This window comes from Toxotes jaculatrix, chromosome 1 (genome assembly GCF_017976425.1).
Source record: "Toxotes jaculatrix isolate fToxJac2 chromosome 1, fToxJac2.pri, whole genome shotgun sequence".
NCBI classification, from domain to species: Eukaryota; Metazoa; Chordata; class Actinopteri; family Toxotidae; genus Toxotes; species Toxotes jaculatrix.
In genome coordinates this window covers 1,187,628-1,331,806 of record NC_054394.1, presented here as the reverse complement: position 1 = coordinate 1,331,806, position 144,179 = coordinate 1,187,628, and the positions used below count along the sequence as shown (strand labels likewise).

The 144,179-nt window shown below is 42.5% G+C and overlaps 4 protein-coding genes, 1 long non-coding RNA gene and 1 other non-coding gene across 6 annotated transcripts; 3 read left to right on the top strand and 3 right to left on the bottom strand.

Moving 5' to 3' along the window:
• Window positions 1-11,412: 11,412 nt before the first annotated feature.
• trnal-caa lies at window positions 11,413-11,485 on the bottom strand. The gene has a single exon. It is a non-coding gene; the product is annotated as a tRNA-Leu (tRNA).
• A 43,234-nt stretch (window positions 11,486-54,719) lies between these two features.
• On the top strand, window positions 54,720-63,192 carry LOC121186100 (hepatoma-derived growth factor-related protein 3-like). The gene is made up of 6 exons (XM_041044731.1): window positions 54,720-55,004; window positions 55,911-55,987; window positions 56,524-56,662; window positions 56,925-57,086; window positions 58,913-59,047; window positions 60,513-63,192. The coding sequence occupies exons 1-6, from the start codon at window positions 54,921-54,923 to the stop codon at window positions 60,537-60,539; spliced, it is 624 nt and encodes a 207-aa protein (XP_040900665.1). The 5' UTR covers window positions 54,720-54,920; the 3' UTR covers window positions 60,540-63,192.
• A 3,257-nt stretch (window positions 63,193-66,449) lies between these two features.
• Window positions 66,450-73,477, top strand: LOC121186093 (histone-binding protein RBBP7). Its single transcript, XM_041044718.1, has 12 exons — window positions 66,450-66,594; window positions 67,123-67,267; window positions 67,658-67,803; window positions 69,075-69,248; window positions 69,363-69,478; window positions 69,830-69,990; window positions 70,193-70,319; window positions 70,432-70,509; window positions 70,725-70,801; window positions 71,120-71,177; window positions 71,496-71,606; window positions 71,717-73,477. Exons 1-12 carry the CDS (start codon window positions 66,579-66,581, stop codon window positions 71,786-71,788), a joined length of 1,281 nt encoding a protein of 426 aa, XP_040900652.1. The 5' UTR covers window positions 66,450-66,578; the 3' UTR covers window positions 71,789-73,477.
• Window positions 73,478-73,485: 8 nt separating this feature from the next.
• Window positions 73,486-81,465, bottom strand: txlng (taxilin gamma). The gene is made up of 11 exons (XM_041044708.1): window positions 81,415-81,465; window positions 79,274-79,382; window positions 78,964-79,111; window positions 78,531-78,622; window positions 77,967-78,137; window positions 77,617-77,811; window positions 77,058-77,177; window positions 76,834-76,908; window positions 76,640-76,732; window positions 76,446-76,541; window positions 73,486-76,208 (listed from the first exon to the last, which is right to left on the bottom strand). The coding sequence occupies exons 2-11, from the start codon at window positions 79,364-79,366 to the stop codon at window positions 75,825-75,827; spliced, it is 1,467 nt and encodes a 488-aa protein (XP_040900642.1). The 5' UTR covers window positions 79,367-79,382; window positions 81,415-81,465; the 3' UTR covers window positions 73,486-75,824.
• Window positions 81,466-84,278: 2,813 nt separating this feature from the next.
• On the top strand, window positions 84,279-132,858 carry ccdc102a (coiled-coil domain containing 102A). The gene is made up of 10 exons (XM_041042096.1): window positions 84,279-84,425; window positions 106,970-107,441; window positions 108,245-108,646; window positions 115,215-115,456; window positions 116,358-116,466; window positions 118,569-118,685; window positions 119,596-119,805; window positions 125,751-125,921; window positions 126,602-126,705; window positions 130,851-132,858. Exons 2-10 carry the CDS (start codon window positions 107,079-107,081, stop codon window positions 130,981-130,983), a joined length of 1,851 nt encoding a protein of 616 aa, XP_040898030.1. The 5' UTR covers window positions 84,279-84,425; window positions 106,970-107,078; the 3' UTR covers window positions 130,984-132,858.
• LOC121184447 lies at window positions 92,099-94,574 on the bottom strand. The gene is made up of 3 exons (XR_005894297.1): window positions 94,564-94,574; window positions 92,427-92,688; window positions 92,099-92,266 (listed from the first exon to the last, which is right to left on the bottom strand). It is a non-coding gene; the product is annotated as an uncharacterized LOC121184447 (long non-coding RNA).
• Window positions 132,859-144,179: the final 11,321 nt, after the last annotated feature.

The window sequence follows — 144,179 nt, the reverse complement described above, 5'->3', positions numbered from 1 at the left end:
CTAAAAGAGAGGGAATACTGGACTTACATTCATCATGTGGACACAAACACCACTCCAAGTGAATGATGATGTTCCTCTGTGTCTGCTGGTTGTGCAAAGAGCATGTTCAACTGTTTGATCTCATGAACATGTTGTGAGATAACTCTTTTGGGCAAATTTTGTATTTACAGCTCATTGTGCTGCCCCCAAAATAAAATGTAAAAATGAAGCCATCCTCAGATGTATGAGAAATTTTAAGGCCAGATGATCTAAGCCACTATTTGCTGATAAGACCAAATCTAAGCACACCTGAAAACTGTGTTGGATGTTTACAACAGACAGTTTGGGTGATAATTTTACTGTTCATCTTGGTTTTCTCTTCCAAATAAATTTGACTAAACTGGGAGTTTGTTTTCAACCACGTGCTTGTGTTTCTTGCCATGTCAAATTTCTTTTTAGTGATATTGCCCATGTTCCCAGATCTCAACAATTAACATTGTGAGTACAATGTTATCGCAACCAAATCAGAAAGACGGGCCAAAACTAGGAAACTAAACCCAGGTGGAAACAAACCAGAACAATCCATTAATTTTTCCATCTTAAAAGAAATAAAATTCATACAAAACTGACCCTGTGTCCATCTGTCAGTACAATTCTTCAGTAGTGTTGTCCTTTTTGGTCATCTGGGTTTCTAAACCATGTCACCTGGAGTGTAGAGGTGGAAGTATCAAGGCACAGCAGGGGTCAGTGAGTGGTTTGGGGGGGGGTTACAGAGGTGGTGGGGGGGTGATGAAATTGGAAAAGCATGTGGAGATAGATGTGACTGCGAGACAGATCCAGACACTTCCAGATGCCCGGGCACTGAGGGACCAAGGGCCGCAGCAGAGCCACTCTCCCGGGGGACGTGACTCACCTGGAAGAAGGGCCAATCGCTGCCAGATGTGGAGGAAGCCGCCTGGGTCCCTCACGCCAAGCCCGTCTAACACTGTCTCGATTGTGCTACAGCATATGCTTCCAGTCAAGGGTGAAAAATGCAGGCACCAGCACATGCCAGAAGTCTTTCAAGCATAGCCCAGCAGTCAGCCTCCAGCCTTACACCCACTCTGATCCACACACACACACACACACACACACTCACAGGGAGCGGATCTTCCCAGTCATCCAGTCAGTGTAGTGCAGACATGTCACCACACAGCAAGTCAAGGCTGGTTAAACTGTAAAGCAGCAAGAAGGGACCCAGTCCAGACACCCAACCCTGGGGATAGCACTACACACCACTTAGGCAAACACACACACAGACACACATACACACACACACTGAACATGGTCCGCCTCACCTTACCTCACCAAAAATGGCAAACCTTGGCCAGGTTGAAAGCAGGAAAAATCCAGGCAGGCGGAGGGGGGGAGGGGGGCAAGAAATAAGTAGTGAGTTTACATATGCTGTGTCTCAGTGTCGGGACACAGAGGCTGAAGTGTCAGCCAGGATACAAACAAACACAGATGCCATTGAATGAGCTGCCTGAGTCAGACCAGATGACTTCATCACCGTAGTAACATCCACATTGTACTAATGGACCCCAGGGTCCACGCAAACCAGAGCAGCCTTGACTGTATCCAAGACAAGAGTGACAAGGTCGGAAAAAACCCAGCCAGCCCCACTTAACCCGACGCCCACTCTCTCACACACACACACACACACACACAAGACGCTGATTTTGCAACACTGGAGAATCGTCACTTGGCCTGTCTGTGTGTCTTTGTGTGTGTCTGAGCCTTGGAGGTGTTTCCGAGAGAGTGTGTGTCTGTGTAGGGACACGCAGCTGGTGAGCACACATCTCTTTCATACAGAAAATCTCATCCAAATCCCCCTCACCTGGAGCAACACACACGCAGACACACACTGGCGCACACACACACAGATGGCTACCTCCAGCCTGTAAAAGTCCGAGGGCCCTGTGCAGGAATGTGTGTGTTGCACAATGACCTCATTGTGCTGTGATATGGCTTGTCTGAGCCGCGCTCTGTGGCAGAGTCACACCTGTTCCACCTATGCCAAAGGGCTGACAAAGCCAGAGATACATCAATCAGCATTCAGAGCACATAGACACACACACAGATGAACACACACAAGATGAGAGACGCATGCACACACATGCAGAGGCACACACACACACAGTGCTGATGTGGCACTGTCTATGTCTGAAGGAGGGTGGCTCCCCTTCAACATTATGTTAAACGAGCTGGGATGCGATGTGAGGGTTTGACATGTTTCTGAACGCTTCATTTGCTTTGACTTGTTGGCTTTTTGAATAAGTTCATGAACGACAGCACAACAGGGTAAAACATTTGTGACTCTTAAAAAAAGATTTGGCAGCATGTCAGACTTAAAATTTCCAACTGAAAACTGAATGTGTTCACTCACTGATACATAAGAAATTATACAAGTGTCTGAGTTTCACTTTTAATCAGAACATGTGAAAGAGGTGGGACGTCACTCGGTTTCTTGGAAATTGTCCTTGTGATTTTCTGCTATTTTCTAGCATTTTATATTCTCAGTTAAACAAAAAAAAAAAAAAAAACACACACACATCATAAAAATGATCACTGGACGCAGGCCTACGGGAAACAACGAAGAAAAGAGCATCATCAACACAAATCTCACATTTCAACAGTAAATACGAGGATAAAGACGCCGCGCCAATTAACTGATGATCTCTGGGAAATGCGGTGTAGAAACACCACAGCAATGAGCAGCTGGCTGGAAACCAAAGACTGGATCAGGAGGACAAAGCAAGATTCACAGTGATTCAGATGCAGTTCAGCAGCAGACTAACCTGGGATTTTTTCATTCATACATGTTTCAATGAATGAGTCACCCTGTCATCTGTCTTGTCGTTTCATGTCAAATTACAAAATTATTTTCCTAATTACATTATGTTGACAAACATAATCTCTGGCTGGATTGTGTTCAGAGGCAATATATTTTTGAATGAATGAAATGCTACAGTTATGAGCTACTATCAGAGTTGCCTAGGGGTAACCAAGTGCTGTGAAAGTCTGATCAGAGCCAGGAAAAAACATTTAATAATGCTGCAGTTACTCCTAGTCAGTGGCTACTGAACTGTAAGATCAGATCCTTCTTGTGTCCAGACACATCACTGACTGTAGGTCACCCGTGGTTTGATAGCACTCAGAGCCCAAAGCACAATCACTGTACTTACCACTCATAAAACAGAAGAAAATAGAAGCTTGAAGCATTAAAATAAGATTCAGGTCATGGTTACACAGGTAAAGTGAGACTGAAGTGCGAGTCATTACGCAGTCTGCGTAGGCAGCTGCATAGATTAGAACAGAAGCTGTTTCATCAGGGAAGGGTGATATGGATGACAGAAAAAAAAAGTCATCCTCCTGTGCAGACAAGCCTTAAGCCTTCAGTATGCTTTAAATGAACCGCTTTGTACAATGTGTCGTCTGACCCACATCTAAAGGAAGAGGTGTTTAGAGCTTTTCCAAGTGTCCACGGTTGAAGGTGCGGTGAAAAACCTGCTATCTCTTTTGCATGTCTCTCTAGTTTTGACCCGACAAATTGTACAAATGGAGCTTAAGAGCTGAAGAGTTTGAACACTGCCTGTTTTTACACCTTCACTCACCCGTTGCTGGATAAAGGAAGCGTGCTTGATTGCCTATTTGAGAAAGTTGCAAAAATTTCTCACTGCAGCCTCTCATCTGACAAAAAAAACTCCATTTGAAGCATACTGAGGTCCTGAGTGGCACTCAGATGAACTTATTAGAGCTCAGCTGAGCCAACATTATTGGCTGGTCTCTGTTATACAGTTTGTCATCAAGTACATAACAGAGATTGCATGATGCCTTCGTGCTGCATTTATATTATTGTTTGCAGTTATTGATACTAATTGAATCGCTAGTGAGGTTTTATGTAAAATTTACTTTTTATTATTTTTTTACCTTTTACCATTCTTTTTATTCAACTTTTTTTTCCCAAGAAAACTCTAAAGGGCTCCTTTGAGGGACCCTCATCAGAAGTGTTATTTTATATTATGTGTTCATGCTGATAAATCAGAATCAGCTCATGCATTGTTATCAGTTATTGATATTGGTACCTGCCTCAAAAACCCATCACCAGTCAGGTTGTGGAATTAAAGGACGACTGAGTGCAGATCCTCACGAACAAATGAGCAGCTTCCTTTTTGAATTCACTGGAATCTCGCAGATCATCACTCTCTGTGAAAGTGAAGGCCAGAAGCACATTATAAATCTACTCTTTTGCTTCTTGCCACTGTTACCAATCCTGGAGCCATGACACACAGTCATTAAGACACTTGCCACAGTGTCATTTGATCCACTGGCTCATTGGCCTGACAGGTCCCTAGTGCCGGAAGAGAGCTTCCAGGAAGCCTCTGATACTCTTTGTGATAAAGGCTTCACTAGTGGACCAAAGTGATGTTTCAGAGGGAAATGACTGCTGTTTGTCACATTATCACCACCACTCTGAGAAGAATCAATCAATACCCATCTTGTGAAGGTCCATCTGGGAGAGTTGCTGCTGCTGCTGCTGCTGATGATGATGATGATGATGCACACTAACACTGATGGGAGAGCTCACTCATCCCACCTTCTTGTGTCAAAATGAACTCATCATGTAATCAGCTGATAAAGAGCTAACCATTTCAATAATAAGCGTCTGAGAACTAGCCCCAGTGTGGACGGGGTGTGTGTGTGTGTGTGTGTGTGTGTGTGTGTGTGTGACATTGATGAGAGGAAAACTGATTTTATGAAATGAAAAACCAACTAAATCTCTAAGGAATTTGGTTGAGACATAAAGAATAACAGTCAGGTTAATTCATGTCTTTTCTTCCTGCATGCTCTTCTTCCTGGTAACACACCTACAATGCAGATCAAACAGTGGAGCCTGAAACCAGCTGCAAATTTAAAGTAAAACGTTTTACTCAATGAGTTTACTGTCTATAAATATATCAAAAAGTTCATCAACAAAAAATTTGACTAAACATAAAATGGGTGAAGTTAGCTTAAGGTCATCTCAAGGTTACACCTGCAAATAGATAGATACAAACAAATGGATTTTTTTATGGAGTAAATTTGTTTCATTATTATGAGAGAAACACTGCAGTGAAAATCCTGCAATGGTGCCAGAGGTATCTGAAAAGCTGCCAGCACTGAGCTCACAGTAAAGCTATAAACCAAATGACAACACAATCTCATACAGTTATAATAATATGTGTCCCTTTCTGTTTGGATGTCTTTGCTGAAGTGAAGTGTATCCTTTACATAGCCAGGCAGAAAGTAAGGCTGGAGGAGGTCAGCATGGTGGCTGGACATGGAACAGATTTAACTTTTCTAAAGGAGACTGAAGTTAAAGTCCCATCACAGACCTGATATTAATATTTATAGTATCAATGTTCATATTTGCTCTCACCCATTGCCCCATAGCCTAAGTTCCCCACATGAAAGTGGCAACGCTTCCTGTGTTGACACTGAAAACTGCCATTAGTCGTTACCTTTGCACATGAGATTCATTCGATATGAACAGGATTCCGAGAGATACCGGGCTGCTGTATTTTTACACACACATCTCTCAAGTGGATCTCTGTGGTTGCAGCAGGTGATCAGGCTTTTCACACCAAAAATTCCGCACTGATAATATTCATTAGGTTGTAACTGAGAAGCAGTGATTTTTGTGGTTGGTGGGGTTTCAAGATGGCAGTTGGTCTGAGTGGTTTGGTCTGTCAGTCCAGGCATCATAAAACATCAGTAACATTTCCTAGAAGCTGCCTTACAAAATAAACTGTTTACAGCAAGGTTAGTGAACTATCCAGAGTAAAGGGTCTGTTTGTTTTTGGAAAGACAGATTTTTTTTAAAAAAATGTCATCTGTGAAATACTCTACTACTACTTCATTATCCTGAGATAGAGGCACAAATCTCAGAGAGAGATTTCTCAAATCTGGACAAATAAAACGAGAACTATCTCCATGGCTAAATACAACAAGGGGAAAATGAGAAAATATGAAGTGACCCTTTAATTACATTTAATAAGTCAGTGTGGACAGGATAGTGTCACTGATTAATAGGATCTGGCAACCAGGATATTTCAGTATTTTCAGTATGGTGTTGCTGTGAAACCTATCTAGGCTCCCCTCCACCACAGTACAGTGCAGTTGAGTGTGCTGGAGCACCACTGCAGATGCTGACGGTGGCCAGATCCTGCTGTGCTGAAACAGTGATCTGGGTGGGTATGAGAGCACGGTGGGTTAGTGCTGGTGATGTGGAGGCTGCAGCTGAGAGCTCAGAGCTGTGGGATTGTGGGATTGTGTCAGGCTGAAAGGGGATCCAGCACAGGGCAGAGAAACACAGCAGCTCCCCCTCACTGCTGGAGCACTCCGCTGACACGCTGCCAAGTTCTCAGGGCTCCGCAGAGCTCACACACACACACACACACACACACACACACACACACACACACACACACACACACACACACACACACACACACACAGTGCAAAAGTGCACACACAAGAGCAAAAAGTACATATTCATATAGTGATGCACACACAGTCAGATCGCACTCATACATACACAATATTATCCACGGTCACATACATTTGCACACAGAAATACATGCACGTATAGTATCCACAAATACACACAGGCGCGCAGATGCAACCTCAAACACACACACACCCACACATGAGAACATGCACACAAAATCACATGCGCGCATATCCAAAACTACACACACAAAAGTACAGGCTCACACTTCAAACTGAAGCTTTGCTGAGTTACAAAAATCACACATAATATCCTATAACGTGCTCCTCTGTGACACAGCCTTCTTCTTTTTTTTTTTTTTCCAAACACACAGAGATGGAGAGATGGGGAGGGAGGATCAAGGAGGGACAGAGAGCATGGATGTTTTACCAGCAAAATGGATTTCTTTTGTGTCTGATTCATCTCAATACTGCAGCCAAGTGTTATGCTAATTCAATACACACACAAAAATCTGATTTTGAATAGTAATAGCAGCATTTGAAAAGTAACTCTTTAACTTGATTTTTAGGGTCACAGACTCATTAAACCAAGCTCCCATAGTTAATAAACATGACCAGCACTGCCTCTAAACCTCCTTATATGAACAGACTGTGATTCTCTGCGTATTTCAGAGCAATGCTCAGTTGAGGTTGATTGAATTACTATCATATGGTGTAATAATAGTTTGATATTTTTAAAAGTAAACTTACGCTTTCATGCCGAGAATAAGATGAGATGATCAACACCACTCACTACTCACCACTCAGAGCAGCATTTTGTTTTTGTTTTTTAACTTTGTATAATTCGTTACTTAAATGAAATCACCTGAGAAATTGAAATCTTACAAACTCTTAATGTTAAAATCTGAAACGGAACCAGAAGTTAAAGCTGTCAAATGTAGCGGAGTGAAAATAATAAGTATAAAGTAACATAACATGGAAATAATCAAGTGAAGTTCAAGTACTTCAAAACTGTACTAAAGTACAGTACTTGACTCACGCAGCAAACAAACAGTGGTCTCCTGTGTGAAAGTCCTGTGTTGGACCCATCCCTCCACACATACCTTCTCCTAAAGTGGACTGTGTTACTCTTTATACTACGTCACCTGACTTCCTCCTTTCCTCCTTCTTCTCGTCATTATTGCTACAGCCACTAGAGGTCACCTAACAAGAAAACCTAACTATGGGTCACAATGAGTTGTTGCACAGACGAGTGTGTTTTTATTATTCGAAAGAAAAAATTGCTAATTGAAGATCAGTCAAAGGTATCAGTCGAAGGTATCACTGGACTGGAAGCTCTGGTTTAGCTGATTCGGATGATTGTGTGTTCACACATTCAGCAGGTAACATCTAGAGTAGTTCAGGGTTTCAGTGCATGTGCGAAAGGTGATTCTGCCTAGTTAGAAAGAAAAATAAAAAAAAACAACAGATGTCCCAGCTTTCCACCAACCCTTAAATGCAGCACGCATTTGTGGATTTATGGAGCTGGAGATGTAAAAACTGTCTCAAAACTCCACATGCAGATGTAACCCAGTCTGTGCGTGTCAGGCGATCCAAGGACACACATTCACAATCTGTAAATAAATACACAAGAATGTCACAAACATTTTTGGACATCTGTGTCCACAGGAAGCTTTTTGAAAGTGAAAATTATGAGAGCTGTAAAGTTGTTGTTCCACTTTTGGCTGTTTCCTCATCAGGGGGTCACCACAGCCAATCATACGAAACTGATGATTTGCATATTTCAGATTTGGCACGTTGTTTTACGCCGGATGCCCTTCCTGATGTAACCCTCTACAGAGGGAGAACATGCAAACACCTTATACTCTGGACCTGAACCCAGTCCGTGTTGTCAAAGCATTGAAGTCTTGGATGTGGATTCTAGATGAACTAATGGCTCGATCTTTACAAGAAAAATAGAGTAAAAGCATAGACAAAGGGGAAAAAAAACAGGGGATGTGTGAGGGGATGGGTTTGAGCGTGACCTGTTGGGAGCCATCAGGGTGAACCATCAGTCCACCATCCAGTCACTCCAGCTCGTGTGATGAGTTCCAGACTAGCTTTTGCTCTTGTCAGCCTTCCCCCCACCTAAAGCCTGCCCCTGGACTCCCTTCATCCATCCCTCCCTCCCTCCCTCGCCTTTCTTCCTCGTGTCCCTTTGCCGCACATCATCAATACCCCTCAACTTCTCGGTCACACACACACATTTACACACACACCCTTCAGTGCCCCTCTGGAACCCCTCACTTCAAAAGCCTGCCAGCTTAACATGTCATTGATTAGAGCAGGAGGGGCCTGCAGCCTAGGGGTGGGGGAGTGGGAGGGCTTTTCTCCGGCTATCTATCACTACTGGTTAATCACACACACACTACGAAACAATCAAAAAAAAGCACTCAGGTCTCGAACACAGATCCATTATGGCCTGCTATGGACCGTCTTCTCCAGTGCACCACACTCAGAACATCCCACTTTTATTCAATTATCAGTCCTAGAAACAGATGGAATGCAAACACTGATAAAAGCTAAATTTGCAGTGAGTCATCATGCTCTGCCAAGCATCATCAATCATTGGATCGTTTTTCAAGTGCAGTGGAAGCTGTTGCTGTTGCTGTTTGCCAGTGTGTGTAGGTGTTAGCAGCGCAGTGGCTGAGGGGGCTTCAAGGGAGGGGGGGGGGGGGGGGGGGGGGGGGGTGGTCGCGGTGAGTAACACCCCGGGGTGGTCGGCTAAACATTAGAGCCTCCCTGTACACCTGCACACACATAGACACGGTCACAGGCAAAGGTATGCTCACACACACACACACACACACACACTCATACACGCCCACCAAGATACACACACATGCATACGTACATACACATTCCCAGGTTGGACATGTGGCAGGCCACCCAGTGCTCCTGCTCCTCTTTCTTTAAAACACATCTGGTAGCTCCATTAACACACACACAGCATAGGAGAGAGTTAGTCCCTCCGTCTCTGCCAAATCTGCGCTCACCCTCCTCATCTAGACCACACCACCTCAACGAAGGGGATAATTGGCCAAATGAGATGTTTGCACACAGCCGACTGTGTATGTCAACAACCTATTTAACAGCGATTATGCCTTGAGCAATGATGTTTTAGTGCAGGTTTTCCCTGGCTGCTCTCCTACCCTACCCTACTCTCTCTCTCTCTCTCACACACACACACAAACACACACACACACACACACACACACACACAGAAACACTGTCGCCCAAACACTCCCTTCTCTTATCAGTCTCTGGAAAAGTTTTGCTGTTTTCTAGAGCAGATATAGGGGAATGGAGGTTGTTCCTACCAGGCAGTGCTGTTTTAGTCATGTAGAGCTCTCTGCAGAGTGTGTATCATGTTCATGAGGCAAGTAACAGCTACTTTAACACGCCTACACACAGTCTGTTTATGCATGAGACACTAGCAACCAGACAAATCCACAGACTTTCTCCCAGTTATCTGCTCTAGTCATTGTCACACTCCCAGCTATAGAGCACAAAACTGCATTCAGGTGGTTCATCTTGTGGCAGCCCTTGTCTGTTCTATGTTAGGAAAGAAACACACCTACAAACCTACAAACAAAATCCTTTCCTATAAAGTGTTTGATCCTGATGACATGTAAAGTAAACTGACACCGTCAGTTTTTTGTTTTTGTTTTTTTCTTTTTCTAAAGATGCAGTTTGAAAGCTCAAAGGGAAGTGAGGCCAAGCACTGGGCTGGCTGAGAGAACCTAAAGCAGAGGCGGCAACTCCTACATGATTTCATCTGGGTAAGTACACAATCAAAATACCAAGAAGATATCTTGCACCGCAGGGTATGATCGTCTTCAAAAAAATACCAAATTATATGGAGCACAGTGTGATTTCAATATTTGCAAAGGCACTGATGTCCCTTGCCACAGTACTGATTTAAGTTGGAGAAAAGTTAAGTTTCAGTGTGTAGTTGGCAGTAAATCTGCTTCTAGAAATGACATCATGTCTAAAAGCAGAATACATTTCTATCAGAACAGAGCGAGCGCCACAGAGAAGGATTCTGTTCAGGTCGAGGGTAAGAAAGACTCACTCTGCATCACATTCACATCTGCAATATCTGCAAATTACTGAAACTCCAGCCCGACGACATAATGTTCATTTAAAGCAGCGCAAATCAGTTTGTTTTTTTTCAAGTCAAGTGCCTGGAAATGTGCTAGCAAATGTTTGTCTATACTACACATCTGGCAGCCTCAGAACAACATCAGCAGACACTTGGAGATGTGTTTCAGGCCCCCTGTTTAATCCAAGACGCCACGTTCACTGTCCCATTAGCTCAGTTTTGGTCTCCACCAGCTAAATGCTCCACTATGTTCAACAGCTGGTCTGATTGATGCAGGGTGGGTATCGGACAGTGGGTTTATCAGAGATTTTCAGTGCAAACAGCTGCCTGATGCTGGAAACTACACTGATGAGAGTGGTGAGAGGGGAACCAACCCAGTAAAGCTGTGTGAAGTAAAACAAAAACAATGAGCTAAAAGAGGCTAAACACCTCCATAGAACTGAGAGGGGACTGCAGAGCTGGTGAAAATACTCTGTGGGTTCATCATTTCAAATGATTGCTTTTATGTTACACAGTCATTAGAGTTTAATATATACATAGAGATTAGTTTAGCTCTAATATTTCAGTTATTAATGGTCATTAATGGAGGCCATTTCACCGAGGGCCGAGCGCCAGAGGCAGTTTTGGACAGCTGAAATGTCATGTCATCATCTGCCGCTTATCTGGGTCCAGGCCCAGTCCGCGGGGGCAGCCCACCCAATTTACAATGCACCGAAGGCCTATGGGACCTCCACGGGTGGTGAGCCCATGGGAGGTGGTGCCACCCGGAGTGGGATTCAAACCCACGACCCTGAGAGGTTGAGTCTCATGCTCTACCAACTGAGCTAACCAGGCGGCTACAGCTGAAATGACAAGGCTAAATTTGGAAATATTACATCTGAAAAGAGTGTGGATGAGAGTGAAATGTATTACTATGTATAACGCACATGCTGTAAACATTTTGTGGGAGTTGTAGATCTTCTAAATGCTAATATATTCATTGTTTTTGTAACTTAGTTAAAATCACGAATGGTTTAAATTCTAACAGTAACCGTTCTAGTTTTCTATTACCATGTAACAAGACATTCCTCCCCTAAAACTCAAAGAAAAAACCTCATATTTCTCTAAATAAAAATTTTAAAAGTCCTTTTACACAAACCTGGCCAAAGCAATGTCTGCTCAATTTGGGAAAAAAATTCAGTCTGTAGTTACTTTTACAAAAAAAGTTCCACAGTGTTCTAGTTTACATTCACAATATGCCTTATTTGCCAGGGAACTCCAGCCAAGTTCCCTGATCAACAGCATAGAGACAGACAACCGTACGGATAGACCATGTCTCTGGGCTAAGCCATCAGAGATGTTCATCTCTCCCTTCAGTGAAAGCGCTCCAGGTCAGTGAAACCAGAGGGGAGAGGGAGAGTCAAGCTGACCAGACCCTGAACAACTTTCATCTCTGATTACACAGCTTCTCTCTCTGGAGTGTACACTTCTCCACCCCGGCATACTGATCAGGCCGATTCAGCCCTCCATGATCACTACAGCTCACAGACTGACTGACATGAGCCCAACCCCCACCCCCTCCCATCCCTATCCTCCATCCCCCAGCCTCTCCTACAGCACCTAGGGTTATCGTCAGAAGTCTATAGCCCCTCCGAAGTCTCTGTAGAAATCAGCAAGGCTGGATCAGTGAGAAGGCCAGGCCAGAGGAGGCCTAGAAGAGGAGAAGAGGTGCTCTGGCTCTTAAGAGACTCCCCTCCCGGCTTTTTGAAGGGGGAGGGCGAACGGAAGGAAAATCAATAGGCGAGGATCAGGAGGCCTGTGATGGCATGGCTAATCTGGTTTCTGCATTAATGTTTCAGATGCTGGGAGAACTCGCTGCCTGGCTTGCTGTACTCAGGGCCTCAGCGAAGCCTTGCACAATAAGCAGCAAACACACACACACACAAGACAGTGTTTAGCTTGGCTCACACACTTTCACTCACCCAAGAACACAAAAGAAAAGGTTGTATCAAGAGGAAGCTCTGCTTCGTGTTTCCTCACATATTTGGAGCAATCAACTAAATATACTGCAAAACCTGATTCAGCAAGAACCTAAACTTATTTGATGAGCCCTGATGTTAAGCCACTGCTACGAACTCACTTACGAAAAAAAAAAGCACAGCAGTCTGTGGTTGTGACATCAGTCTGGTTTTGTATGATATATGCAACATTTAATTCAAAGAGCAGAACAAGAGCTGATAGCGCAAGAGGTCTGGAACAATTACCTGAAGCAGGCAGACAGAGGGAAGGGAGCAGTACAAAAAAAAAAATTGCCCTGAAAAATGCAAGCCATGGGTCACTGTTGAGATAAGACCTCAGAACTGGAGATTGCTGGTGTGTGTCAGCAAGTGTGTATGTGTGTCCACACGTGTGTATGAGCCAGAGAGAGGCAGCAGGCGTAGCTGTGTTGGAGGAGCAGTCCTCCCAGACACTGAATCATAATCTCTAAACTCTGCCGGTATTTGGTGTTTATGCCACGGTTTCCACATTGCTTTCCTCTGACATTAGCCTTGTATAAATCAGGCTGCGACAGACAGGCAGCTCCCTTCTAGAGGCTGGTACGGGAAGGGGAGCTGCCACAGGCTGCACCCTGGGCCCCCACCTACCTCCACTATCCACCACCCCACCGCCTCACCAGCAGATGTGCTCTGCTCTGCTATCTGCTACCCCCCCCCACCACCACTGCCCCACCCCAAAAAAAACACTGACACACACACACACAGAGGCACCTTCATCCCACCACTCATAATGACACCACTAATGCCTCCAACCATGCTGAAATATTCACTCTCTGCTCTCCTACACTCTGGCTGTGCTCGTCTGCAGCTTTAACTACAACAACAACAGCAGTGATAGTTTAAGCTGAGCAATGGTGATGCCTTCAAGTGCTCATTCAGCCAATTTTGGAGGAATCTGCAATACGTTCACTGACAAATTTCAATTTTATTTACATAGCCCAAATCATAACATACACTGCACTTTACAGAGTGAGGTCAAGAACATATAACATTACAGAGAGAAACCCAACAGTTCCCACCATGAACTGTTGGCAACAGGGAAAAACCTCCAACAGAACCAGACTCAGGGTGGGGTGTCTGCCTGTAATAATGTATTAATGTTATTAAAAATAACAGCAGCAATGAGAGCAGCACCAAATAATAATGCTAAAAATAACAATAAGAAGAAGGAGGAGGAAAAGGAGAAGAAGAGAGATAATGGCAGATCCAGATCTTGCACCTCCGGAGTCAGAGATACCAGCAGACTGAGGACAGGGAGGAAAAGCCCAAACTATGAGACAGAGAGAGAGAGAAGACACAAAGATAACGACATGCAGTAGTGTGTCAGTACTCACACTGCAGCATTTTGGATCAGCTGGAGGCTTTTGACAGATTTACTGGGACATCCTGGTAAGAAGGAGTCACAGTATTTCAGTCTTGAGGTAACAAATGCCATGTTTTTCCTACTTTGTCTGTGTAGCAATTACTTAGTAGACATTTGATTAACTCTGATTTGTTTGGCAATATACAACACTGCAGAACAAGGTTTGTGTTGCATTTTTACCCAGCCTCGAGGCCGCTGTCTTTCCAAGGAGCCCTGTAATAATACTGTCAGTGTTTCAGTTGATATTAAAGGTGCACGCCACAGTTTACTCATTATGGGAAGAACAATACAAGTCAAGCATGTGAAAATTGCTGTGTATCTTCTCGATGTCCTCTGGCTTTGGAGGATTGTTGTCAAGCTTCAAAAAATCATCTTGATGAGGTGCTTGAAGTTGTGGTTTGGGCTTGAGACTGTAAATGTTTCAGGCTCAGGCCCAAAGATTTTAGAGGCTGGGGGCATAGAGAGGTGATCATCTAGTGAAAGTTTCCTGTTTTTGATTTGCATCATGGGAAGTGTGGGATCCAGCGTTTTTGACGCTTTACCCATGTTGTTGACTGAAAGTCAAGATATTTCACCTTTGCTTCTAAAATCTTGACTTTTTTTTTTTTATCTTTCTTTTGCAAGTCCTCCAACTTCCTGAAGCCCAGTACAAAATTTCTGGGGTACCCCTTTAAGCTTACCTGGGACAGAGTAGTATTCCATATAAATGCAGGTTGGTTTCTGGGACTCTAGGCAAAATACACTGGGGCAGCGTGTGTTTGTGTGGAGTGGGGGCCCCAGGTCATTTTTACCCTGTGGCTCCCTTGCAGGTTGATCCAGCCCTGGTCATTGTGGTTAAATATTAAAAAAGTCAACAATGACCAGAAACTTTTTGACTTCCAACTAAACTATAATCTTTCCCTAAACATAAGTGTTATATAGATTTATAGATTTTAGCTTAACAATAGGGGTATGTAAAACCCCTGTCTACATATGCCCCTGACAACAAGTCCTCCAACATAAGTTATAGAAGTTTTTCCCTATTCTGGAAAGAAGCAAAACTACTATCACTTTTAAACAGGAAATGAACGGAAGTTCTACTTAAGTTAAAGTCCAGTGCTTTGTTGACCCTGTTGCAACATGATCAACAGTATAGAGAGCACCTAAACTATGTTCTTGACCTTGATGAAGCCTGGGTTGTGGACACAGTTCTGTTACAGGTGATCTGGGAATCCAAGAGCAGAACACAAAGACAGGAGAAGGTGAGTTTGAACCAAGGATTATTTATGAAAAGTTGGTAGCAGAGGCTGAGCAAAATGGATGGGTGGAGAGGAACTGGGATTGGTGCAGGATTGGAACGCTCCTTGAGAGCGTAGACTCTGTTATACAGTCAGTCGCATAACAGAGTCTACTACGCTCTCAAGAAGTGTTAAGGTTGAAACTAGGTATTTATGGCAGAGCACAATAATGATGATGAGCAGCGGGTAGCCTGAGCTCCTGTGCACTTGTCTTGAGGCAGACAGCACAGGGACTGATGTTGGATTCAATTTCAAAAAGACCCACACAACAAGGGGACAGTCTTTTGGACTCCACTTTAAAAGGGAGACCCCTGGAACTGAGCCAAACCTTTTGACTAGGCATGAAGTTGTGGGCACGTTCCACCCAAAGCAACTGAGTGCTCCATGTGGACAGGTTAGAAGTCCATCTAGACCATCTGCACTTGCATCTGTGCAATGATGCAACCAAGGAATGACACAGTGGAGACATGGAATTCACATTTTTCAGCTTTCACACATATTTTGTTTTCCAAGAAGAGCTGGAGTACCTGGCATACAACAGGCTCGCCCCATTTGCATGGGCTCAGGCTCAGAACCGCTTATATGGGCTAGGGGGAACATGGGGCAGCACAACGAAACATGCCAGGTAATGGCTGAAAAGACAGAGTAAGTCAGCTGCTTAAAGGACCTCTTTCTGTGGCGCTTACAGACATCAATGCAGATGGCAAGGGAGATTACCTTGTCTAGACTGCTGGGTTCATAATGGGTTACTGATTCATCCAGGAGGTCAGGATCCATCCTGAGAGAGAGCAGTGCTGAGCAGGCTGGGGTCTTTGCAGAGAAGTAGCCAGTGAGAGTGAGTCCAGAGAATGGGGAGGCAGAGTGGATCCAGTGAAGAGGGAAACAGTGGCAGGAGTAAGACTGGGGGATGCTGGGGAATGCTGCAGGAAGAGGGAGACAAGTTTTAGTGAAAGGCAAACACTAGAGAACTGTTGAATAACTAGAACAGCTGGAACATGACTGACTGTACAACAGAGCATACGATCTTGCAGAGTGTTGAGGTACCAAGTATTTATGGCAGAGCAGAATGATGATGATGATGATGAGCAGCTGGTGGCTTGACCTCCCATGCACTTGTCTCCACTCCTGCAATCAAGCACACACAAGACAGGAACACAAAAAGAGAGAGGTAAGGGGAGAGAAAGCATGTCTAACAGCTAGGAGGGAGAGGTGGCAGAAGCGTAGGTCCTGACAATGACAGGCAACAGATGTATCCATGCATCTAAAGGCCTGTGGGGCAGTTGTGTTTTTTAAGCATCTGACTCTACCCGCCCTCTCTCTTACACAACCTTTCTGTGTGGATAGAGGTTGGATTGCTTACAGGATAACAATAGACACATTAGTTAGGGTTTTATATTTTTAGTAGCCATGCTTACAGGTCATAGAGATAGCAATGTTAGTTGGTCGGCCCACATTGGTCCAGACTGAAATATCTCAGCTATTAATGGATTGCCATGAAATAATTATTGTAGTTATCACATATATCAAGGTTGCTAGAGGATGAATTCTCCCTTGACTTTTCCTCTAGCACCACCAGCTGGGTAACAGTTTTGGTTGTTACTGAAACGTCTCAACAATTATTAGATGGATTGTCAAGAAATTTTGTGCAGAAAGTCATGCTCCCCAGAGGTTGAAATTTGTTAACTTCCCCTGTCTGTCTCTTAAAGATAAAATAAATCAAGTGTTAGCAGTCCAATGCTCTGTAAACTAAGATCGTTGACCCAGTGTTTTATTGTGTAATGATAGTGAAGCTGAACTTGTCATGTCATCATCTGCCACTTATCTGGGTCCAGACCCTGATAAGCAGCGACTGCCTCCCAGTCCACAATGCACTGAAGTCCTATGGCACCTCCCACGGGTAGTGAGCCCATGGGAGGTGGTGCCGCCCGGAGTGGGGTTCAAACCCACGGCCCTGAGAGATTGAGTCTCATGTTCTACCAACTGAGCTAACCGGACGGCAAGCTGAACTTTAAACACTGAATTTTAAGATGTGTGATCACTGTACACGCAAAGGATGTTCAAGGAGAGAACTGGAAGATTCTATACTGCAATTTATGTTGTGTGTTACTGACAAAACATCCAACAGGTTCATGATATCCTCTTAAGTGGAGCCAAAGCTGACTTTCAATCATCACCACCATGGTCTTATTTGTTTATGGTAATTATACCAAGATATTGTGCTAAATTCGCCAATGATAAATAGACCTTCAAAATGACATCTACAGTCAGTAAAAGGTTTAAACACAGGCTTCTGACAAACAGGATTGAAATCTGTTGATCTGCCAGGACCACTTTTGTTCTTACAGTTGAAAAACCCTTCTTTCTCTCCATGTTTGAGAGCTGTGTCAGGTTCAGGCTAAGCCTCAGGGACATCTTTTATGTGTCAGTGTGTGCTGTAATTAAGGCTGTTTGTTGTCTCTCAGAAATACAGCACTTAGCATAAGCATACAGAGCATGTGTGCACGTGTTCATGCTCGCACATAAAAAGACATAAAACAGGCTCTGTCCCTACCTGATACACACACTCAAGAACATCTTTTATTCCTAGGTGCTTTTAAATCTTAGAGCGGTGCCATTCCACAGTGACAGTACTGATAGTTCAGCTATAGATACTGATTTCTTCTCTGCTTTGACTCCCAAAATGGTGATTCTGGGAACTTGAGTCTCTTCAAACCCATTATTTGTTGGACTCTGGTTGCTTACTGCTTGCCTCTGGGGCAATGCCTTAGACAGAGGTGCACTTTATCAATGTTCTATATTGATGTACCTGAATTTATTCCTGCTTGAAATAGTAGCTGTCCTTAGTGCTCCCATTTTCTATGTCCACATCTTCCTTAAAAAAAGTACTTCCCTAAATCTGCATTCATGTAGCAGTAAATAAGCATATAGGTAAGATAGTATATGTCTATAAAGTCTTCTCTTTCATGTTGGGTAGGACATCTAGAAGCTAGAGCCAGATATATGTCTTGGGAGCTGGTGGAGACCAAAACCGAGCAGAAAGCAATGTGAATATAGGGCGTACACTCTTCAGGTGACCGGACATACAATGTCTAATGAATGCTAATGTTGCTCTGTGTCTGATTGATGTCTACATTAAGTGGCTAATTGTTTGCTAAAATGTCAGTAAATAAACTGTCGTAAAGGTAGGGCTTGTTTTGCCCCCAGTAACCAAAAATGATCAGTGCAGTTTAACCTCATTGTTAGCACCTAACAGCTAGAAGGTCCTCCTTTGAATTTCTGTCTTTAATACTTTTCTATAACTTTAAACCAGTTTGTGTATGCATGAAAAGTGTGTATAGTAATTTAACAGTAAACATTACAAACTACATTTGTAGTGAGCAACTGGTGATTATTAAATTATTTTGCCAACTGTTGGTAGAAGTGTTTGGCTGTTTGGAAGGTTTTGTTTTTCTCATTTAAAGAGAAGGCACACAGTTCACTGCAGTGTAAATCAGCTTGATCATTTTAGTTGATTTTTAGTTGATCTGCTAACACAAATCAATGACAGGGTACTTTTGGGCTACAGCATCTGATCTTGAAGTTTGCTTGGCGACAGACTGCAGTGGATCTCCTCAGTGTGAGGAGTAGTAGTACTTTTGCAAATAGCAGAACCTACAACAAACAACTCTGCATTGGGATGCAGTGTGATTTTATTTTTGCAGCATAGGTCTCACATTGTGTAGAATGTATTTGAAAACTGAAAAATAGTTTTAATTAATTCACTCTTGACATAATATTAATTGTTAACTACATTTCATATAATAATTATACAGTCATTACTTTTGGGCTTCATTCATCTGCAGAGTTGAATATTATGTGTCTTATTAAAGGCAGTTCACGGCACTATACTGATATAAGCAATAGCTTGAAAATATCTTCTTTGTTCGGCTAATGTCGCTGGGGTGTTGATAAGCTGTTGTACAGGGATCTCTTTCAATAATGTAACACTTGAAGCAAGAGAAAAAAGAAAGTGCTCATCCACAGGTGTGAAAGAACAAGATGCTGAAGCCAAAAAGCAAGAAAAATAAGACAGAAATAGTCGACAGACTAATATCTGTCTGCCAAAGAACCATAACTGGACCATGACCTAGAATGATCAGCTCTCCAGGCAAGACAAAGTACTACTGTAGCCTACTGTGAGTGTCACCTGAAAGAGGATCACTTGTCTGCTCTAACACTGATCTAAAGAATATGTTAATGTAGCAGTATTTCTTTAAACACTCAAATAGTAACAAGTCTTTCCGGTGATTTCACCAGCAGTTGCAGGTTTGATTGCTGTGTTCTTGAAAACGAATGAGCTGAAAGTGCATTGCATTACCATGACAACCAGTTATGGTGTCTCAGCTGTGATATTATTGCATATTTAACAGCATTTTTAGCACGGTGATTTCAGTGTTTATTGCTTTTGTCTTCCGTTAATGTTGCATTGATTTCATGTGGTGAAATGTGATTAATATGTACAGGAAATAAGGTTTCTAAAAGACAGGCTAAGGGTCAGTATGAAAAAAGAGGTCTGATAAATAATCCTCTGGTCATAAATTGTGTAAGATGAAAGAGGGAGCATAAAAAACAGGGATGAACTGAGTGATTTTACTTTCAGTTTAATTAAAGCTACAATTCCCCTTCATGACTAAGAATCACAGCTTTCACCTGGATGACAGAGCAGAGTGCGACCTTATGCGTGCTGGGTACAGGGTCATGGTCGGGTCACAGTGCTGGCACATCCCCATCCAGAGGAGGGGTGTGTTAATCCTCCGCAGGCCCAGGAATGCCACCACTGGCCCAGCCGTGGTTAGGTCCCGCAGCCGACAGCAGGGCCTCCAATGCTAATTGGAGGCTCTGAAGCATTGGAAGGCATGCAAATATCTCCGGCTTTACTCAGATACCCTTCTGTTCCACTTCCAGTCCTCTCCAATCCCCTCATTCCACCTGACTGGAGGAGAGGAGGGAGAGGAGGTGAACACAGCTGCTGGTTTGTTGCCTCCTTCCCGTGGGCACTGGCTGTGTCGGGGGAAGGGGGGAAGGGTGGGGAGGCACTGCAGCCGCTGTTGCCTTGATTAGGGGCTGGGCTTCCAGGCCAATGTCATATACTGTACATCAGAGGAGATCAGCAAGCCAGCCTGAAAGTCAGATGACACCAAGCACATGCACAGCACTCCTTAACCCCCCCCCCCCCCCCCGCCCTCTCTCCCTCCTCCTTTTATCCCTCACCTCCCCCATTATCTCTTACTGGCATTTCCCCTCAGTCTTACCTGCAGCTCCCTCTCACTCACAAGCTCCTGTCAAACCTTCTAACCCTCCTTCTAGTTTCATCTCACCTGTCTCGCTTACCCCCCCCCCCCCCCCCCCCACACACACACACACACACACACTTACAATCCCCACTGTCCCATGGGACAGATCAGAAAAGGCAACCTGCTGAATGCTGGTGGTTATCAAGAGAGGATGAGAGAGAGAGAGAAAGACATAAAAAAAAAAAGACGAGTAGCGCTTTGGTGGGGGCTGTCTGGGTAAAGGACCAGAACAGACCAGGCACGAGGAAGATGTTTAGACTTGGGTGGAGAGCTTGTCAAGACCATCAGGCTTTAGCCTTTGATGAAGACCTTTTGGTTCAGGACTTGAGAGTCACTTGACATTCAGAGGGAGTTAGCAGAATAATTGTTAAGAATCCGTCTTCATTACTTATCTGCCGCTGTGTCTTTGGTCTCATGCTGGACTGTTCTGTCTGGAGAAAGACAAACGACCAGTGTCATGAAATATGGTATAATGTGCGTACTGCTTGAGAACGCAAGCAGCAACCTTAGTTCATGCCAGGTGAAAAACATGCATTTTCCTATCAGGACTGCTTTGAGGAAATGTTTCATTCATTATATATGTTACCCTCAAACAATGAAACATACATAAATAAATAAAGCTCACTAATTTCACTAATTAGCATGTTGTATTTTGTTGGTTTAACACAAACACAAATGGAGTTGGGGGAGTTATGTGCTGGACCTATTTCTTGACAAACAACAGTTTATCCATCTACCCTACACTTGCGTGTTGTATTTACAGCTATAGCATGGGTTAGCAGGTTCAATGGTGCACAGTGAGCACAAGCACCAGGGCAAATATTGGTCCAATATTCACTCTCTTTTAGCTCTGTTTTGGTCTCTGCAGAGCTGTTAAATGCTCCACTGTGTTCACCAGCAAGTCTTGGTGCTGAGTAGTGTACAGTGGAGTTTGCAGAGCTTCTTTGTTTAAAACAGCTGCCGTCTGCCCAGACAGGACAACTCAACAATGAGCTGAAGCTCTGCAAAGCCATGGGGAGCTTTAGATTATTATGAGACTTCTATGTATGTTAATCACTACGAAAGATTACTTTTGTTTTATTCATTTTAAAGCTGATGTTTTCCTTATTGCTGTTTCTTCACTGCTGATGAAGACGTGTACAATGCATGAATCTTATAGCTGCACAATTGTCCCTCAGAATCGTCCCCCTCAGCGTAGTTTCTGTGGTTGTAGAGCGTTTTGAAAAAGCTCAACCATCATCAAGCCCCGACAGCAGCAGCAACAGTCATGGCCGCTAATGACAGTGAGTTGCTACTTCCTACTTGCTGCTGCCACCGGCCTCCAACCAAACCTGAAAGTCTCACAAAGAATCACAAACATTTTCCTTACAGAAGTGCAGTTCTGGTGGACTGAGGATTCAGTGGTGCAGCTGAGAGCAACACGAAATCTGCCCCTTTCCAGCTTCTCCCTCCTCGTGTTTTCTCTCCCAGCCTCTCCTCAGCTGTGTCCTCTCCGAACTCTGACCGACACACATGTGACAGCCATAAGGGGAATTCAATGAGTCCTTTGCGGCAACTTTTTGGCATACCAGGGCATAAATTAGCCTTCTCTCCTGTGTGTCTCCATCCTCCCCTGGGTTTGTCTTTCCTTCTCCCTCAGGTCCCCTTTGAGATCCAGCAGCACATGCACATGGCCACTAAGAGAGACAAGTGTTGAACAGTCCATCCTCACAGCACTACCACACACTATGCTTCCTGCCCCACTAATACCTCGCCACCACCCCTCTGCTCCTCTTTACCCTCAGAGGAAGTCCTCCTTTCCTGAAGCCATCAGTCTCGGCACCCTTAGGTCAGGACTAAAATGTGACTTATGGGCTCAGAAAGGGACAGGCTCTGCAGCTTGTGTTTGTGCAGCAGCTAAGAGCAACACATATGGCTGAGCAGTGTGAGGTACTGGTTTCTGGTGTGTGGAGTTGTGGGCGGAAACCACCGTGTTTTCTTTGTCTCCCCTTTGATTGAAAGACGTCTACATTTGTTTTTTTTCCACAACTAGACTCAACCGTCTGACCTCTCTCCGAACTACCATGTGCCTTAAACGTTTGGCCTATCAGGACCCACTGGAACTGCTACTGCTTACTGTCAGTTGCATGAAATATGATAACACTTTACCAGCTCACTGTTCAAAGAAGTTGCATGGCTGTGGCACGGCTTTAATGCAACTCTATGTGCAACTGAATGCAGCCTGTGTAGAACAGGATAGAGGCTCCACATCACTTGTCAGTAACAGAAAGTAAAAGCTACAACTTTACATATTTTGAACTAAAAATAATAACTGCAGCCAATTTTTGTATGCACCAGTAGTGTTTTTGCTCAATTTTCCTACTTGTGGTTGAGTTAAAGAAGCATTCACATCAAAATGTTTTTCATCCTGATATATCTATGGAAGTCTGTGGCTGCCATTATTAAAATGAAACAATTTAATCCACTTAAACTGTTATTTCCAGTTTTTTGGATGAGATGTGTTATCTTAGGGATGTACCTGCAGCCACACAGCTGATCTGGATGTTTGCAACCTTCCTGCACTCACACACCTCAGTTGCTTGACAGCCCAGTCCCTCACATGTGCCAAAATTAAAATGTTTAAAGTTGATTTTCATTTTCAACTGGTTTGCAAATAGTATAATTTGATGATTCAACCGCTACTGTCAATCTTTACTGACAACTGCGTTCCAAGGCTTAATTTTGAATTTAATGGGCCGAAGATTTGGGTAATCAAAACACAACAGAGATTTTGAAAATCTGGGATCAGGCTGAAAGAGAGAAAGAGAGTAATAATATTATAGAGAGAAGGGGGGGGGGGCTTAATCTTAAATGTAGAGAGGAGGGTTTGCCTCCTGAACCCGAAACAAGAGAGAAGCCTGATAGCTGAAGGATCTGCCTACTGTTATTCTCCGGGAAACTCCATGAACCACAAGGAAGCCTGCATTGACTTTGATTACCTGATCAATTTCATCTGGCTTCATAGATAAATACAGCTGGGTGTCATCTGCATAACAATGGAAACTGATATGGTGCTTTCTGATAATATTGCCTGAAGGAAGCATATATAGAATGAAACGTTTGGGTCCTGGCACAGAACCCTGTGGAACTCCATGACTGACTTTAGTGTGCATGAAAGAGTCATTGTTAACATGAACAAACTGGAATCTATCTATGGATAAAAGTGACTTAAATCAGCCTTGTGTGATTCCTTTAATCCCACGTTCATGGAATGTAGGATCTAGCAGGACAAGTATGGAGACGAGTCCATTGTCTGAGGCATGAGAAGATTGTTGGTAACTTTGACCAGTTTAACCTTTAACTGGTCCAATAACTGGTCCTGATTTAGGTTCATCTGTAATGAAATAATTCATATTGGCAAGATTCTTTTAAAATTAATGATTACATTGATTAATTAAAATGTTCTTTTCACCGCAAATGTGCATTTTCACACCAGAAAATTCAAGAAAAAAGAATTTCAAAATTTCAATTGAAATTTTAATTTAATTTAATTTTAATAATGGCAATCACAGACTTCCATACATTTCATGACATCAGTGTAATGTGTGGTTTGGCTTGGTTTATTGATGTATCGGAGCAATCACTGCACCGTCCTGCCATGTTCCTCCAACCACAAACATCAATAGATGCAAATTCTGACACAATCATGTACAAAACAACTTAATGACTTTGGACAGATAGCCCGGTTGCTCACCTGTCCATGTAAAGTCAGTCAGATATGTCAATCTACCACCTGTGGACAGCCCAGTCAATACATGGACCTGACACAACAAACCTCCTCTCACTCCAGTGGCCATTTTGCAGTCATTAAGGCGTAGTGTTACAGGTGCCATTTAAAAAGCACAGCAACAACATACAATACAAGACTTAAATATTTCATCCTGATGTTGAGATCTATAATCTAACAACTTCTCATCCATACGCTTTATCATTTACGCAATATTTAGGAAGCATGGCTGAAGCTAATTCATGGTGTATACTTATCAATCAGTTATAGGAGACACATACATAACTTTACACTGCATGCTGAGAATTATACATGGACAGGAAGAACAGCAGCCTCAATAAACCAAAAACAACCACAAGTAGAACTCACATTTTCTTGACTCACTGAGATATAACCTGGAAGTACTACTAAGATATAACACTGAGATATAACCTGGATGTAGTGCAAATGAACTGCTGCACAGAGTGTTCTACTTACTGGGGGTTGTCAAAAAGCATTCTGTGAAAGGTAGGAAACAAGTCCTCCAAATAAAATGCCAAAATACATTGTGTGTAATTGCTCTTTACGACACATTTGTTTTCTGATCTGATGACACTATCAGCAGGATGGTATCATTAGCCTGTCCCCTCCAAAACAGTCACAAATCCCTGATGAAAATAAGTCTACTACCTAGGTAAAGTTAAGGGATTTTGCCATCATGGTTACAATAATAACTACGTGGTTAAGGTTAGGGGATGAATGTGGTCATGGTTAAACAAAACAAACACTGATTGTTGGTAGGAAACAGGATCGAACAGCAGTCTTCGGTGGACATTGTCCCTCTGCAATAATGTCACCTGATTTCCTCCTTTGTTCCTGTGATGATTATGGCCACCAGAGGGCTTTGTCACTCAGATGTAAGCATATTTGTTTTGGGGTACTCACTGAAACACCCTATGTTGCCATTCTTCTTAGAAAGTCAGTTCTAAAACTGCCTACTGCAGGTAGACAAAGCAGGCTGTACAGCTGCAATACATCAAAAAGGAAATGAGAGCACTGCATCACCAGAATAAGTCCTCATCTGAGCATCAGAGAGTGAGGAGTATTTTCCTCTGAGTGAAATCCTCAACAAAAAATGTTAGTGTGACAGTGTGAAAGTGTGTGGTATTAAATGTTAAGCCTTAACGAAATAGATAACTGGATTGATCCACCATCCACCAGTGGATAAACCAGTTTGGTGCAGCAAACATTACAAAGTTGATGACAAGAGGGCAAAGCCAGTGGAGAGAAGTATGATCACTTTCCCTATTTGAAAAGTCAGATGTGCAAGTTTTTCACCCACACCTAAATGCAACGTGCATTTGTGGATCACAGCCTGGAAAATGGCTCTCAGTCTTGGGGAGGTGGGGTAAGTACTTGAACATGAATTATTCTGCTAACCAAATGGTTTGGTTATTTTCAAACATAACTTACTGCAAGATTTATTTCTTCCATGCTGTGAAAGTGTAATTAATCTGTACTCGTGTGTGTCAAGTGAACACAGTGTCCAGCAGAGGGAGGGAAAAGAGACACAGTGTAGCCGGTAAGAGTCAGTAATGGATGAGATATAGCAAAAAAAATGTAGCTTCCACTCAGGTTTCAGTTGGTTCTAGTGCCGCAAGGTTCCAGTGTTATTTTCTCTCGGTACCAGGTACCTCTAAATCTTCTCAGTTCAAGCATGACGTTACACATCTTAGGCCACAAGAACGCACAATAAATCGACATGATATGCTCCCAAAATATGAAGCTGTTGGCTACAAAAAGCTGATAAATGATGAAATCATTCACTTTGAAATAACTTACTGCGATACTGGTGTTGATGTTACACGTGTAATTTTAGAGTAGATGAACAAAACTCTACCGAATCGTATGTATGGTGTATCATGATAACAGCAAAAAACCTGAAGATGACTGAAATGAAAATGCTAAACAATTAATAACATCAGCAGGGCTCTAACATTTGTGTAACGTAATCAAACTGCAGCAGCAGAGTCTGTCTGAAGTCCACAGGCATCAGGAATCAGGAGTGATGTCCACAGACTAACAGGCAGGTTAACAAGCAGTGAGTCTACTAAGTCTGATTCCCAGTTCCTCGGTGTACAGGCTGCAGTTCAGCTTGTACAGGAAGTGTTGAGGGCAGCAGGTAGATACGAGAGCTGGTATCAGCAGCAGCCGAGTCTAGTAGATGGGCTTGTTGTACTGAACAGTCTCTATCTCAGAATCAGAATCAGAATCAGAAAACTTTATTGCCAGGTATGTTACACATACAAGGAATTTGACGTGGTGTTGTTGGTGCAAGTTTGAACAAGAAAAGAAAGTTTTAATACTAATACTAAAATAAGAGAAAGAGGAAAGTACTAAGTGGAAGAAAGTCTGTACAAATAATAACAATATAATGTGCAATGTTGCAAAGTGGATGTAGTGCAGAGGTAATAATGCCTTATAGGAGCGTTAATATAACGCATACAGTACAGAGCTGAATTATGTTAATGTAACAGTCTGTATTGGGGAAATGAGGGTCTGTGCTGTTTGGTGGGGAAGGGGGTGGGGAGCTGTGTTGATGAGGGTGGCGGCAGAGGGAAAGAAACTGTTCCTGTGACGTGAGGTTTTGGTCTTGATGGACCGCAGCCTCCTGCCGGAGGGAAGTGTCTCAAAGAGTTTGTGACCAGGGTGGGAGGGATCAGCTGCAATCTTACCTGCACGCCTCAGGGTCCTGGAGGCGTACAGGTCCTGGAGAGATGGCAGATCCGTGGAATAGTTAACAATTTGAAAAGGCTGTGTAAGAGAGGATTCAAATACTGTAAACAAAGTAAATATTTCCAGCTGCTGCATAAAACTGATTTCCATCAGAATTTTTTTTTTTTTTCAGTGCAACTTTGACAGTGAGTGGAAAGCCTTGAGCTGCTGTAAGTGTTGTGCTTAGATAGAGGAGCCCAAGAAGCCACAAAGCTCCATTGTACCCTCGTTTCTTCTGTCAGAACAGACTGGCTGTCCAAGGTCAGTTTCTCCAGGCGCAGGAAAGAAAGACAGTCAAGAATCAGAGGAGTGAATCGGGCGGAGGAGGGATGGGCTGATAAGGACAAGAGCTGGAGGAAGGAAGGGGAGATAGAGGAGTAAAATATAAACAAAGAGGTGGTGCTTGTCTGCCGTGGTAACCGGCGGTAATGGCTGTGCCCTTTTTCATGTTTCATCGTTGGGAGAGGGGGCTTAGAGATTTATTTGGACATCGTTATCAGGGGAGGGGAACCTGCAGGACATGGCCTGACAGGATGACCCCTGACCTCTCCTCTTGCCAGAGCTGCTCGGGGGTCCCATGAAATACCCAAGGGGCCCCAAGACTAGCCAGTGTGTGTCAGAGCCCTCAGTGGTGTCAGATAGCTTAAGGCCTTTTTTAAATGTATTTTTCAAAAGGGGGGGGGAAATCAATAAGTTGGGTCGGAGAGGGGCGGCTGCAGAAACATGAGCCTGTGATATTTACTTTGCTGTAAGGCACAGCATGTTCAGAGCACTTGTCAAAGATGGGCCTCCAAGAGCATGTTTGGTTGTAAGACAAAAATAAGTCGATAAGTGGACCTGAAGTCACTTTTTTTTTTCCCTTCTTTTTCCTTTTTTTTTCTTTTTCCAGTCATCAGTGGCACACAGTTTGTACACTCAGGATCTAATATTCAACTATTATATTTTGCCTGAACCATTCTCAGTAGCTGAACTGATTTTTAATGTAATTAAAATATACCCTGTTTCATGGATTAAGAACAGTGTAAAGGTGGAATCATGCTGTTCTGTGTTGGTGCTCCTTCAGTGTAGACGATACTAGCAGCCCTCAACCCATTTTAGTGCTTGTAAAAGGTTAAAGCTGGTGTTATTCTGTTCTTCTGTCCTATTCTTATTATCAGCAAATCACATGAAATGATCAAACCAACAGTGTGTTTGTCACTGTGGCTCTCAGTCCAGGTTCACTGATTTCTGTACTGGTCCCACTGGTTTCTGGTCACTATAGTTTTACTCACACAGGGAGAAATAGTGTGTTTGCTGGGAACAGTTTTCAGTAGCAGATTAATGCACATTTGGTTCTCCAGTGACTTTGGGGTAGTGGGACAGTGTATGTTGCATTGAGTCTTATATGTGGACTGCATGTAGCCCGAACCATCAGCTATGGCTGGACCCTTTACCTAACTACACACACACTTAACGTGTTAGCGAACAGCTCATGTGAACAGCTGCTGTGCATATCCTGCTATCCTCCAGGACTTTGTGCACATCCCTGACTCCGGTGTGGGGGCATATTTCAGGACGGGAACAAAGCTCAACAGCAAAATAGTCCAGCTAATACAAATATTGATATTTAAGAGATTAAAAAAAAAAAAAAAAAAAGAATTTTTGGCCATTATTTTTTCCAGTAACATATACCTTCAACAACCATTTAACCATTTAGAATTTAGTCATTAAAGAACTGTGAGACCTGTATGTCGAATAATAAAAGTCAGTGCTTTCTGGAGGACTAAGTGTGTGATGGTAGTGACGTTTCTTTCTTTATTGGCCAGCTAATATACTGTAATATTAATTACTAATATATCACAATAAGCTAGTATCGCCTGATCTCATTAACAGTACAGTAACCACCATGAGTTTCACAATGGTTAGTTGTGTTTACAATTGTAAGAGCTCAAGAGGGATATTTTTTTGTGAATCTCATAGAATATTTGCCTTTAACCTTTCCCCTGGATATAGTTTTAATCCTCCAGGTACATATTAAATACACAAGGCGAGGAAATGAACATTGCAAATAAAAGCAAATATATCAAAAAGCAAAGTGCTTGGAAATTTTAGCCAGACTAACATGATGAAAAATTAAATCTCTTCCCCACGTAGTCACGCTGGAGACAGAAAACAGTTTAGGATGGATTGTGAAATTGCAATGACAGCGGTGTTATTCTCCCTCACCCAGGGTTTCCCTAGCATGCATCTTGGATTGCACTGTGGCCAGAGACAAAGCGGGTAATTGGATTCACATTGTGTCTGCGAGGGGAAGCAGGGAACAAACTCCACCTCTCCCCAGGCTGGCCCATGGCGGCCAGTGTGATGGTGATATTGTACTGACCCTGCCTATCAGGGGTCACGATGGGGAATTATAGTGTCGGCTGTCAAGCTGAGACCCATATTCCGCCCAGAGGTAAGTTGCCTTCACAGCTCCAGAGGACTAAACCAGGCTCTCTGACACACTCTCACACACACACACACGCACGCACACACACGCACACACTTTATCTCTCTTTTTTGAGCGCTCTCTCTCTCTCTCTCTCTCTCTCTCTCTCTCTCTCTCTCTCTGGCTGCACAGCCCTGCTCTCACTGGGTTTACGGGCCTATTGTTGCCCTCCAGGGGCAAGAGTGAGGAGAGAAATTACCAGCTAGAGCAGAGCTTAGCCACAGAGTCAGAGTGACAGACACTGAGGGCTGATGTCTGCTGGTACATTAGTTCACACTCTATAAAACAAACACAACACTGGTAAAAGGCAAAGAATGGCTCTCTAAACGACAGTGCTGGATTCTGCTAGTGGAAAGTGAACAGCTCATTGTTTTTGTTTTTTTCAACATGGCTGCACATTTTTGCACATTTAAAAAAAAAAAAAAACGTGTCTCCCTTTTAAGGAATTATCATGAACTGAAGATCAGATACCAGTGTAAAATCTTGTCAAATTAACTTGGCACAGTATCCCCAAGATAACCGTGTAGCAGAGGTGGTAAGCCACAGAGACTGTTCTCAATGTGAAAGGGTGCGTCTGCACCTTTCTATGAAGTCTGTTCCATTTCATAAACCAGTTTTAACTCTAATGATGTCAGCAGAGGTGGTGCGGTGGAGAAAACACTGAGGGAAACCCTGCTGAGAGGAACCAGAACTCGCTTCATCTTTCACAGATGCACATAATGTTTTGGCACCATGCTTTGTTCAAACATGCTGAACTTTAAAGTGAGCTTTTTGGGTTTTTTTTTTTTTTTTTTTTAACAGAAGATACTGAGGACACAAGAAGACAAGATACTGACAAATGCTGAAACTGTGCAGCAATAGCACAAGTACAACTGAATAACACCAGCTACATAATAAATACCTATCTAAATATCGCCTGGTCTTAGTTCCATTTGTAAATAATTGTCTTTTCTTTTGAAATATCAGGAAGTAAAGAACTTTATTTTCATCTCATTCTTCAGGTTTTGGCCTCATTGAGTTGAGAACTCACAATCCTGTTTTGGAGGAGAAGTTTTGGGTTTAGATTCTATGTGAGAACCTGCATCAAACATCTGCGTTCCTCTACGTGTACAACTCAGAAGGCTGAGATCACTCACTTGCTTCTACAAGGCCACAATCTCTGTTATTTAAAACAGGGAAATGTTAATGTAAGTGTTGACTATTTCAGAAATTACACTGATCCTTTGACCTGTTCTTATTTGGACATTTAAGTACATTCTGCAGAGTCTCTCCTCAATGCGTACACAAGCATGCATATACACACATACGCACACACACGCATGCGCTGCTGTGGGTAGTTGACCTCTCCTAGCAGCCAGCCCTGTGCTTAAGAAGAACCTGTCTCCTGTCCAGTTTTTTTTTTTTTCTTTTCCATCAGCTCTCCCATCACACACTGACACCACAGCAGCACTTCAAAGAGGCCTACGTTTGATGCTGACCATCAATATGCATTTCATCCTGCACTACACTTTCTCCCCAGCATTCCTCCTCTGTGTCTTCTCTCTGCAGTAATTGCCTTCAAAGCCAATTAGCACAAATTATTTGCGACCGCGCTGGTGGTAAAAATCCGGCGCTTGTCGGTGGAGGTGTCCTGGAGGTCAGATATATTAGCTCACTGGCTCTCATTTTCTCAAAGCTCTTTCCGGTCTCTACTCGTACAAATAGGCTATCAGCATAACCCGTGTCAACCTTCCTACATTAATCTCCAAATGTCTTTCGGGGAGGGGGGGGGGGGGGGGGGGGGGGGGATTCTGTAAATGCATTATTAGAAGAGCTGCAGTTCACAATTTTTAAAGGCTCACAGGGCATGCTGCTCTAAACATGTGAGACTGGTAAGTGTGTTTAGTTAATTTGTCGGGTTGCGTGTTGGCGGCTCGCATCCGCAGCCTAAGCCGATGTTTAGCTAATGCTGCCAGAGCCATTTCACTGCAGTGCCTGGCTGTATTCCCCCTCGGAAAATACATGTTTTACTCTGTGAGCCAGATCAAAGCGGAGACGCCGGGATCAAAGACCAGCATCACGCCGCTTTGGTCACATCTGTGTTGTTTACATGAATGCTAAAGGCACTTATATCAAATATTACCAACTTTGAAAGATATATGTGTTGAATCAAAGTATTTTGATGTCACTTTTGAAGTACATCAGTGCATTTGGGGATAATTTTGAAAATCTCCCCACAATTTCACAACAATTTTGTAAGCCTTAAACAAGATGGGAGGACTGAGCCCTGGTAGAGTATGCATCTGTTTGCATCTCCCCCACATTTCCAAATTCCGCCACATCCTCGCTATCAACAGCGAGGCCCCCTGTAGGTATGTCTCTGAAGAGCTTAGCTGGGCTCCCAGTGTCCATGCAATGGACTTAACTCCACAGGATCAAACACTTCCCATCAGTCCTTTACCATGTGAGATATAAATATAATGAAAAAGAGGGGGAAAGAGATGGATACTGTACCTCTTTCAGGCTGTTGTTTATCTGTTGACCTCAGATATTCTCTCCACAGTAATCTCCCCCGACGGGAGGCTGAAGAGGAGGAGGAGGAGGAGGTGAGGTAGCTGAGGGGGAGTGGTGGGTGGAGGTGCGGGGGGGGGGGGGGGGGGGGGGGGGCTGGTTGTGGCTAAGGAGCAAGGAGGAGGAGAAGAAGGGGGTTCAATGACCTGTGAGCCAGCCTGCTGTTGGGCTGGGGGCTAAATACCCCTCACCCCCACCCCCTTTACCTCTAACTGGATTATAGACCTTGCCCTTCCCCTCGCAAAGCAGCAAGCCAGATCTGACACCCAACCAACCAACACACACGCACACACACACACACACACATATAATTAGGGGTTCATCTCTGAAACAACACTTATCCCGTTTGTTGGAGTTCTCCTCCGTCCCCTCCAGGAGGGCAAGGGGGCAGCACAGGGGTATGGTGGAGGGACACAACCCACCTACTCCCCTCAAATATCCTTCCTCACCTCCAACCCTCTCTCTCTCTCTGTCTTTTTGCCTGTGTGTCTGCCAGCAGCTGACCCCTGACAGAGTGGTATGTGTTGGAGATAAGTATGTCAGGACTCAGGAGGAACGGAAGGTTCAGTGGTTTGGGGTGATCTGCTGCGTCTGGCTGTGTTTCACCAGCGGGACTTACTGGCAGACCTTTCTAGAAATATGCACACACACACACACACAATTTAAGTCCTTCGTTTAGAACAACAGCACATTTCATTGCAGTAGTAAATCATTTTAACATCCACACAAATTATACACAGATGTAAAAAGTATCGTGTGGACGAGATGTTGCATGATATTCATTATAAACAGATCAAGAAATCTGATTGGGTATTAGCCGGGATATTATAACCATTAAATGCTTTGAAGACTTGTTCAAGGATAAAGGTGTAGATTTGTAGGAGCAAGTCTGTGAAACTTTGGAAAAATTTCTATGCCACTGTCAGAAACAATAAAGGTGAGCTCTATGGCCTGAGCCGCTGTGCTGGTCTCTGTGCTGGTAGACCTCTCTTGGACACACCAGCCTTCCTTCTGTCTCCACCAAAAAGAGAAGCTACCTAAAGTGTTGATTATGTTTGTTACGTAGGCCCAGATCACAGCTGAGGAGTGTTAAATTGTGAATATATATCTGTGCACAGAAATGTCACGTACAGCAGAGAAGTTTGTTAGAACTAAATCTTGACAGACACCGACGTATCCATCCGCCCAGTTCTTCTGCAGGTTGCCAGGCAGTGAGCATACAATCATTGCTCCCAAGTTTTTTTTACCAAGAAAATTGTTCCAGACTGTAACAACCTCTAAAAGCTACACATTTTGTTTTTTTTGTACAGATTCAAAACACAGGTGAGAAAATGTCAAAGTGGACACTGCAATCAGTCTTCTTATCTCACTCTTGGAGAGAAAGCAAATGTTCCTTTCACCAAAGGATGAGGTGAATAAATTATTCAAAAGAGAAACCATTTATAGTTTTTTTTGTGGAAAGGAACCTGAGCAACACTTGTGGCTTAGGAGATTATGCACAATTAAAAAAAAAAAAGTAAATAGGTTATAAAATCTTAAAGTGAATCAAACCATTTCAAAAATGTTCTCGGTATTACCATCAATAATGTGATACACAGCCTTTTTCAATCAGCAGAATTTAAAGAACATTATTAGACCCACACTTTTCACACAAATCAGAGGATTATTGGAGTCAGTTAAACCACAGCATCAACAAAAGAACAAACATGGTTCATGACCATGTCGATTATTCTGGTTTCACTTGCCCAGGTTTTGAGAAGTGATGAGTTTTCATTGGGATTTTGCAGGAAAGGAGTTATTCTGTCAAACAGATACCTCAAGACCTGGACAAATAAAAATAAAAGTAAAAACAATCTACATGGACAGATCTAAGTGAGAGAATGTATGTGGTTTTCTGTAATATGGGTTAACCAATCTTTATAATAATGCCAGAAAGGTAAATCAAGTCTAAAAAGTCTAAGTCAACAACTGCAGTATGAAACCTTGTTGTGTTGCCTTCTTCTTTCTCACCTCCCGAGAAACAACGAGGAGAAATAAACCTGCATTCCCAAAACGCAGAGAGGGAGAAGGAATAAAAGACATGTAGACTGTATATCAATGTATACTCTCACTCCCACTCCCAGCGCAGGAGAGGTGTGCAGTGCAGCTCAGTTCAGCAAGCAGGTCAGCGCTTCAAGGTCCTGCGCTGGCTGACTGACAGTTTGCTCTCACAGGGCTGAGTGGCTTGAACATTTCATGTGTAAACCGGTGCTAGTCTGGCTAGTTTCAGATGTCATGAAGAGGAGCTGGCAGGCGGAGAGCAGTCGCAGCAGATGCGGTCCAACACTCCCAGCCCCCCGGAGCAAACGCACCAACACAAATGCCTGCTCAGGCAACCGGAAGAGGTGACAAAACACATCAGGTAACTTTGCCTTTCCGGATGGTTCCTACCCTCTCCTGTCACAGATGCGAGATGCCTTCATGTCAGACGTTAATGGTCATTGATAGTGACAGGCACCTTTTTTCGAGGCAGGACGTGCAGTGGAGGCTGCAGTTAACTGGTTGTTAACTGGTGCAGCAGATGCCAACTGGTAGCGACCAGCCAGAGAAAACACAGCCGTAAATATTATAACACGGCTCTCGCTTATCATCCTCAGAGGTCATTAAAGCAATTAAGTGTTCATGTGCACGATTGACAGATGTCGGTGGGAGTGGGGGGCGGGGGGGGGTCAGCATAATTAAGAAAGCAAAGCTCATTAGTGGCCCTGTTGAAGTTGAATAGGACAACAGCTTAAGGTTTCTAATTCTATTCAGTTGCATGCATTGAAGGACAATTACAAAGAAGCAATGTCTCATATCAGGACAGGAGGGGACTAAAAATCTACATCACGATTAATTGTCACATTTAGTCCTGTAATGTTGAGAGACATATGTTGATGAGACATCACAATGTGAGGTTTTCCCCTCCATGTGTCCAGTTTCTCTACAATACTGTATATACAGCTTAGTCATTTAAAGGACAGGTGCACTGATTTTACACATCAAAGTCTGTTTGGATGTCTCGGGGAGTAAAACTACAAGAGTGATAGAAGTGGTATAAAGTCGGTTGTGGCTCCAGAGGGAGCTGTGCAGTCTGATAAACTGACTCAAGTGATGTCACTTTAGTTGAATTGTGGGTATAGGCACCAGACTTTGATAAAGAAGAAGGAGGAGTGGGTTAAAAAAAAAAAAAAGTCTAAATCTCTGGCTCTGCTGCCCTGATTTCTGTGTTGCTAAACTGGTGGAATACAGGACGTTTATTAGGGACATAACGGCAATCAGTGTTTGATCAAATAAAATGTCAACATCCATATAATACAAATGGAAAACAGGAAAAAGAAACTGATTTTTAAAAAATTATCCTAAAACAAAAAAGAGAAGGGATTAAATGAGCAAATTAGATCAAAGAAGTTCAGATAGTGGATAAGAGGAAGCAAGTCAGACAATAACCAGTGCAAGTCTCATGGCTACACTGGAAAAATATACTTAAGGAAAAACAAGGGATGCAAAAGAAAACATCTTACTGAGGTGTACTAGTAAAGGACATTAGAATCAATTACTATCAAACAGATATAAGGTAAATACTGTTACATATCACATCAGGTAAATATTTCAATGGGGGGGTGATGACGTAATCACATGCTGACTGACAGTGATGAGTGATTTTTGTATTTCAGATTTTACATGGTAAAAATTTTTTTAATAATATAAACTAAAATACACTATTCATAACAGCAGCAGAAGTGAAGAGGGGGCTTTATTTTCTAAATAGGTTCATCTGTCATTCTCGAGCGCATAATCAAATCTCCTAACAACGGCGAGGAGCTACGACAGAAAATAGAGAAATGCGGGATATTAGATGATAATTAGCTACAGTTTTGTTCTCTCAGCAGATGTCCTTGAGTTTTCTTCAGGGGGATTACATGCTGGTGGAGCGGGGTGCGGTGAGGGAGGTGGGCGAGGGGGGGGGGGCGGTGTCAGGGTGGCATACCAAGTCCAGTTATTAATCCTGTAGAGTTCTCAAAATTTCACATCACAGCCGGGGCCGGGGCCGTCAGCAAATCCCCTCCGCTGCTGCAGTTGGTGACATTACGCTAAAATATTAAACACTCACGCGCATCATGCTTTTTATGCACTGACGCATATTTTGTGTAGTGCTTAGGAATATTAAAGCGTAATTTATATTTCAGAAGTTTGACACCTTGACATTTTGGCACCTCTATTTTGAATTTCAGCATGCGGTTTGACATGTTTGTATTAATAACAGTGTGATCTCGGAGGGCCATGGCCGCGGGCTACTTGAACAAGACTACTAAAGAAAGGGATTTCAAAAGGAATTGTAGAGCAGCCTAGGGACTCGTCAAAATCAGCCCTGATACTGTTGCCCTGATAAAAATCCATTACCCACAAACGTGAGGGGGGATGGTGGTTAGTGTTGTGTGCTCGTGTGTGTGTGTGTGTGTGATTGAGATTGAGAGAGAGACAGATAGATAGATAGAGAGAGGCCTTTGAGTTTTCTCAGGCAGTGCAGTGTGTTAGAAAGGTGTTCAGTGTTTTACTGGGCCTTACTGGATTGTTTGTGGTGAACTGTGGCCAGGTGTGATCTCCTCACTGCGCCACGATCACGTCAGATCTCTGATCTAAACCAAGCATCTATTTTTTTTTATTTTTTTTTCTCTCCAAGCCCTCTCCTCTCTGGTCACATTTTCTGACTTGCATTTCACACATTACTATCATGCAGAAAATCATTTTCTGAAAAAAAAAAAAAAAAACATAGCTCCCTTTGTGTCACACTGCACTTCTAGTCATGTTTTCGATTTCTCCTCTTCACCCGTTCTCTCTATAGTCTGTTCACTTGAGCTTAAATTCTGACTTATTTCATAGAAACCGTAAAATGGAGAGATGAATCATTTTATGTCAGCAAATATTTCTCAGAGACAGAGGTGCTTTTGGGTAAAAATGGTGTGAATATTGTAAGAGAAGAAGAGGTCAGTATTGGGGTTCTTCCAGACCAGACCAGACTTGGACCTGCTGGACAGTTAACTAACCTACAGTGAGCCAGTCACATAGCACTTGGAACAAAGATGTTTCAGTGAGCACAAACAACTATCAAATTGTATTTTGAACAGAAACGGACATAAGGTTTCTTCGAGGCCTCCTGCAGCTCCACCAACGGAAGGGGGAGCAAATGCACAAGGGCATCCCTCTGTGAGCAGCCATGATGCACATGCTAGCGTAAGCACTGTGAAGGATGAACCCATAGATGACCTCAGGACTGACCAGACCAAATCGTCTTACAGAAGTACCCTGCCAGCTTGTTCAGTGGTAGGAAGCATTTATTTGTCTCCCTCTGGTATCACAACAGACACTTGAATACAGTGTCAAGGCCAATGCAGTGCGTTGCTTTTGCCATCGGCTGTCTAGTGCCAGCTGGAGGTCTGGGACACTGGATGCTTTTGTGAGTGAGGGCTTTCATAACTGGAAAAATACTGTGGAGAGAGATCATAAACGTGAATCTTAAAGGGGAAAAACTCTTGCTACACACTGTAGAAGGAGTGGATGAGGCATGTCAACAGTGGAAAGAAGATTTCAACACAGACCAACTCTGTAAGAATCTGTATTGTGGTTTCTTTTTCATTGATGTTATCGGTTTTCTGGCGGCAAACCAGTTGCCTTTACGAGGGAAGATAGAGGCTTTTGATAACATGTCAGACGGAAAGAGTGGACTTTTCCTCTCCTTCCAAGATGGATCCCTCTTAGTGCCACTTACACCTGACACCATGCAAAATGAACTCATTAATGCACTCAGCTGTGTGGTGGCAGAGGCTACGGTGGATTCATAGATTCTACTTTGAGAGTGGATGGAAGCTGTGACCCCAACGGATGTGAATATACACTGATTATCATTTGATTTGTAAATACATCAAAAGCTGTCACAGAGACTGCTCACCATAGCAACATTTGTCGAAGGTGATGCACAGACATTAACAGAGACCATTGTGTCAGAGCTAAATGAAGCTGAACTGGACACAGTTGGTGTTTGATGGGGCTGCTTTCATGTCAGGGGAGCATGGTGGTGTCAAGAAGCTTCTGCAAGAGAAACTAGGTTGTAAGATACCTCATGTACACTGTATTAGCCACCAGCTACACACACACACTCTACACTGGTAGAGGACACAATGTCAGCAGAGACAGCTGTAGTGGACCTTTTTTCATGTATGTAATTCCCTCTACAACAAGAAGCCCACAACTGCTATGCATCATAAGGGTGTACATCTTAAAGGCCGTCTGGATCAGAGATGAACAGGACAACCTGCCACTGTGATATTCTAAAGTCCTTCGATGACAGGTTCAAGTATCATGGCTAATGCAACAGCATGTCTACTGAAACCCTGGTGTGACAAGGACTTTAATAAGATGTGGGACCTACCACATGGCCACATCACAACCCAGTGCATCACAACCCATTACAGAGACGCAAAGTGAACAGTACGGATGAATCTGTTGTTGTGGGGACAACAGGACACAGAGAAGATGATGAAAAACAGAGCTTCAGTGACTGTGCAACAACTGATTCCGTGGTTGGACAGATTCAGTGAGCATGACTCACAGCTGCCTCATACACTTGTTGCACTGAATCCAGAAATTGAGGCATTTCTTGATGACAGTTGCGATGCCAAGTTTACTGACTCCTTTGAAACAGGCTTTAACAATAGGTGCTTCCACAGCAGTTTGCTAGAATTCATTATTCACCGCCATCTGATCTTGCTAGATCAAAAGTCAAGAGAGTCTTGATGTCATGAGGCCAGGATTCATCCTCTTGGGACAATGAATATTTCAAGGCAATGCATCCAAGACTTTTTGAGAATACTGTCGACCAACAGACTGATGGTGCCACCCATGCTAGCATGGCTTAAAATGGATGATCATCATAGTCATTTTTCATGTTTCATCATTTCAAATCAGACATACTCAAGAGCAAAAACAACAAAATAAAAACACATGACTCTCCTGAAACTTCCATCCAAAGTTTTGCTCAATCATTGAGATTATTTCTTGCCTCCAGAACAGCTCTGCCTCAGACAGATGGAAAACCACAGTCTTCATTCAGTCGTAGACCCAGATATTCTTTTACTTTATCATTATCTGCTTATTATCCATTTACTGGCAGTGGGTATGTAGACAGCACAGGTTCTGTAAAACGATTCGATCTGAAAGTTGAAACATAAGAATTAATATGCAGTTAGTACTAGACTAGTGTAACACAACACATAGGAGCAAAGGGGAGTGCCAGTCAAACGTTATTGGGTTATCGCCCTGCAGTTGTGGAGACATGCACTCTATACGTCAATTAAATATTATCAAATATACCTCTGCCAGACACCTCTGGGGTGACATTTATCACCCAGACATATGATACTTCCTCAGTCCAGTATTACACATCTACTCTGTGTGAATGTGTGCGCGAGTGTGTGTGTGTGTGTGGGACTGAATGGACCTCCATAGACTTTAATTCACTACATATCTCTTAATAACACATAAACTGTATGTGCCAGTATGTCGTTATGAGCTTATTTATAATTGATCAGTCTGCAATACTCAGCATTTTGATATATGATTAAAAAAAAATGGTATATCTACTCCTGCTATAAACACAATGACAAAATACATCATAATGAGTGTACATGCAATTGATCAGCGTGTCTTGTAGAGAATTCTGAAACTGGAATTGAATTGGTAGTGTATACAGGTGCTGAGTTATAAATACAATGGCTCGGGATGGGCCTCCACAGACTTTATTGCCTCATATACAGTATATGAGTAACTACTAAACTGTATATGACGTTGTAATGTATTACTAAAACAGTCTTGCTTAAAGAGGTGACAAACACAGTGGTTTCAGAAAGTATTCGGGCCCCTTCACGCACTTTTGCACACTTTATATTAAATGGATAGAATTTACATTTGTCCATTGATCTACTCTCAATAACCCGTAATGACAAAGTAAAAATATGCTTTTTAGAAATTCTTGCAAATTTGTGAAAAATGAAAAACTGAAATCTCTGATTTACAAAAGTATTCAGACCCTCAGTTCTTTGTAGAGGTCCCTTTGGCAGCAGTTACAGTTTTGCATTTTCTTGGCTAAATCTCTACGAGCGCCACAAACCTGGATTTGGGCAGTTTATCTCTTTGTTCCTGACAGATTCTCTCAAGCTCTGTCAGACTGGATGTGACCTGTCAGATGTTCTATGGGGTTTGAATCTGGGCTTTGGCTGGTCCACTCAGGGACAGTCAGAGACCAGACCTGAAGCTCCTCCAGTCTTGTCTTGGCTGTTTGGCTCAGGTCATTGTCGTGCTTAGAGGTGAACTGTCACCTCAGTCTCAGGTCTCATTAATTCCGGAGCAGGTTTTCTTCAAGGACCTCTCTGTTTTTGGCTGCCTTCATCCTTCCATGGATTCTGACCGGTCTCCCTGTCCCTGCTGCTAAGAAGCCCCCTCAGAGCATGATGCTGCCACCACCATGCTTCACTGTAGGGCTGGTATTAGGTGATCATGCATTTAGAGTCCTTTGAAAGCCATTTGGCAAACTCCAAGCTGGCTATCATATTCCTTTTACTCCATGTGGTTTCCATCTAACCACTCTACCATAAAGGCCTGACTGATGTAGTCCTGCTGAGAGGGTCATCCTTCCTGCAGGTTCTCCAGACTTCTGAAGCTCTGTTAGACTGACTGTCAGGTTCTTGGTCACCTCTGTGACCAGGGTCATTCCTGCCCGGTTACTCGACTGCCAACTCCATGAAGAGTCCTGGTGGTTCCAAACTTCTTCCATTTCACAACTGTTGATGCCACTGAGCGGTTTTATACTCTTGCCATGATCTTTGCCTCACCACATGATCTACAGTTCCACAACAAAGGCTCTGAACACTTCAGTAAATAAGAAGATTTCAGTTTTTTTGCAAAAATGTCTAAATACATGTTTTCACTTTGTCATCATGGGGAATTGAGTGAAGGCTAATGGACAAAAATAGAAGTTTTATACATTTCAAATCAAATCTACATACAAACATAGCATGTAGAAATTGAAGGGGTTTGAATACTTTCTTGCACTTCCAGTTCAAATTCATTCATCTATTTATTTATCTTTCAAAGTGAAAAAAATGGCCTTCATGCTTTAGTTTTTTTTCTTACTACCTTAAGTGGTGTCCTGTTGAATCACACTGAAAGGAACCCATTTCATTCTTCCTCACAGTATTCTAATAAACCTCAAGCTCATTTATAACACAAATGTGTTTTTTTTTTCATCCTCAGACAGTCCTGACCATCTGCACTGTTCTCCATCACTGCACAAAGCAGCCAGCTCCACCTGAGTGTCTCGTGGTTAACTCAGCCCCAGCACTGCACCGACCTGTTAACGCTTTACAAATCTGCGTCATGAGACAGTAAATGGTTTGACTTTGTAAGATATGTATCAACTAACAACCATGTGTTGTAATTAAATATAGATTTACATCAAACTCAGTATAACATCTTAACTCACCATAAAACAAATGTTTTTCTTCTGGAAAAGAATCACTTCCTTCCTTCTAGAGGTAATACTCTTTCTTTTTTTTTTTTTGTTTTTGCCACATTTGACCCAGTCAGGCTACTGTAGATATAAAAATCCAACCTTACAGTCCGGACACAGGCTGTGGATATTGAGAACATAGATTGGTTTAATTGAATTTCCAGTGTCCTCCAGTCCGAGTCACCAGAGTAGAGATAATTCCCTTATCCACATCAATGCAGGCCCTCTGCTGGGCTCAGTGAAAGGGGCTGGGGACCTGCTGTTTGCTGGCAGGATCTGCCACAATCAATTACACAAGCCTTGTTAAATACCCCCGTGATTTCCTGACTCACCCCACACTGACGGTGAACTAAGTTAAAGGAACCAAACAACAGCCACTGAGACAAATAACCCCAGATCTTTGTCCGGCTACAGTGCAATTTGGTGTCTTAAGATGGCTTAAGCTGGCTGAAGTAATGCTACAAGATGCTGGACTTGTGCTGCTTGATGTGGGCTGTCCTGCAGCCAGCCAGGGGTCTGATGAGGAGGGCTGATCATTGCCCCCACGGTAACCACTACATAGCTGTGCTGCCTCACCAGCTGGGGGGCTCCTTTCATCCTGCTCGCTCACCCAAGTGTCCATTCTGGGCCCAGGCTGACGCCAACAAAACACACACACACTTGCACACAAAAAGAGAAGCTTCCATGTGCAACACAATAATACAATCACTGAGATGTTTCTTACCTTTGTTTTCCTTTCTTCTGCATGCAGTAAATTCTCCAGTGAGCACACGCTGCTTTTTTATGCCCCTGAACTCAGCTGAAAGTCACAAATTCTGGTATGTACACGAGTCCCATTCACAGAAATAAACAAACAGAACTAACCAAAGAAACACATTTAGCAGTTTGACATTTGTATTGTACGTGTTATTTGTAACATATACATAGCATAAAGAAAGGCACAGTAAAAACACCGGCAAAAAAAGAAAGAAAAAGACTGTTAGTGACCTTCCACAGGTCACTAACAATTGATCAACATACTGGCAACTGCCAACATAAAGCTGTGTCCCCAGTTCCATCTGCCGATGCTACTGCCGATGTAATTTAACAAAGAGACAGCAAAATAAACTGTATCTCCAAAGATTTAACAGGTGTATTTTATTTTCAGACGTGCTCCTGGAGTTTTAATTTCTCCCAGATGTGGACAGCCCCTCCTTTTCCTCTGCGCCTCTGCGTTCTGAAAGAGCAGAATTCGTTAACAGCACGCTTAAAACCTCTTCTAATTGTTTATTTTTATTTATTTATCTATTTATTTTTTATTCCTTTTTAATGACTGTTTTGACTGTACTTAGCGAATAGCTGACAAGAAATATAGAATAACACCATCCTGACTCTATAAGCCCCAATATGCTCCTCAATCATATCAGTTTGAACATATTAATAAATATTTAAGGGATTCATTTTAAAGTCATTTCCACCATGTGCTGTATTTTCAGGGTATCTACAATAACATGATTGAAAATGCATTTTTCCTTTCACTATCCAGAAGAAATAGCCTTTAAATTCCAGTTTGTGGTCTTCTACACTTTCTTTCAAACCGTTTTGCTTTTAACTTGTCCATAAATAGACCTTTCAGAGTAAAACGAACCTAACAAAAAGAGAGTTATCAAATTCTTTGAGCTGTGGCTGGCTGAAATTATAAATGAAAGTTTTTGAAGTTTCCTGAGAGTTCACTGTTGAAAGCCAACTGTTCTGTGGTTATTTTACTGTATGACACAGTTCTTTCATGCAGACAAATGGAGGCTCTTTGTGTGTCCAGCATTTTAACAAAGTTTCTATGAAGCTGTGTCCCTCATTGGATATGCTACCGTCTCTGATGTGTAAGATGATTTTTCTCTTTTGTTGGCTGCTGTATAGAGACAGGTTTAAGTGCCTTGGTGGAACTCATATTCACCTCCATGTTCGGCACTCTCCCATGGCCTCTTCTCCATTTCCAGCACCCAGAAAAAAACATGTCATTGTGAACCTTGACCCCACCCTGATCCACATCCACTCTCCATCAGGAAGCCAAACACATGCCTGAACAATTAACTCCTGCACTGCCATCAATTTAGCCCAGAGGGAAGAAAAGATTGAGTCACCCAGGTTCAGGTAAAAAAAAAAATGGCTAAAAACATATGGATAAAAGGGTTTTCTTGAGAAAGAGAGAGAAAAACATGTTTTTCAGTCCCTGCAAAGTAACTGTCACTGGAGTGACAAGGAGACACTATTGAGAGCCTCCGTTCATTCAGCCGGTTTGTCTGAACTGTTCAACAAACAATTACAGGGAGTCATAAGGGTTATGTTTATCTTCAGACCAGGCCTGTGAGGAGCTGCCTTAAAAGCCGTGGTGAATTTAAGAGGTAAGTACATCTGCTTCATAAACTTGTGATGTTGGGTCTCAGTATTGATTCCTGTTCAATGCAGCAGCTGATGGTCAGCGGGAGGCTGATGGCAGCGTTGACCCGCTGTCTGTTGGAGTTACACTGAAGCAGCTCCTGCTCTCCATCAGGGTTTGCAAGAGCTGATAAATTCAACTCTTGTATTAAAAATAAAACACTGACCAGTCATAACCACATTCCAGGTGCCAGAGACGTAAATAATGTGAGCTAATTAATCCTTTTTTTTTTGCTGTACAGTCTCCAAATGCATGGGAGGTTTGTTCTTATCCCTAAAGTGCGACCTCCCATGAGATCCTTCACTGGCGCAATATGCAACATGTATGAACAACAACTTGCAGTGTGAAGTTGTATGAAGCAGTGTGAAGAACAACTTCAACAACAACAACCAGACAATTCAAACATGATTTAGATTACAGGGAACATCATGTATCACACATTCATTCTCATCAATATTACATTTTTTCAAAACAGGAGAGTCTCAGAACAGAATGAGATGACGTTAACACTCTTGCTGGCAATTAGTGGTAATTGGACCAAGTGATAACAGTGTAGAGCCAAGTCTGACATGTTCTAAACATCCTGTATACACACAAAGAAACCAGGAGCATGTCATCAGCTCTTAAAGAAACCAATGAGGGAAATAAGTGGATCAGTAAATATGGTTTTGGTATAAGGTATTCTGTCTGTTTATATAGAGTATATTAATTTCATATACTTGGAAAAACAACTGTTTTTGCCCCTAAATGAAACATTTCATGTCCCCTGTGCCCCTAAAAATAACCCAACCATTCAGCAGTTTACTGGTGTGTGATGAGCACTACACAGCTTCACCAGTGTCACTTTAGACTTTTCTTTTTGTAAACAGGGTTAATAATGATACTAACCATATCTTACAGCCCTCAGCCTGTGCACCTCCTCTCTCTCTCTCTCTCTCTCTCTCTCTCTCATTCACTTGCCTTCTCTGTTTGCTCTCCTTCCCCTTAAACCCCCAACCTTCTTTTCTCCCTTAACCCTTTAAACCACCCCACCCCACCCTCTTGCCAATTAATGCCAATCAGGCCAGCGGCAAGCTGATGTGGTGGAAGGGTTTGGGACTGGGACCACCTGGCTATCGCTCACAGCTGGCCTCCCCTCTCTACCTGTCAGGACTGGGCCTCTCACAACACCCTGTAGTTGCACACTACGGAGGGGGTAGAAGGCTTCACCACCAAACCACTGTCCACCATGGTTTATTAATGACGCACACATTCACTCACTGTGTGTGCGTGTTCTTTCGCTGCTGTCCTGTGAACAGCCTAGACAGACAGTGAGGACATTTCTGAGACGTCTTTGCTCTTTAATCTAACCAGATCATATATTAGCAAGTTAATTTAGCCATCATTTAGTCATTTAGTCGTGTGTGGGATGAGATGAAGCTGTGATGGTGTCTGGCTACAAAGTCCAGTCTTTAAGCCCTAACTTCCTCAACTCTGTGCACGTTCAGACTGACAAAAGAAATAAAGCCGCACGTAGCTTATGAGCAAACCGAGACGTTTATTAATAACAGTAAATGTCAGTCAGTTTAGTTCAGTTTATCCCATTCACTGCAGCTGTATTGTTGCAGCTGTTAGACCTTATACACTGTACAGCCACCAGTAGCCCATTACTGACTTTCACCACCAGTTCAGTGATGTCTGCCAGTTTTTCTTTCCCTTTGAAGGAAACTTTAATTCATAACACATCTCGAAAAACTATGACACACATCTGTAAAATGTTACTATCTAACAGGGTCTCATTACACTCCTGCCAGTGAAAGTTATTTAACCATAACATCAACTGTAACCACTAGAACATGGTGGAACACAGACATAAGTACACACCACTGTACTTACTAGTTGATCCAGGATTATGAGAACTGATTCACTCTATGCAAAAAGGAAAAAAAAGACAGTTTTCTGGGACTTTTATTCTGTCTGGACCAGGCTGATGTTGCAAAGCCCATTCTGGTATGACTGCATTAGCTTTAGCGAATAAATCTGGTGATATGATAAGTAGTGTGTTTCTCATTGCTGACAAATCCCATGAAAGTCCAAAACCAACAGTCTCCTTCATCTGTTTACAAAACTCCATAGTACTGCAAAAACCATTGAAACACATCAATAAGCCACCCTGTAACTCTGAGTGACATTTTCCTTTGTTACCATGCACACATACTGTTGTAGCTTATTTTTTATTTCAGTGCCAGATACACCACCCAAGACACAGCTTGTATGTATTTCCCCTTTTTACTGCTGTATTTATGTGTATGTTAGTATATGAATATCAGCATTGGAATCGGGAAAGTACTTGTATTTTAGTTTTATTTACAGGTTTAAAAATGTGCAGATGTTTTCCTTATGGAAGTGAAGGATACTGACAAGCTTTTCGAGTGTCACTAATTCAAATAACTGAAGCAGAATCCACTGATCATCCTGTCAGACAGAGCCTTGATGAAGGAGAGCTGTGTTTAATCCAGTTAAGTCCTTTACAGTGGAAGTTCACCTTCTACATAAGGTATAGAAACTGAAGATTTCAAAATGGATCCATGTGACATTAATAACTGAGTATAAATTACCCTTTGCTTTCAAATGAATATTAATCACTGCTGAGCAGCATTTAGTATGACATGGTTGTATACAGTGTGTGAATTGTGGCTCCAGCGTCCCCGACCATTCTGCTTCACCATCCTGCCAGAGCACCACAAGTGTATTCAACTGTGGTGGAAAATAGTCCCCCAACAAATACACTGTTTCCTCTTGTCTGATTAACACACACTGCCACACAACCACCTCTCTATCACCCAGGAGTCTTGGCGGCAACCGTCCATTTTAGAATTCAAGATCCTTCCAGAAATTGCGCCTGATCTCTGTGTTAAATAATGCATCCACATTTTTTTTTTCTTTTTCTTTTTTTTTTTTTTGTAATGTAAAAAAGCTGGCTTTTTAGTAGCGTTAGTGGGACAGTAATGCCACCTGACAATCGCTCCCTGCAGTCTTGACTGTGGCCTGCAGGAAAAGAGTCAGACTCCTCGTGATTGACAAGGACAAAAAGAGGAGCAGTCCCACTCCGGTTTTTGAATTGTCAACTGCAGCCATGGGATTTGAGAGTGAAGGATGAAACCGTGACTTTGACTTACAAGGAGTAAAGGACTTAAGCATGACAAGTGTGATTACAATATCCAGGAAAGTCATTTAGGGCGCCAAGGTAAGAGACAGTCTCAACAGGACATTCAATTATTTATAACACTGGGGAGAGTGGGTACTTTCAAGGCCAAACAGCTTCCCGCCACTTCAAGGAAGGTGTATTCTCAGATACTTCAGCTGCACCAGCTCCACTGTTGACAGTTAAAATAAAACAGTTTTAAATAAGTGGCTCACCACCCAACTTCACTCAATCAAAATCCCCCAGCTACCTGCAGTCAGCCCCGTCATGACACTGACAGACCACCGTGTTTTATGAGGCTTTTGTCATACAGGTAACTAATCAATCAAAACAGATCTGTGATGCAGTCCTAACGTGAAACCTGTGAACTCTGATCGATAGCTTGAGAGATGTATTTTTGTTTTACACAGTGTTTTAGCTTTTAAATCCACCACATTTCAAACCTGTGGGTTCGATTCAGTAGCTGCTGGGGAGGTGAATAAAAACCCTGCTGCTTCCATTCTTAGCTCAGTGATTAAGTCCCATGATTATTATGCCTCACTTAACTAGTCAGAGGCAGCAGCCTGGGTGGAAGGTTCACTATGAAAATGTAGTTGTGTATTCTTACTAGAACAATAATTAATACAAATGTGCACCCACACACATATACATGCTGTAAGTAGCACAGTGTTATTATTAAATGATATAGTAAAAGCATACATAGAGTCATGCATAAGTGTCTTCTGACAGACTTGAGCTCCAAACCAAATCAGAAGAGTCCTGTTATGCCTTAACACCTGTCCTGTCTTTACTTTGAATTTTGTCTGACCTGTGTCTCACTAGAGGTGCAGCATGTAGATTCGTTTACTTTCAAGGTCTCCAGAGTATGAACCCTTCTAGGTGTCACTTATCCAGAAAAATATCTCATAATGGGTGGATGGAGTGCTACAGATTTTTGTTCATGGTCTCCATAAAGTGAAATGTAATCACTTCAGTGATCCTCTGATTTTTCATCTAGATCCACCATGAGGTCAAAGCTTTAATTTGCTTCACAGTCCCATAGGTCTCAGCTTTTTTAGCATGCTTTATCTCTTCACTGATGAAAAAAAAATGGTGTTGTTGTTGCTGAAGTGACAGACTGTTGTTTTTCTTGGAAGGACAGTTGTGTTCATGTATGTTCAGTTACATATGTGTGTAATTTGTATTGCAACAAAGCTAACAGGATAGTTCTTAACAGGAGAGTCAAAAAAATAACAGGATTTTTTTTTTTAATTGTGATACACACGATAATATACTGCAACCCACAGATTATCATCTTGTGCACAGGACCCTGGGGCCTCCGGGCTCCTTAATTAAACACTCTGAAAGAGGCCATCCTGCATGATGAATAATTTTACTCAAGCAGAATTTCGAATGCAGGACTTTGACTTGTAACCAAGTGCTTTCACATCATGGTATTGTTACTTACGCTTAGTAAAAGAATTCTTCTAAACCAGAGCAGTTTTTTGTTGCATTGTTTTCCAGACATGTGCAAGGAGACCATCCTTCCTGAAAGAGAAGCAAACTACAGCATCTGTCATTTCAGCAAATGTCCAGTAACATATGTTTACGTTCATGTCATATTACCTAGTGGCCAGAAGAATTTTGACTCGTGCGTTTTGGGAGCGAAGGAGGATGTAGTGTGTCATTGTGTGTCACACAGCCAACAAAATGTTGGATTTTGACATGGGAGACCACTGTTCAGTCCCCATTTCCTGCCAACAGTCACTGCTGGTTATGAGCATGACTGTTTCCGATCATTGACACAGTGACTGACTCTGACCAAGTTGTTTTTTGTGCTGACACCAAACTCCAGGCTAAGAAGCTCTGCTTTGTTGTCATCTCTGTTTGAAATGTTCAGTCCTGTTTCACCTCTGATCAGGGTCTGGTGGGTGTGGTCAGAAAAGTGCTCTGTTGCACCTGTAACCACACGTTCAGTGACAGCGTTATCCTGCTGATCCTGATGTTTGAATGTTAAGATGATTTTCACCTGTGTTGTTAGTAAATACTCTACTAAAGGGAAAAACAGAGACATAATCACACCCGCTGTGGAATATTTGATTTGTAGAGATGCCTTGTTTAATCTCAGCTCTGCTGTTCAAGATGAACACCACATAAACACAATGTCCCCTGCTTCAGTTCAAATAAAGGCAGAATACCAAAACAGTCTTTAAAACAATATACATGACGTGAAACAAACGCTGTGACCTCAAAAAGACAGCGTGCCCTCAAACTTAGTGTGATGATGTGACTGCCAAAGAAAACAATGAGAGAGAAAAGATGAGTGCTACCTATGTGCTGAGTGTTGTATGTCCTGTAAATCAGTCAAACTTTTATTTTTCTTTTGCAAGTTGAAGCAGGAGCTTAGAAAATAAAAGCTTCTTTATTCTAGTCCCTTTATTTTCATTGTATGAGACGTGTCTTGTGTTGTGGGATGGGACTCTCAGTGCCTCCATGACTATTCTGTCCCTATACACATGAACACACACATACACACACACACACATAAGACAAGCACACTAAATCCATGTTCAGTGGGCTGCAAATGCAGTGTGAGCGGATGTGAAAAGTATCACTGGTGTAGTCACACGCTTTTACGGAGAGCTGCATCATGGACAGACACCCATACCAGATGCCGCGTGTGTGCCCTGAGCTCAGAGGCATCACTGCGAGGGGGAAAAGCCAGTGCGGGGAAATAAGCACCTGTCATGTGCCAACTGAAGTGTTAAGTGCACAAATTGTGGAGGCGAGGGTGATGTTTCCGCAGGGGTGACAGCTCTGGGTCTGGGTGCCATGTCAGGCCCTGGCATATCATGCAGAGACCCTCCCCCCCCTTGGCCCCACCGCTTGCTGAGGGGCACAATGGCAACTATTATTTACTGGATGTCTGCCTCATTTCCTCATATTCATCCTGGCTGGCCATCACAGAGCCACGGGGGGTGTGTGTTGCCCCCCCCCCCCCCCCCCCCAACACTCCCCCCCCCCTGCCCCTTGTGTCATCGCTGAGGGGCGGCAGTGGCAAAACAATCTCTGGCAAACATTTAGATCATTTATTCAGAGTGCCGGGTGTCAGCCGCAAACCAAATTGCCCACATTTGTGTGCTGGGGTCCACTCCTCGTGCCTCTCCCTTCAGGTTGGGCATGAATGCGAGCCGTGGAAGGTGCATCAGGCTGGGTGTCAGGGGGCCTCTTCACAAACTAACACTAATGCCACATGAAGGTCTTCCTGGGAACAGTGTGAAAGTGCAAAATGTATGATAAATTGAGCGTGCCAGGGGGGCTTTATGGCTGTGAAGCGCTGTGGCTGGTCGCAGGCATTGTTATGACTATGGCTATTTAGGATCATGGGAGTTGACAGTGTTCCACTGGCAGCCATGTAAGCCAGATTTATCTGAGGTTTGTGCACGAATGAACAGCAGTAACAGTGTGAGAGGAAAAAAAAAAAACAAAGTTTTTGAATATTTCTGAATTTAACAGAACTTCAAGGACGTGATAAACAGCAGTGACCCAGACTAATGCTATCAGGTAAAAAGCCTGACCTAAAAAGGTGACAGCACCTTAGAAATTCCTTCTTTTCATTTAGCCACCTGTTGTCAAGGTGTTAGCAGCAGAGAGGGATGAATAAAAGGAATAAGTGGGTGTATTCAGATACAAATAGCAGGGAAGGAGGCAGGTAATCGTCTTGGGCTAATGGTTTCCTGATGTTGAAATAGCGGTACATGACACTGGCTCAGCAGTCCACAAACATCTGCAGGAGACAGATGAGAACCACGTGAGTCCAGTGCAGGACCAGCAATCTTACATTTGTCCTTTTGCCTTTGCTGCCACCTGCTGCACAAACTCTACCACAGAGCACACAACATGGTGTCAAACGTTAATTATGTCTGTTTGCCATAAAGACACGTGCATAGTTTTTCCTCCTGAATAACTGTAACAACACCTGACACAGACGTTTCTGAATATATATATTTTATTAACCAGATTACACATTGCATTTAAACATAAATTATACTTTACATTTTTCATCTTATGTCACATGTGAAGTAGGTTGTGTCTTGCTGCCATCTGCTGGAAGACTTTTTGAAACACAGTCACTTAGTAAAAAATAAATAAACCAAATTATCAAACACTAGTCAATAAAACCAGTCAAAAAAATGCTTTTTCATCCACATGTCAAACTGTTCACTTCCTGTATGGGTAGTTATGTATATGAGCTTTAAGTTCACAGCAAATTAACTACACATCATCAAGAAAGCACCAGATCTTTCTTTCACATTTTTAAAGATTTACAGCTTTAAAGCTTTTTTACATAAAGTCATGTGACATGTGGCCTGAGTTAAACCAGAACACGAAGCTTCCTGTGAACTGTCTGTCACGGTCTTTTACACCTGCTTTGGTTTCATTTCATTGTACAAAACTCTTAATGCAAAGTGCCAAACTGACTTCCACAGAAAACGGAAACAGATCACACATTTGTCACACAGGCACCTCAGCAGCTTATGTGATAATACCAGTTCTAAGTGTAAAGATCAGTGATCAGTGCAGTGTCAGTGAGGGTTCTTCCTTATTAAAACAACAACAGCCTTCTGAGCAACATGTTCAATGCAAAGTGTACAAAAAAGGAAAAATTAAGTTTTTCTTGATTTGATTATTGTCACAGTGACAATACAACCTTCAAAATCACATCCACCATTTATCTGTCCAATCAGAAAATACCGCCAAAAAAAAAAAAAAAAGTCAAGAGAAAAAAAGAGTCAAGTGGTGGAAAGCATCAGACCTGACTGCACGCAACATTAAAGGTGGGCACTGTAACACACAGACAATAGTTAGAGGTATTTGGATACTTCTGCGGCATTTCTCACCCACCTTGGGCAGAAGAGGTGTTTGATCCGTTCACCTGGAAATTTTAGGAAATAAACAACAAACAGACAAACAACAAACCTTTTGTATCACCAAAGGAAAACACTGCTCTAGTGCCAATAGACCAGTACTTCATAGCATTCACTATGTTATCTACCACCATGAAAGGGTAAGTGTCTGAGTGAAAACAGCTTAGAGAACTCATTGTAATCATAGAATGGTTCCCTGTCAGCAGTGGAGATAATCACCTGCTTGAGTTCTCTGAGGTACACCGTGTCATTAAAATGTCATTCTGTGTTTTGTATGATGCTGTTGTGTATCAGGTGTGAAAGCTGTTAGTTGATAGAGAGGTATTGACCTTTCTGCTAAGTCCTTGTTTGTCCTATTGAAACCTCTGAATCAAGATCAGGTTCCCTGTCATGGCCAAAAATGAATGAAACTCATCTTTTCTACATGTATTTTTTTAGAGAATTTCAGATGAATGGAGTTTACACTGTATGAAGTTTGACAAAGTGTTAAGGTGGTGACTGACACGTTTCCACCTCGGGACAGGTGAAGTGGTTTAAACTTAACTTTTTTAATTTAATGGAAATGTAAGGTATACAGCTGAAACCCAAAACAAAGCAAAGTGCTTCTTTTTCTTCAAATGTAGTTCTTAGCTACCCGTTCATCTGTGTCAGCAGCCATCACAGGCCAGAACAACCTGTTCAAAATGCATCTTTGGTCTTTAACCTCTAACACTTTCTGTTAGATGGTCATTCTTCTGATGACCTTAACATTTCAGGCAGTACAGTGCACCATCCAGGAAATAAACTATGACAAACACAGCATAGCTGGAGTGTTTGTTTAAAAGTGGAAAGACCACTTTATTATGTTTAACGTAAATTTGACAGATGCAAATTTGACTCATTCTAATGTTTGCCACTGTAGCTTTGTTTTTGTTTTTAATTAGCTATGCTGATTTTTTCAAATGAGTTTATTCTTTCACAAGGCGCAAAAACTGAACTCTTACCCTGATGATAAATAAACTAACAGTTCACTCCGATTACAGGCTTGGATGAGCCTCTTATACGTTGTTTAATAGATGGCTTTGTTTTAATTAGTTAGTGGTCATGTAAACATAAAGGCAACTTTACTGGCCTTTATGTGTTTATTCTTGACATTGTAGAGGTGCTTCTAGTGTCGTAAGAATAAGAATATTAGAAACATATTTGAACATGTAGTTGAATAATCACTTCTCTGACACTGTGATATATAATTGAACAGTATAATCTTATAATATAACAAATATAGAATCATGGCAGATCTGTTGTATTGGATTGTATTCAGTAATAATAATTATTATTTATTCAGACAGAAGCATTTAGGCCAATGATTTTAGCCTTTAGCAACTTCATCACCTCATCATTTGTTTTAGTGTAAGTCACTTCCACCAAGTTAGGAACTTAATTTATGGGGTTGTTTGTCAGTGTAAGAGCTCCTTTCTGTGCTGCCATGCAGGTAATAGAACCACCAGAGGTCACAGTGTTAGCACCTACTATGTTTCAAGACAGATTTGAAAAATTCTCAACCTGTCCTTTACATCACCTGTCACATTGTTATTTTGTAAGATAATTCTTCTGATTAAAAAAAACAAACAAAAAACTTAAACCATGGAATTTTGCTCTAATCTGGTTTATACAGCTTAGTGAGTGTTTGTCAGGAGAGTGATTAGATGGTGGTAGATGGTGAAGAGCATGCTCTCTAAATGACATTTTTTACATAATTTAGTATTGTTATGGTCCAATGTCCTATATGTGAATAAAAAATAGTATATCATCTTTTGATGTATTTAAAAATAAACACTAATGAAACTTGCTTTGTCTTTTCTGTCCCTTTTTTATTATTCTTGATTTGCTCAAGTGTTACATTCACATTAAAAAAAAAAAAAAGTTAACAACTGCTACAAGGCTCAAGAAAGGATCCGGTAGCTCAGCTTGTTAACATTGGGAGATGCTTCCACCAAGTGGCTGCCAACTGTCATTAAACTGTAGGACTACCAATAAAACAGACATTTAAACTGGAGTTATTACAGTGTGTTTGATTTAAGAGGAAGGAGGAAAGTGTCTTTGAAGGATGGGTTGCATGATCATTGCTATTCATATGTGTTGTATCACTCCATTGATAATATTCTGGTCATTTTTTACCATGTTATTAACCCTGAACTATGATGTTGTCTTAGGTTACCTTATACATTACATTTGCAGCGTGTTTAGTGGAGTAGAGACTGCACTCGTTCATCTTTTCTTTCTTGGGTCAAAGAACACGTTTAACATAGTAGTTTTAAGCTAACATAAGTACATTATATGTATGTGCGTCAGCACTGCTTTTATTTCGAAGGCCGGAAGTTAGATTTTTTCTTACTCTGACCAGACTTTGCGTTTCTTACAGGTATCCTCCAACTTAGGCCATTCTCGGATACGTTTACACCTGAATTTGTGCGTAAGAGGATAGCCCTTCCAGGCCCCGTTTTTTCCGCGTTTTTTAATTATTTATTTCCGTGTAAACTGCAGTCTTGATATAAAAACATTGATGGTCGATAATTTAGCCCTGCGTTGAGGGCCCCGGGGAGAACTGCAAAGGATTATAAAGTCACCTCAAAGCTCAGTTTACATTCAGAGACATGGCTCGACCACGGCCGCGGGAATACAAGGCAGGAGATTTGGTTTTCGCTAAGATGAAGGGATACCCGCACTGGCCGGCGAGGGTGAGTCTAGGATGCGGCCGGGCTGGGAGCACGGGGAGGCGGGGTTGATTTATACAATACAGCCGCTGCTTTGCTGGGGGAACAGGAGGGATGCTACGGTGCCCCGAGCCTGACTGGGGCTGACTCCACAGCCACATTTAGTTCGCTTTTTTTTTTTTTTAAATCACTAACCATCGAAACGTCTGAGCCTTTGTTTTCCGCCAAGTTGAGTAAAAATGTAGACATTTTAAAATGAGGAGAAACGGAACATTTATTTGGCTCGACGGTCCCGGCTCCATTTAGCCCTTGCAGGAGTTGTAACGCAATTTTCTCATGTGCTATATTTTCCACTAACTAGTTCAACGTGTGTGTTTATGTGTGTGTTATTTTAACCTCATGTTTGCATGTTAGCTGCCACCCAGGGAATAAATGAGCCAGTAGTTGACCTCGCATAACCCGTAGCGTCTCTGTTTCAACACTAGCTTAACACACACGCCTCGTTTACAATAAATGATTGTTGTGTATTGTATTGTACAGTACAGCTAACAGCAGACACGAGCATGGCCTCGGATCCAGTGGCGCACATGGGCCATCATGTCATGAGTTACTGGTTTACTGTGGGTGTCCACAGTGCAGCGGACTGTCAGGCTCCATTTGTGGTCTTCTCCAAGTTACTACGAGCATCTTCCTTCCCACCATCATACACAGGCTCACCACGCTTGTATGTTTATGTATGACAGGACATGAGCCCACACTGACCTGTTTCTTTTAAGATGATGTGGTGGACATTAACAGATGAGTGGTAATTACAATCAAAAAAAAAGGAAAAAAAAAAATCTCATGTTGATAACGGAATTATTAGCATGATGAAGAGTGAGCATAATAATAAATATTCAGTAACAGTTCTCCTTTCTCCTTGTCCTTCAGATTGATGAGCTTCCTGAAGGAGCTGTCAAACCTCCTGCCAACAAGTACCCCATCTTCTTCTTTGGGACCCATGAAACGTAGGCATCTTTTTTTTTTTTTCTTCCCAGGATGTGCAGCATGCCTTGTGTATGCGTGCATGGAGTATGGAAATGAACTACACTAGGCCTCTAATAGTTTTCTGGCACAGTCCTTATACACGTAGATAGAAATGTTATACACATAAAATAAATTACATTTATTTTTGATTGCCATGCCAGATAAATATCTTAAAATAAAACGGAAATTATAAAATAAAGCTTTTCTTTCAGTTCCTTATTTTAAGGAAGATCATATAGGTTTTAACCTGTTTATCTTTTCATTTAACAAAATATGACAAACCAAAGTTAAATCAACTACATAAATGAAAGCTAGTATAAAGTTAATAATTATACTGATTTAGATCAGAAAACAAATGAAAAATAGTAATAGCACTCATTATGTGGTTATTACAGTTTAATAACCACACTCATTTAAAATCTCAGAATTTGAAAACTATTATGTATAAGCATATTGTGGTTTTCCAGACAGTAACAGTAGTAGTAGTAGTAAATGTCTCTTGCCCTTTTTTTTTTAGTGCATTCTTGGGCCCCAAGGATCTTCTGCCCTACAAGGAGTATAAAGACAAATTTGGCAAGTCCAACAAGAGGAAAGGCTTCAATGAGGGCCTGTGGGAGATCGAGAACAACCCCAGAGTCAAGTTCACAGGCTATCAGGTCAGTCAGTATTATGTGTGTGGTTCAGAGGGAAGAGATGTCAGACAGGCTTGATGCTCGACAAAGCCACATTGTTGCCTTGCCAAAACTATAAGACACAAATGAAAGAACTGTTCAAAGCAGACAGTGAAAGATGGATTCATTTGTCTTAACTTGGAGTCTCTCACCTGTAAATCTGAGGTTTTTAAGATAATGTGGAACTAGTCATTTTGGCTCGTTAGTTCTGCAAAACAAATGGTGGGCCATTTTTCCCCACACACAGGCCATCCAGCAACAGAGCTCATCAGAAACAGAAGAGGGGGGAAACACTGCTGATGGCAGCAGCGAGGGCGAGGAAGGCGACTCTGTTGAGGAGGAAGATAACAAGGAGAAACTGAAGGGAGACAAGACCGGATCCAAACGGAAAAAGACGGCCACCTCCAAGGTACTGTACTTCAGCCGGTGAACATGCTAACACAGAACCTAAGACAATTCAGGTATGATAGGAGCACTGAAGATGATGTGACAGTCACAACCAGTCTGAAAATTATATAATGAATTTAGAGGCTTGAATTTTTTAGATTCAGAAGCAGTCTTTGATCACTTCTCGTGTCATGTTTGCTTATTTGAGATTCAGCTTGAACAGGAGAGGTTGTGAGCTGTGTGTCAGTTGTGGCACTGATGGAAGAATCTGTCCTTTACGCACTTTCATTACCCATCATCCACCTGTGGATGTTGAAGGCACAGGTGCAGTATTCTGGGACTTTGAGTCTTGTAATTTGCTGTCTTTTGTGTGCGTCACCTCGATTCGTTTTATCGTCTGAATGGGGGTAAGTTCACACCTTTAGGCATTTTTGGAATTTAAATCTCAAAATATAAGACTTTTCTCTGTTTTTCTTGTTGTCAGCAATGCTAATCCAACAATGAATATATCCCATTAACAAATATTGTGTGTGTGTGTATCCAGGCCTCATATATCTTTTTGCTCTGTTTACAGAGCACTGTTGTTGTTGTCAGAAACTATTAAAACCCACACGCTGTAGTTTATTTTGACTTTACCCTCCAACATGTATCTGATGCGTAGTTCCAGATGGATGTATAGAGGCTGTGGGTGGGAGGCTTCGCTGTTAATGGACACAGTATTGGCTGGAAAGAGGTCTAAGGGGCAGCCAGACTGATTTCTTCACTCTTCAGCTGAGAATGAGTCTGTAGCTTGACTTTGTGGCCTTACGCCACGTTTCATTCATCGTTAGTTTCTCTAATAAACTGTCCTGACGATCTTACTGTTTTCATCGTCCATCGCATCATAGCCGAGCACTGCCACAGTGCGTTACCGTATTAGTGCATAAGCCGCTGCTGCTGTAAATGGAAGCAGGTTGAAAAAGTCACAAGCATCCTGCTCTTCACTTAGCAACCGCTGTTGCCTAGCAACTGGGCTCCATTACGCACAGCACATGTGGCTCATCTGAAGGAATGTGTCGCTGCTGGGGAGCAGTGGGCTGGTATGTGTGTGTGTGTGTTCTATCACATCACTGAAACTGTGTATTTGAGTGTGTGTGTGTACAGGTCTTTGTTTGAAAGCATTCAGTTCAATTCAGTTCAGTTTTATTTATATAAAGCCAAATCATAACAGAAGTTATCTCAAGGCACTTTCCATATAGAGCGGGTCTAGACCTGCTCCATATGGAACAATCTATACGGAGGAAAGAGAACTTGGGACAATTATGCAATTTCAGCATTGCGAGGACATTTTTGCCAGTCCTCACAAGGGTTAGGGGGCAGGTATTTAGGTGTTGATGGTTAAGATTAGGGGGCTGTAATAAGAGAGGTACTGAGGTACTTCTGAAACATAGTGAGGAGACACTTTTATGCACATTTGCATCATGAATTGTGTCTTCAAATTATAACTTTGTATAATGCGGTATGATTTATTGACAGCACAATATTTATTATTTTGTCCTCGGCCTGATTTATTACTTCACTGTAATTTACTGTTAAAAAAATTCAGTAATATATTTGTCAGCTTATGTAATAATGTATACAATTATGGTAAACATGTTGCTTGTTATAAAGCATTGAACATGGGCACTCTGTGCTGTAAAGTCAGCTATGACTGCTGCACAGAGTGAAGGGTAATTGTCCTCTTCTGACCGTGTTGGTTTATCCCCTGCAGAGCATGATCCTGCTGCTACTGACATTTTTGTCTGTTAGAGATGAAAATTCGGACTCTCAGTAGGCGTTCCCACGTCCTGATCTGTGCATCTTTGGCAGAAATCCTCCAAGCTGTCGAGGATCTCATCTGGAGAGGATGACCTGGAGAAGGATGGGAAAGATGACGACCAGAAGAGCGGCTCAGAGGGAGGAGACCCCGACAACGACATCATCCAAAATACCACCGACAGTAAGGTGGGATTCATACACGCCTCTGTACTCGTCACCCTGATCGTTTGTTAGTGCTCCCTCGACATAGTTTAAAGGCTGATTTTCCACAATCACTTGCTTCAAATCTCAAACCTCCTTTTTTATTGAATTTCAACCAGGAGGTACTGTAGAGTTTGAAACGTGTGTAAAACCTTGCAGAGCAGTTTTCTGAGAATTCATTTGCAGTAAAACTGAAGAGACAGCCAAAACATTAACACAGAATTTTTCATTCTGAAAACTGCAAAATATCTAGATGGTATTTTGTGGAGCGTTAGCCATAGATACTAACCGTTGAAAAGTTTGAGGAAGTGGATTCATGCTGTTTCTACTGAGTGTGTTTCTCTACCACTGACCACTAGAGGCAGAAATTAAACTGTTTTGGCTGCATCTGAAAAACTAAACGGGGGACAAGTACAGTACATACAGTCACCAAGCACTTTATTAGGAACACCACACTAATACTGGGTAGATTCTCGCTTTGCTCTCATTCATTCAACAAGTTGTTGGAAACCTTCCTCTGAGCTTCTGCTCCATGTTGACATGATTCATCACATCATCACATCATTCAAGGTGCTCTTCTGCAATCAGGTCTGGAGATTGGGGAGGACTTTGAAGTTCACTGAACTCACTGTCATGTTGATTAAACCAATTTGAGACGACTTTAGCTTTGTGACATGGAGCATTGTCCTGCTGGAAGCAGCCATTAGAAGATGGTGAACTGTGGCCATGAAGGGATGAACATGGTCAGCAACAATACTCAGACAGTTAGCGTAGCCTTTCTGTCAGCTCCCACCACTCGGACCATTCTCCTGTGACCTCTCTCATCAGCAAGGCATCTGCCGCTCACTGGATGCTTTTTGTTTTTCACATCTTTCTGAGTGACCACTCCGGTGTGTGTTAAAATCCCTGGATGAACAAATAACAAACACTCCACAGTCAGTGGAGTCATTCTGATCTTTGGTGTGAACAGCAACTGAAGCTCCTGAGCTGCATCTGCAGGATTTCATTCATATCACTGCTGCCACATGATTGGCTGATTCCTTTAATTGGCAGGTCTACAGGTGTTCCCAATAAAATGCTCAGTGAGTTTATGTCTCTCACTAATGTTGTGAAGGTAAAGACTAATCCTGGTTGTCGGCTGAAGTAAACAAGCTACCTTACTGCAGTGGCATCTGACTCGTAAACTTGAGTTTAACACTTTCTGTATTTCCACTTGTGCCAAACTACATTTTGTTTGTTTTTTTTAGTGTAATAATTGTTCTATCACTGTAGTTACTACTATCATTGCTGTGCTTTCTGCTAATACAGCTATTTGCCTATTTTCTATTGTATTTTTAATTTGTTTGCAAAGCTCTTTTGTCAACATTTGACTTGCCCTTGTATGATTTATACTTTTACCACTAATACTAATAATAACTGTTTCCTTATTTTTGTGCCCCCCCTCCACCAGAACCAGCTGCTCATAGAAGAACATTAAGTGAAGAAAGCATGAAAGGGAAATCATTCTTTGTAGCTGCGATGTTGGAAAGGTGAATCCACGACATGATTTCTCATCAGCACCATCTACTGGCTGCCGTCATCACTTCCTCTTCTCTGTTGGACTCTGAGTATGTGTTTGTATGGAAGATGCACCCATACTGATACTGGTACCAGTCATCATCTGGATGCCAGGGGTAAAACTGGGCATTATGTCACACAGTTTTTCCAGCGCTTCAACTTAATTATCTGTCAGAGATCAAAGCAAAGCCTCTGTAATGTTTAACTATCAAAAACAGACAGATTAAGATTTTTAATCGGTTTTATCCAGTGACTCTGAGTGCTTGTTTATATTGTTAAATAAACATAAAATGTAGGATATTTAAAGGGGCATTAAGTACTTAAAGACTTTTATCATGCTCTTGGCAACCATTAGGAGCTGTGATAATTTTAACTGTGTTTACATGTAGCCTTTTCTACTAGGGTCATACTAATAGCCCTGTCAAAGTAAAAGATGTTTAAAATTGTAAAGTATACCCCCTTTCAGAGCCTGTTATGTAATGTTTATTTGTTGAGCAGTTGGTGGGTGGTGCAGTGGCTCCATCTCCCCCTTTTAACTGCTGTAGCAGAGCTAAATCTCTTGCTTCACAAGAAAACATACAAGTACAAGTACAAGTCCGTCTTTTTCAAAAGTTACACTCGCTCAGAACAACTAGAGACCACCTTGCGATGGGATCATACCAGCTGTGATGCCCGTCAGCATGTTCACATTCTGAACCATGAGTACTCAGTAGTCATTACTATGTTATTGCATGAGTAGTAAGTACTCACTGCATCTGATTTGGATCTCAACTACACATATAAAGTTTCGTGACTGCATCTTGCACAGTTGTGACACAAGTGTGGTGACACACACACAAACAAGACATATAAACAGCTGCCAAAGCACCCACAACCACCTCTGTGGTAGTTCCTGCTACAGTGGGTGTCTCCAGGACCACATGATGCCATGATGACACACACACACAGACACAAACACACAATTTAAAGCCATGACAAAACACTCTTAATTCAAGTTCTGCTTACTAGCTTTTCCGGGAACTTGTTGGCTCAGATGTTACATAGGAATATAGTTAAAGGAATCATTCATAACTTCACTCAGAAGGAAAAAAAAAACGTTCATATACCTGCAGCCATCTGCAAAGTCACAAACTGACAATAAGGAGAGCCAAGCTAGTGAGAGCTACAGGCCAGTCAAGAACTAATCTTTCAGCATGCTTAATACTACCATAGATGTGTTTTGTGAAGCTGAATATAGCAGGCAGTACTGAGCTCCAGAGAAATATCAATCAATTATGTTTTTAGCACAGTGGCCCAGAGGCTAGCACTACCCCCAACTGGCTGGCCACAGCTCGGCTGTGCTGTAACTGCAGTGGGGGATTTTTTTTTTTTTTTTAATGTAATTTTGGATTTATACAAAAAGATAACAGTTTATCACAGTCTCAACAAGAGTTAGGAGTTGGAAATTTATATTACCAAAATTGGACACTAGGCTAACCTGTGTAAAATAAATAAATATATAAATAAATACAGTGGAGCATGTTCTTTTCCACTGACAGCAACGCATCTGTAGGTTTATACTATGTTCATGTAAAATAATCTGTTATGGGAGGAAATGGAATATAGATAACTGAAATCTAATGGAAAACAGCACGAGTACCAGAATGCAACTGCTCTAAAGGTGCTCTATGTAGGTTTTTGCTATGCCTACAAAGCCAACATCAGTATTAACAGCTGTTTACTTAGCAGTCTAGAAGAAACACTGTTCAGCGTCAAAGTTCATTCCGCTGTTTTGACACAAAGCCTTCAGATGGAACTTGTGAGTTAGTGGTTAAGATGTGGGAAGTCGTGTACACTGTATACTTGTTGTTCAAGTGGTCAAGTCTTGAGAACATTGCTGCTAGGCAGTGGCAGCATGGACGCCTCATTCTTGTTCTCTTTTCAGCTTCAGTTCAGCCAGCTAGGGAGCAGGTAACATAATGCAGGAAATGCAAAGGCTTAATGACAGAGAGAAAAGATGAGACCCTTGGGAATATCAGCATTTTCCTCACAAGTATTATAAAATGATGAAGAATAACTATACAACTAAAATTACAATATATTAACTTACCATCCACAGAAAAGTGGACTCCCATGGCCTCTGCCATTTCTGAAAACCTCAGCAAACACGACACCAAACATGACACAATCTCTTGTAAACACTTGCTAATGAGCTTAAACAGTTGTTAATGCTAATGTTAGCTATGTAATGGGAGCAAGAACTTACACGTAGCACCTTGAATTTAAAAGAAAACTTTGCCATTTTCAAACCTGGACCTTATTGTCCCGTGTTTTTTTAGTGTATAAAATTGATAGACACTAAAGTCTTTGGAGTAGGTGCATTATTGAGCAATGAAGGTATACCTGACAACCACAAAACAGCTGCTGGAATGTAAAAAACAGGGCAGATGTCCATGTCGAAGTATATCCACTGAAGTTCTTTCTTTTGCCACTGACAGGCTCAGATTGTTAAATCTGTTGTTTAACCAGAAAACAGCAGTATGTTTGTTGTTACGTGATCAGTGGTGGAAAAATGACTTGTTTTTGTCAATTGAGTCTGGCAGAAATATGACGGCTGTTTTCTTACTCTTTGACAAAAAGCTCTTGGAATCCTGTCCATGGTGTTGTTATGGTAATAAGAATCTGAGCCTGTCAGTGGCAAAAACAAACCTTTTACGGTACATACTCTGATGCAGACAGCTGCCCCGTTGTTTACATCGCAGCAGCTGTTTTGTGGTTGCCGGGTATACCTTTCTCACTCAATGCACCCAAAAGCATGGGAACACATGGCTTCAAAAAACCTGAAGTTATCCTTTAACACAATAACATTTATAACTTTGTGGCAATACGGTTAAATATAGACTTAAATTAGCTATTTACTGTATTAAGGCCAATAAAAGTTCCAACATTCACAAGCAGGAAGTGAAATGTTTCGCTTTACGTATATCTAGATGTCATTACGCACTCGTTTCAGGAACTTTAACCGGATTGCTCGCTAAATTCTAATCACTTTTTCAGCTAAAAGGTCACTGGTATTTATCTACAACTCTGTCACCTCCTACATGTTTTTGTGCTATGGAAATGTAAAAAACAAAAACTCCTTTAATATTGTTGAAAAGTGACTTATTCTACGTGCTCAGAAGGGTCAGTTTTACAGCAGTTTGTGAAATCTGTGTCACAATAAAACAAAAATACAGTATTGGTGCATCTCTGCTCTGTATGTGATATGATATGATGCCGTCGTGACACCACATATCTTATTTAGGTCGGATGGAACGGGGGGATGAGGTAGCTCATGTTCTTCCCAGTACTTCATAATCACGCAGTGTAGATAGCCATCAATCAGTATTTATACTGGCCTGTGCATACCTGTCTGTATTGCATCACTCATGGTCACCTGTCACTGTGTACAAACGCATTTGATAAGACCTCCATATATTTACACACACACACACACACTCTCCTACTGTCTATGATAAATGTTGGGTATTGCGGTGTACTGATCACTGTAGTTGTAGCTTGAAATAGCTTTTTTTTACAAGGATAATTATGGGAGGGACTTATGGAATATTCAGTAACTGTCGAACATTATCCATATGCTATGTTACTCTTTTATGTAACCAGAAAAAGACGAATGGAATAAATGATACATAGATAAATGTATGAAGTGTCGTGCACAACTGGGTTACACATTGTAACTCAATATTAACTATATCTGTATATTTTACTTTTGTTGTAGAATATAGAACCACTATTCTACTCGGACTGCTCTAGGTAACAGCTCATCTTTTTATGGAAAAGTGATACATCTGTTCTTCTGTGTACCTGTGAAATAGATCACTCTATATTTCAAAGCTTTTTATAGTGGCATGCTCTGCTGTTGTACTCCAGATCATTCTCTTATGAAAGTGTCCGTTGGTTCTTAGTTTGAAATCAGATGTTTGCTAGTATGTGATGGGCTTGGAGGTCAAAGAATACACAATCCACTTTTTTTTTTTTTTTTGTTGCCTTGTCCCAATGTCTAAAGCTGACAGTAAACTGAAGCGCATTAACTCTGGAAGGACACTGAGAAGTGGTTTATCATCTGAAACATTGTGAACAACACACAGTGTAATAATGCTTTTTGAAATTGCCAAACTCGTCGCTGTCCCTGTTGCAGTTTACTATGACACCAGACTGCTTTGTCTTTTAGCTCTGTGCCGGTTGCCTTTACTTTGCTTCCACTCTTGTTGTCATGAGATAAAGAACTATTTATTTTTTGATGATTGCTGAAAAAGACAACTTCTGTATGTAAACTCATGCTTTTTTTTTATTCCCTTCAAACCTTTGTTATGCTCATATTTGGGACATGTTTTGCATTTTCAAGGTTTGTAATTTACAGTAAACTGTTTTTGCTGTTTATGGAGGAGACTTTTACTAAATAAAATGAATTGGAATGCACAGTAAAGCTGTAATGCTTATCACACACCACAAAACTGAACTGTTGCATGGATGGAAGATGAAGACGCTGTGTCTCTCTTAGATCCTTACATGAGTGGGGACAGAAATATATGGTTTCTTCTGAGGATGGTGTCACAGGATCAGATCAGCTGTACTTTGATGGTCTCAGACACACGTGACCTAATGCTAAACATTACCATTCTAACTGCTACCATGCTCCCAGTTAACATGCCAGCATTAGCCTGCTTGCTGATGTCTTTCTGGACTTCTCTGCACATAACAGTCCGACTGGTATTTTCCCTGACCATAAACATTACTATGGACTATGGATTGCCTATAAAGTTGAATAGAATGTCACACAATGTGTATTATATTTGCATCATTATTCTGCACATTAGTGACACTACATGCTATATATTAGTCAGTACTACACAACATATAGTATTATATACACTCACAAGCACTTTATTAGGAACACCATACTGATACTGGGTAGTTCCTCCCTTTGCTCTCATTGATTCCACAAGATGCTGGAAACCTTCCTCTGAGCTTCTGCTCCATGTTGACATGATTCATCACATCATTCAAGCTGCCAATCTCCTGTTCTACCACATCCCAAAGGTGTTCTACTGGATTCAGGTCTGGAAACTGGGGAGGACACTGAAGTTCACTGAACTCACTGTCATGTTGATGAAACCAGTTTGAGACGACTTTAGCTTTGTGACATGGAGCATTATCCTGCTGGAAATGGCCATTAGAAGATGGTGAACTGTGGCCATGAAGGGATGAACATGGTCAGCAACAATACTCAGACACACTGTGACATTCAGACCATGACTGATTGGTATTAAGGCCCAAAGTGAACCAAGAAAACATTCCCCACACCATCACACCACCACCACCAGCCTGGACTGTGGACACAAGGCAGGTTGGGTCCATGGATTCACGCTGCTCTCTGAAAATGCACAGATCACCAGTTTTAAAATCATGCAACGCTAACCATGTAAGTCACTGACATCAGATTTTTTTTTTTATCATTGTAATGCTTGATGAGAACATTAACTGAAGTTCCTGACCTATACCTGCAGGATTTTGTTAATTGCACTGCTGCCATGAGATTGGCTGATGGGATAACTGCTGATAATGAGGTGTACGGGTGTTCCTAATGAAGTACTTGGTGGGTGTACATACTTGTCAGGTTGGCTATTTTTAATTTACACATTCGTCTTATCTGATTTCTTCTTATTTTTTTATGCGAGTATTTTCTCTTGAAAATCCTGAAGTCTGCGCTATCCGCGCGCAGCGTTGGACCCCGTCGGTGTGAGCTCACTGACGCGTGCGCAGTAGGTATCGAGTAATTCGGCGCTGAAAAGGAAGGAGCCTAGTTTAGCAGGGATAGAAGAGGAGCACTGCTAGCCAGGGTAGCAGCAGCGTAAACGAAATCAGTGTTTACCAGGTTACTTTGCTTTCGAGCATCGTGACACAGGGCCGAGTTTGCAACATGGCTGACAAAGAGGGTATGTTAACTAGAACTACCAGGGGTTCAAAACGGTGGTCCGTTTTCCGCATGTGCCGCTTTGTGCGCGCACCTCGGCCGTTTAACTCAGGCATGGGTGCTAGCATGACATGCTAGCCTAGTAATACTCCTGTCAGGAGGCTTACATGTTTTAGTTAGTCTGTGTGCCGTTTTTAGTTTTAAATGACTCAGAGAACGTAATGCCTAACCTCTGTTCTTTAGGTTCCGTATATATTTATATATTAAACCCACCAAATTGAACTTATTTCAACTTCGGAAATTGTTTGTTGTTACGCTGCCATAACCCCCTTCACCAAAACACACAGTAGTGGGTGGTAGCGAGTAATACATCACTTATACATCATTTGTCAGCACCAGCGGACTGGTTATACTTACTTTCTACTTACCACGTAACTGTTTCTTTTAATCAGGTTCTGGTAAATATGTAGATGTAAATGAGGAAGAATACACAGTAGCTGCTGCTATTTTCAGTTATGCCTGTAACTTAAACCATGTCGCTCTGCTGCAGTGTACGACGATGCAGTGGAAGAAAGAGTCATCAATGAAGAATACAAGATCTGGAAGAAAAACACACCTTTCTTGTACGACCTGGTGATGACTCATGCACTAGAGTGGCCCAGCCTTACTGTCCAGTGGCTTCCAGATGTTCGCAGGTATTTGCATTGTCTCCCGTTTTTCTGCTCATAGTTTAAATCCAAGCAAGAATGTGAATAGGCGGTTGTTTTGGTTGAATTTGGTTGAATCGTTAAGATTCATTAGTCTAGAATCCATCAGTTATGTATACTTATGTCTGTATAATATTTTAAGTTGCCGCTATCAGAGACAATCGCAGCTCTAATGAAATTCAACCAAATTCAAAAGAACTTCTCCACATTAGTAGTATTGCCAAAGAAATGAAAACCGTAAAGTATCATAGAAGAATGATCTACCTTCCTACGTTGTTTCCATACCAGAATCTCTGGTCTAAATTTAAACTGTACGGTGAAACTGTCTGTGCTGCTGAGTACAGATTAAACTTATGTCCATGTTGTGGATTTCTGCAGGCCAGAGGGGAAGGACTACACTGTCCACAGGCTGGTTTTAGGGACCCACACATCAGATGAACAGAATCACCTTGTGATTGCCAGCGTCCAGGTACCAAATGACGATGCCCAGTTTGATGCCTCGCACTATGACAGCGAGAAAGGAGGTAAATACACCGGGAGTCGTACTGCAGCAGCACTGCTGTAGAATACGTTTCACATACATCTTAACATTTGATTGAAACCTCTGTAAAGAGTGTCTGTGAGAGCAGGGGAGTGGGTGTAGACACAGCATACAAACAAGAGGACAGTGTAATATTAGTTTAGTAAAAGAAGGGTGACAGCTCTCAGGTGCTGACGCTGTCCAATTCACTTCCTGAAACCTAACGGCGAGGTTTCACTGTAAACTAAGCCGTTGGGTTTTTTGGTTTGTTCGTTTGTTTTTGTGTGCTGACACTGTGTTCCTCTCTGTTTTCCAGCAGGTATGTTGATGGGAGCCGAGCTGTGTGTTGTGGGTGTGATGAAGGCTCACTGCTCCTATGGCGTGTTGCCATATTCATGTATAAGTATGTTACTGTGGCCTCTCAACAGTTCTAAGGTAAATTCCAAATCTAAACCTCAACACACACAATTGAGCTCACAAGGTGTGATCAGAAGGTTCTGAGACTGCACCTGTAACCAGCAGAAAATGGATGAATGGATTGAGCACCAATGTTTAAAGAGCCCCCACCATCCCTATAATTCTAATTATGCCTCTGTGCCAGCGATAGTCAGGGCCGGAGTCCGTCCATCCATCTGTCCCGGATTCTTCTACGCATGATATCTCAAGAACGCTTTGAGGTCTCTCTGTCAGACTTTGCACAAATGTTCACAGTCACTCAAAGATGAAGTGAGTAGATTTTGGAGGTTTTAGGTCAAAGGTCAAGGTCCTTATGACCGTGTTTACATTTTGATTGGCAATGTGATAGCTTAAGAATCCTTTGAGGGATTGTCTTCAGACAGAATGTTGACTGTGACTGAAGGATGAACTGAGTAGGTTTTGGAGGTCAAAGGTCAAAGATCAAGGTCGCTGTGACCTTATGTTCATTTTATGTCTGGATGGTCTTCAAACTTTGCACAAATGTTGACTGTGACTCAAGAATGAACTGATTAGATTGTGGAGGTCAGAGGTCAAAGGCCAAGGTCGCTTTGACCTTAATGCAAATGTTGTGCTTCAGAATGTGTTATCTCTACAATACTTTGCGTGATGTTCTTCAAACTTTGCGCATATTATCACTGCTTGTCAAAGTTGGAGTCAATATGTTTTGGAGGTCAGAGGTCAAAGGTCAAGGCCACTGTGATCTTGTGTAAGTTTTGCTTGTGAACACCCAACACAAACCTTCCCAAACCTTGCCATTATCACTACAAAACACCCATTACCTTTGTGTTCTCTTGTCAGAGTTTGGTGGATTTGGTTCAGTAAGTGGGAAAATAGAGATCGAGATCAAGATCAACCACGAGGGAGAGGTGAACCGAGCCCGTTACATGCCCCAGAATCCCTTCATCATTGCCACCAAGACTCCCACGTCTGACGTGCTGGTCTTTGACTACACCAAGCACCCGCCTAAGCCAGGTTGGATCACTGCTGTGCTTGTATACTTGTGACTACGTGCATCAGAGGGTTCACACTGCAGTGAATCACACATCATAAAGGTGAAAGGATGCGATGTTTTTTGTGTTGTTTCAGATCCCAGTGGGGAGTGCAGTCCTGACTTGAGGCTGAAGGGTCACCAGAAAGAAGGGTATGGCCTTTCCTGGAATCCCAACCTCAGCGGCAACCTCCTCAGTGCCTCTGATGACCATGTGAGTGACTAGAACTGAATCCTGACAGGGCCTTCATCGACTGCTTATCCAGACTAGACCGGAGAGTGTGTCAGAATGTGTTTTATTCCGGGGCTGCAACCTTATGCCTGTACATTTTTTCAGTTTCCAGCATTGTGCCGGGCTCATCTTCTGACTGCTCATTGCTACTGCCTGAAATTATTCAGACTTTGACTTTAAAAATTCAAATTGTTTTTTGGAAATAAGTTGTGACGACAAACTGTGGATATGCTCGGCCGTGCAGCGTCTTCCCGGCTTATACCACAACAATGTATCAAGGTCGATAAACATGATGTAGACCAACACTGTTCTTCCACTTTCATCCCTCTCCAGACCATCTGTCTGTGGGACATTGGGGCCGGTCCAAAGGAAGGGAAGGTTGTGGACGCCAAGACCATCTTCACAGGCCACACAGCAGTGGTGGAAGATGTTTCCTGGCATTTGCTCCATGAGTCCCTGTTTGGCTCAGTGGCCGACGACCAGAAACTCATGATGTAAGTGGCTGATACAAACAGGTAGTTTGTATGAACAGGAACAACAGATTAACCATGTTAGAGATGCTGCATGCTTTTTTTTTTTTATTTCTGACTAAATGCACTCACCGAGCACTTCTACTTCATCACTGCAGATTAACAGCAGTGATGAAGTGCTCAGTGAGTGCGTGTTATGACCCTGCTGCCTTCTGTCCTCCAACAGATGGGACACTCGGTCCAATAACACATCCAAAGCCAGCCACTCAGTAGATGCCCACACTGCTGAGGTCAACTGTCTGAGCTTCAACCCCTACAGCGAGTTCATCCTGGCCACTGGTTCTGCTGATAAGGTAGAGGAGAAGCTGAAATACTCTCTGAACAGTAACCATATACCTAACAATACACAGCTCAGGGAAAAATTCCAATACAGATTTTAATGCAAAGCTTGTTTTGTTTTCTCAGACTGTTGCATTGTGGGATCTAAGGAACCTCAAACTGAAGCTCCACTCCTTTGAGTCCCACAAAGACGAAATTTTCCAGGTAAGGTCGAGTTGCTCCGCCAAGCCCCTCTCAGGGTCTGTGAGGTTGGATGGGAAACGTCTGATATAGGTTTACTTCCTGTGGTCCTCAAAAGCTTATCCTGTCAGCTTAGCACAGGACATACGTTCTTTGATGAGTCCTTTTTTCACTGAAACTTTCAGGGAGGCTGTGTGCTGCTGAGTATTACATTAACCTGCCACTGTCCCATTCCTCAGGTTCAGTGGTCTCCTCACAATGAGACCATCCTGGCCTCCAGCGGCACCGACCGACGTCTCAACGTCTGGGACCTCAGGTAAACACTGTCTCCATGTCTTGTGATCCATGTCTTTGTTTGACAAGTGATGAGTATCATTACAGTTTTTCAAGTGGGGGTGGAATGGAGTTAACATCATGTCTCCAGCAGTGGAGAACAGTCTCAGTGTCTCTGACACCCACTTTTTTTCCCCCCACCCACCCCTGCTATGAATAATGTATGAATGGTTAGCCAACACTGCTCACACTGTGTTAAATATTGTTGGAACATTTCTCGTGTCTGACGGCAGATTGAATAGTATCTATGTTGACCAACTCTGTTTTTTTATTGGACGTTTTTTTTTTTTTTTTTTTGTAGTAAAATAGGGGAGGAGCAGTCGGCAGAGGACGCTGAGGACGGCCCACCAGAGCTGCTGGTCAGTGACATTCTGTGGTGTTATTCAGACTCCTCTTCATACCTGTCAATCATCATGAGGTCATTGTTATGTCAGCAGTCAAAGCGGTTCATGTAATGTGATTGGAGAGAGTTAATCAGGTGTGTCAGGCTGCACCTGTCCAGTCAGCTTAATGATACATCACAGCACATCACTGACCACAGTGATCCATGAAGAGCTTTCTCACATGTTAGAGAACCAGTTTAGAACCACAGACGTGTCCACGTGTCAAAGCACTGACACTTGAGCATGTCTGTGGTTCTTAGCTCCAGCTTTACCTTTACTTGTTCCTTCCATCAGTTCATCCACGGCGGCCACACAGCCAAGATCTCCGACTTCTCCTGGAACCCCAACGAACCCTGGATCATCTGCTCAGTGTCTGAGGACAACATCATGCAAGTCTGGCAGATGGTGAGTACAGATACACACACACACACTCACTCTCTGTCCTCTTCAGTAGTTTGTGACATGTGAGCTGACACAAAAACGAGTATGTATGTTAACACTTCATATCCCTGCAGGCGGAGAACATCTACAACGATGAGGAGCCAGACAACACCCCTGCATCAGAGCTGGAGGCTCAGGGATCTTAACCCAGCTCTGCACGGATCTCCCTCCAGGCACGACCCCCTCCTCCCGTCCCTGAGCTCCTCTCCCAGCCCAGCCCAGCCCAGCCCGTCGCTTCCCTCTCAAGCTTAACTCGAGCGCAACAATGAGAAAATGTGCTCTCCGCACAAACGAACAGCAGCGGAGAGTCAGAGACAGCATGGACTCCACTCCAGCCAGCAGACAGTTGGATTCAGTCTCTTCTTTCTTAGACTTCACCACAGCCCAGGTATCCCAAAACAGGAAAGCACTTGTTGTGCCTGCTCAGGCTGTAGTTTCTCCAGTGTTTGGGGAAATGGGGATTTTTTTTTTTTTTTGTGGTGGAAGAGGCTTTGAGGAGCAGAAATCCCTTATGTGCACAAAGTCAGTGGAAGTTATTAAGACCAGTTCATTTCAAAGGGCTCATGCAAGGAAAATGACAAAGTGTTATTTTACATTCTGACTCCTGAGCAGCCAGGAAACCACTAGATAGGTCCCGAAGATGTAAATATGTAAGAAAACCCAGATAAAAGAAGATCACCTGAGCACTGAAATGCATTTTGGGAAACCTGATTTGCTGTTAGAAGTGAACCATGCTGGTCATGTCCAGAGAAAGCTTCTGTTACATCTGATTTTTTTTTACCCCCCCTCCACCTGTGGCTGTTATTTTTGCTACATGATGTCATATTCAGCAGACCCCATCACCGCTGCCCTTCACACAGACGTTCCCCGTTGTCTCCTGTTCAGTAGGTACATGAAGTCTTCAGTGTTTGGCAGGAGTCAGAGGCGTGGGACTGAATTAGTGCACTTGAGGGAAACGCATCTTTTTTTTTTCTCTCCTTTTTCTGTTGTTGTCGTCATGTGATGCATCATTACCATGTTTTGTTCCCGGCACCACAAATTACAATAAAACTTTTGTAACTTTTCCAAAAAAAAAAAAAAAAAAAAGTTTTTCATTTATGTAAAAAGTTAAAAAAAAATGCTCCGAACCTCTGATGTTCCTTCAGACCTCACACACTTCCTGTTCACTTCACTCGTACACGGCGAGGAAACCACACAAGACCAAGACCCAGTGATTTACTCCGAGCGAGGAAAGAAATCCACAGTCAAGAGAAATTGCAAATTCTACAAAAATGTTTATTGAAAAGCAAGACAGGACTATAAGAACATTGTACAATCAAAGAAGGGGTGTGAGTTTGTTTTTTTTAGTAAAAATAAAGCTCTCTGAAGCTGTGGTGACGCATGCCTCTTCTTTCACAGTTAGTCTCACCTACAGAGGTAGATTCTGACATTACCTGAGAGTCAGTCTGGGACAAACGCCAAAGAAAGAGGAAACAGATGGTGGAAAAGTCTGTTGACCAGAACTGTCCTCTAGAAGTATGGACACACCACCTTGACCCTGTACGTGTTCACATCCACGCCATGTGTGAGATAAACGCATGAGGAGGAGCGGTGAAAATCAGTCAGACCTTAAAAAGGCAGCGTCTCAGGACATTTCGCCCTCTCTCTCTCACGTGGTTTGTGCGACAAACAGCCTGTTTGTGTACACATCTGTTAATAAGGAGAATGACTCTACGACCCCTTTGATTCTCATTTGTGTTACAGTTATAGTGAGCTCCAGGACAGGCTGCTGAACTGGAGTAACAGGTTTCGACAGTGCTGAGGGAATCGTCCTTCATCACACTGAGATCTAAAAACAAAAACAAAATGCTGATCTTAGATCAGTCTTGTGATTTACACCCACAAAAGATGCAAATTTCCAAATGAGGAAGCCAATGAAAGGAACTAGAAGGAGTCAGCAGATCACTGTGCATCAACATTTATAAGTGCTATATTTGAGATATCGGGCCTCATTGACCCGTGTTAATGAAGGGTTAAAGGTTATGATGATGCTGCCCCAAAGAACACAAATGGGAATTAAAATAAGCAGAGAAGATGAAAGTGAACAGACTTTGATGATTCTTCTCTTCACATCCCAACAAAAAAATAAAATAAAATGAAAGGTGGAGATGGTTCTTCTCACTGGTGCAACAATCCCAACAATATGATGGAACAAGATCCAGAATCTGATGTGACCCAGCTAATGATAAGACTCCCTGCATTCATGCTCACGAGTCAGCTCCTGCGACGGCCATGAATATGCATCGCTGACGGACATCAACATCTTTTTATTCAAACGCATAAGAAAAGCAGATCACACTCCTTTTTTCTTCCAGTATGAAGTTTCAAAGACAAACGGGGCCCATTATCCTGACGCACTGAAAGAGTTGGTGGTTTTTCAGACATCACTTAACATTAAACGATCTGTCGGTGACCTGGCTCTCCTCCTCTCTACAGCCCTGTCACGCTGACAAAACAAAGCTGAGCTGAGGTGCAGGTGTAAATCTACTGATGTGACACACGTAGCACAAAGACTTTCACCGAGTATCATCATTTCAGCGGTCTCTCCAAGGGATGCATCATTTCATCATTTATGTATGAATTTCTCATCATTTCAGTGATGGTGGCATGATTCCAAATTCATAAGAACAGCTTGACGTCTTGCTGCCATGTTGATCAGTACACTAAGCTAATAAATAAGAAAGGCTGTGCTGATTGGACGATAATACTGAAGCATCTGAGGAGAACAGTGTGGAAAGATTTTTGGATTCTTCGACATAAGATGGTGAAATAAAACACAGACGACGTAAAAAAAAAAAAAAAACTTCCTCTACAGCCAAAAGGAACCTGAGGACAGCGTCACCTGTGCCGCCTGCTCAGACCGCCCACCTCCAATTAGTTTGAACATGATCTTCTGAAATACCGACAGCCCTACTGGTGATATCACTGTTCTCAAAACTAAACAGCTCTTTAGATAATACTATGACAAAAAACCACTGACAGGATTTAAAAAAACGTAAAGAGAACACTGCAGCCACCCAGCAGACACTGACTCAGATGCTTTACCATCAGCTTCATCCAGACTAAAGCTCTCCGTCATCTACACTGATCCTCTGACACTAGGACAGAATCCCACTCCACACTGATCAGCCAGACTCTGACCCTCTCTCTCTCTCTCTCAGCTCTTCTTTCGTAAAGATGTGTGTGTGTGTTATTTCCTGTTCCAGCTTCACCTTTATCAACAGCTGTCCCAACAACTGTGCTGTTCAATCCATCCATCAAATGCATCACACATTACTCCTCAGATCAGCCTTTCCTCTCAGCACAGCAAACAGTACGAGCTTAGCGTAGTGACAGAGCATGTTGTAGCCTGACAGGTCATTGTGGCTGCTTTGACGTTAGCGTGTTCCCAGCATGTTGTAGGTTGTAACTCAGCATCTACATCCCCCCGAGCTTCAAAGCAGTGTCACCTGTGTTATGAGGATGTGCAGATTAATGCTGCTGTGACACTTCTGGCTCCAAAACAAAATAAAAAGCCAAAACTTTAAAATATAATGTGATTTAAAAAAAAAAAAAAAAAGTTGAATACAGAGGCAATTCAGATGTCAAATAAGCCCAAATCTGACTCTGCACTCGCTCTACAGTACGTCCTGTTTCCTCTTCCAGCTCTACCAATCACATTCTGACTGTCAGCTTCCATTAATACACACTTAGAAATGTGATTTACCCTTACTTTACAATGAACCAAACTAGAATTGTCAATGAGGGATGGGAGGGATGCATGTGAAGAGAGAGAGCTTCAATCAGCCTGCATGGAAATTTCTGTATGAAAATACAGTTATGGTAGAAAACGCAGTGCTCGCCACAAAGCCAATTCTTACAACCGATGTAAACATGGGCAAACTTTTAGAATAGACTCTTTGATACAGCCGTTTTATTCTTCTTAAACTATCACACAAAAAGATATGGGTTCAGACTGTGTGTAGAAACCTGGAGAGGCAGGTCTAGACTTTAAAAAAAAAAAAAAAAAAGAAAAGAAATCTCTATCTCCTTTGACGATGGTTTGTCTGGCTAGTTCAGGGACTAGGCTGGAGGTGTGTGGAGCCCTCCTATAAAACCCTTCTCACCTACATACACACACACACACACGCCATGTAGGTTCTCTCAGTCCTGCTGTGTGGTTGGTGTTTCTGCCGACTGGCTGGTCGTCGTAGCAGTAGTGGTTTTGTTAGTAGCAGCCGATGAGGAGTCCAGTTCAGGTGGTCTGGGAGCTTGGTGAATGCCCTCTGTCTCCTGCTCGCCGCCCTGTGCCAAGCCCTCCACCTCCTCCTCCTCTTCGTCCTCCTCCTCCTCCTCGTCCTCGTCTTCCTCTGAGGGCTCCCGTCGCTGGGCTTCAGGAGGTGCTGTGGTCCCTTTGTCTCCCTGCTCCTGCAGGAGGCTGAGCCGGTTGTTGAGGTCGTTCCTCTCCTTCTGCAGGGCTCTGCACAGCCTCTCCAGCAGCTCCAGTTTCCCCTGCAGGGCCTTGAAGTGGCCGTCACGCAGAGTTTTCTACAACGCAACACAAAGTTTCAAAATTCATAGCTCAGCTTGAAAAGGGCAGTTTGGAAAAATGGGTAAAAATGGCCATTAGTATGACTTTGTCAGAGCTTTCAACCACATGAGAATCTGAAGGCCTAACAAAAGACTTCCTCTGATTTTCTAAATGTTGAACTATTCTTTTAATCTTACTATTACCACCACAACCAAAAGCAGAGCGTGTACAAAGAGAGCGCATCATAAAGTCACCTCCTCGGCCATCTGCAGCAGGGCCTGGTTGTTGCTCTCCCATTTGGTCTTCCACTGCGTCGTTTCCCTCTCCAGCTTCTTGATCTTCTTGGTCATCTGGAGGTGAATACAGACAGTTACTGGTGGGCCACAAACGGATGAAAGTAGACAACAGGAAGTCATCGGTCACTGACAGGTGACTGGCTGTCTCTCACCTTTTCCATCTCTTGTCTGAAAGTGGTGAAGACCTCGTTGCTCTTAGCCAGAGTGCTCTGAAACTCCTCAAACTTGTCCATGTATAATGAGAGCTACGAGAGACGTGATGAGAGCAGCGGGATGTGAACAGAGATAAACAGAGAACAGAAACGTGTGTGTGTGTGTGTGTGTATCTGTGTGTGAGTGCACTTACCTGTTGTTTGAGCTGCATTTCTTGCTCCTTCATCAGCTCACACTTGCGTCTGGACTCTGTGGCATCCTTCAGCAGCTGAAACATCACAGCACAGTCAGTCAGTCCATTTAATGCCTGAGATCTGACCTCTGTTCAGCTGCCGACGAGTTACCCCTGGTATTTGACGGTACGGTGAAACCCAGAACGGACCCTCAGATAAACAGCAGGCACAGAGGTGTACTCACAAAGTCCCTCTCTCTCTGCTGCTTCTCCTCCACTTCCTTCATCATCTCTGTGATTCTCTGCAGCTTGGCGTCCATCAGCTGCTGCTGCAGCTCCTTGTGCTTGAACACCTTGTCTATGTGCTGCAAGAGGGACACGTATCGCATTTTCCATTAGGCTAGACAAAACGAGACGTTCCACGCTCTGAGCACCTTGTGATCGCAGCCAGTAAACATTTCTCTTAAAGCTCCATTATCTGGAATGGTATAAAAATGAAAAGTCCAAGTGTATATAATTAGATCAGTTTTTAACAGTTTGAGGTTCATTCAGATGTTCCGTGTTTGCATCAACCCCTCCAGCCACAGCTGTACAGTAGAAACAGCAGCACCTCACACACCTTTTTAAACACTGACACAGCACCCAGCCTTAATGTTTCATTATTAGTGGCACAAGCTGCTGCTCTTTTTTTTTAAAAACAAATGTTTGCCAGTATTGTATTTTGTCCTCATCCTCTGGTTTTCTATAATGAAAAAATTCTCTGCAGCTCAACACTGAAAGGAAAGTTGCGTTGTGCAGTCTGACCTCCTCTCTGAGCTCATACTGCTCGATGAGCTTTTTGAGCTTCTCGGCCAGCTCCATGTTCTCCTGCCTCAGCTTGGTGTTGTGGGAGCTGTGCTGCTCCATCTGCACCTCGATATCGCTCAAGGTCATCTGGAAGTGCAGCATGGCCTCCTTACGCTGCTCCTCGTACTCCCTGGACCGCTGGGCGTTCTCCTCCTGTCAGGTGACAGATGTGGGAATGAGAGGAGGTCGACGAGGTGTTAAAAGGGAGGAGGGGAGAAAAGGAGGCTAAATTTGTCCCAGAAGGACAACATGAACAGCGGTACGAGTTTGTGCCTGCATGAAGACAACACTGATGAGTGTAGCTGTACCTTCAGCGTCTTGTTGTGTCTCTGCAGCTCCCTGCAGAGGCTCTCCAGCTTGCTGCGGGCCAGGATGGCCTTGCTGTGCTCTCCCTGCAGGTGGATCTTCTCCTTCACAATCTGAGACTGCTTCTTCTGCAGGGCTTTCAGTCGCTTCTGCATGCAGCGGCTCTCCTCCAGCTGAACACAGAGTTAACATCAAACATCACATTATGGTATTATCACAAGACAAGACTGGAGGAGCTTCAGGACAAGTCTCTGACTGTCCCTGAGTGGACCAGCCAAACCCCCTAGAAAATGACAGTTCACAGACACTTCAGATCCAGTCTGACAGAGCTTGAGAGACTATGTCAAGAACAAAGAGATAAACTGCCCAAATCCAGGTTTGCAGAGATTTAGCGAAGAAAACACAAAACTGTAACTTCTGCCAGAGGGGCCTCTACAAAGAAATGAACTGAGGGTCTGAATACGTTTGTGAATAAGACCCATGTTCAGTTTTTCGCTGACTGGTTCCTCAGTGTCAGTGGCCTCAGAATCTAAGTGTAACAGTTTAAATGCAGATATTCATCTTACCAGGTCTGCATATTTCTTGCACAACGCAGCCAGTTTCTCCTCAGGAGTGGCAAGAGAGTTCAAGGCCTGCATCAACAGAACAACCTCCTTCCCTGGAACATAAACCACAACAGAAAGAAAAAAAAAACCCTCATTAATCCAAGCAAAAGTCCAGTGAACAATTTCTATAACCAGAGATAAGAGTAATGCCAGGTAACACTGGCCACACCTGGGCTAATGACAGAAGAAGTCCTAGCACCCTGGTTGTTTAGTTTAACCTGACCTTTCTCTACCTTACAGCCCTTTTCAGATACAGGTCTAGCCCAGTAAGACTGCTGTTGTGAATTTTAAAGGAATATGACTGAAGTGTTAATAAAGACAGGAGACCAACATGTAAAACTGCCATCACATTAATGTAATAAGGAGCTTGTCTGAGTGCTTGTAGTGTTCCTACCAAAAGCCTTTTCCTCTCCAGCCTTGGGGTCTCCTCCAGGATCAAGCTCTGCCTCCCCCAGGTCACTGGGACTGTCCTCTCTGCCTGGAGTTTCCCCCCTCTCCTCTTCAGCGCAGCACAACCCCAAATCAAACTCTGCAACCTCCTCCTGATGACACACACAGACACACACACACACAGAAATGACAGACTTCTTGCTTCTTGCAAGATATTGAAAACAGGATACTTGACAGTAAGGTGGTAGCGGCACGACAAATAAAAGAATATTACCAGTACATCACACACAATAAAACATGTTGATAGTGTTTACCTGGCTCGGGCTGTCCAGGTCAGGGGGAGAATCACTGCCTCCCACTATTCTTCTGTTCGCCACATCAATCTCACAAACTCCTGTTGTCTCCATCAGTCTTGATCACAAGCTAGAAATTCACAGTAAACCAGAATTGAGCCATTGACATACAATCCAGAAATTGTTTGATTAATACACATTACACCTGACACCCAAACACTATTGAGCGGTCTATAATACCATGAGAGGGGACTCCACACCACAATCATTGTCCTGTCAGGCCTGGTCAAGTTCAGGTTTACTTATTTTCATTCTCTCTCTCTCTCTGACTGTGCCAGTCTCCTGTGTTTATGTATTCTACCTTGATCTGCAATGCCCAGAGATATACCTGGCACACGTATCATTTCCTTCAGGGCTGGCAAAAAATAAATTCTATATAATGGAAACAAAGACTTTATGGCAACACCTCTGTGTTGATGTACTACATGCTACAACTGCACCAGAGCTGGATTCCCAATCTGGCTATCTATGCCTTCAGTGTCAGCTGTGTCAAAAACACATCATCTCTGAAATCTGCTCAGCTTTTACAGTAACTGAGGCTGTTGCCATCTCACAAGACCTGATAGAGAGGAATAAGCTTATCACTTTACTATGTTAGCAAAGCAAGAACATTCATTTAACACCAGATAGCATATGTCAACCACGTGTGAACAACAGTGGAGGAGCAGCCTGAACATGCCGCCTGAGACTGATACATGTCAGCGCGGAACACAGCATGCTTCATCATGGACACATATTAGAGGGACTGAAACCAACGTGAATGACCCTGTGATTGTATGATACGTGTGTGTAGGTATCTCAACCAAACAAAATATAAATCAAATATATCCAGACGATTCCTACAGTCGTCTCAGGCCTACCAACACTTTACTTCCATCTTTCTACGGTAACTAGTTAGCTTTAGCCTCGTACCACCACTGACATTAAAGGAGTCCAACAGGTTGAACACCGCTCGACAGTTCACACTGTCACATTACGTTACGAAAGTGGACTGACACAACAGACAGGTAACTCGAGGAAGTTAATGACAGTCTAGCGTATCTTGTAGGCTAGCTGGTGTGTATAATTTGAGCTAACCAAAAGGAAGGAACACTGTTTTTTTTTTTTTTTAACTATGTTTAGTACTATCGCTAGCTTGCCCTGTCAAACGCTAACACGACTGATATGCCCGTGTGTCGATTGAAAAAAGTAGTATGTTATTGGTGTAAACCAAATGGGTCATGTAATATCTGAGCTAACTTCGCTGCAGTTTCCTGCATAACTGACGAGCCGACACGATACTGGCAAGCACGCAAAACATGCAGTTAGCTGCGTTGCTACATGTTGTTCGCTCAATATGAAGAAAACCTCAGGGCGATCTGCTTTCTCGTGAAATATATGCCCCTCTGCTACATAACGTGTCTGTAGTGCATGATGTAAGATGTTTAATGTCACTTAAAGTCGGGGGTTTCTGTCCCCTGGCAGAAGTAATGTTAGCTAAGGCTAACCAACTTCAGAAAGTGGAAGAAATACAGACACGCTTAGCAACTGAAGTATAATACTTGAGCTGAATTCAGAGATGCCTTTTTGTACATGTAAAATGGTCTTCATAATATCAGCAAAGTGGTTTGCAGATAAACAAGGTAACCGTAAACCTTCGAGGTTGTAAAGGGAGTCTGGAATGACGTTCCATCGACCCAGGTCATGTTAGCTACTTAGCTAAACGAACAGCAAGCACTTCATTATTTATCCCTTAAATAGACCACCGTAAGCATTTACAGAATAAGTGTATCCAGGTCAGGTTTTACCACAGATAGTAAAGAGCACAGTTGATAAATTAACGCTACTTAGCCGTGAAAGTGTAAAACACATCTCTACTGTCAGCTAACATTAGTTTGCTATTGTTAGCAGGGCTAATCCTGTGCTAACAGCTAAGCTAACTCTGTTGGGTAACACTAGAAGTGAACTTTACTTCGGCAAACACGAAACGTGTGGTAGTAAATTAAAAAGCTACACACTCAGGCTGATAGTAGCAAGTCACACACTGCGCTGAAGTTATGTAAAATCAGCACGGTACAAAGCCGGTGAAGCAAATGTGTTGCTGAAATAGCTAGAGCATTTACCTGTGTTTTCACTGTGGATGGAAGCAGGACAGGACACTGTTATCAAGCTAGGCGGGACTGTCAGATAAAAGTCAAACTTCCGGTTAAACCTTTTCAAAATCTAACGTGTCGCGCGTGTCTAGAGGTCAACTTGCGATACTTCAGGATCTTACATACTGAAAAGGAGGAGCTCATAAAAGAGTATGCTTTGTTGCTGAATAAACTATCCATCAGTATATACAATTATTTTCTTTTAAAACTAATAGTTAAAACTAAATGAAAAATGCTTTTTAATCATAAGTATGTTGGTAATTTTAGAAGTTTTTGGCAAACAATCGATCAATCAGACAGCAAAGAACACAATCAGCATGCTAATAAATAATGAAAATAAAAATTACTTGCAGCTCGATATAAAAATAAATTAAAAATAAGGTCCACCACAGCCATTTGCGAGAGTAAAATGCTGTTTATGATTTAATGTATCTGTAAAAAATAAAGATGTAATAGTAGATCACTCACAAGGGCAATTTTTATACTTTTACATAAGTAACATTTTCAGTGTTACTTCATTCATTTTCAGTATTTTAATGGAGTACTTTTAGTCTGTGGTAGTAGTACTTTTACTCCAGAAAAGGATCTGAGTACCCCCACCACTGCTTTTAAATCACAGATTTACTCTTTTGCCACAGATTTTGCATTTTTTTGTATAATCATCATCATCATCGATAGATCTTTATCATACTTGCTTTGTATGCAATGTTAATAAGTGTTAATTATAACGTTAATGAATTTTACAGCAAATATACCTTCCTGTGCATAGGCTATTAACCCGTCATTTTTTGGTATGCTTTTAATTTGAAATTACCCTCTTAATTCCAGTAGTAATCCGACTAACTTGATGCAGCTAAAGTCAACACCAACAGAAAGAATCTCAGAGCTGCTCTTTTTCCGGGACGTCAGAGAAGGAAGAAAACAACAGCCACTCGACAGCCAATCCCAACAACTACAGAAACTACTTCATTACACTGTCTCAGCCATTGCTCTCAATTCAAATCACCTTCTTCTTGATATAACATCTTATTTTGACATTATCAAGTTTACCTCTTGAAAGAGAGTAAACTATAGTGTTGGAAGTGAGGGGCATTGTGAGGTGTGCTGGGGTTATGCACCAAACAGAAGTCATCATTGTAAATACAGTACATATAGTATGAGGAAAATGATTAACTCATTTTAGGACAAGAAAACAAACAATCACCAGGGTTTTGGCATGATGGTCCAACAAATTATTAGATAGATTAAACTTTGTGATCCCTCACAAGATAGTGAAAGTCCCAGAGTTTAATAGTTAGATCACTGCATTAGTGCTTGTTGTATGGTCTGCTACATTTCCCATAATGCACCAAACTGCATGTCGTTGTTAGAAATTTGGGAATTTAGACGAAATGTAGTTATTTCTGCAGCCTGCAGTCATTGAGTCAATCCACATTACTTACTAAGAGGAACTGCTGTATTTTTTTTAAAAAGCAATGATCCTGGATCCCTGTGCATTGATTCAAACACCTGGATGCATTTAGATCTGGATGGCTTTTAGTGGCGCATACAGTCTTTTAAATACAGTATGAACTGTATTTATTGTAGACCAGGGGTCTTCAACGTTTTTCAGGCCACCCCCTCGCTAATATGTTTAATTCATGTTAACGTGTTTTTAAAGACATTTAAATTTGTGGGAAGAAAATGGGGGGAAAATAAAAAATAGATAAAAAATTGTCTAATCAACCAAAAATTTCACGACCCCCCCGCAGTACCTCCAAGGACCCCCTTAGGTTCTCGGACCCCCTGTTGAAGACCTCTGTTGTAGACCATGCTCCATGGCTTGCCATCAGAGGGCACCAGTGTTGTGTTTTGTCAAACTCTTTTTGACTCTCATGAGACTCGGCTGGTGTCTGGTTTTTAGTTTAGCACTTGTCTAAGCTGATCAAGCCAGTATTGTATTGGTCTAGTGTATTCAACTGATTTACTATTATTTAATGTAGATCTAAAAGCTAAAAAAAAATACTAAAAACATTGTAAAAATAATAATAAGATTATAATTATATGCAGATACAACAGACACTCAATACTGAAAGATTTGGAGGCTCAAAAAATGTGATTGTGACATCTCTAATTTAGATTTTTTTCCCCAACAAGAAATGCTAAAAAAAAAGTCACTATGTGTCTTAAATCATCAGTCAGTGAGTTGACAGAAAATTTGAATTTTGTTTTCTTTTATAAATAGCAGCCAGTTCCCGCCTTTCCAATGTGCCAGAAAATCTTTGGGGTTCGGATCCTTGGTCTGATAAAAACAAGTTTGAAGATGTTTAAAGATGTCTTTTTTTTTTTTTTTTAGGAAACTGTGATGATGCTGTTTTACAGACCTAAAGCGTAATCGATTAACCGAGGCAATGCTATTAATATTAGTTTTTTTTAATGTTTTGGAAACAACAACATGCTTTCAAATCCAAAGCCAATGTTGACGTTAGTAATAAACAGTAGTTCACAGTTCATAGCTCAGTAATTTTTGCCTTTATAACACAAAAATCTCCTGAATAGACTTTGAATGGCTGAACCTTTAACTGCGCGCGTGTGTGCAGCTCCAAGTAAGTGCACTGGTATGAGGGAGATCACATTGCACGAGCCCTTGCTCTTGCAGTAGTAATTTCAACAGGGAGGTCTTTGCTCAGCCCACCAATAAGCGCGCGGCTGTGTTGGGAACAGGAGCCGATTGGCTCACGGTAGTAGACTGTTGTCATATCGATCGCCGATTGGTCGGTCGGGCTGTCCAAACGCTCGAGACCCTCCCGTTTTCTCTCCTTAGTGAGGACGTCGTTTTCCATCCAGAGCAGAGGGGGAGAAAAAAAAGAACAGCGGGGAGAGAACGGGAGCCTGACGGAGAGCTGGCAGGAAAAAAGGGGGAACCCTCAGCCGCCTCGCCGGGATAAAAATACATGTTCCAGGACGAGATAACAGCAGCATTGACCGTTTCTTCCTTTACGGTACGTTCTCCCCTGCTTTTGTTGTTATAGTGGTGGATAGTTTGACTGAGCCCACTGCTTGGAGACACATTGGTGTCAAATGACACGAAAACCATTATGTTCTTCTCCTTTTCTTTCCATGTAGGTTACATTGATTGTTTTGGGGTAATTATTCACAAATAACAGACCTATCTTGCTCTGTGAAAGGACAGTTGCCTTGTTGTTGTATCCCTGATGTCTCCTGGTATGTCAGATGTATTAGGGACATAAGGGAAATTCTCTCCTGCCTTTGGAAGCCTCAGTGAAGTTTACATAGTGGGGCTCTTTTCTTTACTCATTGACTTTTTGACATTTTTAAGTCATTTTTGAGGATTTATAAATAACTGTAATATAAGGAACATGACTAATGAGCTCCAGAGAGTAGCCTGTAGCAGTTCCTAAAGTGAGGGACCCAAGTGGTACCTGAAAGGGGCTCAGTTAGCTTCTTCAGAAATGAGATGAATACATGAATGTCACAGCTGTCTTATAAAAATCTTTGGTGTAAGTTCAGTGTGGCTCAACCCTGACCTTGTTTTTGCATAAACCAAACAATGTAAGCATAATGTCAGCCATGAAGGATGCATTTTTAGCTGCCGGAGTTAATGACAGAACGTCTGAACCGTTGTGTTTGAGGTGTAACTTGAGGATAGATTCACATCTTGTGACAGGCAGCTCACTTGAAAACTGAGCAAACCATCCTTAATGACTGGAAACATGCTGAGATCTCGTATTCTTAGCCGTGGTGGTCTGGGATCAGCTTCATGTGAAGTGTGTCATGAAGGTAGGGCTGGGTTTGCCCCATTTTGTGCCTCTCACCTACATTCGAGTCACAGAGCTTAGCATTGCAGGAAGTCCTGCACTTCTGTTGTCAGACCCCTAAATGAATACAATAATTAACCTCCCACTTCAGAGAACTTCATCCCAAAGAATCCCTTCTGAAGAGACTGGATGTTTGTGCACTGCATTCCAGCAGCAGGAGAAAGGCATTTGTCAGCATTTGTTTTTGATTTATATGTTTAAAATGTAGTGGGTGGCTCTAGCTCGGTGAGTTAGCACAGATTAAGACTGATGCTTTCTTTTTGTTGTCAACTAAACAGCTGCTAGTTTGGATTTAAATGCAGGTTCCTTCCCTCTGACAGGCAGGTATGGACAGATCTTAATACTATGGCTGAAGAACACTTTGTGTGTGTGTGTGTGTGTGTCTGTCTGTCTGTCTAAATCTGGATCAAACACAACTAGAGCACAGTCAATTAATTGATGAGTTGATTGAAAGAAAATTAATCTGCAACATTTTTGGTAATACATGAATTGTTGTACTTTACCGTAATCTGGAGAAAGACTGACACTTCAGCTGCAGTCACTTCCTGGGTGATCAGGTTGTTTGGAGCTGCTTTTGTGCTTTTGAAGTGGTTAGATTAGCCTCTGACCACTTCCAAAAAGTCAGTGAATCATCTCCAAACCACAGAAAGGAATGAAAAATGAAGAACAGAACAAACAGGAATGTAATTTTAGGGTTGTTTTTTTTTTTTTTTTAAATCAGAATGTTTGATGTGAAGGTGTTAAGGATTGTGAAGTTGTACTTCTCTCACAGCATATCATCCTGAGGTTTCACACAGCGGACACCACCATCTGTTTTGCTTCCTGTAGCTGCGTCCTTTGTGTGTGTGACGGCCCTGGCAGTCTGCGCCCTGCTCATCGGTTTTCACCTCCATCGTCGCCTCTCTCACACACTCCTGTCCCCCATTTAATTCAGTTCAGTTTCCTATGTTTATCTGTCTTTCTTGTAAACACACACACGTACACTTAAATGTGGAGGGCACACATATGCAGGCTTCACACTGTTGTGTGACTTCAGGGTGTGGTTGTCATGGAAACAAAGAGTTTCTGAAGGCAAAAGCCAAGTGTTCCTGGTTCAGACACTATGTCTGATCTCTGTTTGTGTGTGTGTGTATAGTATTATAGACTGGTCTTGTGTAGGATGGACTGTTTATATTTAACTTAGGCTCCTTTAATACTTTTTTAGACCTATGCCGCCTTTTCAAGGGTTTTATTTTCTTCTTCTGTCACAAATATTTAGATGCATCTGTCACAGATGATTGTTTTTCACAGTGCTGACTATGAAAGAATTACCTGTACACATCTATTTAGTTATTGTAAGAAATATATTAAAATAGTACCATGATGGAAGAAGTACACAGATCTCTGCAGTGGTGCAGACATCTGGGGTCAGTGGAGGCCACATGTGTACTATATCAATCAATGTTCTATATCATATTTTTATCATGTCAGTAAGTTAACAGGTGAAGGGCTGTATTATTACAGTTCTCCCTCAGCAGTTCAGTTCCATTAACTGATTAATGTTTAAGTTTAGTAGAAGTGGAAAACACAACATCTCATGGTGACACTTTCCAGTTGCTTAATTTTGTCCAGCCAACGGTGCAAATTCAAAATTCAATTTGCAGCCATATAAAACAAAGTAGCAAATCCTCACAGTAGTTATTATGTTTGGCATTTTTGCTCAGTAAACCACTGATTATTAAAACTGCTGTTGAATGATAGTCTGTCGGTTGACCAATGAGCTGCTCAGTAGAAGAGCTGAGGCAGGGCTCAGGGCTGGGTGCTAAACTTCCAAAGTTGGCACCAAACACTCATGTGTTTATACTTAAGAGATATTTGCTCAAAAGCTTGTTATGGTGTTATATGAGCACTGGTTCTGTGGAACAGAGTTTCATCACTGACTCTGAGCCTTTTCCACCATGAAAACTATACAGGTCGGGGGGTGGGGGGGTGGGTGAGGGGTGGGGGTAAACACGGCTGGTCCTCATGTGAAATATGGTTTGGTCTGCTCTTTGTGGCCTGTGTGCGTCCAGCAGGCCTTTTGTTTGTCTGTCTTCCTGTGTGGAATATCAACATCCTTTCATTTGTCGCTCCACCCAGTGAAACTCAGGCCAAGCCAGAGGAGCCAAGTCTTTCTGCTACCTCAGTCTGCTCCGACACGTCTCTCTGTCCCATCACTTATCTGCTCAAACCGTGTCCTCTGTGTCCGTGGAAGACCACTGTAAGACCAGATTAGACTCTGGGGGGACTGAAGTGCTGTGGTAAGAATTCAGTCGTATTTGTTCTGGTGCAGTTCGAAGCAGTTAGTGTGTAGCTGACAGCCCGTGTGCCAGTCTGACAGTGTACCTTCAGTCACTGCGGCTGCTTAAACACATTCCAATCTCTTCATGCTGTTTACTTTACTCTCAGCATCTCCTTTCTCTGCAGCTCTCCTCCTCTTTTTTTTTTACACTCTCTCAGTTCACTTGTTCTGTCCTTTCTGTCTCTAATTTCTCAGTCTCTCTCTCCTTGCTTCCTCTCCTCTCTCCTCCCTCTCTTTCTGTTTTCAGATGTATTTGCATCAGAGCAGCCCTTAAGCTCCACTCTGGAGGGGATACATTAACTTTTGTTGTTGGGAGTAATTCAGGGTTACTATTGTAGGTAAGCAGTTAGTCAGGCATGCTAACTCTAGCGGCTAACATGAGTGGCTTGTGTTACAACAGCTTAATCCGTACCCTTACTCTTCTGCTCCTCCTGCCATGTGCTCCGCACAGATTTAATGAAAACTGCTTTCATATAAAGTTTTACGGAAGCATTTTGAGATGAAAACATAACCTGCTTGGTGGAGGTAACAACCACACTGGATAGCTGAACAATGACAGATTAGGGAAGGGGGGACGATGGTTCCCTAGAGACAGACACAGCACTCTCTCATGTCTTTCCCAGGAGCTCACCTTTGAGGAAGACTCATCTCTCCTCTGTTTGATGACATTGAGCTGCTCAAATCAAGACTATGGCTGTGAAATAGATTGTCCCACACAGACAGCAGGGCCTTAGATTTAGACCCAGAACCCTGTTCCTGTAAGATGGTTCACTCTAACTCATAATTTCATAATTCAGTGTAAAGTTGATATGTATCATTTGAGTGAAAATGAATTTCAATACTGTCCATTGTAGAGCAGGTTAAGTATTTGAACATTAAATGTTATTTTTATTTTAGGAAAGTTATAATGCTGTTGTGAAATTGACATTATCGTTTAAATAAAGGTCCCCGTAGGCTTCTTCACTCAGCAGTGTAACTACTGTTTATTTCCCAGTGTAAATACATATGATGAAAGCCTGAGGGTTGACCGGTTGCACAAAGGGTTATCAAACTCCAAACAGAACGCAGCAAAGAGGGCTGCATTGTGAGTGTAGGCAGTGTTTTATTCTTGGAAGGAGTGTGTTTCCATCTGAGTGGAAGAGTGTGTGAGTGTCTATGTTTAGCTGTGTTTGTTTAGTACTTGGTAATTATGGCTGGCAGCAGGAGTTTGAGTTAGAGCAAGCAGAGGAATGCCTTTGGTCTGCTCCTGTCGCTGAGGCTTAACTATGGGCTTTTCAGATATCTGAACCAGTGTGTGTGTTCTCGGGCAGCTGCGTGTTTTTATGTGTGTGTGTGTGTGTTGATATTGCATTTTAGGGTGTGTATTTTGTGGGTATAAAATGTATGTTTTTAATGCCTGTGTCTGTCTCTGTGTGTACCCAGTGTTTTCATGACAAGTGCATTTTTTGGTATGAGTATGCATTTTTCATTGATTGCTTGCACATGTGCGTGTGACTTCTTGCATTTGCTGACATAGACCAATCAGGCGTTGACCTCTGAATTCTTGAACTCACACGTTCCCTTTCTAGGCTTCGTTTACAAAGAAGAAGTCGTAACTTATCCTGTAACACACACACACACACACAGACACACACACAAAAAAAAAACAAAAAACACACAAACGCTCATAGCATTCTTGTCTGGGCTGGGCGGAACCACCACATGACGTCATTGGTTGCTTCTGGTGGCCTCTAGGTGATCTGTCTTCCAGATGTAGCGAATGGGAGCAGCAGATGGTTGTGGTGGGTGGAGTCAGGGGACATCTGGGGGTCAAAAACTGGGGGTCAAAAACCAGCTTGCACTGAAAATACAACAAAATATTACAAAGCATTTAGTGCATCAACACACAGTTTCATTTTCACTTATTTCCATTGTTGATTATTGGATTTTCTTGTCCAGTGATTTGTGAAACATCAAAAAACAGTGAAAAAATGTCTTGTCATGTCTTGTCTTGTCTTGTCCAACTAACAGTCCAAAGCCAAACACCTTCAGGTTACTATAATGTTAGAGAAGGAAAAGCAGCAAATCCTCACAATGTAGAAGCTGGAACTGTTAAATCTTTGGCACTTCTGCTTGACACATGAGGTGTGAGGTGAGATGATTTGATTACAAAAATAGTTGTAGCAGAAGTTGAGCCAGGATCCACGTTTTTTTTTTTTATGTTTTGTTTTTAAAGAAAAGTGGGAGAAAAGCCACCTGTTCAGAACAGAACTTCTCAGTCAGCTCTGTTGGCTTGTTGTCACAGATTGCTGGCATTATTTAGTAGCATTGAAAAAATTGCAATACATAACATACATACAATATATATATACAATACATATTCATTGGACTGGCCTACATTTTCTTCAGATTGAATAGGTGTATATCAGCTGTGACACCCAACACACTATCCTGATGAAGCAACCATTCAACAAGCCTCTGTTTTTAAGGTGCACAGCAGGTTTGTCTCTGGTCAGAGGGTAATGATCTCTTTCACATGTACTTGGTGTCATTTCATCATTTCAGTCCCGCCTGTTGAATTTATACAGATACAGTCAAGGTCAGAGGCCTGTACTCCCTTTTAGGTGGACACATTTCTGGACCATTTCTAGGAATCCGTCCCCTCTTAGTAGCCAGGTTATGGATACTGGCTTCAACCAGCTAATAATATTTGGCGCCAGCGGTGCCAATCCTGCTGTTAGAAGAGAGCCTGTAAAACTGGTCTCCTTTCTTTTACAATCTCAGTAATGCTTCTATATGTGTGCCAGTAGGCATGCAGGTAATAAAATGTTTTACATATTTTTGCTGTAGTGTGAATATGCACATGGATTCATCATCAGGAAATGTGCAATATTTATCAGGATCTGGGCCAAAATGTTGAGATGGAAAGTTCACTCCTTAACTTGGAAACAGCTCTTGACAAAACGATCTGATCGCACAGTCCATTTTAGTAGAAGGACTGGAGCTTTCATGGCGTTGTTATTAAAATGCTGAGGAAGAGCATGTGATAGGATCAAAAGCTCCAGAACAGCTACTAAAGGACTTTGTGGTGGTGCCAGTTTTTTTTGTCACTGACATTAAGCAACTGAAGAAAGGCTCAGTGATTTTTCTCCTATTAGAGCAATTAATAACCTGTGTCTGTACCCATACCCATGCTGCTCTCCTTGGTATGTGGGTGTGTGTGTATGACCCCCCCCCCCCCCCCCCCCCCCCCCCCCCCCTCCCAGTGTGGTCGCAGACAGATTTGCTCAGCTTTAACGCTCAATTGCCTCTGTTGGTGCTCAGACAACACCGAGCCCACATGCTCCCACGGAGTATCTGCCTCAGAAATCGCACAAAGTGTCTCTATCCTTATCTCCATCTTCACGGCTGTAACAAATGCACCATGAGCTTGAGTTTTTTTCACGCCTGTGTCTGTAAACTTTTTTCTGAGCAAGTTTACACTGCTACACACTGACCAAATACACGCTACAATGCTTTCACGTATTCGCTTTTAAGACTATTCTGTTTTTGCAGCATTATATTTTCATGATATTGCTCCGAAACATTAAGTCTGCTTTACATCAGGATTTAGTATAATTCTGAAATCTGAACCAGTTGAAGGATTTGGTCTGGGTCACTGGATTAAAGTGTAATCTGACTTTGGATCGTCCAGCAATGCCGGCTAATTCACTCTTGTGTGAATAAGCACTAGAAATAAAATAAGAAGCAGTTCCAGCTGAGAACTGGTTCTAAATGGTCCAAACCACTGGAACTGTAAAATGTATCAGTACCTTTTAGTGATGCTGACATGTTTTTGGTTTTTTTTTTCTGACAGTTACACACTGCAGAACAATGAAGTCAAACTCGTGTGTCTGCACTGCTGGAAACTTGCAATAAGAAGGTGTCATGGCAGAGAGGAAGAAACGGTCCAAAGCTGCATGAGTCTCTTCATGCACGCTGGTCACACATTGTCAGGGTTTTTCCTGGCTCAAATTGAGGCAGAGGTGGTACCATCCTGACCATGCGCCATGACGTGCATGTATTCTGTAAATTCAATTTTTTTTACAGGCAACATACTTTAAGTTAAGAGTTCCAATAAGAATATGACTATTATCATGTTAAAGCATTCATTTATTAAAATTATATACATACACAAATCCCCCGGTCTGGACCCTTCTGTGTGGAGTTTGCATGTTCTCCCTGTGCCTGCGTGGGTTCTCTCCGGGTACTCCGGCTTCCTCCCACAATACCAAAAACATGTATGGGATAGGTGAATTGGCTACTCTAAATTGCCCTTAGGTGTGAATGTGTGCGTGTGTGGTTGTTTGTCTTTGTGTCAGCCCTGCGATTGACTGGCGACCAGTCCAGGGTGTACCCTGCCTCTCGCCCATAAGCAGCTGGGATAGGCTCCAGTTCCCCCGTGACCCTGATAGAGGATTAAGCGGTAGAAAATGAAATGAAATGAACATACACAAATCAGGTGCCAACTTTAAATTGAAAGTAAACTTTATCCACACATCTCGCAACCAGACAGAGAACATTTCAGCCTCCTCTTTTTCATTCTGTAGAACCTCCTCATGCACTCCTTGTAGTCCAAGGCCTCCTGGTCTGGTCCATCAATGGCCACCTTACAACAGACATCCAAGTGCCTCTCCTTCAGTCTGTTGCGCAGAGGTGTCTTCACCTTAAACAAAACAATTCATCATGCATTAAGTATTTTTGTATTTATTCTGATACAGACATGAAGCGTGATAAAATCATAAACGTTACTCTGACACGGAGGAAACTTTTTTTTTTAAATAAACACGACATGCTTGGATGCAAAAAAAACAAGCGATATTTACCTGTTTGTACCATCCGCCAGGGAAAATCAGGACGCCAATAGCACCAACTAACGGAACAAAACTGGAAAAAACACGAGTCGATCTGTTTCTTCTTCGGTAGTTGCTTCAGGTCTTTCCGGTGCACTGCTGTTGATATAGCGCCGCAATAGTGGCTCAACGCTGCAACTGCAGTTAAAATACGTAGCTGCCGCAGAGGGACATCAGTCGCTCAATCAACACAGCTGGAGCTTTACGCTGTGTTGAGCGATATCAATCGCTCTGGCTGGGGGCGGCCGCCACGCAATTTTGAACGCAGGAAAAACCCTGCACATTGTGCCACCCACCACCACCACCACCACAAGTACATTCTCACTGCGAGGCTTCATTTCACAAAGAAAAGTGAAAACAGTTCTAGTTGTAATGCCCGTAAAATGGTAAACTCATGTAAGAATGCTGAAACGTCTTTCTACACAACTTGGGCTTAAATTCTAGGAAGACCACGTATTTGACACCTCGGACTCATGTGCTGCTGCTTCATCACAGTAACACCTCCCTTACTCAGGGTAAATAGTCTATGTTACAGTAACATTAGGGCCACGCAGGCAGACTTAGCAGATTGTCTTCTTTGACTAAGAAAACCTAAATGAAAACGAATGCTGTACAAACATTCTCTGAGAGACTCAGATGGGGATAATAAAACAGTTGTATTGACGCTGAAAACTTGTGTAGGTGTACTTTTTTTTTTTTTTTTCCACACAGACAATTGATCAGGAATGTCCTGACACGGCCAAGGAGATAACTCACACTTTTAGAGGCAGTAATCTGTTTTAAAAAAAAATAATAACAAAGAGCAAAGAGAAACATGAGTGTGTGCATCCAGCTGTGAGGATCCCAAAAGCCGGTCAGGATGAATGATAACCTAAAAAACCTGGAGGATGTGAAACAAGCAAGATGAGATGTTTACTGTCAGTTTGAAAATCGAGTAAATTACAGGACGTGGCCTGCATTGAGATGTGCAGTTTGGAGATGGAGTGCAGTCAGTGTGCGAGCATCCATTAAAGTGGAGATGTGATTAGAATCACAGCTTTAATCAGGTTTAGATGACAGAGCGTGAATGTGAGCGGAATGGTAACAGCATGTGGAGGAGAGAGGCCGTGTTTGCTGTGTGATGTATGGCTCAGGCCTGACCTTTCTGCCTCACCTGCTTGAATGCTTAATTAACCTTAAAGCAATGTGTAATTAATGGCTCTTGAGAGGGCCCTTACACACTCATCTGCACACTCAGCGTGACAGCAGGGTTTACAGCCCTACACTAATAAAAGACTGTGAAGCTCACTTCACTGTAAACTCCTCGGTTGGTTGTTCCGTGTCACTCTAAGCTGCTGAGTTTTGGTAAGGAAATATCTTAAATCTTAAAAAAACAAAACTCAAGCCCTGGCTATAAAAAAACATTTTAATATGAACAATCACATCACTGTGATCTGCTCAGGTCACAGTGATGATGGTGGTGGTGGTGGTGGTGGTGGTTCCCCCCATTTTGAAGGTCTTAAACTGACTGCGTAAGCTCCCATGTGTCCATATGTTGCAGTTTAAGCTTGTTTGGCTGATTTGCCTGCATTTATAATGTGGTTTGATCCCCAATAGGGCATGTTAACCCACCTCCATCCCTCTGTGTCACACACACAGACACACACACAGGCTGTGGGCTCTGCTTCCCTGTGAGAAAAGATTAAAGCCAGACTAATTCCTGGTCATCCCAGGCCATTCAGACAGCATAAACGTGGTTTTATACGTCTGATCCACAGACACCTACACTGTTAAATGTCATGCTTCAAAATATTAATCAGTGCAGCTTTATTAATCAAAGTGTAACTAAAAACAAGGCCCGAGTGCGGCTGAATGGAAATAACAGACTTGGCACTGAGCCTTTGCCTTTTAGGCAAGTGCATGTGGAAGACGTGAAGTTTTATTGTGAAGGTGTAACCTCCTCCTCCTCCTCTGTCTCTCCTCTCTTTATACGCGCTGCTTTGCCTTGATGTCTCTTTCCATCTCTGTCCTGGAATTTCATCATCTCCTCCACCTCAGCAACTTCTGCACTGAAGAAGAAAAAGATCTGCGTTCCTCCATCTGTTTACCTAATTGTATGCATTATGCAAACCTCTCAGCTTTTCGGAGTTGGGGGGGGGGGGGGGGGGGGGGGTGGGGGGAGGCTTTGAAGCTACTGTGCCCTGCAGAAATGAACCTTTTTTTAGCTCTGCTTTCTCAACAGCTGAGGCATGTTGAAAAGGCTTCAACGACCTTACATAATAACCGTGATGATGAAGGTGAAGCGATAGTGACTAAAGATAAAACAAGACGGTGTTAGTTGACTGAAAGGAAATGCGATGAACGGATTTCTTTATTTTCTGATCATTTATCGATGAAGTGATTAATTGGGGAAATAACTGACTGATTCAATGTATTTTGCAAAAGAATCTCAGGTCTTTCTTGTTTTAGTTTGTGCATTAGAATATTGCCAAGCTCCTGCCTTTGATTAGTCCTTCAGACCAGCTGAAAGCTGAAGGACTAACCATTTTCATGGATTGTCGATCAAGGAGGAGGATTTGTTTTTCTGGATTTCTTCTTTTGATTGGGACATTCGAAGAAGGATTTGCCTCAGATGTTCTGAAAACTATTGTGCTATTCATTGCATCCGATCCTGAGGCCTCATACCAAGGTAGTGAAAGTGTGTCCCTGCCTTTTTGCTCCCATTTATCTTCCTCCTCACTCTCCATCACCTGACTTCACCTAACATTTATCTGCTTCTCACTCCTCCATCTTTCTCATTTCTGTTAAATAAATGATGGCAATGTGATACTGCAGCAGCAGCCTGTGCTGAGATGGACAGTCTGACACACTGATACTACTACCCAAGGACAAGGAGCACACACAATCACACACACACACACACACTCACTGACACTTGCTTTCTCTGTCTCTTCAGCTCCCACAGTTTCAGTTTTACATTTTGACTCTGTCCTGGAAATCATTCACGCACACACTTGTTTGTTGCCTTTAACCCTGAGTGTGTAGATTAGCTTTGTAGCATTTGTAAGCTGACCCCATGTGAAACTGCTGCCTGGTTATGAGCTCTGTGTGTGTACAGTGTGTGAGTGAGTTTGTGTGAGTTTCTATTGGCATGTAGGGCGTATGCTGTGTGGAACCACAGGAGTGTGTGTGTGTGTGTGTGTGTGAGAGAGAGAGTCATGGCTCAGGAATGTACTGTATAATTTGCTACAGTGGAGCCTTCCGCTGCAATAACACCTGGGGCCCTTTGTGTATGTATGTATGTGGACAGTGTGGGTAGTGAACTTCGAGCGGAGAGTCTGCAGTCGTTAAACAGTTCAGACTCAGGATTTTAAAATGAGGTTAATTGTTTTGAGTCTCAAATACAATGAATAAGGTTGAGAGCAACTTTTCCAGTAAGAGATCTTTAAATATCTTTTATTGACCTGCTAACAAGCAGACTTCACTCTTTCCTTCACTCTTTGTTGTGGTAGTGGTTATGGACTGGGTAAGTAGCAGCCCCATGTGGTCATGTGATTGATAGCTGTAATAACTCTTGGCAGTCCTTGGCTGACCAAACCCACTGTTTGACCCTTTCTATCTGGGACTCCACACACTCATCATCATGTAGTTGTTTGGTGTGGTAACCATCGGCTGCCATGCTGACAGGGGCAGCTGATGAGCAGGCGAGGGAGCAACCATCACACATGGAAACCGGGGTTCTCACGCTCTCAAACTGTCTGCACAGCTGTTTTTTTTCTTTTCTTCTCTTTTCTTTTTTCAGCATTTTTCGCAAATTTATTAAAAGTCAAAACCTGAATTCTCTCATTTACCAAAGTATTCAGACCCTTTGTTGTTTCACTCCAGATTGTGGTCAGGTGCATCCTGTTTGCTTTAATTATCCTTGATATGTCTAGAACTTGATTGGAGCACAGCTGCGGCAAACTGAAGTAATTGGACATCGTTTAGAAAGACACGCACCTGTGTATGTGTATATAAGGTCCAACAATTCATACTGCATGTCAGGACAGAGACCAAGCCATGAAGTCCAAGAAACTCTGTGTGGACCTCTGTGATATAACTGAGGTGAGGCAAAGATCAGGGCAAAGGGATAAAACCATTTCTAAATCCCTGAGTGTTTCCAGCTCTGTGACCTCAATAGTTGTGAAATGGAAGGAGTTTGGAACCACCAGGACTCTTCATGGCGTTGGCCATGCAGGCAAACTGAGGAATGACCCTGGTCATGGAGGTGACCAAGAACCTGATGGTCACTCTAACAGGGCTTCAGAAGTCCTCTGCAGAGACTGGAGAAGCTGCAGGAAGGACGACCATCCCAGCAGGACTACATCAATCAGACCTTTAAGATAAAGTGGGCAGATGGAAGCCACCTTGAGTAACAAACCTATGACAGCCCACCTGGATTTTGCCAAACGGCTTTTAAAGGACTCAGAGCATCAGGAAGAAGATTCTCTGAGACCACTGTATATCAGTGGCCTGAACATTTCTCAGTCGTCCATCACTCTAACCTAGAACCTTTGACAGTAAAAGTAGATGAACTATAAAAACATAAAAGGTTGACCACATCAGTGAAGTCGTGCAGCTTTCAGTAGTTAACTGCATACTCTATTCAGAGGGAAACAGAAGCTGAGCCATTACTTCATTATTTAAAATGGACAAACACTTGAGTAAGCAAAAAGAAGCTGGCAGTAAAATATCCAAGTCAAATGACTGCTTTTGTTTCACACAGTGTTTATGTCTGTCTGACCACGGCCTTAAAGCCAGACGACCCACATCCCTCTTTAATATGAATAGTCTTTGCTGGAATAGTCTTTTCTCTTTTTTTTTTTTCTCTTCCAACAATGCAACATCTTTGTCGTGTTAAAATGATTTTCTAACTTCACCACTAGACGTGAGAAAACCTCATTTATCGACACTGACTGCTCACTGATTTCCCAAAGCTAAAACAATGGAAAAATCATAACACATCACAACTGGGAACATGTTTCAGGGAGTTTTTCTGTAGAGGGTTCAGTATGGTAAAGGAGGGGGGGGGGGGTCACAGCTGAAAACCTGCCAGTTTTCTTTCATCGCATCGTTACAGCTCAAACATCTCTGATCTTTTTCTTGGATGTAATAATTAAGATAATTCTGCTTGACGGGTCGTCTCACAGAGCAGACTGTGTACAAGCCTTCGTATCTAGATTCCTTCCTGTGAAAAGCTCTGTTATTTTAGTTTAGAAAAAAAAAAAAGGACAAATTCTCCAGCTCTGCTTTGAAGTTTGGAAATCTCCCACTGGATCTGTTTCAAGAACTTCTGCGACTTGGAAAGGGAAGAGGTCTGATGTAGACGTTTGCAGCCAAAGCTGAAATGATTAGGCTTGCATTTAGAGCTGGAGAATTGTACTGTCAGCCATTTTTAATATAATGGGACGGCCTCTAGAAGCTTTGTTCTGTATATCAAAAGAATCAGTCCGGTACTACTCTTTGTGACAGAAAATGGCCATTCATCTCTGGGGCTGTCTCATCCACTCTGCTGTGTCTGTGAGTCAGGCATGAATGGACGTCTTTTCACTGAGTAAAGGCTTGTAACATATTGCCTTACTGTCCTGACCCTGTGACTCACTTCTATCAGTCATTTTGTAGACTGCCTCAAACACATGTCACTCATAGAAATGGATGTTTTCATCTGCATACCAAGTGAATTTTTTTATCATTAGTCATTGTTATGGGTCATCTCACATATGCTGTGCTTATTTCTCCAATGTGTTGTGTTGACAGCCTCAGCTTAAGCCTGGAGACTAAATCAATCTTGATCTAAAGTTGAGTCTGTTGAAAGGCCAACTTGTAAGTTGGAACAGTGTAGCTGTAAGAGTGTGGAGTGTATCACTGCTCCTACAGTGGAACTTTTCGTGTTCAGAACAGCAACAGCCTCCTCCATTACTACGCTGTCAGACAGGATCTCTGAGGGTGATACTGATAGCTCGGACAAAGACCAAACACCAAATGCACCGCTCTGATACTTCTGTGATAAACTAATGTTGGTCCAGTGGCTGTGTTTGTCTTTGTTTTTGCTTTGGTTATCGATAAAACACTGAAATTTGATCCAGGAAGTCCAGTTTGAGTAATAGATTCACGGATTCAGGAGTCCCATTTATTTTGTAAGGGATAATTCACAGTGAGCGATACAGTCACTCGACACTAAAGCGTGATATTGCAGGTATGTTATCAGTAGAGGAAATGCTTCAATGCATGGACAAGATTAGCACAGTTCATCCTGTGGGGAGCATGAATGTCTGTCCTAGATATAGTGGAAATCCATGCTACACACACACACACCGAGGTGGAGACCAGTGTGAGCCTCAGTCTGTAGAACTTTTTTCCAGTGCACTGAGCTTTTTATTCATGTGATGTTTTCAACTATCTTTCCATCATCGTGGTGTATGAGGTTGTTTTGCTCTCCTTAGATACATGATAGTACAACCAGCTTTTCAAAATATTCCTTAGCACAGACAATCTTTCATCTTAACCCATTAGTGGGTAAATAAGTTAACTCTCCATTTCTAGTTTCTCTTTTTTAAAAATAGATTATGCTCAGATATCTTCCATGTCCTCATAATTATGGATACCAACTAATAACAAAGTCAGTCTGGCTGGATATATGGAAACACATTTGGTGAATAAAGTGTGGTGGAGTCCTGGAGAAGAGTTGTTTGGAACTATCACCAAAGTCTTTGGAGCTCACCCTCTGTGCAGGAGGAGTTCAGGCTACGCAGGGAGTGAAACCACAAATCTTAGCAGCGGCCTTCTCCTCACACACTGCATCACTACCGCTCCTGCTCTCAGCCCAGCGTCCCTTTAGACCTGCAGACTGGGTTGCTTCACAGAGAGAGATGCATTCCCTTCTCCTTGTATCATCTGCACTGATGCAACTCCACAGCCTTCAGAGCCAGTCACGCCACGAGGGAGAGGCAACATTCATGTTTCAAACAGGGCTCCACACTGAACGCTGTGTGTATCTGCTGTCAAGATAGAAACCTTTCATCGGCATGAAACGAGCTGATGCAGGCAGCCATATATTTACCTTCTAACAGTCATTTAGAGACACAGTCACAGCAGAACATGCCAGAGAAATCAGTGAAACCAAGAGGGGAGCGTTTCCTCACATGCACACACACACACACACACACACACACACACACGTACTGATCCATAGCACCGGACGTTAGATTGTGACAAGTGAGTGAAGCCTGCAAATCAGAGACCAGTGTGATTCTGATTTTCTTTCACCGTGTGGTTGAACCGTGCAGACCCAGCCAACCTTACTGAGCCAGAGAGTTTTCCAGAGCTGCTTCTCATTTAGAGAAGAGAGCGTGCACGCGCGCACGCACACACACACGCACAGACACAGACACACACAGACACACAGACACACAGACACACACGCACACACACACGCACACACACACGCACAGACGCAGACACACACAGACACACAGACACACACGCACACGCACACACACACGCACAGACACAGACACACACAGACACACAGACACAGACACACACAGACACACACACACAGAAAGTTTGGCGAGCGCTGGGGGAAATCCTTTGTAGCAGCATGCTGTATCTCTTTATGGTCACAGTCACATCAATCAGTACCATGAACACACAACCCCTCTGTTGCCTATGGTGTGTGTGTGTGTGTGTGTGTTGTTGTTGTTGTTGTTGTTGTTGTTGTTGTTGTTGTTGTTGTTGTTGTTGTTGTTGTTGTTGTGTTGGCCGTGACCTCTCCCCTCAGACCCCGACTGTCAGTAAGATAAGAAGGCATTTGCATTGACAAGTGAAATGAGTCAATATAGTGATGTGTGTGGTGGTGGGGGTGGTGATTCCCAACACTGGGTCACGTGTTGTCTGATGATTTGTTTGTAATGTTGAACATTAGTCAGTGACATATGGTCAGTGAGGGCAGATGTTCTGTCAAAGAGTTTATTACCCCAGAGCCTGGTCCACTGGTTGGGCTGTGCATTTAATGGGCCCTGTGATGACAGAGGGTGGGGTTCACACAGAGGTTGGGCAAATAAAAAGGGAGAAATAGCAAACTGAGAGACAGAGGGGACAGCGAAAGAGCAGAGGGAAGGTTGGGAAGTAGCAAAAAAAAAAAAAAGGATACAGAGAGAGAAGAAAATGGTGTTTGGACTGCCAGCAAAGGCTGTGTTCTGTGATTTATCTCCAGCTGAAATAACCGAAGTCACACAGGCCATCGAGGTAAGAATGAGGTTGAAAGCAACTTGCGAAATGAGTGAAATGAGACGTGGAAGCTGCAGCATGAGTTTAACCTCCAGCCTCGTAAATTTTAGTGCAGTGGGTTAACTGGAATTCACAGCTTTGTCTTGATGTAAATTCAGCGACAAAAATACTTTGCACTCAGTGTTTGTGAGTTTCACGTCTCTTGTCACGTCTCTTTTCCTTAAAAGGGTGTCAGTGGTGTCAGTGAACTCTGGTATTTATACGGTATTTGATTATGTCCTTTGCTTGTGCTTGTGCTCCCATCCATTCACTTCTCGCTAGATGTTACGTGGCGCCCATCCATCAGCTTAATGATCAACTGATCCAGAGTAAATGGTGGCTTGATTACTCAGCCAGAGACATCAGTCACTGTTCTGGCTGGAGACGGGAGAGGGAGTAGCTGGTGAGAGAAACAGGGAGACAGAGACAGTGAATGAAATACTATTTCTTTCTTTTTTCCTTCTTTTATTTATGTATTTGTGTTCAACTCAGACAGAGTTGCACTCAGGACAAGGCAGACCTTTGATAGTCTGTTTAACTTAATAGCTATCTGAACACTTAAACCAACCTGCATCTTTGGTTGTAACACATAACTACAACTGCAAATAAATATTTAAAAGAAGTGATATCCAATGGTTCATCAAGGATGTTTGAAATACTGTGTCCTCAAAACCAAGTATATCTGCTGCTGGTTTTTCATTCTCAGATGCTTTTCTGTTGTTGTACAGAGTGGTTATCTGAGTTAGCACAGCCTCTGTGTCAGCTCCAACCAGTCTGACCTCTGACCTCTGACCTCTCTCATCAACAAGGTGTTTCCATCCTCAGAGCTGTTTTTGTCTTTGGCTCCATTCTGAGTTAAACTCAGCAGTTTCACAAACACTCAAACCAAAAATCATTCCACAGTCAAAGTCTCTGAGATTAGATTTTTCCTCATTCAGGATTTTATGCATTACACTGCTGCCACACGATTGGCTGATTGGATAACTGCATGAGGAAGCAGGTGCACACGTTATGTTTTCACCCACTCACACAATCACCGTTTCACTATCCACAATACATTAAGGTGAGACAGTATTTGCTCTCAAATACTGGGGAGTGTACAGTCACTAAGGACTGTGTCAACACACAGTATGATGTCTCTTTGATGTGAAGGTGTTTGTGTGTGTGTGTGTGAGAGAGAGAGAGAGAGAGAGAGAGAGAGAGAGAGGGAGAGAATCTTCCAGTTAAACTTTTTTCACATCCATATTGTATAGTAGTCCGACTCGATAGCTCTGAATGAGGGCCTCTAGTATCTGGAGCAAGCTGCTGATGAAAAATAAGGTTCATGTGATTTTTAGGTTGTTACTAAAGACCACCGTCTTATTTGTAACTTCACTCAGTAGCAAATCTAATGTGATCTAACCTGATTCGATTCGATTAATTCAGTGGATTCAGTGCTGATTTTCGAATCGATGAATGCTGTTTACCTACCTGGAATCTGTGTGTGCTGTGTTTGGCTGGACGGTGCAGTGTGATATTACCGTGCAGCAGAGGTTTGGCCTCTTTCAGCTTCTTTTTTTTTAGCCAAATCACTGGTGTCATTAAAATGAATGAGTGGACGGTGACATTTGAACATGTCGTCCAGACCAACATCACATTGCCATGGTGTGTATGTCTTTGTGTGTCTGCAGAGAAAAACTCCCACATATCTTAGTGGAGTTATCACTAGGGGGAGGACCACATGACCAATTTGTCCTGGCCAGCACTAAGACACGGACAGTCAATCTTTGTCTTCAGAGCTTTCCTCCTGTAAAAAAGTCCACACACACACACACACACACACACACACACACACACACACACACACACACACACACACACACACACACACACACACACACACACACCATACCATACCATGGCGTGGTCATGGTATGTTTAGGGTTTATCTTCAGTTTTACATCTTCATAGCAGTGTGTTGCCATGACTCATGCTCTCTGCTGTACCAGTTTCTCTAAAGCTTGATATTTACACTTCAGCCCCAGAGGACTTTGGCTGCCGCTTCATTTCTTAATTTTAAAAAAATCCGACTTTTTAGAAATGCCACTCCTCAGAATTTGCAATTGTTCCACCCTTGAGGCTCTGTTATCGAGTGCACTGCAGCATATATGGAATACTAAGGGTTTTAAGGGCTGACACTTTTTATTCAGCCTTTTCCTTTAACTTGTCACCTGTTTGTGTGTCATTTTTTAAAATGTATTTGACATTTTATGAGTTATAACTTTCTTTTGCTGCGTTGTTACGTAGCGGCCCGCAGTTTGTTTGAGAGCTGGATCAGTGTCATCGGTGTTGACGCTGATCCAGCTCTCAAATAAGACACGCTGAAATCGATTTTCAGAGGCTGCAGTAGCATATGAGATGTGTCCTCTTTGCATCACCCTCTGCCAACAGGCCTCTTTCAGGATTGTCACCTTTCATCTGGGACAGCCTGAAATCTCATGGTCAGTGAGGGTCAAGAGCAACTGGACTTGGTAAATTGACTGAAGGGGTTTGCCTTTTTTTTTTTTTTAGAGAGTTCATCAGTTCTGTGTAAAAAAAAAAAAATGAATGAAAGCATTGCAACCAAATCCAGCCATAAAATATCACATGACAAATAATCTCTGAAAGCAGGTGGACTCTTTATTTGATGAGTATAAGATAAAAGCAGTTGAACTGTCAATTGGGGAGTAAGCAACGAAAGCAAGTGAAAGGTCAGGTGATGTTAAAGCACTCACAGCAGTTAAACTCACATTTACAGTGTCTGTACAGTTATGAGATGAAACTGTCAATCAGTCGAAACGACGGTTGACATGTAACAGATGAAAGAAGATGAAGTGTCAGGGAAGGCTTAAACAATGAAAGCAGTGGCAGCACTGGGCGTCTTTGTATCGTGCAATGGTATTGACAGCGGTTGACGGGTCACTTGATGTGTAAGATGTGGAAGCAGATGAAGCGTCAGTTGAAGAGTGAAAGATGAAAGCAGCTGAAATGTTGGCACGTCAGTGGATCTAGAGGTCCAGAGATGAGAAAGCTGCTCAGGTGGAATGTTTCTGTGTGTGATGCTGGACGTGAGCTGGGGGAGCAGAACAGAAAAGAATGTTTCAACCTGTTGTTAAAATGGTTTTTATTCTTCAGCTTCTTTTACTCTGAGATTTGAGAGACAGAGACTGACAAAGAGGAGCAGCCTGGAGTTTAATGCTTTGGTAGGATTAACAAAGTCCTCATTCACTGCCAGTTTGTGGTAGACTGCTTCTATCATCTCTCGGTTTCTCCAAATAAAGCATTGTTTTACTTTTCAAGTGTCGACAGTGTGGTGTGTGTGTGTGTGTGTGTGTGTGTGTGTGTGCAGACTTTTTGTTCTTTTGTTTGAGAGGAAGTTTTCATTAAAAAGCGCTTCATATTTTATTTCTAGCAGTGTTGTATTCCTAGTTGGCTGTCCAGGATACCGCTGTGTTGAATGGCAAATACTTTGACCCATATTTAGGAATTTTCTTGAAAAGGGTGTTGTTTTAGTTGTGCGTGTGTGTGTGTGTGCGTGTGCGTGTGCGTGTGCGTGTGCATGTGCGTGCGTGCGTGCATGCATGCATGTGTGTGTGTGTGTGTTTGACTGTCAGCTACTGTCCTGTTGTTTGACTGGGAGATGAACTGGAGAATCTGGACTTTGACATGCAGCTTACTGAGGACAGAGACAGAGCTGCAGAGTAGCTTTGTCTCGTAGCTCTTTGTTTACCTTGTGGTCCAGATAGAAATATTTGATTCATCTGTTGCCAGCGTGCTGTGGCTCTGACTGCTCATCTGCTTTGTGTTCATGCCTTGTTCTAAAACTATTGTTCTGTTTTTTATACAGTTTATTACAATTTTACTTTACAGTCAAATATCATGTTTTAGGGTTTTTCACTGATGCTGATATTTACATTGAGAATGTCAAAAATATCATAATCATACAAGGGCTGGCATTCATATTGGGTGGATGGGTGTTTACCCATACATTACAACAAACAGGCTATTCATGTTGCATGAGTCCAGTATGTCGCCAACAATGCTGGTACTCAACCAGCATTACTACCAACAACTGGACTGATGTGGCACGGTGGACTGTGGTGAATTGTGGGAAACATTTAGCTTTGAAAACTGCTTCGAGGCAGAATTAGGAAACATGCATCAAGTGCGGGTTATTCATGATGTGTGTAGGAATAGTTCAGAATATTCCGCCTTTAAATGTCCATCATGTTGTTTGTTGGAGGCTGCCTTTGCTAACGGTGAAAAAAAAAAAAAAAGAAAAAAAGTTTTAGTAGTTAAACCTCCCCTGAGCTGCCAGCTGCTAATTCTAAACCTGCTCCATTTCCTCTCTTTTCTTCTGGTTCCCTGTGAGTTGTTCCCATAGCTCAGGATCTCCTCTGAAACTTCCTCTGCCTCCTCTGTGGAGGAGGGGGGGGGGCAGGGGGAGTGAAACAGGAAGGACTAGAGCTTTTCTTGGCCCTGAGAGTTTGAGGCCAACTCCACGACCGCCTGAAGTGGTATTTTTCTCCAGGATTTTTCAACCCAAACCTGGCTCTGACCGCGGCGATAAGATCAAAGTTCGTCCCTGAGGGGAAATTTCAGTTGTTACGGCGCAAATGTGTTTTATTAGGATACACTAAAAAAAAAAAACAAGCAGAAACTAGATATTTGCAAGTGATTTATTTGAACACTAGAGAGTAATAGGATAGAAATAAAGAAAAACGTTACTAAAAAGTGTTAAAATATGAGTCAACATTTGTGGAGTATAAGAAGATAAAAGTAAAATATGAAATATGCATGTGTCCAATTTCTAAAACAAGAAAGTAAATGCATAAAGATTTTTTTAATTAAATCTTTTGTGCATAAATGTTTTGCTTAAGGAAGTAGGGACATTGTGAGGGCAGCATGTTATGATATGGTGTAGTTCACTTAAAGCCCTCAAGCTGATGTGACCCACTCACTGTAAGTGTCAAAGGAAAATTATTAAATTATTTCTCCCTAAAAATATTTGGTTTTATATTACAGAGAGAAGCAAAGATTTGTGATGCTTAAAACTGCTTCAGTAGATTTTTTTTGGCCCAACAACAACCTCCAAAGACAACACTGATATGTTGTCACCTTAAATGCGTATGTGTTGTATCTGTCAGGCGCTGTAGTTGTTGACATCATACTTTACTCACTCCGGGTAAAGACACACACGATTAAGCCAGGGTGGATTAAAGGTGGTTGCACATCATTCAGAGGCTAAGGAGGCATACAGGGCTTGGGTTCTGGCAGGTAGGCCCCATTTGTCATGTTTCCAAACACACGAGCTAAGTTATGAGTGCAACCTCTGTGGCTGAGAAGCGGCTTTGTTATAATGTCACTGACTTTTGAAGGAAGTGAGAGATTTATGGATGCCTCAAAGGCTTTTTACCAAGTTAAAAGTTCATTTCCAGGCTCTGCTGACAAATCTGATGTACAGATGTATGTGTCCACTGAACGATTCTCAGGAAACTATTATTATGCTGCTGTCAGATCCTAGTTCTAGTGATGTACAATACCAGTCCTGTCTTTTATCAGTGGCAATGATTTTTCATCCTTTCAGTGGTGGGTTTAGTCTCTGCAAGTTGCAACGATCTCAAGGTCTGTAGTTGGAAGGGGAATGAAAGGCAATACTGATCGAGGATCACGGAGCGTCCAAGTGAACCTGGTAGATCAAGGTTAAACAGGAGAGTATCAGGTTGTACACTAAGGTCTTTTTCTTCCACTGAGGCTGATTGGCTGGAATAATTACTGGGTAATGGTCCAGTGAGAATCCTCGGACATATGTCACACGCACGCAAGTGTGCACTTTCAGATTTGTTCCTGTCTCCCGTTTCTGTTTGTGTTCTCATTTGGTTTTAGTTTTACATAGATCTGCTTCCCATTAATCAGCAGAAGTAGTTTCAGTCTCAGTCATGTGCACCAGCTGTCCGGCCTCTCTTTGGATTTATTAGGTTCACAGAGCAGACCAGGGCTTTTCCTCTCCAAGTGCGTCTGTCAGTGATTTCCATGGACTGTTTCCATGTTCCAAAGTTAGATTCTTTATTTTTGTCCATCCGCCTTGAATTGTTTTATCCTCAAATTGAGCTGATTTCCAAAGCACATGAGAGTATCATATGCACATGCATGTGTTAAGTTTTATTTTTTTCTGATAGCATTTCTTCCTGTTGCTGTTTGTTTGTCTTCAGGTTGATCAGTGACTGAAGAAGAAGATGATGTCCTCCTGAATCTCCCCGCTCACAATCCTCCACCCCCTACATCCTCCTCACTGTCCTCACCCACACCACTGCCGTCATCATGAACCACACTCCCAGCCCCCACCTGTCTGACGGTGGTAAGTCGTCCGGAGGCGGGATACTGTGCAGCCTGGGTTTGGGGTCTGACAGGGGGATCCGGTCCCCGGACAGCCTCACACACACTCCCAGCCCCACAGGAGGAACCCCCAGCTCCAGCCCCCCGCTGCTGCTGTCGCCCGGGCTGGGAAGCCTTGGGCTGGGATCCCTCGGAGCCATGGGCGAAGGAGCTGGGGCCGACTGGGAGAGCAGGGAGGAGCTGAGGCTCAGGGAGCTGGAGGAGGCGAGGGCCCGAGCTGCCCAGATGGAGAAGACCATGAGGTGGTGGTCCGACTGCACCGCCAACTGGAGAGAGAAGTGGAGCAAGGTGGGCAACTAGTTACTGAAGCCAGGAGAGAAAATGCTGAACAGCTGTGAATTGCTATCTACAGAGATGTTACAAAATCTCATTCATAGACTATTCAAGCATATGTACATTTTAGTAGTATCAGGTTTTATACTGATATTTAGAATTATTTAATTTAATAAGGTAAAACGCACAGAATATGTTTGACTAATAAATAACTCATTAAATATAACCAAAAACAAAGCAAAGAAGATATTTAAGATTAACAAAGAAATAAACATGGTTCAAATCAAACCAGTTGCTTCACAAAATAATCTGTACCCAAGATCCTCTTGCTATCTCTCTCACTAGCTTTTAAACCCCCAGATAGCTGTGAAGTCATGAGTTGAATGATGATGATGACTGAGTGAAAACGTTACTCCTGCTGCGCACCCCGAAAATAAAGTGATACATCATCCAGAGTGGTTACTGAGTAGTCCCTCATTACCTGTTCATTATCTCACAATCACTTCTCTAACAGCAAATCAGAGACAGCAGGTTTCCAATGTATTTACTATAATCTACTCATTACTTTATGATTCACTACTATAGTATCTTCCAGTCTGTTCTCTAGTAAGTCATCATCATCTCCTCCTATTTGACCAGCGTTTGGAAAAAACCACAGTGTCCAGCTGTTTTAGGAATTTTTAGGAAGGTGTTTTCTAAAAATGAAACTTTGTGGTGATGACTTGTTTTTAAAGCTTTACGTCTCCAGGGAAACCAGTGGGCCTGGGACTGATTCGTTTGGATAAGTTGTATCAAACAGTGTCGTCTGTGTTTCTCAGGTGCGTGCGGAGCGCAACCGAGCACGTGACGAGGTTCGTCAGCTGAGACAGCGGCTGGACACCCTCACCAAGGAGTTGACCAGCGTTCGGCGGGAGCGGCAGGAACTCGCGTCAGAGAATGAAACGCTACGGCAGCAGACGCTGCATCTCCGTGGCGACCACACAGCCCCTCCTCCATCCGCCACTTCCCCCTCTTACTCCCCCGCACACCATTGTGGTGCTTCCCCTTCTTCCTCCTCCTCCCCATCTATCCCTCCCTCATCCACCGCTTCCTCCTCCTCTTCCTCTCAGGTTCACAATGACAGCAAGCTGGAAAGGGTTGGGGAGGCACCGCCTGGGTCTCCAGAACCCGAACCAGTAAGGGACGTGGACTTGGACAGACAAAAGCTAGATCAGCAAAAGGTAAGTGAATGTTTTTGACGACACACGCCTGAGAACAGAAACATGTATCAGTCAGTCTGCAGCATGGATGATGGAAAATATTATTAGTTTAGATATAACTGCTTGTGTTAAAGGTCCCCTGTGGTTTTTAACACACATGGCTGCAGGGGTGGCAACCTCAGTCTCTCTGTTGGTCAGTCAGTCAGTCCACCACTTTGGTCCAGAGTGACGGATTGTCATGAAGTTTGAATCCTAGAGACTTCGGAGATCCCCTGATCTTTCCTGTAGAGCTACCAGGGCGATGATAGATCCGGCTGTGCAGATAAGGAATGGAGTGACTGTCTCCCTGATATCAGAGAGCTCATGTCCTCTGCTGCTACGTGGACAATGTGACCCTGAGCCTCAGTGAATGTAGGCCGGCCCAGCTGGTGTGTCTCTGCTAAGCTGATAAAATCAAACCCTGTTAGATCGCTCACCAAGAGTACGTGTGATTTGGGGGTTGTCCTATTTAAGAGACACTAGCAATGTGGCTACCTAGGAACACACACACACACTCATCATGCCTGCTGATCCCTGAGGGCTCTGTGATGCTACAGTACTTTGTCTCTGTCAGCATGTTCTGTGCGGACCATCGTAAACCTAAAGCAGATCTGGTTCTTTACAAACCCGGGCCTGGCCTGCTGCTTGCCTCGTTCACACTGACACACAAGAAGAATTCAGACTTGTCTGAGGACTCAAAGTACTGAAAGTAACCACTGTGAGTTAGACATCAGCAGCCTGACTGATAGGAGCTGCAGTCATATCACATGGGATGGATGGAGGAGGTGGGAAAGAGTTCAGTGTGCAGCATCAGTGCGTTGACATCACTGGTCAACTCTAGATATTTGAAGGATTGTTGGTTGTGAGGGTTAAATATATTGTCCATTGGCAATAAAGCACTTTATCCATTATAATTAGGTTTAATTAGCTTGAATGAATTTGACTTTGGCTGATGTGACCTGTCCATGGTTGTTTTCTTATACACAGAACTTTGAGGCACATTAACTCTCGTAGTCATGACTTGGATGTTGATGTGAACTTGGAAACCAGTAATTACAGACAGCAGGAATATGTTTAACCTTTCCAGAGAGACCAGAGAAACAAACCCTGTGAAAGCCTTAAGTAGCCTGGATGTGATGTCAGGACTCCTGGTCTCTAATCAGAGTTACAGCCACTCTGTTGAATGTCTCCTGTCCCTTCACCAGAGATGAGCATTAATAGCTTTAGAAGTTAGAGCTGGTGATGAGTTTGGTTGGATGAATTCAAAAGGAAACAAAGTGAATTTTCGCTTTGTGCCATTCATACAAATTTGACTGTTGGACAGTTTGTCCTCCACACAGCTTACATACCTGCTGAACAGACTCCAGCTGTAAGCTTGCTAGAAACAGATGTACCCACTCTGTGTGGATGTAGCCTGTGTGTGTTTGTGTTCAGCTTGGCCTCTAACTGATCTGAAAACTGTCTGATATTCCTGTCCAGTCTCTCTCTCTCTCCTGGACTTGGACCTACAGTCGTGCAGCTAGTTTTTCTTGTTTGTTTATGTACCATGTTTATTCCCTTGTTTCTAACTGTAGTTTTAGCACACTAACATCATTAATGTCAGTTTCAGAGTTTCTGCAAAGGTGTTGTCCAGGAAAAGTTTTTAAATGTGCAACAACATTAGCGTCCGTTTATGTCCTCTCAAAAGCTGGTGGGGACGTGTCCCCGCTCATAAGGTGTAAATCATTTGGGATCACATTTATTTTTTGATACTGGCTTTTAAGAGTCACTGCCACTGGCAAGGGCCTGATTTCCACTGGGGACAGAAGGTTCAGAGACTTTTCACTGTCTCTGCGCACTCCACTCACAGCAGTACAGTTCACAGGCAGAAGCAGGTTTTGTGAGTCTTACATCACATTGCATAAAGAATACTGAGCTTTTACAATGTGATTTTCCAAACTGTATTTTTAATCTGGGGTTTCAGTTTTCTTGCCCCTTAATACACCTATAATTAAGCATATTTTCCATTTAATCTATTAAACAACTGACTGTCAGTGAAAAAAAAGAATGAAAGAAAAAAAGGGTTAAGTCACATATATCTGAAACTGTGTTTTATCCACACTGGCAGAAGAAGTGTATGGATTAGGAAAAACCATTTCAAGCTGGGAACTATTCAGCCTTTCTTTGTAGGCCCCACCACCACCACCACCACCACCACCACCAGAGACCACATTCACGCCTTTCACAGCTCTGGCAAAATTACCAAGGCTGCATAGCTGTGGCAGACATATGATATTCCTGCTTCACCTTGCAGAGTTTGCACTGAAGCTCATTTTCATTAATGTTTTTAAGGAGTTCCACGCAGAGCTTTTTGATGGCTGTAGTAGTCTTTGGATTTCCACAAGTACTTCTTCTTATTGTGTTGTTTAATGGGGGTTGACAGACAGCTTTTACATGCATTACTGCCACCTTCTGACAGTAGTAATATTCAGTTAATTGGTCTATTTTTAGAGTCCAGTCTTCCAACACCAGTGGAGCTTCAAAGCGCTGCTAGTGTGGCTGGTTAGGGACAGATTTACTGTGTCGTGTGTTTGTGAGGCGCATATGTGACACATCACACACACTTCTGCCGTTTGTAAAGCACGCCTCTCTCCACAATACATATGCATTCAAGGAATGTGTCTCATGTATTCTGCTGGAGTTACTGTCCCGAGGCTGCGCATGGTGCACAGGTGGGGAGAGAGAGGCACTTTTCATTCAGAGCTGAAGAAGCCTCCTGCGTGAGACGTGAAATGTCTTCCAGTATTTACAAGCAGGTCCAGTTGCTTTTGATGAACAATGACACGGATGACTTCACAGACATCAGTACTTTTATCCTGAAATAAATGAGATTTAACCTTCAGTTAGATTGAATTGTTCTGGAAACAGTAGTTACTATGTCAGGAGCAGTAGTTGCTAATGTCCCATCTGATAACACTGCGTTGACCTCCTGTGTTTTCCACGTACTGTGTGTCTTTCTGGACACCCAGTGTGTGTTTATAGCAGTTGTGGGTCCCTTTGTTTTTGGCAGTTGCATACTGTCTCACCACACACACACAAAAATACACTAAAGCACACACACACACACACACACACACACACACACACACCACACTCGTGCACACGAGCTGTGACCTCGTAATGAAGGTGTCTGTGTTTAAAATAGCAGTGAATAAATATCACTGTCGTTGCCTGTCAGGCCTGACCTTCAGCTAGCTGAGGGGAGGTTTCCATGGTAACACATGCACATACATGCGAACGCACACACAGAGAAATACACATGGAGGCTGCGGCGTTTCCAAGTTAAACCACGATTATGTTTGAGTCAGTGGTGGCAGCAGAGGTGGTCTTGGAACAGCGGCTAACTGTTGCTCACACACAGCTCAGCCTCATTTCCTGTCTCCCTCCATTGTTCTGGTTCTCACACACACTGAGTACTTCCACATGTGGCACAGGAGGGTTTGGGTGGTGTTACCAACATCTGTTACACACTGGGTCCCTCTGTTGGAGATCACCTGTCATGACAAGCAGGCAGCATCACAGCTCTGTTTTTCCAGTTGGCATACCCTAACTCTGTCAGTGTCAGTGCTGAAAATGAAAAAAAAAAAACCATGTAAACATACATAGGTTGTCACATGCTATTCATCAGTCAGTCATATGTCTTAAATGTTGGTTTCAGCTTTGGAGATTGACCTCAGTGTATTTTTCAAACAGTGAAAGGGTATCATCATCCCAAAGAACGCAGGGAATGCTTCAACCACAGAGCTGAAAATAATCCAAACCTTAGCACTTAGTGGATGTGAAAATATTTGAATGATACTTGTTGACTTTTGACAACATTTAATAGTTCAATTCAGTTCAGAAGGGTTTTAAGGTCGACAGCCTGAACATGACTATCTGTGTAATGAGTCAAAAGGTTTCTGGTCTCAGATGTGAGTTCCCTCCTTGATCTTTCTCTGACCCTCCACTGACTCCTGGTCTGTGACGTTTAACCCTTTCCAGCCTGATGTTGTGTGGTTTGCGGTCTGGTGTTCAAGGACGGCTCATGTCCAGGGTCCTGGCTGTTTCACTGGAATTATAAGTAGGGTCTCTGCATACCACCACAGGTCCTCTGGTGTGTGCGTCAGTGTGTCATATACATAAATGTATCGGCTCACATCATGTGGAATCACTGCAGGAGTAATTGTTGTAGGAAATCTGTAGCCTGACAGTTATTTTTGAGTTAGCTTCACAAATTTTGGTCAGGAAGTGATTATCCTCTGTTTATCCATCGCCCTGTTGGCTACAGGATATTTTATTTCTTGGTGCCAAAGGTGAAAACAGGACTTTGTACAAATAAATCTTGGAAGCATATCAATAGATATTGGTTTGCTTGTGAACTGATAGACCATCATGCCACAGCTGGTGTTGATGTTCTCTCTCTGTTAGAGTCTGTTCACATCCACTGCACTTTCCTGATTATCATCAGGTGTATTTGGGCAGGTCTGCAGCCACAGTTGGTTTGATTTGCATGAAGTGATGCTAGAGACCTGATGCTGGGCTGTTTTGACACATGTTGCACATGCCTGGAAGGTAATGGAGCATAAAGGAAGTGCTGCTGGACTAAGTAGCCTCGTGTTTTGTACAGCTCAACTAAAAGATCAGTGTTGGAATGAAAAATAATGAAAAATCAATGTGGGAGATCTTTAATAAAAGTGGGTTATCGCTGCAGGCGACTGGCTGATTGTAGTTTGACCTGCTTTTTTTACTTTTGTCTGACTTACAGTCGCTGTTCTTGAACTTTTATACCTTTTTCAGTTCACCCCTTTGATCCACACTGCAACATCTCAACAACAATTAGGACTGACAGGAAATTTTGTAGACAGACATTCATGGTTCCCAGAGGATTTATCCTACTGGCTTAACTGACTCCCTGACCAGCAGGTCAAAGTTTTCTTTTATCTTTTGAAACATCTCAACATCTACTTGATGGATTTGTTTCATGTTTCACAGAACAATAAATCCTGATGACTTTTCCCTTAGTGCCATTAAACAAGTCAACATACATTTGTTCAGTTCTTTGCTTTATGACCAAACACCTGCAAAACGAATGACATTCTCACCAACCTCATAGGGTCTATGGTCATGGTATATTTTTCAGCCACAGATATCTTTACAGCTCTCGTGTGACAGAATTAGATGTTTCTGGAGAACTCTTAACGGCAGTGCATGTGGGAATTAGAGACCTCACATTTTGCATCTGGCAAATGTAATGAAAGATATAGGGGTGGGGAGACATTTGGATTTTTAGTGTTGCCAAAGCAGACAGATTTACTACGTGGAGAGGAGAAAAAAGCTCGACATTTCCAATTAAATTTCTGTTAAGGCAATGAAATAAAATGAGATGTGAAAATGTTTGGTCATGAGAACCCACCCAAAGAGTTTTGGGCCTCTGCTACGACTGCACCAGGGCAGGAACCTTAGATGATCCGCTGGATGAAACTATCTGAGAGACGAACACAGAGAGGAGTTGAAAACAGTGAGGTCAAAAAAAAAAAAAGGAAAAAAAGAGGAGCAATATTGTCGAGAAGAAGGCCATAATTTTGACAACCCCTTCAAAAAATCTTAGAGTTTCACATGAATCCTTGCAAGAGATGTGGGTAGTTTGGAATGAGACTGATGCTTCATTTGGTTGGACTGGAAATGAAAGGAAGACTTTATCCTGCTGATGTTTTGTAAGGAGTTATGGAGTGTTAGGAGGGTAGACGTTTCTCAAAGGATTATTCCAGGGACATGGAGTCGGAAACTGCTAATAAACAGCAGTGAAAGTGATCGCCTCACCCACAGAGCCTCATGTTGTGTAACATTCTTGTGCTTATAATATTTATATTCTCAGCGACTCGTAAGTATTTATCTCTGGCCAAAACAGCCAATCCAAACAGAGACTCGCTCACACCAGCTTTTAAACCAGCTCCAGTTCTCCTCGGTTCACCTGCACACAGTTTTTCAGGTCGGTCCTTGGCAAGTCGGTTGTTCTGAACATCTTGTAGACGTTTCCACAGTTCTTCTGGGGATTTAGTCTGTCTCAGTGTCTCTGTCTCTTCATGTGATCCCAGGCTGACTCCATGATGTTGAGATCAGGGCTCTGTGGGGGGTAGGGGGACGGGCGCAGACCATCTGTTGCTCCTTGTTCTTCTGGTCTCTGAGTATAGTTCATTATGACTCTGGCTGTGTGTTTGGGCTCGTTGTCCTGCTGCAGAATGAATCAGGGGCTGATCAGATACCTCTTGATGTTGTTATGTGTTATGGATAAAAATCTAAACATCTGAAGTAACTTTGAAAATGGACAGTCCTAAGAACAAACAGTTGGGAGGGAGTAAGTGACACAGTATAGGGGAAAAAGTTGTGGCTGATTAACACCATCGTGTTGCCAGCTTGGTACCAAGCTACAGTAGTAGTAGAATAATCTTACTGACAGTCTTCAAGCGTATACTGGTATTCTGGTCTCATGTTTTTTTTTCCCCTGATCCCTCTCTGTCTCTTGCTCTGTCAGGACTTGGAGCTGCTGGAGTCTGTCCTTCGTTCCAGGGCCCCGGGCGCCGACAGCCAGGAGGCCTGGGACAGTCGCGGCGGTGCTAACACGGCCAGCTCACGCTCGTCCTCCGGCCTGAGCCGACAGGAGCGCAGCAGGCAGCTGTGGGAGGACATGAGCACAGCGGAGGAAGACTCGAGCAAACTCAACGCCCTGCAACTTCGCCTGGACGAGTCCCAGAAAGTCCTGCTGAAAGAGAGAGAGTAAGAGAGACAGGAGATATAAGCTTCCTGAAGTAACATCAGTTGTAGCAGCCACGGGATTTAGAGAATTCATTAATCCAACTTATTTTTTTTTCCTAAACCCATGGTGGGATGTGATGCTGCATTTCTAGTTTCCAGGTATAGTTGCTAGTTATTTTGCAGATTGATATTTTACCTACAAAACATGTGTGCAACTTAAAACATGCAGTGCATTCTTATGGATTCAACTGCCCAACTTCACCACCACCACCACCAGTTGTAACGGTAAAAATAACTCAAGGAGGCTGAGGTGCATCATTTTCTGACAGCACTTTAGTTTTAAGGTGCACTCCATCCGTTTTATATATCAAGATCGTCTTCCTCTTTGGCATGGGATATACAGTCACAGTGTTTCCTGTGGTTCTGGAGGAAAAGGTCTGTTTAGTTCTCACAAAACTGACCACCGCTCTGTCTCTCGTCCCTCAGGACCAGCTGTCTGTCAGCAGCAGCAGCAGCTCCTGAGGTGCTGAAAGGACAGCAGCTGTCCAGGCTGCGTCCGGGCTGACTGACAGCAGAAGGTTACTGGACAGAAATAGTTTTCAAATATAGTATATATGTATATAATTTCCTAGTTGTCCTGTGTGTGTAAAAAAACATACTTGGCAAATAAAGGATTCTCTGGCCTTGTTTTTATTTCTCAAGTCAGTTGATTTTATTTTCCAGTCCACTGTAGTATGTGAGGAAGCTGGTGTAGCAAACTGGACTGCATGAAGGTGGAATCCTGTGCACTAGGCAGGCAAGGGTCTAACAAAAAGAAGCTATTGGTTGCACTGTGGGAAATGTAGAACCCAACTAATGGCTAATACTACACTGTAATACAATAATACACTACTAATGGCTTATATGTCTGTGTTCTCCCCAGAGATAAACTTGCTCTGAGTAAGAGCATTGAGAGGCTGGAGACTGAACTCAGTCAGTGGAAACTTAAATATGAGGAGCTCAGCAAGAGCAAACAGGAGGCCCTCAAACAGGTGAGGCTACCATTCTGACAGTCACAAAGAACATGTCTGTGTGTGTGTATGGATCACTGAACGTACAGTGGGTCCAAAACCTCCGATTCATTGAAAGTTTAGTGCTGCACCAGCTGCACAATTATTGTTTGAATTTGTTTTATTAAAATGTGTCCAGTGCTTTATTTTATGACCAAACGTACTCTGACTGCATAGAATTTGTACCAGACCTTTAGCGGCAACTGACTTTTATTTGGTCGGCTTTGATGTGAGACCATACAAAGACCATACAGATGTTTGCATTCATCTTGTGATGTACTGCCCCCTTGTGGTCACAGCAGGCTGTTGTCTCTGGAAGCTTAGGTTGACTACCAGCTGTTACTAGTTTTTGGATGGGGCACCTACACAGATGGGTATTATCCAGTTGACTAGCGTGAAGCTTGCTGGCAAGTGAGGAGTGGCTAGTGAGCCCATTCATATTGGTCACATGACTGTACACCCGTCCTAGGTCTACATCAGGAAAATATTAGTGGAAAATATCTTTGAGTGTCTGTGCCTTGTTTATACTTCAGTTCAGACAAGACGAGACAAGAGTTTATTTCCAGGAGTGAAACTTAGTTTTACAGTAGGACAGGATACAGATAGGCAAAATAAAATCAAACCAAGTTAGAACGCTATGGAGTTTGTTATTGTGTACAAAATGAGTCAATGTATGTGCAAAACCAATGGTGCAGTTTTCTGATGTTCCAGACAAAACAGATTAATTACACAAAATAAAATTTCACCTCACGTCAATGCAAAATGTCCAAACTAAAGATCTTTTTCATGAACTGCTCAGTAACAGATTATAACAGGATACGGTAGCATATAAGAAGATATAACACCATATTTTTATATAGTACATCTGTAGTTCATCATAGAGTGTTAGAAAAGATTACTTTGACTCACATAGTCAGAAACACATTCTACTCCTTTTCCATTTTCCCTCCTCTGTGGCCGTGATTGTCTTTAATATCTATCTTTTATAGACAGATTTCTGAAGATAAGATCGTCATATATCCTCTATATATTTGAAATCTCAGTGCACTGTTAAGTTGGCTTGCATAAGAGGCAGGAATAAGACTGTGGACTGAAACATGGTTAAGGTTTGTGTCTGTTTTGGAAGCATTACCCCACTTGGGGGCAGTCCAGGCCTGCAGAGAGCAGAGAGGTGAGGGAGGGGTGGTAGCAAACACAGCTCTTGTGGAAAGGCTCATAGGATGACAAAATGAGTGTGATAAAAACCAGCAAAGGCAAAGAAAGGAATGGAGGGGGGGGTCAGAGGATATGAGAGGCGTGTAGATGGCGATGATGGGTGTTTTGAAGATAAGCAGCGTGGAGGAGATGAAGATCAAAGCAGGATAGCGTGAAGTGCTAAAGGTAGAGAGGCAGAGGAGACACAGGCAGAGATGCAATGAGCAGATAAGAACAAGGAGGGATGAAAAGGGATGGTGGAGGAAGATTGGGTCATCCTTATCTACACGCTTGTTGTCCCAGATCCTTCAGATCACAGGAGAGGTTTGGTTCCAGAAGTGGCCATCTTCTAAGATGGAAAAGTGGACGTCTTTTCTTACAGATTTATAGATCTCACCAAATGTCAGGCAATTACAAAGTTTGAAGGATGGCTGCTGTTGAGATATTGAGTCATGAAATTCGATAGTTTTGTTGCATTTTCCCACCAAAACACGGACGTTGTTCATCACATCATAACCATCGCTCCAACTTTGTATTATCAGTACTAAACATTAGCAGAGTTTTTCCATGCGGGGGGGTTACCTGTTTCAGAATAAGCTAACATTTGCATCCTTTAATAAGCAGCGTCTCATTTATTTTAAATTGTGTTAATATGGCTCCTCAAACATTTAGTCTAGCATTAATGAGAGATCCACCACCAGCAGGTGGATATCTCATCTATGGGACCCACAGTGTGCTGACCTTCATTTCCCTTTTTTTCCACCTTGTTTCATTGGTCCAGCACCTGTTTCTTTGTTATACAGGATGTCCATCTAGTGCATTATTACAATAACAGCATCCAGTCCTTTGACGGTTTGTCTTTTTCCATCCCTCTCCCTGAAACCGTCTAGCTGAATCTGCTAAAGGAAATGCACCAGGATGAACTCGGCCGCATTTCTGAAGACCTGGAGGACGAGTTGGGAGCCCGAACCAGTATGGACAAGAAACTAGCTGAACTACGAGCTGAGGTTAGGAGACGGGGTGACAGAGAAAGAGATGCAGGAGAAGTTAACCGCAGCATGGCAGAACAAAGAATGGGAGGGAGGGAGGGGGGAGGGAGGGGGGCTGGAGCGAAGGTGGGCAGGGACACTCAAAGTGGCAGCACCTCACAAACTAAACCACAGCTGTTTTCCTTTTTCCTTCTTTTTTCCACTTTATTCAATGTCACTTGTTACCACCTTTGTCGAAGTCATTTTTCAATTTCAGCTTCATTTTTGACTCATGAAAATGGATTTTTTTTTTTTTTTTTACCTTTTATCTAAGGAAACTAAATTTACTAAATCTTTCTTAAGCTGTCATCTAGTGGTTGCCAGTGGTTTAGACAAAAGCACATCACAGCTGGGTATGTAAGTACAACAATGTTTCAAATTTATTGAAAAAGAAAAAACTAAAAATATCACATTGACATAAATTTTGCGCACCTTTGCTATGACACTTGAAATTGAGCTCAGGTGCCTCCCATTTCTCTTGACCATCTTTAAAATGTTTCTACACCTTGACCGGAATCCACCTGTGGTAGATTGAATTGATTGGACATGATTTGGAAACATCGGGTGCTTTTGCACATTATCTTTAGTTTATTGCAACAAACAAATGGAGCAGGGTTGAAAGTAGTGCAGCAGAAGCTTGGCCTCACCACAAGATTTAGAATGAACTTCAGTGCCATGAGAAACATTTAGACTGGGAGCTGTCCTGTATAAACATAGTCCTTTACTGGTTATCACTGAGCAGCTCCACTGGATATGGTGTTTAAGGGAACACAGTCCCCTCTCTAACTTTTATATAATCACCAGCATTACACCAAAAATACATTTCTCATTCCAGTGTCCTCATCCTCTTCCTCTCTCTGTTCTCTCTGTGTCTTCGTATCTCCTGCAGATGGAGAGGCTGCAGGTGGAGAATGCTGCGGAGTGGGGGCGCAGGGAGCGTTTGGAAACGGAGAAGTTGGCCTTGGAGAGGGACAACAAGAAGCTGAGGGCTCAGGCTGAGGACCTGGAGGAGCAACTGGCCAAGAAACGCCGGCAGGCCGCCTCCGCGCTCGACACTGACCTCAAGGCCATCCAGAGCGAGCTGTTCGAGAGAAACAAGGTGGGCAGGACTTCTTTTAGACAACCCAGAGCTTTCACCAGGCTCAGCAGATTTTTTTTATTTCCTCCAGCAGCAGCCGCCCTTTTGTCTTGTTACCTTTGATTCAGTTGTTTAAAACTATTAAAAGAAAATGTTGTTTCATCATTTCTATTAGTTCTCACCATAACACTGTCCTCACCTCACCGACAGTTTGTGTCTGACCTTGTCCTTCTTGATCACTGCCATCTGTGTGTTTGCTTGTGTGTTTGAGAGAAGACGTAGAGAGACTAATTGTATTTTGCGTATAGTGTTGAAGCCATGATATCGATCTGGACAGAGAAAGAGAAACAGGGACGAGCGATTGAGACACTGGATCCACACACACACACACACACACACACACGCACACTCATGCTGGTTGATTGATAGTAGAATCATCTTTAACCGCAGCCAGGGCTTTGGACATCACCAGCACTGCACAGATTGATGCTCACTGTCACACTGCGACATGCTCACATGTATACACACATACGCACACACATACAGTGTGGAGGAATAATAGCAGAGTTGTATTTTTGTGTGGACTGTGTGTGCATGTTTGAGCTCATCAACTTATATGTCACTGCCAATTCACACACAGTGGAGTGCTGTGCCCCTCCATCTGTATGTGTTTGTGTAAATCAGGATACAGCTCTTTCTGTGTATCAGCCCATATGCTGCTGGTAAGAGGAAAACTTTGCTATGCCGACAGTCTGTGACAGCAGGAATGTTTGTTTTGTTTTTGTTTTTTTTTCTTCTTCTGCATTTTTACTGCTTCAAAACTCCAGACTATAAAAACACAGCAGAAAAGCGTTGATGTCACCCAGAAGTTGTGTTTGTGTCCGTGGTTGGCAGAGCGTTGAGAATGAGGCAGAGGGTGAAGTCTGATGTATGGATGTAACTGGTATCATATTATAGATCAGACCTGAAGAAGAAGTGAACGTAGAACGTAGCAGTCACAGCTAAAAGATCCACTGTCATGGATCTGGGTGAGGGCGTGGGGTCAAGCCCCAGAAAGCCTGTGGAATAAGGCAGCAGTGCCTGTGGTCATGAGCTTTGGGGATTGACCAAAAGAATGAGTTTGCATATACATGCAGCTGAAATATATTTTTCCAAAACCGTCTCTCAGCTGACTTTTTGCTGAATGAAATAATCATTGGACCTCCATCTGGGTATTTTCATTATTTAGTTATTTATTTATTTATTTTTTAACCCTACCAAATCCAAAGCAGAGCCTCACACAGGAGGGCTCTTGTCTGACGAGAGATATATAGATGCTGCCTCGGGCTGATTGTGGTAACCATACCATCCACCTGACAGCCAACGTAATGGGTGATAACTGTGAACACATCTCCTGACTCCATAAGTGACTGATGCAGTCATTTTGAGGTTAGTTCAGGCCTTTGGGTCTAAATTAATGAGTCTGCCATTTAGTCTGTTAGAAAAATCAGAGTGTAAAGGCTGTTTCTGCTGTTGCAGTTCAGATAGACTGTCACTGTTAACCCACAGTATGAGCCATATGAGCTGCTGGCTGTTAACTATCCTCAGGAAAAGCAAGTGTCTTTGTGCAGCACTTTTAAAGCACAGGAGCAATTTAAAGTGCTTTACATTAGGCAAAGGAATGCAGGAACACAACACAATAAAAATAGAAATAAAATAATATAAAAATATATGATAAATTCAATCCAGTATAGTAGATCTAGTAAATTAGATGTCTTGTTATGACCCCTATGGTCACCAGGTGGGGTTGTTTACATGCAGGATGGGCAGTTTGCAGTCGTATGTCATGCAAAATGATGGCCAGTGATGTGTCTGTTACTTTCAAAATTCCTAGTAGTAACTGTAGTACTGTGTGTGTGTGTGTGTGTGTGATGGTCTACGGTCTCCTGTCTTTTCAAACACACCTATTAGCAGCAGGGTGGGTGGCAATGCCAGCCACTAGCAAGTATGTGTGTGTTTGTCAATGTAAATGGCCCCCCCATTAGCACCTAGCTCTCAGGTTTAGTTAATGCTGCAGTTAGCGAGGCACACAAACACGCTTATTTTTTCAGCTTAGCGTTTTACATTGCAGCGTATAATGTGGCTTAATGTCATGCAGGGACGTGTGTCGGTGACTGCAAGACGGGGGAAAAAAGGAAAAAGAAAATCGGAGACAATCGTGCGTTCCTCTTTATTATTCTCTGTCTTGACAAGAGTGTTGTTGGCACGAAAGAAGTCCCACAAGTCGCAAGTAAATCCATAAGGCTTAGTATCACCAATGATCAGTGAGGCTTTGTTTTCCTGTTGAGAGAAAGTGACGATACCAAACGTTGCAGCTGTACCATGCAGGGCACCGTGCCCCCAGTGGGATTTCACGCCTCGCTGCCGCACTCAAGAGTTCAAGTTGACCTTGTTTATTGGTGAAATTTCAGTGCACAACTAATGAGATAACGGCTGCCTGTGAGGGGCCCTAAAAAAGGAATCTGTGATTGATAAAAAAAGGAAGAGAGAGGAGAGAGATTGCCGGTGCCTCATTTAAGTGTCAAACTGATACACATAAATCAGTCTTTGCCAAGACGTGCCTGTTTTTTGTCTTTCAAATTTCCCAGCCCCTGTTACCTGGCACATACTGGTGGCACGCAATGTATATCTCCATATATTGAGGACACACATTGAGCTGATAATGTATATTGTTTGTGCATGATGACTGATGATGATCTGACCAAGTTAGACTGAATTTGTTGTGGAGTTAGTAGTGACAAAGGAAAGAGTTTTCAGAGAGTGTTAGAACCAACACGCTTTTCTGCAGACCTAAAAATGCAGAAACACTGACTCAAAACAGGAAGTTGGACAGTCTTTGTTTTTAGAAAAGTAGATAGTTTAATGACAACAGGCCAGTGAGTTAGAACCGGGCAGACAGTGTAATGTTGCAGGAGAGTCTGAGGATAGGAGCAGGCTGGACTTGGAGGGAAGTAAGAGCAGTAGCCATGTGAATCTAAGCTCTAAGATCTTTGTCTTGTGTCTCATCGACCATTCTTTTCATTTTCTTGCTCGTTGAGTCTTTTATTGAGCTGATCTGACTAATGGGGCAGTGCCCATATGCCCCCCCCCCACTGTATTGGTCTTGGGATTGCAAACCGAGTTCTGCTGTTGACTCAGTGTGTGCATGTACATGTCTTTCTGTGGTTGTGTGGACAAATTTTGGTTTGAAATGTCATCATGAGGACAAATTGCCTGGTCTAAAGTTTAGACAGTAAAGTCTCTGGAATTTAGGATTAGTTTAGACTCTAAACTAATCCTAAATTCAGTAGTGATTCGGTGTGTGTGTATACATGTAGGAATTTCACAGCAGTCTGAATTAGCTGCACTTCTCTACATCAGTTATTTCCTCATCCGACTCTGTTTTCTCTCACATTAAAGGAGCTTTTTGTTAAGATGATGAATGTGTCAACATACAGTCTGTCTGTATGAGCCTGTTGTTTATTTGTGTGTGTGTGTGTGTGTGTGTCTTTGTTTTAGTGGAACAGATGTAGTGGCAGACTTCAGGGTCTCTCCAGTCAAGGAGAAACATTTAACAGGCGGTGTAGCGTAACACACACACACACACGCACACGCACACACACCACAGTAGCACACAGTAACACAGATTAAGCACAAATACATAAACACAGAACATTAACACACACATTCATAAGAAACTTTCATACACACACTCATGCACGCAGTCACAGTACATATGTACAGAGTTATCCACACACAGTCATGCTCATAGATCATTCTGTAATCCACCATGTTTAATAGGGTCAGGGACTCCCAGCTTCTCACCCTCCTCCCATTTGGCGTCTCCTCCTCCCCGCTTCCTCCCTCCCTCCCTCCCTCCCTCCTTCCTTCCTATCTCGTCCCTCATCCCTCTGCCCTTTTAAACATTCATTACATAGTCCTCAAATGATGAAACTGCACTGAATACTGAGCTTTCTGGTCTGCTTGTCTGCTTTTTGGTTATCAGTTATTATTATTATTGTTATTTTTCTTTTTAAGATTGAACAACAGTCATTGCAACAGCAAATAAAGCATCACACTGCAACTACCCCCACCAGTACCAAGCAAGGTCTTCCCCCCAAATGGGAAGCACGTCCTGTACTCTCCCCTCCACGATAGTTCTACACCACGTACAGCACCTAGAGTCATAAATTAACTACAGTACAGCAAAATGCACTTACATTCATTATAATGCCTTACATGTACATATTCATGCCAGCAGCTTTTTAACATCTGCTGCTGCAGAGGCCCATGTCTGGACAGTCATCTTTCTCCAGCCCCATGTGTTCTGGCTGTAGATGGCTCCATGTGGAGTATATTCACAGAAGACATCAGCCACTGTGTACAAGTGAGTGAATGAGGAGGATACTGTCTTAAAGCTAGCGTTGTTTTTTTTGTCACCGTTGTAAGACATGCAAATAAAAGAGATTTGGAGTGCATGTACTCCCAGTGCATGTGTATAAGTGAGCCACAAGGCCAAGAGTACAGAGATGACAGAGACGACTTTAGGTTGTGAGATTCAAGAAGGGAATGTTTTCTAGAATTGATGTGAAGTTTGTGTATAAAATTGAAGTGAATAAGTTTGTGATTAGGATTTTTAGATGTGCTGTCCAAGTTGTCCCCACTACAAAAAAAAAAAAAAAAAAAAACTGGGGACAGCTGGTACTCCTCCTTGTTTGCCACATTGCAGGATTTAAGACGAGGACATTTGTCCCCCCCCAAAATAATTTCAAGATGAACCCAGTAACCCATGAGGGGTGAGAAGGGTGATATATTGGAATAATGGTCTTTGCCGTGGTAATATTTTACGATGGAAAAGTCTAATGGCTAATACTCTGGCACATAGATTAATTTCTACAGTCAGAATTGAGAGAGGGCTGTAACTGCTACAGAGGGTGGGGTCTTTATTTGGTTTTAGAACATTCAAATTAAATCCTTGGCCTTCATATCTGCTTTCAGGTGTACAGTAGAAAGATTATTCATTTATCAGACCTTTTGTCTGACAGGCCAGGGACAGCAGCCAGGACTCTGTGTCTCTGTGTCTGTCTACCACCTTTTCCTTTTGGAACAGTCTGGTTTTTTTTTTTTTGTTTCACTCCAGAGCAGTATATGACTGTACTTTGTGTTTGTTTTGTGTTTTTTTTTTTTTTTCAGTTTGCCAAAACGTAAAATGTCAGACATCTTGGTGATTCCATGTCTGGGTTTCTTGGTTTCTTATCATCCTCTGAAATACAACCTCTTGGTTTGCCTTGATTATTATGTAAATATTCAATAAGGAGGAAGGGAGTCTGTGTGCCATGTGATTTTTTTGCTAGTTTGGTATCTGAAAAAACGAAAATATTTAATACAGAATAAAGCTGAACATACTGGATCAGTAAAAGGCTTTTCTCAATCCTTGATTCTGGGCCTGGCTTTTATTGTTCCTATCCATTGTATTGCTGTATAAATTCAGAAAAGCTTCTTGGAAGCTGCTCTGTCTGGGGAGCCATTAGGTGTGAGACGGCAGAGAGGGAGACTGAATCTACTCCATCAAAGTACATGAAAGTGCAGTGCAGTGCAGTGACAATGGTGCATTATTGATAATGCCATTAGCTCCAAGTGCAGACTTTCCATAGCTAATCTGAAGGCAAACCTGTGGAGAAGAGCTTTTTATTGGTTCAAAACCCACCATGACCACAATTACCTAAAATTACAGCCTGATAAATAGATTTAAAAAAAATATTTGAAATAGTTTGGAAAACTACCAAATGTTAGCATTCAGACATTTCCATTTATAGGCCATTACAGATATGGCTAAGATAAGTAACAAGAAGTGCCAGTACAGAGATGCTGAAGATGTTTAGTAAACCATGATACGATGATGTTTAAGCCTAAACCTGTCCTCCCTGTCTTGTCTGCTGCGTCCTCAGGAGCTGGCTGACCTTCGCCACATTCATGCTAAGCTGAAGAAGCAGTTCCAGGAGAAGACGGCAGAGCTCGCCCACGCCAACCGGAGGGTGGAGAGTCATGAGGCTGAAGTCAAGAAGCTACGACTGAGGGTGGAGGAACTTAAGAAAGAGTTAGGACAAGCTGAGGATGAGGTAGGAACACGGCCGCACTCCTGTCTGTGTACGGAAAAACCCTTGCATTGACTGTTCCATTGGATTCCCTCTTGTCTGTCAGTCAAATTTTATTTTCTAAATGGCTAAATCTTAAACCTGTTAAAGGAAAAATGTTCAGCCTTTGTGTTGTTCTCACAATAGTGGCCATTCTGACAACGTGCTCGTGCTAACCTTACAAGGTAACGTAATATATAACGTATATCCAGCCAAGCAGCATGACCCTCTTAAAGCTTTCCTAATAAGATTAAATTCTAAATAAATCATTTCGAACACTTGATTGTCTGATTCAAAAAGGACACACAGAAACTAACCCCTCTGGATTTACCTGTAACTGTATAGGGATCTTTTTTTTTTTTACAGGGCAGCCAGAAGGCTGATTATGCTAGTAGCCAACTCGCAAACTGCAGTAAAAACATTTATTACTGCCCATTTCATACAGAGCATGGTTCTGCTTCCTTAAAACATTGACCCGCTTCAGTGCTTTGAAATAGGACATTGGTGTGTATTGCCCTTCAGACAACCTTTTCATGTAATAATCAATCCAGAAGCCATCAGCCTCAAGTCAAAGTTTAGTGAGCATTTGCAAATCAGAAATAACTGTGCTCCAATCTGTGTGTGTGTGTGTGTGTGTGTGTGTGTGTGTGTGTGTGTATGTTTAGTTGGATGAGTCTCATAACCAGACCAGGAAGCTGCAGAGGTCTCTGGATGAGCAGGTGGAGCAGACTGAGAACCTGCAGGTACAATTGGAACACTTACAGTCAAGGTAAGATACACACACACACACACACACACACACACACACAAAGAGAAGCTCTCTTGCATTCAGATGTGCTGATATAAACATGCAAAAATAACACAAACTGGTGTCAGTATGGGATTTTGAACCAATCAGAAGAGATTTCAGATGAATGTGCTGAAAGAAGCCGTGTGGCTCTTTGGAAAGAGCCTTCGACAGTGAATTTGCTGCTTTAAAGCAGAATCACACTTGGTATGACACTGATGTCATTTCCTGTATTACACCTTGACTTATCATTATCCACTGGGATGACCTGGTTATAATGGAGGCTCTGGCACACTTGACACAGATGCGATACCTTGCCTTGCATTCTCATTGCTGACTGCCAGATTTGCCAGACCTGCTAGCTAACATTACTTCTCCTACCTATAGCTTTAGCCGGGTTGATTGGGTTCACAGGAAGAACTGGAGGTCAGGTGACCTTTGAACTCGTTAGGGCAGATGTTTTTCTTCAGAATGTGATCATGCTGCACAGATTGCATTTATACCTGGCTGAGATCTGATCACAGGATGAGCCTGGCCTCCTGCAGATGTGGATTGGCATGACTTTTGATCTTATGCTTTTGTATTTTTAAACGCAGTTTAAGTCAGTGTAGAACTCCAGATGACAAAGGCTCACCATGAAATATTCTACACTTGTATCTTGTTCTGAAATTTCAAGGACATTCAAGAGGAACATCTTCTAAAAAGGCTTCTGCTAAAGGAGAGTTTTTATACTCTAAGCAAGAGTAGCACCAGCACACATACTCCCACACATTCCTGGACAACCATGAAGGGGCCTACTCAAAACACACCATGTTCAGGTGTGTGTGTGTGTGTGATGTGAAGCTGACAGCCTGCTTGTAACTGCCAGGCTTGCTGTGAGCCTCAGCACTCACTTCTCTTACTATTCAGAGATTAGCTTCTTCTGCTCTCTGTGTAAGTGTGTGTGAATGTGTGTGTGTGTGTAAATGTGTGTGTATTGCTTGTCACTCAGTTTAGCTCTCACACTCTATCAGCTTTGCACAGTCCTCAGGTCCTTGCTTTCTGCCTCTCCCTCTGCATTCTCTCCATTTTCTCCACGTCGCTGCCTGTGCACCCGACAGCCAATCGCCAAGCTTGCAGTCGCAGGTCACCATAGTAACAGAGAGCTCTGTCGTTGCTCGGCTCTGAGGGGGAGCGACAGGCGTGTCGGCATAGTAACAGCTTCAGAGACTGACACAAATCTGTGTGTGTGTTCTTGTAGAGGGTGTAGCTTAATCCTTTCTTCATTCTGGATTTTTTTTCATTCAGTCTCTCAGAAACTCCTTAACTTAATGTGTGTGTGTGTGTGTGTGTGTGTGCGTGTGTGTGTGAGTGTGTGTGTGTGTGTCTGTGTGTGGTTTATCCTACAGAATATGAGTGTATTAAAAGGTCATCCTTCATGTTGATGAATGGTTCTGTTCTTACTCACTTCATCTTGGCCCTGTTTCATGCTGTGCCACAGACACGTTGTCATACACAGAGTGTGTGTGTGCGTGCGTGTGTGTGTAACAGCCTGTTGTGTTTGTGCTGTGACGTTTAGTTTTGTCACACAGTGTTACCTGTGTCATCAGCGGTATCTTGGACTGGGCTTGAAGCTACATATTTTTTTTTATCAGAGAGCCTGTTTGTGTTTACCAGGCAGGAGGGTCAAAGGAAAGTTTTGAATTGCATTATGGGAAATGTAGGACACATTTGAAGCTTGACCCTTAAAAAAGAACTTCTAGTAGAGTATTCTATTAGAATATTCACAGTTCACATTGTCCAGCTGAAATTTATATATTTATTTTTAAGATGAAGATCCAATCATCACTAAAGCATTAGTCATGCAAGAGCCAGTAAAATCAGAATGGTCAGAGTTGTCATATTGACATTTAAGGTATATTAACTCACAGCATCAGCTCATGCATTCAGTAACATGCAAGAAAAATTCCACCTTAAAAGAGTTGCTTAAAACGTGTTTTTCCGATGAGGCTTCATTTGTACATTAAATAATTCCAAAGTAACCAACTATGCCAGCCTCTAAAATACAAAATGACACCAGACATTACTGTCCTGTAAAATACCAGTGTTAGTTTTCATGCATTAAACTGTTTGGCAGCCACTAAGTGCTCAGAGTGTGAGCATACACACACACACACGCTGCCTTTCAGCAGTTGCTCGTGTTTCCGTTCTGTGGTGTAGGGAACACGATCAGGTGCATCATGGATACACTGTTGCTCACTGAAAGAGTGACCACAACACAGTTTGTAACAAATGGATGGCAGATAGCTCTTCCTCCTCATCCTCCCCCCTGACTCTCTCTCTCTGTCTCTCTGTAAACTGATAGTTATTCATGTCTGTAGTTTTGATAGGCGTCTGTAGGCTCAGTAGAAAAGCTGTTAGAGGCTGAGCTGGTGTTGTGATCCAGACGTTATGATGGTTAATCTGCCGGTTGGCTCTGACTCACCCTCACCTCACCTGCTGACGGATAAAATGCAAGCTAGGCAGAGAGTGAGACAAACAGTAAGAGAGAGAAGTGAGGGAAATGGTGTGGAGAGGAGGAAGGACACAAAAAACGAAGAGATGAACTAGAGGAAAGTCAGAGATCCAAGCTAATGATGTGGAAATGGTTTGTGGAGTTGTCATGACGATGGCTCAGTTGTTACCATGCAGCTTTACTGTGGAACTTGATGGTAAACTATTCACTTCCAGGTGAGGGGAGTTTACAACCTTAATCCTTCTTATGTTTAGATTTACATTTTCTATTGTTGCAAAGACCTTGTGAAAAAAAAAACTAAAAAAAAAAAAAAATAACGGATTATAGGCATCATTGGTATTGTTAAACTACAAGTCCATGTGTTACAAATAATAATGAACAGGTAGACAGAGGATGACATGCAGCAGTAGTACACACTCTGTAGTGGACTGCACTAATGAAATGACACAGGGTAGGACACAAACACGACCACTGCAAATGTTTTAATTGGTTTTCACTCTCTGATTGATCAAGAAAAATCCCCGCACTCACATGCTGATGTGTTACCATGGTTACCAGATGATTTGCATCACTTCCACAGCAATCAGCAGGTGGATTTAAAAGTAGTTTCATGCTGTTAGTCTGTTTGCTTTCAAGCCACAAACGAGTCCACTTGGTTTGGTACAGTTCATCTGGGCTGGTGTGAGACCTGCCATTCAAATGGGTATGGACTGACAAAGCCGGACCTAGATTGAAAAATAGGCTATTGGTTTCTGATGTGCACAGTCTGAAGCTTTGTACCTTACTAAATCCAGAAGTTCAACAACCACACACTTCATACAGCGATTGGCCAGGTGTGCAGAGGTGTGCAGAGGTGTGCAGAGGTGGGAAAGTGTGTCTGATTTAACTTTTGTTTTTTCAGTCCTTACAGAGCCACACTGTTTACAGACTAGTTTATTGATTAACAAGGTAAAAAAAAAAAAAAGAACATTTCTTCTGCTTTACACTGTATATATATATTTTTTTGTATCGTTATTTTTGTTTTGTTTTTTTTTCTGGTGAAAAACATAATGGATAGTTTCACCTCTTCTGGGTTTATTAATTATTCATATTCAACAATATGGGAAAACAAAAACCACAGCTGCTGCTGCTGCTTTTTCTTTTTTTAAAGAGTCACAAACCAAAAACTTTGGGAACTACTGCTGTAGTTTGTGTCTCGCTGACCCAGCCTTACTGCAAACAGAGGAAGGTCTACAAGGAAGGTTGACCGTTGTCATAGCCACTGGCTGACTTCATTTAGATACCTATGGTATATGTTAAAGCTGCTCATTTTAGCCACAGTAGCAGGGGGGGCTCTGGGGATGGTGGTTAGTTGTTCAGTTCATCCATTTATTTGGTAGATCTGTGAAATTCACTACACATTCATGGTCCCCAGAGGAGGAACTCTGATGTCTCTGTGGATCCCCTGATGTTTCACAGGGGGCCACAGCAGGTACAGGACATCTTGACATTTACCAGGTGATCCCCTTAACTGTTGTTCTAACGCATTCGTGTTAGCATTGTCATTGTGAGCAGGTTAGCATGTTAGCACAAAGCACCACTGTGCCTATGTACGTCCTCACAGAGCTTCTAATGCTCTCCCTCCCTTCCTCAGACTGCGGCGGCAGCAGCAGAGTCCCGGTCTGTTTGGGAAGATGCGATCGGCTCGGTTCAGTCCTGAAAACCCAGACGGTCCGAACAGCGACATGGACGAGGAGGAGGAGGAGCTGCAGCTCCAGATCCCGTGACACACACACAGACACACACAGCCATACAGGATATACTGTTGCTTTTTTTTTTACACAAACATCAGCAGTGGAATAAAGAAGGTGAATATTGTTGCTCTGGTAGGAAAAAAGAAAAACTTTGTATGTCCAGAAATGACAACTGGAAGCAGCACCTCTGTCCTCTGCTCAACCAGTCAACCAGCACGTTTTTTAAAGGACCAATCCAAAATTTTAGGAAATGTTTCACCCAGAGTCAGACTTCCTCAGCTGATTGCTGACTGTGTTAATGGTCAATAATCAAGGAATCATTTAAAACAAAACAAAAAAAAGAAAGAAAGAAAGCTTCATCACATAAAGCATCTATATGTTTGTTTTTTCAAGGGTCTTAAAGAACCCACATACCACCCAGCAGCAACATAATAAACATATACCTTTACCCTCACACGGAACACACACACACACACACTCCCATACACACTAAAACTCACACATGCTTGGATGTATTTAGACACACAGCAACAAGATCAAACCCAGCTGTAGCGTGACAGACAGTAACAGGGAGTGGACAGTCCAGCCCTCAGTGGAAGGATCTTTCCTCAGTGGATTTGTTGACAAAATTCCACCAATCCACAGCAGCAGAGGCCGACGCATTTCATCCTTTCAGTGTCCTCACTCATTCTTACCTCACACATCACAAGCATCACATCTGTGTCATCTGAACTGTATTCAAATACGCCTGAAGCCCACATCTCCACCATCAGTATGAATACTTGAAACACGGCTGACGGCTCTGAGGAAACAAGCCTTTTATGTCCCTCTCAGCTAGAAAGTGTTTGATGAATCACACAGGAATATCAGTCATTCTAGGAACTGACATAACCACTATTTTTAAATGTGAGTATTTTTCTCCTGAATATTGAAGGTTCAAACATTTTTTTTTCTGATGTGTTTAACGTCCACAACCGACACTGGGACCAACGCTACACAACTTTTAGCTTCACTATAGCTCCTAAGTTGAATAGAATTCATACAACCACAGTGTGTGTGTGTGTGGAGCAGAAACTTTCGTGTTTGTCACTAAACCAGCTTCACTTTGCTCCACAGCCAATGATGCTCCACAATTAATGCTGCCCTTCAGTTGCATTATGGGTCATTGGTATCAGGGCTGTGTTCAGATGACACAAATAAGCTCTTTGCCAATATGAGACCTGAACCCGACTTTACTATATTGTTGTCATTTCTTTCCTCATAGACAGTGTTATGTGCTTGCTCTGGGGTGGCTTTCTCACACTTCCAACAAAACTAATCTAACAACACTTATAAACCAGCACAGGTTTAGTGGAAGTACACACTGAGAAGTGTGTTCACGGGTCACGCTCTGGTCTGAAGACCACATCAGAACATTGTCTGCACAACCAGTTAAGAGCAATATCATCTGTGTTGATCTCCTTACTGCTACAGTGATGGGAAATATTTTAAACACGATGGAGATGAACGAACTGTAAAAGAGTGTGTTCCCAGCATGACTGGAGCCGCTGTGTGTCTTTGTGCTGTGACCAGGTCTTAATACAGACTGAAGTGAATATTCAACAGCTAGAATCCAGCAGTGTTGTGCTTTAAGAGATTGAAAGCTGAAAGTGGTTCCTTCATGCATCTAAGATTTAAAGTTCAGGTTTTTGGTCAGGTCAGGTCAGTCATTGGTAGTTAGACAGATGATCCAGTTCTGTTGAAATGGAAGCTGGGTCCACATCCAGAACTAGACCATACAGACCGGTATTCCAGACAACAAAGGCTAGAAACTCATCCAGAGTTCAGTTCTGAGTCCAGAGTTTGGATGTGCAGATCACATTTTTTTAAATGCAGTGTTTATGCTGATATTCAGTATTTTACAATATTTTGTAATTTTGTCTCAAAAAAAAAAAAAAAAAAAAAAAAATCCCTCAAATCCCACAAGTATTTATATCCAGTATTTTTCCTGCTTTGGAAAAAGTGTCCAAAGCAGCATTTATCATGGGATAATGAAACACTCACTAAAAGCCCAGGCCAGTAAAATCCCTGTAGGCTTTAATACTCACAGGCTCCCTCAAGACTACCCATGTATTCAGCAGTGGGGCGGGGGGGAGGCGGGAGGGAATGGACACACTGGGTGTTGGACTGAGTTAATTTATTTGTGCAAAGCTGGGCTGGTCCAAAGCTCCTGTCTGTGAAAGAGCTCCAGTCCAGCAGTGGATAGATGTGGTTGTGAAAGCAGCAGAACAGCTTCATTAATCCTCCACCACCACCACCACCATCAACAGTCACTCGCTGCCTCGACTCTCAACTCTGACGCTGGAAGGGGGACCAAGAAATTTATACTGATCAGGATTCTGAACTATTTATGTCGTTGTTGTTGTTGTTGTTGTTACGGTTTCGTTTTTATAAATGATCTGTACCACTGTAGTTTTGTATTAGCTCTATAAATGTCAACTGTACATATAAAGAATCACGTGTCGCTGTTTTTTTCTCCATACTGTGTGTACTCGTGTGTGTCAGAGTAATTATATCTTTTATTTGCAGAGCACTTTGCACAAACCACCAGTGCCTCATTACAACTTCAGAGTTTGTGTCCTGAAGCTGAAAGTACATCTTCCTGAACAGACAGTGATTTTTTCCACAGACTGTCAGGAAAAGAAGAACATTGCCATGGTAATGTTGGTGATGTTCATGCTCGGGTTCATCAAACAACCTGCCAAATAAGCCAGCACTGTGATGCAGAGGTCTGCAAACTGTGAGGCACAGAGGCAGAGACACGAGGCAAAGGGTCAGGTGCATGCAGGTGTTCTGAAAACAACAGGAAGTTAATTGTTGTGCAATGACCCACTGGTTTAGCCTGTTTATCGCAGCAGTGGCTGTGATTCAGTTCAGAGAGGCAATTAAGGAACTTAGAAACCTTTCAAAATCAAAGTCCTTCTTAGAGCCACTGTTTTTTTTACATTCAGTGTGACGTCCCAGGGATATCAGCATCTTTGATCCCTCATGCTGTCAGGAATGTCTAGATGCTAACATCACTTTAGTGCGTTCAAAGTTTTCGGACCATGAGAAGTCCTCTTACCTCTTACAGCTAGTGGGTCTGCTGCAGTGGTGTCCAACCACAGCCCCTCTGACCCCCAGCTTCCGGCTCATCTCATCTACCTCTCCCTTCCTGCTATTCTCAGAGCTATGAACATCTTCCACACACACTGCACCTGGAAACAGGCCTGTACTGTCCAGACCAGGTCATGGTACTTGGTGGCGTTGGGTACATTGGGAAAAAAAATAAATAAATAAAAAACTGCTAATAGCTAATTCATCACACTGTCAATCACGCAACATTGTGGCTTAGCATTAGCATTCATTTGTTTGTGGAGTTTGTGTTTTCATCCTCCTAACGTAAGTCCAACCTTCACTGTCCTTTTAGCTCTTTAGGTTTTTGGTCCAGAGTTTGGGGATGAAAAACTGAAACAATGAGTTACAGTGGTGGGTGATTTCAGCGCTCTGTGATTCATTATTAATAGAAAAAACACACAGTGCTGGCTTAGGAACTGTTAGGAGAAAAGTTTTTCTTTTAAAGATTTTTTTAATTGAGCACAGATAACCTCAGTGGTAAAATAACAGGCAGAGTAATTACTATAGCATGAGAGTCAGAAAAATCAGACGCAGAAAGAGTTGGAGTGAGAAAGAGCTTTAAAACTCACACACTCTCATGTGGTGTGTTTGGCAGGGCAGGCTGTGGTGTACTGCACAGTTGACACAGTAATGAGACTGAACCTCAGCCTAACTAACCCACACACACACAGCATGGGGGGGGGGGGGGGGGGGGGGGCGAGGAGGGGGGGCAGCTCTCATCTCCCTCTGAGATCATATTCATTACTGTGTGTGTCTGAGAGTGAAGCCAAGACATGTAATGAATGTTTTACCCCTGTGTAGGCTGGAGTCAGAATGACTGAAATCATAAACACAACTCCGGCTCTGCACTTTATGTCTGTGTGTGTGTGTGTGTGTGTGTGTGTGTGTGTGTGTGCTTACTTTGCATAAAACAAATAGTTGTATATTGACAGTTTAGACATATAAACTTGTACAAGTATCCTATGGTGCCCTTGGGATAACAACAAACACAAAACGCACCCACACACTCAGGCTGATAGCTGTGGATGATGGTGTTTGTGTGTGTGTGTGTGTGTGTGTGTTAATGTTTAGCTTTATCCCACGAGTACAATAGAGAAGATAATTCTGAAAACTGTTGGCTAAGCATGACCCACACACTGTTATGTGCTGAGGGTGTGTGTGTGTGTGTGTGTGTGTGGGTGGGTGGTGTTCAATGTATGTGTTGAAGGTGGGTAGTTGTTTTTCCTCCTTGGTTTCCACAGATGTGTATGTGTGTGTGTGTGTACAAAGCCTGGAGCCTAGTTCATTATGTTAATTTTCTCACTGTCTTTCTCATTAGGCCAGTAATGGCTGACAGCAGGAAGGCAGAACACTGCATTGATCCTTCTATAATTATTCCACAGCTACCACAGGATCTCTCCTTGTATGCATGTAGTGTATGTGTCTGTGAGTGTGTGTGTTCATGTATCACTGTAAAATACAAACAATGTGAAAATGAGTGGTTGTGTTGTGAAAAAGAACTGAATCACGGCCTGTGTAGCGGTGATGACGGACTCCCTCTGCTCTTTTTTGCTCATTTTATTGCACTAAATTGTCTCTGTGTAATAAGCCAATATAAGCTTGACTGCATATGAACAAGGCCAATAAACGATCCTGTAGCAGATACCGCACTCTGAATGTAAATCTGCACCAGCTGTAAACTGGGGCACCACCTTCTCTATAAGGAGAAACAGATAAACCTAATGAACCAGCCTGATAAACGGGAGCAGTCTTGTCTCTTTTCGGAGCTCGGTGATGAGTGAGGATTTATTTCTGGCTAAATGTCTGAGCAACTGAATATGTGAGGGAATGATAGTGAACATGTAACAAAGAGGTCAGAGTAAAAACAGAGCTGATCGTTTAGTTTGATGATAGTGAAGTGATCGCTGACAGCAGGAGTAAAGTTTTTTTCTTGCTTGCTTTTGCAGCGCCGTCTCACAGCTTGGTGCTCGTCTGACTCGCTGCTGTCCCAGAGAGGCGACACTTCCCAGGACGCAGTAGTTGCCAAGCAACAAGGGTCAGATTACTTAATTACTGGACTACACGACATTAGGCATAACAGCCTTTACCAGATGTTTTTCTGATGGAGGACTCCTGTGCTAACTTCAGTCCCTCTCAAACAGACCATCTTTTTGACAGTGCTGCCGCTCAATGTGAATGACACTTAACTCCATCACTCCTCTAAAACAGAAGGTAACAAAACAAAAAAGGTCTGCACCATGGTTTTGCTCCCCAACCCGCATAGTAAAGCAAAATACATGAAAGCTTGAAAGCATATGGTGTTCCACCAAACTGGAAGATTCCTGCTTAGGCTGGCAGGATAGTCTTAAAACATATAGGAAGGCCTCATGGTGATGCCAGAGCAGCCTCTATATTAATGGAAGAAAATAAAAACAACTCCAGGTTTCTCTTCAGCTCTGTAGCCAGGCTGACAGAGAGTCACAGCTCTATTTATCCATGTTTTCCTGTATCGGAGTCTCAGAGTTATCTTTGATCAGGATGTGTCCTTTAATTCCCACACAAAGCAAGCTTCAGGGACTGCCTTCATTCACTTACGTAACTTTGCAAAAATCAGACACATCCTGTCTCGAAAAGATGCAGAAAAACTCGTCCATGCTTTTGTTACTTCAAAGTTGGATTATTTCAATTCCTTATTATCAGGCTGCTTCAACAAGACTCTGCAGCTGATTCAAAGTGCTGCAGCTTGAATACAGACAGGAACCAGGAAAACAGATCACATTTCTCCTGTATCAGCTTCTCTACACTGGCCAGAATAGAATTTAAAATCACCTACAAAGCCCTCAATGGTCCAACACCTTCATGTTGGGATCTCATAGTTCCCTGTTACCCCACTAGAACACTGTGCTCCCAGAACGCAGGCTTACTTTTGGTTCCTAGAGTCTCCAAAAGCAAAATAGGAGGCAGATCCTTCAGTTATAAGGCTCCTCTACTGTGGAACCATCTACCAGTTTGGGTTCTGGAGGCAGACACCCTCTCCATGTGTAAGAGCAGGATAAACACCTTCCTCTTTGATAAAGCTTATAGTTAGAGCTGGCCTAGGCTTGCCTTGAACCATCCCCTAGTTGTGTTTTGTTCTTTCTCTCCTCTCTTCTCTTCTCTTGTAGCTCTCTGCAGGTTCATCTGCCTCCAGAGCTATAGAGTCTGGATCTGCAGCTGTGGGCCACCTACTGCACCCATTATTAGTCTCATTAACTATTATTATTAGTCCTATTACCAGTCCTGTTATTGCCTTCTCCTTATTATTAGTCTTGTTCTTATCATTATGTGGAACCTGCACTGTGCTGTGTTCTCTTTCCTCCTGCTCTCTCTGGCCATTGACTTTTGATTTAGCTCTGTTCCTTGTGGTTGTAAGTCAGATAAAAAAAAAAATAGTGTGTGGAACTTAAGTTTTTTTTTTTTTGTCAAACTATCTTTCCTGTTGGTTATTTAAATCCACAATGGTTACACACACACACACACATACACACACACACACACACACACACACACACACACACACACACACACACACACACACACACACACACACACACACACACATGCATACAGATGGCCAGGACCGCCTGCCATTTGCAGTAAGAACAAAGAACTTAAAACATGGATTCTCAAACATAGTTTTACTTTAAGACTTTGAAGACACATGATCAGCCCTTGATGCACATGATGAGCTCTTCTCCAGCCAACCCTGTCCCTGTCTAAAGACTCCGTCCATCAGCACAACACAACTTCGCAGAGTGTGTGCAGGTATTCCACAAAAACCTCCGGTCAATTTGCTTAAACCTCTGTGTTTTCAAAATTGATAACTTGAATTAGCCATAGACAGAGAAAGAGTTATTTTATCTGTTCCAGGTCTCATTCACCATCTGCAGAGTAGATTTAAAACCCAGCTACTCATTTATTCTCTCACCACAGCTTTGTACTTTGATGCCCTTTTCCTTTGTCCTTGTTTGTGTAGTTGTAGTATTTCATGTTGTCACTGCAGTATCAGTGAGAAATGCGTGTGCACATGAACATGTTTGTGCTTAAAAGTTCTGTACCTCACAACCAATAGTTAATGAAAATGATTAAAAAGACCTGCTTTCACAAATCCATAATACATATTATTAACAATATTATTAACAATCACAATTTCCCTGTGATTATACATAATCTGATTTGAATTATTCTGTGTTATTCTGGACAGGTAATTCTGTGTGGGACTCATATCAAGTAAATTTTCCCTCATCACAGATTCCTACAGTTAAAATAAACCTGTACACGTTTTTGTTGCTGTGACGTTTTATGGGTCTATAACAAAGACACAATAGTTTTTTTAATCTTTTCTCCAGTCAGACAAGGCTCAAGACTCACATGGGCCTCCACAGGTCTCCATAGGTTTTACTCAGCTCAACATAAATACAGTTTTTTAGACATTTGAACAAAAGTGTGTCCCACAATTTTGCCGTATGACACTCACAGGTGAAGGCAAACCTTCCTGGATCTGCTGCCAGGAAATAACCTTTATAAAAGACCGTACAAGGTCAGCGTTATTTAGCTTCCAGTTTTTTTTTAAATTCCTTCTTCCCTGTGGTTCTACAGCAGCTGACTCAAACACAAAGCGGTGTCTACAGAGGCCTTTTGTTTACAACAAAGCTGACGATGATCACGTTAAAAACATGAATGAATAACAAACTGGTCCCAGTTGTTTCTGCAGGCCTGTGGAACTGCCCGGGTTTTATGTGTAGAATCACCCTCCTCTGTTATAAAGCTGCAGTTGCCAAGAGCTGAGAGCCTCCAATGTGGAGACCAGAGGCTGAGTTAGGTCACTTAAAAGCTTTTTTATAGGGAAATATCTGTATGAGCAGATCTCCACAGTCAGCAGATAAAGAAAAAGAAAGAGCATACACGGAAAGTGGAGTGGAACTGTTCCACATTCACTTCAAAGTTCACAGGCTTGGATGTGATCTATTCATATACGTCCTACGGTGGTGCCAGCAAATATGGCCATAAAACATCTTTATAAATGTGGCTGGAGGTGAATAATGAGTCAAGACAGTACACAGAGGAATAAGAATCCCATTTTCTCAGGCTGTTATTTCTTAACAGGAGGAAGGAGACGGTCTGCTGGGATGTCCACTCAGACACAGAGAGAGAGAATGAAGACGGGAGAGCAGGCAATAAAATAATTGTCCCTTTCAGCGCTGTCAGAGCAGAGAGGACAGGGTGTCAGCGCTAACAGTCTGATGGGCTGATGAGACACAAAACACCAACAACAAATACAACTGCCTCTGGCAGCTCCTCTCTGTTTTCACGACAGGATCCTGTAATGTTCCTGACACACACACACACACACACACACACACACACAGACATACATGTCTTACATCAGTTGTGAGGACACTACTGTGGCTTTTGTCATAGATCCAAGTCCCAACAGTCATTCAGATGTCTCCATAGCTTCCTTCCCAATACACACACACACCCACAATGTAAAAAGAAGATGTGTGTTGACTCCAGGTGTATCTGACAGCAGAGTTTCCACAGGGAAATTCTCTCAGCTCACACACTCATACACAGTCGTGTTTCAGAGGGCGTTACACTGACATATGTTCTTTTTCTAGAGAAATCTCAAGGAAAATATGTGAAATCTGAGAAGTGTAAAACATATAAATGGCAAAGTCCTCCAACATAATCAGCTTTATGGGTGGTTTGTCCCGTCCCTGGGATACGAACCCTGATGTGAACCCAGCTGAGCCTCTCTGGAGAGACCTGAAAATGTCTGTCCACCAACCGTCCCCAGTGCTCTCTTCTGGACAGACTTCACAGGGTTCCTTTAGATACACAATATTATGTTTTTTAATTCTTCTTTTAAGTCTTCATTCAATTACATCAGACTGTACTGTGTTTTTAATTGAGCCGGCCTCCAGGTTGAACCACGTGATCTGAGTGCTTCAATTTACTTTGTTTGACCAGACACACAAACACATCCACTGGGCATGTTCTGTGTGTGTGTGTGTGTGGGTGTGTTTGTCTCTCTTCTCTTCTATCCCGTCTTTCTTTCGAAGGGAGAAGACAGCCTGTCTGGTCTCACTGGCTGTAATTACAGGCCCTGTCACCTGGCTTTGCTAACCCACTATTACCACACACACACACACACACACGCACGCACACACACATGCACAAACACGTATAACCACAAAGAGCTAACAGTGGTTTGTCACACAAATCCATACTTCTCAAAATCTATTATCAGAATGACTGCTGCTCTTGCATCTACCAAACAACGTAGGACGTCCTCTCTCTCTCTCTCTCTCTCTCTCTCTCTCTCTCTCTCTCTCTCTCACACACACACACACACACACACAGACAGACAGACAGACAGAACAATTTGTGTCCCAAAGGACTTGAGGCAGTATGTGGCTGGTCATGGTCAAAACTCTGTTTGTATGGCCTTATACTGACGTCACAGTCTTGCTGCATAGTTTACATTTCTAATTCATTAAGAGGACATGGACCTTTAATGAGGTGCATGGGGAAATACTGTAGAATGATTGAGCTGCAAATACTGAAGTAACTAGGTACAGAGAAGACATTTAATATGATTTAATAATCTGATCAAATAAACAAGTGAAAGCAGTTAAAAAGAACTAAATACAATATGAACATGATTAACATCCAGCTGAAATCCCATTTATTTATCTTTTATTTCCAGTCAAAAAATAATGTCAACACACTTATTGATGTTTTGTTGTTGTTATGTTAAAATGGAGCGTAAACCTCGTCAACCCAAGTTCAATCGATATCCTCTTTCAAAGATCAATTTACAGCCTCCAAGTCTGAACTGGTGATATCATCCTGAGGTCACAATGAGAGGCCAATAGCTGACAAGGATGGCGCTGATGTCATTGCAAAAGTTCACAATTATAGCTGACCATGACCTTTGATTTCACAGATGAGATATAAGTTCAGTCAAGTCTAAGATACATCGTGGCCGACTGACTCAAACATTACCTTACTGCATGAATCAATGGGCAAAATGTGGTTTAAAAGTGGAAATTGATTTTTGGGTATGACCTATTACGGTGTTATTACAGGAATGTATTTCAAAAGTCACATACGCTAATTTGATTGCTGTTAAAACAAACATATGGAATCTAGATGTCTAATAACCTTTCACTGGTTGCAAGCAATTCCCAGCTTTTCCAGAAATTCAGCTCAACTTCATGTTTTTAGCAGCCTGCAATCCCAATACAATTTCCTCAGAAACTGCATTCTCTATTTACAAATGTAAAACTCATTTTAACATATATACAGGCCAATAACTGCTCGTGTTCCAAAACATCTTTGTTACTGTTCAAACGTGAAAGCAGTAAGAGGATCAGAAGTGCACAGAATGACTGAACATCTACTGATAGTAAAAAGCTATAAAACGGGACCAGGATCAGTAGATAGAGTGATAAAGTGATTGTATATGTAATTTACTAACAAAAAAGTGGACAACAGAGCCTGTAAACTACCATGAAGGGAGAAAAAAAAATCAAGAATTAAATAAAAATATCCATCATATTATGATAGTACTTGAGATATTACCCGCCTCTTTCACATTCAGTTTCAAGTCCTCAACCCCCCCACCCCAACACTCTCATAAGAGAGATAAAGAAATAAACCTTTAATAGTCCCACAATGGGGAAATTACACTGACCATGGACCTTCTCAGTGGAACACTGTGGTAACATTCGGCAGCTCAGTCTGAAGGAACAGTCTGAATGTCTGTGTGAGGCAGGAGGTTAATGGAATAAAGTATAAAACACAGTCAACTTTACCAGAACAGACGAGAGCTAAAATCAAAATACGTATTGTAACACACACACAGAGCAGGACGCTGGAGACACATAGCTGCTTTTAGGGTACCTCCTTGCTTTCCAGGCTGCAGCCGCTCGCCCATCTGTTCACTGTGGATGGGATATGATATGACTATTCATTGCCTCTGTGTTTACTTTGCTACAGAGCATTTAATGGCAGCCATAATGTTCCTCTGTTGTGCTCGCTAATGTTCCTTTTAGTGTGTATGTGTGCATGCACCTACCTTTCTTTCTTTCTTTCTTTCCATCAAAGTCCCATGCGTCTCAGCACTTTAAGTCTGCAGAGTCTTTACGATTAGGGATCCGTGTTTTTATGAATTCTACATTATGATACTAATTACCTTGTTCACTAGCTACCACTGAGCCGTGGGCTTTGGAGCAAGCTGTGTGTGACCTGCACTACAAAAACACTGCTATTAGAAACGGTATTTGAATTGCTGGTTACAGCTACAGTAAAGTCGATCTATGTGAACTGCTGTATTAATCTTCCTGATGACAAAACAGTGGCTGTGAGTGAGTGCAACTGCTGCAATGCAAGATGTGGCAGGTGTCTTTCCCTGTGCCACTTAAGAGGACCTTCCCATCTCCAAGGGTGTGTGAGTAAGCCACAGGCTGGTGAGGTAGCTGACCCTGTCTCCTACTCACCAGTGACATCAACCTCAGGTTCTTATGTTCTCTGCTTTCTTTGAACCTGAATTATATTTTTTCAATATAGTCTTCTGCTAACTTTTCATCACATCAGTTTATATCGATATCCTCAATATCCTCCTATATACGATATACGATGTGCAATCTGTTCTGAGACTGCGCCTAGAAAAGCAAAAACTATATCTGATTTAAATGTGGCTGCCATCCTCTTCGAAGTCATCACCTTGTGCAGCTAAACACGACTTCCAGCACTCGCTGCCATACTTGGAACATTCCCTGAAAGCGCCATTCTGTAGGTATGTCAAGGACCATCTGCAATTCGTGCTGAATTATTCACGATTTTTCTTTTTTTAATTTAATTTTTATTTCTAACCCAAATACTGACCTTTTTTATTTTGGCTGGACAAGCAGAAAGGTACAGTTAGGTTTCGATGTGACTGGAGCTAAAGGAGCCCTGTCAGGCTGCAGGCCAATGAGCTGTTTCATCAGCTGGATAGAAATGAAAGTCACAGCTGGAGCACAAATGAAGCCTGATGTTTACTGTCATCATGGACAGACAGGGGCAGCCACATCGCTCAGAGAGGAGCCGGGTCAGAGCCAGAGAGAGATTTTTAACAGCAGGTTGGAGAGGAGATTTTCATTATATCAGCTGGTCTTTTTGTGTTACCGCAGCAGAGAACAGCTCTGCAGATAAAAGGTCCTGTTTCTGTACAAGATGATTCTGATCATTTCACCTCAGGGGAAGGTCACATTTAAGAGCCGAATTCAAATCAACACCTCACACAGTACTGTAAGAATGACTTCCCATGTATAAAACGAGATAAATCTAGAAGCTCTGTTAAAGTAATAGCTGTATTATGGAAAATTTGGCTTAGACATATATTCTCTGGTTTTCTTATAGCAACCACCTGCACCCCAAAATTCAAACCCCCAAAAGTACAGATGCAAGCAGAACATTTGTGAGTTTACGCTTCACAAAAAGAAACAGATCAAAGGCCCAAAATTAAAGCCATGAGCAGCAATGAGCAGGTTTCAGAGGAACCTTAGCAACGTCACCTCAGCTAGTTTCATTCTGCTTAAAGGCATGAGACCAACCTGTTTCATCACCCCAACGTATGAAGAAAAAAAACAACTAAGAATTAGGAAAATAAAAGACAGGCCTGTGAAAAAGGACAGTGCAATGAAAGGTGCTTTGATGACTCTAAGTTGTTTCAACTACAGTTGATCCAGGTTGTGTGAAATGTATGATTTATTGTTATTTTCACATCTGTGTAACTTTAAATATTAAGTGTATTAATGTTGTATGCAAACAGATAAGGGACTGGGAATATAGACTGAGCTAGAGACTAATTCTTTATCCAAAATACTGATGCTATGAAGGTTCTCAGCCTTGATAATCAATACAGCCAATAACTCTGTGGCTAGAATAAATAACAAGGGAGATACTGGACACTCCTGCCTGATGCCTTTTGAGATCAAGAAACATGTTGTAAGCTGTTAATGTTGTAAGACACTGCCGTGCAGCCAGGAACACGAAGAAGAGGA

Coding starts and splice junctions, on each gene's coding strand:
- LOC121186100 (XM_041044731.1), top strand. CDS start 54,921: ATGGCTCGACCACGGCCGCGGGAATACAAGGCAGGAGATTTGGTTTTC. Junction 56,663..56,924: donor TCAAGTTCACAGGCTATCAG/GTCAGTCAGTAT, acceptor CCCCACACACAG/GCCATCCAGCAACAGAGCTC. Junction 59,048..60,512: donor AAAATACCACCGACAGTAAG/GTGGGATTCATA, acceptor CCCCTCCACCAG/AACCAGCTGCTCATAGAAGA.
- LOC121186093 (XM_041044718.1), top strand. Junction 69,249..69,362: donor CAAGCACCCGCCTAAGCCAG/GTTGGATCACTG, acceptor GTGTTGTTTCAG/ATCCCAGTGGGGAGTGCAGT. Junction 71,178..71,495: donor ACGGCCCACCAGAGCTGCTG/GTCAGTGACATT, acceptor TCCTTCCATCAG/TTCATCCACGGCGGCCACAC.
- txlng (XM_041044708.1), bottom strand. CDS start 79,366: ATGGAGACAACAGGAGTTTGTGAGATTGATGTGGCGAACAGAAGAATA. Junction 78,138..78,530: donor GCAAGAAATATGCAGACCTG/GTAAGATGAATA, acceptor CTCTGTGTTCAG/CTGGAGGAGAGCCGCTGCAT. Junction 76,209..76,445: donor TGCTGCAGATGGCCGAGGAG/GTGACTTTATGA, acceptor GTTGCGTTGTAG/AAAACTCTGCGTGACGGCCA.
- ccdc102a (XM_041042096.1), top strand. CDS start 107,079: ATGAACCACACTCCCAGCCCCCACCTGTCTGACGGTGGTAAGTCGTCC. Junction 107,442..108,244: donor GGAGAGAGAAGTGGAGCAAG/GTGGGCAACTAG, acceptor TGTGTTTCTCAG/GTGCGTGCGGAGCGCAACCG. Junction 118,686..119,595: donor TAGCTGAACTACGAGCTGAG/GTTAGGAGACGG, acceptor TATCTCCTGCAG/ATGGAGAGGCTGCAGGTGGA.